This window comes from Silene latifolia, chromosome 1, assembly GCF_048544455.1.
Source record: "Silene latifolia isolate original U9 population chromosome 1, ASM4854445v1, whole genome shotgun sequence".
NCBI classification, from domain to species: domain Eukaryota; kingdom Viridiplantae; phylum Streptophyta; class Magnoliopsida; order Caryophyllales; family Caryophyllaceae; genus Silene; species Silene latifolia.
In genome coordinates this window covers 187,307,028-187,451,206 of record NC_133526.1, presented here as the reverse complement: position 1 = coordinate 187,451,206, position 144,179 = coordinate 187,307,028, and the positions used below count along the sequence as shown (strand labels likewise).

The 144,179-nt window shown below is 37.3% G+C and overlaps 6 protein-coding genes and 1 long non-coding RNA gene across 7 annotated transcripts; 3 read left to right on the top strand and 4 right to left on the bottom strand.

Annotated features, from left to right (window-relative positions):
* Positions 1 to 6,766: 6,766 nt before the first annotated feature.
* On the top strand, positions 6,767 to 10,698 carry LOC141613609 (subtilisin-like protease SBT1.4). Its single transcript, XM_074432356.1, has 3 exons — positions 6,767 to 7,545; positions 8,401 to 8,996; positions 9,217 to 10,698. Exons 1-3 carry the CDS (start codon positions 7,022 to 7,024, stop codon positions 10,380 to 10,382), a joined length of 2,286 nt encoding a protein of 761 aa, XP_074288457.1. The 5' UTR covers positions 6,767 to 7,021; the 3' UTR covers positions 10,383 to 10,698.
* Positions 10,699 to 15,392: 4,694 nt separating this feature from the next.
* LOC141613601 (uncharacterized) lies at positions 15,393 to 16,817 on the bottom strand. Its single transcript, XM_074432348.1, has 2 exons — positions 16,728 to 16,817; positions 15,393 to 16,355 (listed from the first exon to the last, which is right to left on the bottom strand). The coding sequence occupies exon 2, from the start codon at positions 16,334 to 16,336 to the stop codon at positions 15,866 to 15,868; it is 471 nt and encodes a 156-aa protein (XP_074288449.1). The 5' UTR covers positions 16,337 to 16,355; positions 16,728 to 16,817; the 3' UTR covers positions 15,393 to 15,865.
* Positions 16,818 to 54,447: 37,630 nt separating this feature from the next.
* On the bottom strand, positions 54,448 to 56,373 carry LOC141589156 (uncharacterized). The gene is made up of 2 exons (XM_074410259.1): positions 56,128 to 56,373; positions 54,448 to 55,812 (listed from the first exon to the last, which is right to left on the bottom strand). The coding sequence occupies exons 1-2, from the start codon at positions 56,371 to 56,373 to the stop codon at positions 54,448 to 54,450; spliced, it is 1,611 nt and encodes a 536-aa protein (XP_074266360.1).
* A 1,588-nt stretch (positions 56,374 to 57,961) lies between these two features.
* LOC141589125 (uncharacterized) lies at positions 57,962 to 58,652 on the bottom strand. The gene is made up of 2 exons (XM_074410258.1): positions 58,386 to 58,652; positions 57,962 to 58,309 (listed from the first exon to the last, which is right to left on the bottom strand). Exons 1-2 carry the CDS (start codon positions 58,650 to 58,652, stop codon positions 57,962 to 57,964), a joined length of 615 nt encoding a protein of 204 aa, XP_074266359.1.
* A 10,335-nt stretch (positions 58,653 to 68,987) lies between these two features.
* LOC141616607 (uncharacterized) lies at positions 68,988 to 71,600 on the bottom strand. The gene is made up of 3 exons (XR_012530992.1): positions 71,137 to 71,600; positions 70,932 to 71,039; positions 68,988 to 69,158 (listed from the first exon to the last, which is right to left on the bottom strand). It is a non-coding gene; the product is annotated as an uncharacterized LOC141616607 (long non-coding RNA).
* A 13,070-nt stretch (positions 71,601 to 84,670) lies between these two features.
* LOC141589108 (protein FAR1-RELATED SEQUENCE 5-like) lies at positions 84,671 to 85,210 on the top strand. The gene has a single exon (XM_074410257.1). The coding sequence runs from the start codon at positions 84,671 to 84,673 to the stop codon at positions 85,208 to 85,210; it is 540 nt and encodes a 179-aa protein (XP_074266358.1).
* A 9,827-nt stretch (positions 85,211 to 95,037) lies between these two features.
* LOC141589092 (uncharacterized) lies at positions 95,038 to 95,658 on the top strand. The gene has a single exon (XM_074410256.1). It carries the CDS (start codon positions 95,038 to 95,040, stop codon positions 95,656 to 95,658), a length of 621 nt encoding a protein of 206 aa, XP_074266357.1.
* Positions 95,659 to 144,179: the final 48,521 nt, after the last annotated feature.

The window sequence follows — 144,179 nt, the reverse complement described above, 5'->3', positions numbered from 1 at the left end:
GTTACGCCCTCGTAACATTCATTATTATAACGAAGATCTCAAACTACTGCTATCCACTGACAGAGGATAAAGATTCACAATTCACGTTCCAGATAACTAATTCTTACCAAAGACAATCGATATACAACTCTTTCAAGGATGCTACCGTTACCAGTAAAATCATTAGTAAGTATCCATTTTACCAATCGTTGTAATCTCATACTTTAGAAACATAGGGGATTAATCACCATAAGGAAAGAATCAGGGTCAACACTTTGGTAAATCGATCTTATTTATAACCTAATAGGTCCAATCTGACTTTCCTTTACATAATTGTACAGATTCAGGTCAAGTCACCGAATCGCCAATAAAACGAAGACAACCCGTTCGCAGTATTTTTCACCCTAGAAATATTTTTAATTCTCACAACAAAAGGGTTTGGTATTTATTCATGAATGACGAAAGCACCTTAATTGGCAAATTTTACAAACTTATTGGTCGAGTCAAACAAGCGAGTATACTTCGATATCGGAAAGTTAACATACAAGACTATCATACATAAATTTTTGTTCTTTGTATTAATATATTTAAACTGCACCCAACACAATGACGTACAAGGTTAATGTATTTAACGACACCAATTTTACAATTATTCGTTACCTGTCATGCTAATATCAACTTACCATGTTAACACGTCACTCACTTAAATCACCACATCACATTTCCCGTTTCGACATTCGTAACCAACCACAATCCACCAATTCGCTACATGAACGAACAACATGACTAACTTGACCCACCACTTGTGACTCCGTTCTAATTTCATTACTCCAGACTTAGCAACTATCAGGAAACCATTCAACCAGACACTAGCTGGAAATCTCCTTCCGAATCTATACTCACACAACAAAATTTAGCTTCATTTTCAAACTTTTACTTTCATACTGGACGGTGATTAAATTCTTAATATACTTCTTATAACATAGCCATCTATAGAATTCCTTTACAACTTACTACGAGACTCGAACTCAGGTAACTTAATTCAATTCCTTCCAACAAAACAAGCTTAGGTGCCGACTCATATATCATAATTTACAGGTTCATCTTATTCATTTTAATCCTATCTTTACTAATGAACGGCAATCACCTCAACATCAGGGTTTTAGTTGTGCTTCCTTACTCAGTTATATTCACGGCTCAATTAAACGTACTTTAACGACTATCCTTTAAACCAACGTGTATCATGTGAATCATCAAAGGGTTATCCCATTATAATATTGCCCACATAGTTATCATAAACAATCTTTATTAGAATATAATTAATAGTGATGACTCGAGAATCTAGATATACCAATCGTCGTATTATATCCAACAATTTCCTTTATATCATACTCCTACAATTGCAAGAATCTCTTTAGCATTTTATGACGATCTAATGACGATCATTTCCAATAAGAAATAGCACACTATTTATTATCGTGTCACAGGTTTAGGTTCAATTGAAATCATTTATTGCGATGAAGATAATAATTATAACTATGGGCACACAACTCATATGGAAGACATTAGCATTCAGATGACACTCTACACGTGTGATCATTTAAACACAATCATTACTACCATCCATGTGTAAACTTTTAAACATAATCATTGTAATTATTCATGTGAGTATATTAGCACAATTAAATTAATATTTTTAATACCATCAACTTTACCAAATTACTTTTAATATCATCAACTTTACCAAGATATGACAATATAGTTTTTATATTTATATATATCCGACCACTATGCAATTATGATGAACACCCAGAGATATCACAACGTGTCAAATGTATATTAATATATGTAAACAACTGGACTCATATAAAATATTTCACCCTCAATTACGAATCAAATTAATTTATTCAATTTTACTTATACCATCACGCCAACAATGTTATCAACTAAACTTCAATTTTTATCACTGGTTGAGATATGTAACTACTGAACATGCTTGCTACTATCATCATATAAGGACATTATAAATTCATATTATTAAAGTTCGTAGGTTAATCAAACACTATATGAAGACTCAACCTAGAACACACATTTTACAAGTCATGATTCACGTTGTAACTTCCAGAGATCACGAATAATTAACCGTTCGATTAAAACTTGATTCATATTACTTTTACAAAACACGGAGAGTTAAAATCACAGGGAAAAGAATTAGGTTCAAAGCACAAGAATACCATTTTTAAAGAATTTTACAACTTAGTTGGTCCAAAACTTGGGTCAGTTTGCAAAACTTATTATTTAATATTGAGACATCAAAACACATGTGAATTTCATGATCGGTGGAGTTGGAATTATGCGAGAATTATTAACACAATTTAAATGAGGATTTTCCTTTATAGAGTCGCGAGTCAAACATCACTGCACAAGAACTTCCTAACCCCAGTTCACTAAGGTATTTATTACTCATAATCCGTATGTCATATAAGTGTGAATCCAACGTCAAATGATCACTAACTCACGAGGCTGTTTCCCATAAAATTTTCATCGGTAGGCAACAAACAGAAAAGAAATGGTGGTAAGGTCAATTAAAGAATAACATTAACCAAAACAAGTTTCATCACTAAGTTTTTCATTTACTATGTTCCAACTCTTACAACCACACTATTGTTACTAACCCATACCAACTTAGATCTCACAGTGTACTTACGTAAACATATACCCCATAGAACCCCTTCGCATCTCGATCTACTCATTACATCTACATTACGATTGCTATGACTAAAAACAGGCAATTCAACTGCGTTTCTTATTACTATCACATTATTATATTAGCATGGCTTGGGATCACATAACCGCATATCACTAGACATAAAGGTACTATCAGCACATCATTCAACATCCACCTAGGTAATTATCATCGACTTGCAATTATTTTCATGCTCACGACTAGCACAACACTCCATTGATTATTAACCTGAACCCAAAAAATTTATTTCTCATTTCCCAACATTATATGATCACGCCAGCGTTCATACAAAATACTTACCGCAGTGTTGTCCTGCGGAATGGTTAGAATATATAGGTTTCAAAGTATATATCAACTCGATTATGCAACAATCAATGCATCAATCAACACTTAGGCAACAGTATAGGAATCTCAGGTTCAACCTTATGCAACTTTTCTACCCTTTCTCTCATATACCCTCAGGGTTTTCCGAGTCAAACTGAGAGGGCCACTGGTTCGGTGTGAGGGGGCCCCTAACTCAAACCTTACCTCAGTGTGCTCCTAACAGTTCTATCCCGGTGTTCATTTTATTTAGACACATCCTAGGTTCATTGGGCTCATTGGTTTAGGCCTGAGGATCGTTCGCTCTGATACCACTTTGTAACACCCCGGTTTATAAAAGAAGTCCTCGTCAAGACATTCTCTAATAAAACGGACTGTTACCATCTCGGTTTCCCGAGGTAGTGAATAACAAATTAAACTCCAAGGCAATTTATGTAATATTTTAACTTAATTATTACAAATACTCTTTTCAACTCGAATTACAAGAACTGACATAAATAAAAGTGAAAGTCTTCTAGATGATGATCTAGCCACTAAGTCGTCTGATCCAATGTCTCACGCCCATCAAGCTCCCATCCTATCTCTTAAACCCACAAGTCTGCTCCCCATAAACGGATCATCACGGTGTTCACGAATACACAGGGTCAACCACGAGGTTGAGTAGGGAAAACAAAATAAGTACGACAACAAAATACATAACTCCATTTCCAATTCGTCACATCCTCCACCTCTCCATATCACGGACCACTGAATAATCTCCACACCGTATCACATACCCCCGAATAATCTCCACACCGTATCACATACCCTGAATAATCTCCACACCGTATCACATACCCTGAATAATCTCCACACCGTATCACATACCCTGAATAATCTCCACACCGTATCACATACCCTGAATAATCTCCACACCGTATCACATACCCTGAATAATCTCCACACTGTATCACATACCCTGAATAATCAATGATATCATACTCAATACGATCATCCTCCAACTCCAATGCATATGAATGCTCAAGATAAATTGATGCAACACAATATATATAAATCAATGAACTGATGAATCATGAAATCATGCCAGTTATCCGATATTGTAATATCATACTCAATATGATCACTTCAGTCAATCACCTTTCCGAATATAAATGATAACGTAAATCAACCACGAATCCAACCAACACAATTCAACAACAACGATATTAGGACAAGTGTATTTCCCTACCTCAGGTGCCAGCAATTCCAATTAAGCAGTCCAGAAAGTAAAGCAATGAATTGATTATCGATCCTTCGCGAATCCGTCACCTAGCACCATTATAATATGTATAATTACTAACTACTAAATATAGACATCTCCCAAAATAGAGGCTTTCCCGAAATACATTCCCGACACCAACTTATGCCCAATTGATGGCTAAAATAACCCGAATAGTATTTGACTCAACTTCCCAAAATAGGAGTTATTAAAGTATATTTTCTTAAAATGGAAACCTTCCCGATATAGTAACTTTTCTCTTTTCACGAACCCGACTCCAAAACCCGACTTGAATTATTTAATCGGCTCGGGAATTAAATTGGATAACTAATATGATAATTAAATGAATTACATGATTTGTAAATACCCGAATCAATTCCTTAAACAACTCAAACGATCACGACTCAATCCCGTCTCCAATTATATTAAATAATTCGGGAATTAACTTAACTCAATTATTTAACGACACGGGAATTTTATTAAATACCCGATATGATAATAAAAAGGTAAATGGATTATTCGATTAATAGAAACCCGAATTAATTATTGAACAACTCACAACCCGTCTTAACTCGCCTTTAATTATTATAATGTGCTCTGGAATTAATTAATTAAGAATACGGCCCACCACTAAATATAACGATTAAATTATGAAAACCCGTCTTTAAATAACTCGGAAGTTAATTTAACTACAAAACACGATAATTAAAATAATAAAGAAAACGAATCAAACCCGACTACACACACTCTTCACTCTCACCCAAACTCACCACACATCGCCCGAACCACCGCGTCCACCACCACCGTGCTACCCACCCAACCCCACCACCGGCAACCAACCCCACCACTGTCGATTGCCACGTGAGTCGAACCAGGGTCACCAAATGGCCTGCTCACCACCGTGCCTCACCACAGCAGCTCCTATACCACCTTTCGTCCACCACCGCTGTCAACAATACACTAAACCAACACCACCAGTCAGCTCACCGACAACCCACGCACACTGACCTCATAGCACCACCGTTTCGACCTCCCCCTAGTCCACGGTGGTGCCACCCAAAACCTACCCGTCTCAAACCGCTGAAACCCGCACTAAAACCCGTTTTGATTGTCTCTGTCGACAAAGCCTACAGCCGCCATTTCCACCGCCCATAACCACCATAACCACCACCATAACACTCGTCACCCACCACCCTATTCCTATACCCCATCAACAACCACCAACATCGCCTGCCTAAGACACACAACCACCCCCAAAAACCCGACACTAATACGAAAAACAGAGGAGATGGTGAATGCTTACCTTTCCTGCCGCCATAGCCGCCACTAGGGCCACCCATTGACGTCGACTATAGCCCCTAGACCTTCCCTGCTGCACCGTCAATCAGCCACGCTCTTTCTCTCTCTCTCACTGCACAGTTGGGTGAGTAATAATCGCCAGCAAGAAGGGTAGGGTGGTCGGGTTTTTAAAAGGAAGAAGAGGGGCAAGGGAGTATGGGTTGTGTGGGGGTTGACGTAAACAAAGGGGTATGGGTTGCATAGGTTATATTAAAATAGTCAAGCATGCCTTTGTTTGTCTCATGGGCACGAAACACCACCCTAAAACGGTTTCCCATAATTATTTTGGGTCCGATGTTTAATTATTTAGTTTACCTTTCGAATCCTTATAAACCCGTCTTAGTTAACTTAGCTCGATAACTTAACATAATCCTCGACTAACAATTAACCCGACATAACTAGTAATATAAATGTATAATAATTAATATAAAATAATATCCGCTTAATTAATTTTATTATATAAAAATACGGGGTATTACAATAGCATAAATAAAACTAAGGGTTCGAAGTGTACGGATCGTCACACCTAGCCACCCCTGGAGTAATGGATTAGCGACAATGGAGTAATGAAGAATTTTAATTAACGATAATGGAGTAATGAATTAATTTATGCGTTGTACTCGAATAATCAATTATAATTGAAGATTTTTGTGTACTTTTGAGAGAGATTAGGATTTAATTATAGAGAGAATTAGGAGAGAACTAGGTTTGAAGTTTTTAGTTAAGGGTATACAAATGGAAAGTTTGGTACAAAAAATACTATAATGGGTAAAAAACGTACTGCGAAAATAAATTACGAAAAAAAATAATCCGGTCATAATTGCGTCAAGTGATGAATTAATTATGCACGATTTTCTTAGAAGAAAATTTTCATTTCTACTAAGCATGAGTATTCTCTTCCGTCATTCCCTTCGCGATACTGAAGGTAATTTAATGGGTGGACCCTTCACAAGTTTGACTTTTTCATTCGCAAGAGTCAGGAATCAAACCCCTGACCACTTGTTTAAGAGATTAGAGTCTTTACCATCACGCCATCCAACTTTGGTTCATGCAACATACTGAAGATAACACCACTCAAAAATGACCCGAACCACAATATAACCAACCCTATCTAATTGAATCTTGCAAAATCCATAATAACCCGACTAAAATCGATCCGATGGCTCGATTGTTACATGTATGGTGAAACATTAGTCTTCGTAAACATTGAACAATATGGTAAAACAAGGATACATACATCTTTGATTCGATCTACATTAAAACAACCAATAATCAAACTCAAACTCAAACTCAATGATTGATTCAATCATCCCCACATCCTCTCCATTAATATCGGAATCTGAATCTCACAAATTACCAAACCTCCACGTATCTCCAAAATGTCCCCTCTTTTTCTCCTCCCGATCCTCCTCCTCCTCCTTCCTCAAACCCAATCCACCACCCAAACCTACATCATCCATACCCAACCTTCCACCCGATCCTACACACATCTCCTCCACTCTATCTCCTCCCCCTCATCACCACCCCCACACCTCTTCTACACTTACACCCACTCCGCCACCGGTTTTGCTGCCCGGCTCACTCCGGTTCAAGCCGCCGAATTAACCCGCCACCCGACCGTCCTCTCCGTCTCACCCGACCGGGTTCATCAACTCCACACCACACACACCCCGGATTTTTTGGGCCTTGCTGACGAGTCGGGTCTCTGGCCCAACTCCGGATACGCGTCTGACGTCATCGTTGGTGTGTTGGATACCGGAATCTGGCCGGAGATTCCTAGTTTTAATGATGATGGGTATGATCACGTGCCTGACACGTGGAAAGGAGAGTGTGTTGTGGGCCCGTCTTTTCCGGTTACTTCTTGTAATCGGAAACTTATTGGTGCTCGTGCTTTCTACAAAGGGTAATATTTTCCATTCTTTAATTTGATGTTAACGGGATTTGAACTCGGGTCATTAGTAGTTTAGTATCACCTCCGATAACTTTACCGGCTAAGTTAGCTGACATGTGTAGACTAGATGAGATCATCAAGTGTATTATAATAATGATTATGATTGCTGGTGGTATGGAACTATGGGGTCTAGTTGGGACGGTCGCCCGTATAATGGAAAAGTTGCAACTTTTTTGGTTATGTCTGATTTTTTTTTACCTAGTTTACTCTATTGTATTACTAGTTTTTCGCATTTTAACTTTAAATTGAATAGCGATAGATTGATTGTAAATATCACATTGTAGTTAATCTAGGTAATGTTTTGAGTTACGTTTATTGGTTTAATGGATAGCTATCAATGAGGTTTTTAGTATCAGTCCGTCTCATTATAGACGGATAGTGTCCCTCTCACAAATTAAAGTGGATAGTGCAAGTGGGTGGGAAATGGATACCCCACTTGCACTACCCACTTTAATTTGTGAGAGAGTCACTATCCGTCTATAGCTATAGACGGATAATGCCCGTCTATAATGAGAATTTGTGTTTTAGTATATTGAAGGATCGTCTTATTATATGATTTGTGTTTCCCATCGAGTAGTAATGGATTTAATTTTATTGATTTCGAAACTTAGGAGTCCACTGCAATCCGACTAATGTTAGTGTGTACATAGTTGATGCTACTCATCTATGTTAGCTGGGCTTTGAAATTCACATTCTAACGAAGTGGAAGATCGAGTTTCTGTCGAAGATTATGTGACGTTTTGTTTGGTTTAAGACGATTGTGGTTAGTTTGATCATAGGTTCATATAATGTTTTGATCTTGAGTAGGTATGAAGCGCATAAAGGGCCGATGAATGAGACCAAAGAGTCAAAATCACCTAGGGACACAGAAGGTCATGGGACCCACACGGCTTCAACGGCAGCAGGATCAGTGGTTCCTGATGCCGGGTTTTTCCAATATGCACGAGGGGAGGCAAAGGGGATGGCGCCCAAGGCTCGCATTGCTGCCTACAAAGTGTGTTGGAGTAGTGGATGCTATGATTCAGACATACTGGCTGCCTTTGACCAGGCCATCGAGGATGGGGTCGACGTGATTTCACTATCTGTGGGAGCCACAGGGCTGGCTCCGAAATATTATGAGGACTCTATTGCTATTGGATCGCTTCATGCTGTTCAGAGTGGAGTCCTGGTCTCTTGCTCTGCTGGGAATTCAGGTCCTAACCCGTACACTGTCACAAATATCGCACCTTGGATTTTGACAGTTGGTGCTTCCACACTTGATAGGGAGTTTCCGGCTGATGTGGTGTTGGGTGATGGGAGGACGTTTAAGGGAGTGTCATTATATTCTGGGGATCCTTTGAATGAGAGCGAGTACTTGGAGCTGGTCTACGGTGGTGATTGTGGCAGTCGACTGTGCTTAGAAGGTACTACCTTTTCTCAGTCCTGTAATGTTTTTTTTCCCCCCTGATATAATGTCGTTTGACAGTGAACATGACGGAGATGATCTTTGCAAGTAGCATAGTCTAAGAATGCCTACTTTATAGAGAACCTGTAACTTCTAGATGAGGATATGCCTTTGGGTGACGAAGATTGTTTCTTGAGTTTCTTTTTCTCTTATATTGACGAGTGTATGTGTCATGACAGGTGAACTTGACTCAGCAAAAGTGTCTGGGAAAATGGTCCTATGTGAGCGAGGATCTACTGCTCGTGTAGCAAAGGGTACTGCAGTAAAGCATGCTGGTGGAGCTGCAATGATTCTAGCCAACACAGCCGAAAGTGGTGAGGAACTGGTAGCTGATTCTCACTTAGTTGCCGCCACTATGGTCGGCCAGATTGCTGGGAACCAGATCAAAGACTACGTCTCTTCAGCACCTAATCCAACAGCTATAATCAAGTTCATTGGTACTGTCATAAGCACCTCGCCCTCATCTCCGAGGGTGGCAGCATTTTCCAGTCGTGGGCCCAACCACCTCACACCTGAAATACTCAAACCCGATGTCATTGCACCAGGGGTAAACATCTTAGCCGGTTGGACAGGAGCTTCTTCTCCCACCGACCAAGAAGTTGACCCGCGAAGGGTCCAGTTTAATATTATATCGGGAACCTCCATGGCCTGCCCACATGTTAGTGGTTTGGCCGCTTTGCTTAAGAATGCTTACCCTAGTTGGACCCCATCAGCTGTCAAATCTGCTCTTATGACGACAACCTATTACCTCGACAATGCCGGAAAGAATTTCACTGATCTTGCCACGGGTAAAGAATCCTCCCCATTTGTTATTGGGTCGGGCCATGTTGATCCAAACAAAGCTTTGGACCCGGGGCTAGTTTATGATATTGATACTGAGGATTATATAGCATTTTTATGTTCCATTGGGTATGACCCGAAAAAGATTGCCATTTTCCTCAAGAAGCCTGCTACTATAGATTGTGGGGCTAACAACTTGTCTAGCCCTGGTAATCTGAACTATCCGTCATTCTCGGTTGTATTTGAATCCGGGAAAGAGGTGGTAAAATACACCAGATTAGTGAAAAATGTCGGGAGCACAGTCGATGCTGTATATGAAGTTAGCGTAAATGCACCAGAAAATGTAGATGTTAGTGTTTCTCCAAAGAAACTTCTCTTCAGTGCAGAGCACCAAACAGTGTCTTATGAGATTACTTTCACCAGTGTCACTAATGCCTTTCAATCAATCCTGGGATCTTCGAGTTTTGGGTCGGTTGAATGGAGTGATGGAAGTCATCGGGTTAGGAGCCCCATTGCTGTGAGATGGGTCCAAGGTACACAACGGCACTTCGTCTCTTCAATCTAAGTTCGGATTCTTGATGCTGTAAATAGTGTAGAATATGCATCTAAGCATGGATTGCAGGCAGCATGCCAAGGGAAGGTGATTTTTTATCAGTGAAGAAGTTTTATACTCTTTGATTTGCTGAACTCTATTTGAAATTTGTACCATTATTCTTTCTTGCAATGTCTTTCCATTTTTAATGGAATCAAATACTCGTTATTCTTTAGTCATTGATTATGATATAATAATAATAAAAATGACTTACTAAACACGTTGCGCTTCTTTTTTGGTGAAGTAATTGTAATTCGGTACAGTTCTGAATGCAACTTATATTTTTTTGCCATTCGGAGATAGTTTCTTTGGGTTACTAATGTAAGAGTAAGACTGCGTACATCTGACCCCTTGTTACCTTGTGTTGTCTTAGTTATTCCCCCAAACCCCCTAACGGTGTCCAGACTGTTGAGTGCTAGTTCCCTTTTAGCAGGTGAAGAAAGAAGTTGTTCTTGGTACGACAGCTGGTTCCTCCAGGGCCGGTTGGTTTAGATCCAGCTCGTGTTTTGTTGCCTGGTTGAGATCTCATATTGCTTTTAGGGAGGGTTAGCATAGATTTATTACTTGGAGAGCCTATAGTCTGATGCCTTGTACAAATAGTATGGCCTCAATCATCTCTTACCCGGAAAAGGCCATTCTTATCCCTTGTAGCTAACTAATGGAAAGAAAGAAATGAAGATATAAAACTAAAGCTAGGTATAATGATCAATGTCATACATCGGCGAGGGCTGGTGGATTGATTTAGATCAACGAATTCCTTATATTTCTTGGTCTTTCATTAATACGTAAGATTAATAATGCAGATGTCAACTAGTTTAGTTGGTAAAGTTATGAAAAAGAGTGATCATAATCTGACTTCAAATCCCATCAGCATCACGTTTTATCCATAATACTCCCTCCTATCCACCCTTTTTTTCTCCTTTGAGGTGGGCACGGATATTAAGGGTGGGGAGTATAATATTGATAAATATATGAGTGGGGTTTGGTAATTGGAAAGAGGTATGAATAATTATGATTAATAAATATTAATAAAGGAGATGAGTGGGGTTTGGTTATTGGAGAGAGGTAAGAATAATTAGAATTAAATATTAATAAAGTATATAATGGGGTTCGATGAGTGGAAAGAGGTAAGAGTATAATATTATTAAAAACTTTCTCAAAAAGGAAAGGGGAAGAAAACCTGAATAATCCGTTTTAGGAAATAGGGAAGAAAAGAGTGGATATGAGGGAGTATCATTTATTGAGAGACTTGATGATTGATGATGGGGCTTTGAAGCAAGAAATGGTAAAACTCCCATGCCAATTTGTAACTTGTAAGTGTGGAAAGTTCAGGCATCACAAGATTTGAAAGAAAAGGAATGGAGGAGTTGGCTTTCGTTTATGACTAACTTATTCATGCTTACTCACGTGTCCAATAATTCCAAAATTCCATCTTATCTCTTACAATTTCTAATCATTTGGATTGCATTAAAGCTCCAGTTTCTTTATGACTTCTTCACTTCTACTTTCCTCATTATCCATCTCCAAAGCATCATCTATAAAAAGCTTTTAATAATAAGTACCTTCATTCTCAAGTCGTCTCTCCAATCTTCTCATATGACTACTTGACAAGCAAATTTGATCCGAGTACATTACGTTTTTGTTTATATAGATAACAAATGCAAGCGGCTAGAATATTATTTTACTGGTATATGATGGGAAAAAGATCGGACAAGACTCTAAAAAGATTGTCCATAGCATTGCTCGACAAGTACTTTGTACTATGTACTCCCTCTGTCCTGGTCATTTGTTTTCCTTTTCCATTTTTAATGTCTCAGTCATTTGTTGTCCTTTCTATTTTAAGAATGAACTTGATGAGTATTTTAATCATTCTCATTCAATTTGTTCTACTTGTCATTTAGTTATTGGTCTTCTCCTCTTTCCTTGGTCTTTGTGCCAAAACCAAAGGACAACAATTGACCGCGACGGAGAGAGTATATGTTTACATTGCCAATGGATAACTTATGTAGTTCGTAACATGAAGTCATATCAAAGTAGTACTTATTTTTCCAAATTGATGTTTATCAATAGAAAAACGGGGTTACATAGTTAGAAAATATGAAAGAAAGAAAAAAAAAAAAAAAAAACGAGTTTGAGATTGATAATTACTGTGTAATCAGGGGCGAAGCCACCTAGTAGCAAAGGGTGGCGGTCGCTACCCCAAACTTTAAAAAATTGGTTTAGAAGACGGATTTTTGCTACCCCAAATATTGCTGAATAGGTGATAAGTAAATGTTATCTCATTAAGTGTATAATAGACATTGTGGTTCAATGGTAAAGGCTTTGGTTTCCATCCTAGCGCCTTGTGATTCAAATCCCACTACCTGCATATTCCTTTTTATTTGTGTGTAATATAACTCTTTGATTACTTATTTAGCATTATCAATGTGGATTCTAAAACTCGGGGTTACCTTGTCTAAACCTTTTTAAGTCGTGTCATTTGCTTATCGATATTTAGGCAAATGACGGTATTATTAATGTTCATTGATGGTACCTGTAACTCAATAAGTCTATAACCTTCATCATACATTGCGACGTCGCGTTAATAATCCCCTTGTGTTTGAAATAGCGTTCCCAATATTCAATACAAGACTTTATTTTTATATCTCCGGCACCGCTATAAAAGTAAAAGATACCATATGTCCATGTCTATCAATTTCACCAAGATATCACACTGTTTCAACAGTTTCAAATCCAATAATTATGATTTTATAATTTATCATGATCATATTTATTTGAAAAGTCAAGAAATGGAATTGAACAACTACTTCTTCAAATTTCCAAGGGAAAAAAAGTCGCTTACATTATTCTACTAGTTACAGAGTAACAATCACGTACTTTGCTCGATAGGTTAAGCTTATAATGGATCACTAAAGAGGTTGTGTTTTTTTTCTATTGTGAAGCGGTCATTCAAAATACAATTCTCGACCCAATTTTCATCTTAGAGTAATTTTGACGTTGTAGGTTAGGCTCAAATAGTTATAACATGGATAAATAACCCGTGAAGTACGAACAATTGGGCCTAAGATTAATTTTCTGGGTTTCGATTTTCCTAGTATGTCATCCTGATAAAAAAAACGACTAATTTGATTTGTGGAATGTATAATATCACATTTATCCGAGGATTTATTAAGTGCATATCAAATTTGGAATATAACGTTGAGTTTCACCGTTCCAAAACCCGTAAATCCGTAATTGAACAAACAAGTCTAAGCCACGCAATGAAATCGTGCAAGTCACATACATAATGGAAGGTGCAAGCATTAGTTAGAAGTTAGAACTTGGAAGAACACAAACAATTAAGTCATCCTATGCTCTTGCTAAACCGTGCAAGTTTTGAACTCATTATTCTTGGGTAATCATTCATCAATTTCACTGTGTCATGTACTCCCTCTCATTCAGCATATTGTTTACGTTTTTTCTTTCTTTTATAAGGAGTATTCTAACAAAACTTAAAAGAATCTACAGAGTATCAAATAAGAGGGAGCATGTTGTTTGATCAACGAAATACTAAGAAGTAAGAAGAAAGACCTAACAAAGGTACCAACTACGAGTTCACGCATTAACTAAGTCAATACTCGACTACTCACTCTTATTTTGGATCAAAACTTCATTTTCATTGTCACCCAAAAAAAAAAACTTCATTTTCAAAATCCAAAACTAACGATACGACTAAGTAATTCTACTTATGTAGTTCACCCACAATGGTTGAACCAGGATTTCAAAAAAAGGCGAATTATTAATGAAATAAGGTAAACTAAAAAAAACTTCCTGAGATTGTTGATCGTTTACTTGTTTCGAGTTAATGAATGTACCCCTGTGGGTTTCAAAAAAAAAAAAAAAAAACGAGAATTTAAATTAAAAATCTCAAAACTCTGATATGGCTTGTTTATCGACCGAGCTACAGTCAATTGGCAATTTACTGACCGAGTTACTTACACAGTAACACCGACCAATTTCAGTTAGTAAATCACTTTACCGACAAAAATTTTCTTCAGTCGATATTTTCCAGACGTTAATTGACGCGTTTCCTGTAGTGAGGGGATGACGACTACTCATACTAGCCTCCTCTAAAACCGCCACTAATTGTCCACCACAAGGTTACAAAACGTGCATAACATGACACATTCATGCATTAGTTAGGTCATCACATGTTAATTTGTACAACAATCTTAGACACCAAATTAATTATGTTAACATACCAAATGTAAAAAATTATAGTGGCAACGTCAGAAGAAGTAGATGCTTCTAAATCAAAAACGCACTTAATTTGGTACTCCGTAGTATATAACTAGTTTTAGAAGAGCATATAGGCCACTACATGTCTAAATTATTTGTCCTATATCTATGTACTAAGTATAGTAAATATTGCCCTATAAAATTCTCTCTCTTTTACTGAATTTCATAAAGAACAATGATTGATGTCTTAATCACCAGTTCACCAAGCATCTTCATCCACCATTTATTAGTACCCCATTTCCCCTTTGATGCAGACATACAGTGTATTTTTGCATAGTACTATTATTAATGGACTCAGTTTCGAGGAGGCGTCAAGTCGACCACCATCTCCCAGTGGTGACGGAGCCAGGATTTAACATCAGGAGGCAAGCTATTAATGTAATCGTGTAAGTTAGGAAAAAAAAATTGGAAATTTCAACTAAAAGTTCCAATTTTTTTCTTTGTTCAGCAAGGGTGGCTACCCCTGCTAGCCCTGCCTGGGTCCGCCACTGCCCATGAAGACAAACAACACATGGTTTGACACCGGTTTGAGACTTAACAATTGAGTTGAGCGTACACTATAAGATCAAGACTAGTATACTTGTGGTAGTCGCCGTTCTCTTTATTGTTCCGAAAAATAAGAAAAATACTTGCCTATGTGAAGAGCCATGTAAGCGGATCACATTGTGCCACGAGACTTCTACAATAAATCGTTATGACAATATATAAAGGACAAAACGCATTATTTGATTTAAGATACAAAAATGCAAGAGCAAATAATTTCATTGTAACCATATGTAACATTTATTTTGTTATCTACATACACAAAATTTTATTGATCCAATATTACATTTAAGGGGGAGGGGGTGTAGCCTGTAGGAATTAGGATGCTATTAATTCCTAGCATTAGAAAAGCTCATCCAATACAATTGTTCTCTCTAGAGCACTTAAACTCTTCACTTCTTCTATGTCTTTTTTTTAATTAGATAATTAATTAGCACAAATCACTCACTAATTACCCTTCATCCTTTTTAATTCCTCTCTTTTTTCTTAAATCATTTTTTTAATATTTAATTTCCTTCATTAGCAACTCATCTTTGTACAATTAACCCCAAAAATGTCCCAACATCATTCAATTCACAACAATAATGTCACGTCGTCTGGTCTTAAAGACGATTTCACAATAAACTTATTATTACTCAGAGGTCTGGGATGCAACTCCCAGACCTAACGAGTTTAGGCCGTTCCTTAGCATCACGGGTTGGGCTAGCAGGGGCGGACCTTAGACCGCCCCTAGAACCATCCAAGCTACGACGAAGAATTGACCGCATGGCGGTAATCAAATGAGCGGTCGGATCACCGCCAGCTGGCGGACATGAGGACCGAAACTTCCTACACACGTTAACATGACGATTAAGAGCCTCTTCAGTGGTAATTAGCCTCTCAGAACGAACAACCTCGTCTTTAACAGCCTCGGAACATAGTCCACATATCCATTTACCCATGTATCGTTCCCGGATTTTTTCGATGTATGTAGGTGTACATTCTTCTGTTAATCCACAACATTCACATTTTATGAATTGGATCTCAAGTTCAGCTTGAATTGTTGTTGTTTGTGATGATTCTTGTGTTGATACTATCATTTGTTCACTCATTATTGTTGTTGACATTTTTTGTTCTCGTAATTTCCTGCAAAATTTGATCAATTCATCGTGTTAATATTAAATATCGCTATTGTATACATATAACAGTCTCATTTATCGTGAAAACTAATTGTAACGGGACTGTAGGCCCTAAGACCTAAGCAATGAAACAGGGGACAATTTTTTGACATATTTTTGTAACTAACACTGTAAATCTCAACTCCGTCACTAAAGAAAAAAGTCAAACAACTTAACCAAGGAAGAAATATGATTCGCTCAATCATGGTTTATAGCAAGAAATAAGCTAAGAATAAATAATCAAGCTATCGCCCCTAAAGACGTAACCAATGAAACATATTTTGAAAAACGTATACAATCAAAAAGACGAAAACTATAACATGGGAAAGAGGATTTATACCTTCAGAAGCAAAAAGATTAATCCCTTAATGATCGAATTTTTATAAATATTATCTTTCTTTCTCCCACTCTCCTTCAACTTTCTCTTCACATAAGAAAAATTCAAACTTCAAAGGCATAATTATTAAAAATATATAAATTTATTATTATTATTGAAAAATAAAAATTCTGTGTTATTTAATCCCCCAACTATACTGGGAATCTCTCAGAAATCATGAAGACAAGGAAGACTTTGATGAAATGATTGGAGAGAGACAAAAAAACAGGGGAATTAAGTAAAAAAAACAGGGGAATATAAATAAATTATATTTTTGTGGATAATTAATTTGGGTTTTTGTTATTGTTGTTGTTTGGTGAATTTGATTTTCTTTTCTTCATAAAATTCTCTACTAAGAATGAATGCTGTAGTAGAGCTAATATGAAGAGAGGAAGAAAAGGAGGGAATTTAGAGGGAGGAAGAAGAGGGATTGGAGAAAGGGGGATGAGAAATGAGGTGAAAATTGGGTTTTAATAATGGAGATGATTGGAGAGGGGGATGTGCATATGGAATGGGTCCAATCATTGGGGGTTGAATAAATGAATGAGTTATGTGGACAAGAAGATATAGAAAAAAAAAATTATGAGATTATTCAAGTTGCCTTAATAAGTGTGGTAAATTGCGGGATAAAGGATGGTCGGATATAGAGTCTTATTCTTATGTTAGTAAGATAAGGTAATAAGTTTTGATTGTTCCAAAATAAAAACTGCTTTAAATGAGCGTTACTTCAAAAAAAAATTAATAGTAGTTGATAAAGAAAGAAAACACAAAAATTCATGTGATATGGTGCTAGTACTTCATTGTTGATATTGGGTAGATATGGAAATGAGTTGTGTCTCGTGTCAGTACAATACACTGTGCGTAGAGGCGAATATGGCACGGCCCATGCATGGGAATGTGAGCTTTGTGCCGTGTCGGTAAAATGGAAATGGCGGCCTAGACACCATGCACGGTCCATGGTGTGCTGTAACGTGCTTGGGCGTGTCTAAAGACGAAAATGGGCATACAGTATAACAACCCGACCCACCACCGTCGTAACCCGTAACACACCCTTCTTAAAGATGAGATATCCACCTTTGGACCTGTTTTGTCCTCACGTGAGCCTAAAAGCACTAGACCTTGTTATTAATGTAGCGAGTATAATCTCTTATAAACTTCTCATAAGCTCCTCAATTTTCCGATGTGGAACAACTTAACCTCATATCTCTAGCACGCTTCAGCACCGCCCATGACCTATTTTGGCACAACACGAGATTGACACGGCTTAGCACGTCAAGACACGCCATGGGTCGTGGGCAGTGTCTACGCCGAAGTTTGAGGAAGAGACTATGTTAACCCAAGCACGTCATGGTCTACTTGGGCACGCTCAAAATATAAGGAAATAAGACTAAAGTAGAAAAATTATTTGGACACGCTCAAGCACAGCACAATACGTCATAGAAGGTGGGTTAGAAACCAATTTGGACTTTCTCCGTTTCTTTCTCTCCATTTCATGTCCAATGGATCGATATTTTAACATACTTTCTCTCTCAATTCATTAAACATTACTTTTATGAAGCAATTACAACCATTAGATTGTTACAAGATTTAATCCGGACAGTTTATTAAATATTGAGGTCCATTTCTTTCAAGAAAATAGAGAGAATTCGGACCGATTAGAAACACCCACTTACTTGCTACACAAAGGTTGGTAGCTCTAAAACTTGACAAAAAAAAGGAAAAACACAAATTCTTGTTTCAGACCGTCACTATCCGTCTTAAACTTAAGACGGATAGTGACGGTCTTAAGCAAGACGGACTGAAGGAAAAAACATTAATTGGTTGCAAGAAGCTCAAAGTATCAGAAAAAATATAAATCTACATCAGCATCTATGCTGGCACTGAGATTTGGCCGTAGATTAGTTGGACTGCCAGCTGTGCATATATCAAATTAAATTATAATTGGCTTTTGGTCCTTTTTATTTGTATTATTTATATGTTGCAAATAATTCAAGTGGTGGTCAATTTACAAAAGTTTTGTAATGTCTTGTTTGCTTGCTGAGTAGGCACTAAATAATGATTTGTGTGGAAATAAAAAGAGTTGTGTGACTGTATGATAATGAAAGAGGCAACTTTTAATATGGTGGCTTGGACACTATTCCACTCCTGGAGTCCTAGGGTCATTTTTTTGGTTTAATTGATCAATTATATAGTGTAGGTTGCAACTTGCCTATTAAATTCACCCTCATTTTTTTCATTTTTTTTACTGCGGTGTAATTCGACCTGATAAATTGACTCGATTTAATAACTTGTGTAATCGACCTGACAATTAACCCGAGGATCCTGAATTGAAAACCCGAACTTAACCCATAACTTGAATTGACTCGTCCAATATGAACCGACCAGAATAGATCAGTACCGTGCTTGGCCTTCTTGGCCGAAGGGCGCATCTCCTCGTCAGCAGCAGAAGCAACGGCAGCGGTAAAGGTTGTCTGCTTTCTCTTACGGACAAGGGGAGACCCCTCCTCCTCCGTCGAATCATCCCCCATTAGAGATGCAAACGATCTCCACCGTCTCCTTCGAACGGGGGGATGGGGGTGGAATCGATGTCGGCGCCACCACCGCCGAAGACTTTGTTCTTCGCGTACGGCGCGGCACGTGACTAACGACCCTCGCCTGGGTTTCCACCGCATTCAAGCATCTCAGCTGCTGGTCCATAAGCTCATTCGGCGACGTCCTGCGGTCATGGGTTAGAGCCTTGGGATGCAATTTAGCAACGGTCTTATCTTTGTGCGGCCCGTTCTCCCGGAGGATATTCTCGAGTGTCCGGCCCAAAGCGGTCTGCAAAGGAAACAAAGCAGGAGTTAGGTGGAAGAAATAAATCAAAGTTCGAAGAACAAGAACATTGAGAGCGATGATGGGCCTTGCACCGACCCCACTCACCCCGCGCTAGGGCAGGTATGAGACCGACATAGCAAAGCGGCTCATCCTGAAGAATGATCTGCGTCGGGGGAATCCATTTTCTCGGCACCCCACTCTTATCCGTCTCAAAGAGCCTCATCGCCAGCTGAGATATGCATCCAAATTAGCCGCTTGTTGAATGATGTCTTGAGTTGGATTCTCCTTTGGTCTTAATCGTTCCTCTCGGTCTCTCCTGCAACAATGAACGAACTGAGGGCTTGGCTTTGTGCCAAGCGTACTCACTCCGACGCTCAAGTCAGTAAACTTAAGAGATAAGTTGTTACTTGGCTGAATGTGTATTGTAGAGAGATAAGGAAGATATTACCAGATGAATAGTATATTTAGGTTTAGTTGTGGATTAGTTGGATCCTTTCCTCAATGAAGGTTGAGGAGTATTTATAGGCTTTCACCTTTTGTCACGTAGTGGCCAAGTGGCCAAGTGGCTAGCAGGTGGAAAGACTGATCTACCCCTCGGCCGAGGGACCTATGGCAGGCCGGCGGGCCCTGTTGACTCACCGCCGAGGGGTCTTGGATGTGAGTACGCGGATATGTGTCCCGGCTGGCAAGTTGCCATGCCGAGACCAGTGACAGTAGATGGGTCGCATCGGCTAGGCTGCATGAGTCGTTGACTTGCTGTGGATATCTTTGACCTTGCTCAATATGTTGACTTGGTCAGCGGTGCAGAATATGCCCCATCAATTTGCCCCCAGCGTAGTCTATGCCGTGGTATGGGCTCCGATGTACGTTTGAGCGTATATTCTGCGCAAGTAATTTGTAAAAAATTTCCTGCATCGGCTTCTTCTGCGGCGGCCTCTTTTGCCTCGGCCTGGTCTTCCTTAGGCCGTCCCATATCCCCCCTCCACATGGATGCGTAAAGGGCATACGATGTGGAAAAGAAAGTGACGCTGGCCGAGACCAGGGTTGAGAGTGCCGGTTGTTTTTGATTGCCCCCGGCCGGCGCTATATAGCCTGGTTGACATGGTGGCCGGCGGAGAACTGATGCCTGGGAATTCGTTGAGGAAGGTGAATAGGCAAGGAGATATGAATAGGCGTGTTGAAGACGCTTGGTCACTGTTGCATTGATTGACGTCTAATCCGCGTTGCAACGATTGACATCCCGTGGTTGCATGTCCGACACGTGTCCGCACGCCGATTGGTTGACGCTTCATGGGTCATTTCTTGATTGGTCCTTCTTCATGGGCTTTTCCCTATAAATAGGGCAGTTGCTCCGTGAAATTGGTCACCAATTTCATTCTCCAAAATTTTTCCTCTAAACTTTCGAAGGTTTCTTTGTCTTCTAATTTTCTCAGTTGTCATTCCGGCGAGTGTTTTTCTTCAAGGTAAACAAACAAACTTCTTCTCTTTATTTTGTTGAACAATTATTGCTATTATGTCTTCTGCTGACGCCGGGACTAGCACTTCTGCACCGGGGGGTCCTAGGTCTCCTTCTCCTGAAGTTGATCCTCGAGTTTTGGAGGAATGGGATGACTCCGATGAGGTTGATGACGATTTTGGTGATGATGCTGAAAAGGCTCGCCCTAATGAGGAGAGGCAGTGTGTTATGGATCACGACGACGCTTGTAAGGTCCGCCTTGACTGTGCTTGGACCCATAAGCTTGCCCGTTGTTCCGGCGAGAGATTTTTCGAGGACCATTTCTTCTTTGGCGAGGGGTACGAGATCGTTATTCCTAGGGAGGGTCAGGCGGTCTGTTGTCCTCCACCGGGTCATACTGGTGTATACATGCGGCATTTGGAGTACGGGCTCCGGTTTCCGCTAAATGAGTACGTTATGGCTATCATTAGAGCCATGAACGTTGCCGTTGCCCAACTACACCCGTTGGCCATGAGGACCATAGTCGGTTTTGTTTGGTGTGTCTCTTCAAGGGAGAGGCCCCGAAGGTGAATTTATTCCGCCGCTTCATTATCTCCGGCCATCGATACCTAACCGTGTCGGATGGTACAGTGTGCAAATGGAGCATGGTTATGCCTCTGTGACAAACTTACCTCCTGCAAGGACCGGAGGGATCGGTGGGTGTACGTTAAGGTGCTTGGATGACTATCCGCCCTCGCTCCTTCCAAAGACCCCGGTTAATTTGCGGTGCGAGACTAAGGCGGAGCATGACAGTGGGTTTCATACAAGAAGCTCAAGATGGATGCCACCGTGTCTATCTTAACGCGGATGAGAAGGCGGCGATGAGGCTCTTTGAGACGGATAAGAGTGGGGTGCCGAGAAAATGGATTCCCCCGACGCGAGATCATTCTTCGGGATGAGTCGCTTTGCTATGTCGGTCTCATACCCGCCTAGCGCGGGGGTGAGTGGGGTCGGTGCAAGGCCCATCATCGCTCTCAATGTTCTTGTTCTTCGAACTTTGATTTATTTCTTCCACCTAACTCCCGCTTTGTTTCCTTTGCGGACCGCTTTGGGCGGGACACATTCGAGAATATCCTCCGGAGAATGGGGTTTGCACAAAGATAAGACCGTTGCTAAATTGCATCCCAAGGCTCTAACCCATGACCGCAGGACGTCGCCGAATGAGCTTATGGACCAGCAGCTGAGATGCTTGAATGCGGTGGAAACCCAGGCGAGGGTCGTTAGTCACGTGCCGCGCCGTACGCGAAGAACAAAGTCTTCGGCGGTGGTGGCGCCGACATCAGTTCCACCCCCCATCCCCCCTGTTCAGAAGGAGACGGTGGAGATCGTTTACATCTCTAATGGGGATGATTCTGACGAGGAGGAGGGGTCTCCCCTTGTCCGTAAGAGAAAGCAGACAACCTTTACCGCTGCCGTTGCCTGCTGGCGACGAGGAGATGCGCCCTTCGGCCAAGAAGGCCAAGCACGTGATCGATCTATTCGGTGGCTCGATTTAGCTTCGGTTCATCGGCGCTTGCCGATGACAGCTCTTCGGCATGTCGATGTATGTTGATACGATGCTTTCTTTAAATTTTGTAGATCGGCCGTCATTGTCGATCGCCGCTCTCTGTTGAAAGCGGCAAGTGGAAGAGAAACCCGCGCAGGTGATGATCATGACGTCGCCATTGGGTCTTCATCCCGAAGGTTTCCCTTACCCGACCGCGAGACTAGTGATCGAAATGTCACCGTTGACCCTTCATCCCGAAAGGTTTCCCCCTCCCGGCTCGTGGCGGGAGGTGCGAGGTTGGTCGAGGAGTCGCGAGGTGGAACGAGCTGGCCGGTGCTCGCATTATAGAGCAAGAGAAGGCCGTGGCTCGATCTGCTCTCGAGCTTGATGTCACTAAGAAGGTGGCCGCGAAGGCGAGGCTGGATCTCCTTAATGAGCAAAGGCTTAGGGGAGATGTCGAGAAAGCGCTCTTGGGCGAGAGAAAGCTTAGGGAGGACGCTGAAAAGGAGGTCCTTGCCGAGAGAGCCAAGGCCGAGGCTGCTGCGCGGCGAAGTTGCAAAGTTCTTTGGAGAAGTGTGACCTTGTTCGGAGGCATGCCGACCTTTATCTCCAAAGAAAGGAATGAATTTAGGGGCAAATTTCGGATCCGGGGAAGGTGATCCGGAGCAAGGAGGCCATCATCAAGCAAAAGGAGGACGACATTGAGATGCTCCAAACCAAAATGCTCCCGACTGTGTTCCGAATCGGGATCCGGCCGAAGCAATTGCCGGGAAGTAATTGAGGAGCTTTTTCCTCTTGAAGGTTCCTTTCCGTGGGACAGATATGACGAGCTGTTTGACGATAAGCTCGAAGCTAAGGAGAAAGCCGTGGAGGAGAGGGTCAAGGAGGCGGCGAGAGTGAAGATAGAGCAAAAAGCGGCCGAGGAGGCGGCAGCTATCGCTGAGAAGGCTAAAGCGGCCAAGGCGGAAGCCGATTGGGCAAGGGCAGTTGAGGCTGCCGAGGCTAAGGCTGGGGCTGCTGAAGCTGAGGCTGCTAAGGGAGCTACTGGGTTGCCCCTCGAAGAAGGTGCTGCTACCGCTGCTGATGGCGAGCAACGACAGACATAGGGAGATGATATCCGTAGCCTTTTGTCTTTTGGTTTGTCCTTGTAATTTCTTGTAATTCGTTGGAACATTTTTTAATAAGAGCTCGTTTCTTCTGCCTCCGGCCTGGCCGAGGTTTTTACCTTACCTCTTTTTCTTGCGGTAGTATTTGAGCCTCAACTGTACTTTTAGCGTCTCTGTCTTCGTCTGGGTTGTCTTCTTACGTTATTAATTGAGTGTCTCTTTTGTTTCCGCCTCGGCTTGGCCGAGCGCTCTAAGCGCGTATCTCAATCGTGTTAACGCTTCTAAGGCATTTTGATTGCTTTGCGAGTATCAATCTGCGATGGTCGTGATTGCCGCTCTTGTCGGTGTGACAAAGTGTGAGCCGATCGCTTCTTCATGAGGCTGCCGTGGCGTCTACCACTTGGAGTGACTGCGACGGCGTCCAACCTCTTGGGGTGATTGCCGTGGCGTCTACTACTTGGGGTGACTGCGACGACGCGCCTATTTCTTCATGAGATCGGCTGTGGCGTCTACCACTTGGAGTGACTACGACGGCGTCCAACCTCTTGGGGTGATCTGCGTGGCGTCTACTACTTGGGGTGACTGCGACGGCGCCTATTTCTTCATGAGACTGCCGTGCCGTCTACCACTTGGAGTGACTGCGACGGCGTCCAACCTCTTGGGGTGATGGCTGTGGCGTCTACTACTACTTGGGGTGATGCGACGCGCCTTTTTCTTCATGAGACTGCCGTGGCGTCTACCACTTGGAGTGACTGCGACGGCGTCCAACCTCTTGGGGTGACTGCCGTGGCGTCTACTACTTGGGGTGACTGCGATGGCGCCTGTTTCTTCATGAGACGGCCGCTCTTGTCGGTATGACAGTGTGAGCCGACATCGCTTCTTCGATAAAGACTGCGCGCTCTTGTCGGTATGACAAAGTGAGTCGGCGTCTGCTTTCTTCCTAGTGACTATGGGAAGAGCGAACATTTTGATGGAAGACTTGGATGATCTTTCATTTAGGTAAACACATGCGTCGGGGTGCCCACAGCTGTTTTGGACACCTCCGCCGCTACATAGATTATTCCCGAGATTACCAGCGTCCTAATGGCCTGTCGAAGGCACAACGTCCTAGTCAGCCGCTAGTTACATCCATGAGGTCGCCCTCCTGTTGTAAGGATAGACCTTTCCCTTTCTCCGATTTCTTTGCCACTTTGAGGGATTGCATGTTGCATCCTCTCGGCGGCTATCCGGACGTTGACCACCTCGTCATTCTCGTCTTTGGAGACGAGCTTATGCGCTTCCCCCCGGTCCGAGACAAACATCAGTGTTAGGGCCCGGATGGACATCACTGCGTCAGCCTCGCTCAGGGTGACTCGGCCTATGAGAACGTTGTAGGCGGACGAGCCGTCGATGACCACGAACTCGGCTAGGACATTTTTAGCCGCGTTCTTTTCGCGAACGTCACCGGAGTCCGATTGATCCCGGTGGTACCAGGCCGGCCCCGAGAAGCTGTATAGTGGGTTGGTGCGGGGCTCAAGTCCTTGACTTTCGGTAGCCGAGGCCGAGGAAGCACTCCCTGAACATGATGTTCGTGTACGCGCCTGTGTCAATAAGACACCTCTTGACCAGGTGGTTGGATATGTCCAAATTGACTACAAGTGGGTCGCTGTGAGGAGCGATGACTCCTTCGTAGTCCTTCCTTCCGATGGTTATATCGGGGATGTTGGAAGCGGGGATCGCTGTGTTGGGCACAAAGTTGATGGCCCGATATAGCTCGTTCAGGTGCCGTTTGTGCCCATGGGCGGACCCTCCGTTCTCGTTGCCCCGATGACAACATGGATCACTCCTATCCGTTCGAAGACGGATTTCTTACCTGAACTGTCGGCGTCGGTCTTTTGGCCTTTGGCAACGTATTTGCCGAGGCTCCCCTTCCGGATCGGCTCTTCAATGGCATTCTTCGATGCGGCGATCGTTGGTTAAATGGCCGGTGTGGCCGTGGTACTCACGATCGGCTCGTGTCACCGTCACTTTTTGGCTTGGGGGTCTCTCCCACTTCGGCCCTCGCTTTTGCTCGGGGCAAAGACCTCGGCGGCGATACGACGAGAGGGGTTTTATCACCGTGCCGCCTCGGTGGTACGTTCCCGAACTCCATCCGGTGCCCGTCGAGTCCTGTCTCCTGGCGGGTTTGTCCGACCGTGACCTATTGTTCTCACGGCGTCTTTCATCGGACCGTGACCCGTTGTTGTCACGGCGCCTCTCATCCGGGTTGTTCTCCCGTGACTCTTCTTTTCGGAGGGCTCGGCTTCGGCTGGGCCTACCCATGTCTTGTGATAGTCTTCTACCTTGATGGCCTGGTCGGCCATCCTCCTGGCGGCATCCAAGCTCGGGCCTCCGCACTTGATGAGCTCATTTTTAAGTCTCCCCTTGGGAGGCCCTTCATCGCCGAAGGCCGCCGATTCGGGATTAATTTCTCGAATCTGCTGGACCTTTCCATCGAACCTCTTCACATAGCTTCGTACAGACTCGCCCCCCTCCTGTTTGATAGTTAGGAGGTCCGATGTCTCCACGGCCCTTCTCTTGTTGCAAGAGTACTGGGCTAGAAAGGCGTCCCTTAGGTCGGCGTAGTAGTATATCGAGCCGTCAGGAAGCCCTTTGTACCAATTTTGAGCCATCCCATGCAAAGTTGTTGGGAAGACTCGGCACCAGACCTCATCGGGCTGCTCCCACACCGACATGTAAGACTCGAAAGCCTCAGCGTGGTCGGCTGGATCACTATCTCCTTTGTATGATAGGGGTGGCAACTTGAGCTTAGTTGGCACCTGGACTTCTAGGACGTAGGCGTTGAGGGGCTGTCTGACCACGTGTCGAACGACACGCGGCGATCGGCTCCTTGCATTCCTAATCCGGCTCTCCTCGTAGCGGGAAGGACTTCTTCTTCGATTCGGGCTTCTTCTCCAACTCTGCTGAGTCGGACTCCTCTGGTTCCTTTGGGGTAAGCCTCGTTCGTGTTGCGGGGACGCTGTCCTCCCATGAGTGCGGGAAGGACTTAGGTCTACCACGCCCACTTTGGGCTCCCCGCGACTTGGCCGGGTCGGCTTCTCCCAGTGCTCCGTTCAAATTTCTCGGAGTTACGTTTTGGGCCCTGGTCTCTGGGCGTTTTCCGCCGCTCTTGTCGGCGTGACGGTGTGAGCGGCGTATTACTAATTAGGTCCAGGACCATTTTCGGTTTGCTTTATGTCAACCACATGTCCCATGATGGTGACCTGTTGGTGGCGGCGTGTCCGGCATTATTGGCATGCCGAACTCCGGTTGGATTACCCCGCCGGTGGAGGGCTGCACGACTCCAGAATTGTTGAAGGTGTCATCCTGGTGGAATGGGGTTTCGTCGGTCACGACTGCGTCTTGTTGTTTTGACATCTTAGCTTTTTGGGTGGGTTTTTGTTGTGTTTTTTTTTTTTGTTTGGGAATGAATGTGACTAGCTTCTAGTGTCGATTCCCCACGATTTTAGCGCCAATTGTTCCGGGTGTAATTCCGGAGCAGGTATAGTTACCACCCGTGGCTTGTTGAATGATGTCTTGAGTTGGATTCTCCTTTGGTCTTAATCGTTCCTCTCGGTCTCTCTCCCGCAACAATGAACGAACCGAGGGCTTGGCTTTGTGCCAAGCGTACTCACTCCGACGCTCAAGTCGGAAACTTAAGAGATAAGTTGTTACTTGGTGAATGTGTATTGTAGAGAGATAAGGAAGATATTACTGGATGAATAGTATATTTAGGTTTAGTTGTGGATTAGTTGGATCCTTTCCTCAATGAAGGTTGAGGAGTATTTATAGGCTTTCACCTTTTGTCACGTAGTGGCCAAGTGGCCAAGTGGCTAGCAGGTGGAAAGACTGATCTACCCCTCGGCCGAGGGACCTATGGCAGGCCGGCGGGCCCTGTTGACTCACCGCCGAGGGGTCTTGGATGTGAGTACGCGGATATGTGTCCCGGCTGGCAAGTTGCCATGCCGAGACCAGTGACAGTAGATGGGTCGATCGGCTAGGGCCGCATGAGTCGTTGACTTGCTGTGGATATCTTTGACCTTGCTCAATATGTTGACTTGGTCAGCGGTGCAGAATATGCCCCATCAGAAAACCCGAACTTAACCCATAACTTGAATTGACTCGTCCAATATGAACCGACCAGAATGTTTATTATTGCATGTTGATCATCTTTCCTAAATGAGTTGATAATAATTGACCTGAAAATACCTGAACTTGAAGTTACCTGACCCAATATTCAGAATTCTGCAAACCTAAAATTGACTCGATCCAAAGTAACCAAACCCGCATCTGACCGGGATGACCTGTTTACTAGCAGGTCTAAATAAAAAATAATAGGAATGAAATAATGTTGTCTTTGATGCTGTATCTGAACATCAATTAGCTTCACGATATACATGTCCGAGTTAAATAGTTTACTTCCTGATAAAACTCGCTTATGGTGATTATTGATTAATTAGTGGGCCATAAACGTAGTTATCAATTTTCCATCAGTAAATCAAAGCATGGTTAAGGATCCACTCCACTTGTATTATTTCATATCAACTTGGCCTGCTCACGATCATCTATTTAAGGCTTTAAGGGTGTTGAAGCTGATGATAAGGATAGATAAAATATAAAATAGTAAAATACTAGGAGAAATATATAAATAAGTCATCCAAATCTCAACTAAATATTCAAAAAGCATATTATGGTTCCTTGTGTAGACTACTTCCTACTTGAGTAACATCAAAAACTTACACGATAGCGATTGGGGAATGAACAATAATATACTGTAGTTAATAATTAATATGTTATGAAGGTCCATTTAGCACGTCTTTTGAGTAAAGTAGGATTATTAAGACGGTAAAACTCTCCTTGATGAGTTTTAACACTCATACATTTCTTGGGCTTGAACTTACTAATTGAGGGTTAATTTATCAAAAACAATATGAAGTATAGTTTCATGTTATAATAATCCATGTAGCTAGTCAAGCAAAGAAACCAAAAACTCAAATAAAACCGCTATACTACGTGAAACACGGCTTGTCTCATAATATGGATCTTATTAATTTGATGATAACAATGACGATTTGATTTATCATATATGATAATCCTATACAAAATTAACGAAGGAAAAATAATGGAAAATGAAATAGCGTTACCAGGTGAAATTGAGTTTCAGTACCACTCTATCGCATGTAAAAGTGAACCATACACCTTTCTCTCACCATAATGTAGGATCCTCATTAGGTATGTAAAAGGGGTGGTACTGAACCCGGTTGCATCCTATCATCGTCCATAAATAATTCTATGATTCTATCTATGATCCTTATACATGGCATCTATAAGAAGTTCCTTAAATTATGAAGGGCCGTACAATACATGTAATTAGTAATGCTCTATGTTACACAACACACTACTTATGAAAATGGCTAATTACTAGTGCCAAAGAGTAATTATTCTAAAGAAAATGAAGAAGGCATTTTGATTAGTCTAAGGCAAAATAGATATGGGATGTACTAATTACTAATTAGCTTTTGTAAAACCGAAACTACTTATCAATGAGATGAGCACCTCTTCACCCTTGTAATCTTATCACCTTAATTATCTATTCTCCTTCCCCTAATGTTGATTAGTCAGATATAATCTCATATGTGTAAGGTCACATTTAATTAGTTTAAATATTTATAATTGTTATACATTCCAAGATGGTTCTTTGGCCTTTGTCTTCTACTGTTTCCGATTCTTTGAAATTACTCCATTTTTTTAAAGATTTATAAGGACTATTATTTTAATTAAATTGGACAATTTCTAAAAATTAGAGGGAGTACTATTTAGGTGATATTTTCACTAAATTAGGGTTAATTTTACGACACAAATCGGTTACCTTAATACTTCATTCATCTCATTTTTGTAGTCCCTTTTATCCTTTTAACATAGCCTGATTTTTTTTGTTTTTGTTCTAAAATTAGAAAGGAAAAAAGTGTAAACATTTAGCATATTGCCTATGCCTATTTTCTCTATTTCAATTGATTTTTTTATTACATTAAAATATTTTTCATAAAAAAATAAAAACGTACAAAAAAAACATATAAGATGTAAGGAAATAATAGACATTAGAGATTTTTGTACATGAGAATCCCTTGTAAATAAAGGTGTAAAAGTATAAAAGCCATCTTTGGATAATTCAATTGGCAATAATACCTCCAATCTCCATGTTGCTTAGGAGTAATTCCTCCTAAGAAGTTATGCATACACCAGAGCAGATATTCTATATATTCATTTTATATCTCATCGTGTGTCTTATTACTTCTCCTAATGAGATATTAGCATTTTAAGATATAATATTATCATTTTTATTATTTTAAGTGTGACGTGTCAAGATCTTTAAGAGAAAACATAAGATGGGACATAAAAATAGAACAAGTGATCTCTATTAATTTAGTCCGTAAGGTCATGAAAATAAAATTGTGTATATATTAGTTAGCTTAGCTGATAAAGTCATAAAAAAATGGTTCTCTAAACTTAAGTTCAAACCGAGTCACCATTATATTTAGATTACCCTTAAAACTTCGTATACACCCAAAAAATGAAGCTATCAATTCGATCTTTACCCCTTATTGATTTTGAACCACTCAATATATCGTCTATATATGACATGTTACGTAATTAGTAGAAGTTTATTACCACTTATTATTAAACAAGATTCTAGAATAAACTTTAGGTACCCAAGTCAAATGTTCCTAGAAAATGTGTGCATTAATCTATTGAACTAGGAGTAATAATACTACTAGCTTAGCCGTCTTGCAAATGTGAATGCATACTATTGATACATATAAAATATCATTTATTTAATATAAGTCATCAAGTAATTAGCATCCCACTTAATTAAAATTAATTTAGTAATCATATTCACATACATACTACATTACGTGTCATTCATTAGTCCTCTTAACTATTGGTTGATTGCCACCTAAATTATTATTATATGATTTTACAAGTGTATGATTGTCCTCCACCAAATTAATGAGTGCCGTAAATTATTATGATTTGATCTAATCCTTGATTACATTTTTAATTGTCATGTATTGTAGAGCATATGTCTACATTATTAACCAATTGGTTTAACCATTGATCTCTCTTGTCATGGGTTATAAATTATAACGAAGGAAGTGTGATTATTTTATGATAAATGATTATCATTCACAAACTTTTACTTATTAATAATAATTACATTTTTTATTATAAAAAGGTCGCAATTTTTCTGTCACAAGCTTGTAACACGTGAGACTTTGTATTAACTTAATTATTATTGGTATGTAGTATGTACACTATTTCATAATCAATATAAATCCCTTTCATTATACTTTTCTTCTTGTCTTGTTGGACGTTGAAAGAACGTGCTTCACATCTCAATTTTTTTCTGTGGTCATAAGAAATAAGGATCCTTTTTTCCATTTAATTTGAAAAAATGGCTTTTATATGTTAAATTGATAATATAGCATAATTAATAAATTATAAATTGTATCCATGTTAAGCGGGGTAGAAATACCGTTGTTGATTATGGTGCGAGATTTCTCAGGACGATGTAGGGATGGGGCCACCTTTGCAACTAACTTCATGCAAGTCAATCTAGACCCGGCTGTAAGGACGAAGCTAATTTCAAATTTTATTTGGAGTCGAAACATCAATCTTTCTTATATATATTTCTAATCATAATAATATTTTTTACCAAATGACCTGATCGGCAAGTGCTTAGCACCGTCTCTGATCGACAAGCCACAACCCAAGACCACGTAATTAAGGACCGGAGCCAATGACTAAAAAGAAATCGCAAGCTAAAATAAAGATTGACGTTAAATTTTGATAGATCGAAGGTATCTTAACATTTACAAATTATTAAGTGAGCGTAGTTTGTCCTTTTATGATTTGTGTTTGATGGATGATTACTAAAGCAAATTGCATCAATAATTTTTATGGCCTACATAACCAATTTTGTTGCGTATTAAGGAATAATTCCACTTAGATCCTTGGACATTTGGTGTGCTATTGTTTCAATAATTTTATTTTAATTACCTTTGCTTGTTATATTCGCTAAAATATAATGAACTTATTAGAACTTCGCCTTTGTATTTACTTTTTAATGTTTGTTCCCACAATCCCACCTAGGGGTGATAACGAACCGAGCCCGACCTTGTGCTCGTAAAGCAAAAATCGAGCTCGAGCCGATCTCGACCTTGAAAAACTTATGCTCGTTATCAAGCTTGCGAGCTTTAATGCGAGCTCAAGATAAACTCGAACTCAAATCGAGTCTATCTATAATTGTTGAATTTTCGCATTTTTTCTTTCGGTTTTTCAATAACAAGGCTCGAAGGTTATATATACAAATATTTGGAAAACAAATGAGACAATTTGACAAGTGTGATATAAATATATATAATCATAACAAATATTTTTATAAAATAGTATGAGCAATATATTATCTAATTACACAAGTTCGAGCTGTTCACGAGCTTTTTAAACTGATCGAGTCAGCGTTAGCTGACTTGACTCGTTAAACTCCTTAATTCACACGAGCCGAGTTTTAACCGAGCCGAGTTCGAGTTACTCCCGCACTAGCAATATTATACTTTACAAGTAAAAAGTTATCATTAGACTGCTTTACATTTTAAGTCATCAAATTAAGGGAAAAAAATTAAAGTTCAGGTCATCAAAATGAAATTAATCCAATCTCATAATAAATATACGAAACAACTCAAGCCTCAAGGATTTAAAATGAAGATTTGTGTTTACATAAACTCTTCCAAAGAACAAAGTCGATATGTTCATTGTCTGATACACGATTATATAACAATGTAACAGTTTTTCCATCGTTAGGTTTAATTTGGATTCGAATCGGCTAACACCATAAGAACGACGGTAAAACTCCCTTGCTTTCATGAATTTGTATACTTTTCCTGTCATTTAATATCGGATTTGATCAAATTAGACTAAATTACAACGTATATTAGTCGATAAGGTAGTTAAGGGTAGGAGGCCAAATAATTAATTTACATCATTTTTTCTAGTATACACCCAAAATGATAGTTGGAAAATCATTTATAAAAAATGGCCCAGATGTCTAAACTGTGATTTGGTTTATAGTCAGAGTTTAGTTTTTGCAAGGACCCACGTAATTAGTTAGTGTCTCGATAATTAATTACATGATTAGATAGTATTAGGGCCTACTTAATTAGTCATCATCCTTATAATTAATTAGATGGTATACAACACTAGAATTTTGGGTGAATAAGCAAAAAGCTAGTAGTAGTCCACAAATTTAGGGCCCCTACCCTTGCGAAATAAGAGAGCATTGAATGCTCAGCTCAGTCATGCTCCATGCGAGTATGCGACTATGCATGGAGGAGAGAAAAGCATATACTGCTTTTGTGAAAGTTCTTTTGTTCTAAATTTGTCATTGTAAAAATTTCACAAAATCTCATTTGTGACGGCACGTATCCGTCACTTTGGAGTGACGGATATCATTTTCCCTCACAAATGACCCAAATAGAGGAGAGAGAGAAGCACATTGGAAATAGGGGCTTTGTTTGGCAAGTTCTATTTTCCAATTGTCCCACATTGGTGAGGAAAAAAGTGTTTCACATGTTTATATATGTCCACACTCCTTACCATATCACTAGTGGGTCATGAGAGGCTTTTGTGGAAGCTTTGTGAGGTGCTTAATTCAGCTCGCACATGCTCGCGCGCGCGTGCCCGTGCCCGAGCCAGATCGGGATTCGGGATTTGGCAATCGCCTGCGGCGGGCTGCACAGTTTCAGGAGTCGGTTTTGGCTCCTGTAACTGCTCCTCTTTTGCTATAAATTCGAGTCTTCAGCAGCTTCTAAAAAAACACAACAACCATACACTCTTCTCCGTTCCCTTCTCTCTTCTTCTCTAAATATTTACGGGTAAAGATAAAATCGTTCCGGGCTTCTCCGATCTCGAGTGGGCGTTTACGGAAGGCGGCGGAGTGTAATCCTTGGGAACTACCGGTCATCTGCGATCGCCACCACGGTCGTCTGGAAATAGTTTTCAAGGCAGTGGTTCTCGTCCACGTCACTACTAATCTCGTTCGGTATTTCTAATCTCTTTTACATTGTTACTGCTCTACCCGAATAACAATTTGAAAACTATTTGTCTTGCTGTAACAATGTCGTCTGTTCTGTCCAAAACTCTTCCTGATTTGACTAAATTGGAAAAACTAGACGGTCATAACTATAAGCGTTGGTCACAGAAACTGCTAATGTTTTTCGAACAACTAGAAATTGATTATGTGCTGTTTAGTGATCCGCCTGCTCCTGTTAAAGAGGCGGCTGCTACTGAGACTGTAGAGAACACCCCCTGCTAAATCTGCTGTTAAGTCAAACGAAGAGGATATTAAGAAATTTGATAAGGACAATAAACTTGTCAGATGCCAGCTTCTAAACAACATGACTGACACCCTTTTTGACCTATTTATGGTTCATAAGTCTTCCAAACTGATATGGGAGTCCTTAGAGGCCAAGTATGGGGCTGATGATGCGGGGAAAAAGAAATATGTTGTGGGTAAGTGGCTGGAATTTCAGATGGCTGACGGAAAATCCATCATGGAACAAGTTCATGTCTACGAGAACCTATGTGCTGATGTCGTGAATGAGGGTATGAAATTAGATGACACTTTTGTGGCTAATGTATTGCTAGAGAAATTTCCTCCCTCCTGGTCTGACTATAGGAACCACCTTAAGCATAAGAAAAAAGACCTGTCTCTTCAAGAACTAGTAGGACACATGAGGACCGAAGAGACAAATCGCCTTAAATACCAACCTATTAGTCTTTCTGTGAATGCTTCTGTTAAAGTTAATCTGGTTGAGTCTGGTGGTCCGTCCAATGCTGAGAAGTTCAAGGGTAAGGGTAAGGCCAAGGTTGGTCAGGGTAAGAACCAGTGTCCGACTAAGAAGAATGGTCCAGGGAAGCATACCAAACCAGTTGCTAAGATTCAGAAATCAAAGGGTCCCATTGTTTGCTACGTCTGTGGAAAACCTGGTCACAAAGCCTACCAATGCACTGAAAAGAAAACTGCTGAAGCTAATGTTGCTGTGACTGACGATGTCATTGCTGCCGTGGTTGTGGAAGCTAATCTGGTGGGTAATGTTGCTGAATGGGTCTTGGATACTGGTGCTTCTAGACACCTCTGTGCTGATAAGGGGTTATTTGCTGAGTTCGAGGAAGTAGCTGATGGGGAATGTGTCTACATGGGTAATTCTTCATCTGCAATCATCACAGGCAAAGGCAAGATCTTTCTCAAACTCACCTCGGGGAAAACACTTGCTCTCACCAATGTTTTGTTTGTACCCTCATTGCGTCGAAACCTCGTGTCTGGTGCCTTATTGAACAAAGCTGGTTTGAAACTTGTTTTTGAGGCTGACAAGGTTGTAATGTCGCGTAATGGGGAATTTGTAGGCAAGGGTTATCTTTCTGGGGGTCTTTTTGTATTGAACACTGATTCTGGTTTTAATAATATTGCATCTACTTCTGCTTATATCGCTGAGTCTATTGATGTTTGGCATGGTAGATTAGGTCATGTGAATGTTGACTATATTAAAAAACTTAGAACTATGAGTTTAATTCCAAGTTTGACGAGTCAAGAATTCTCTAAATGTGCTACCTGTGTAGAAGCTAAATTCACATAGAAACCTAGTAGACCAGTTAACACTAGGAATACGAGTCTTCTTGAGTTAATTCACACCGACCTAGCTGACTTCAAAAATGTTGCAAGTAGAGGTGGAAAGAATTATTATGTCACCTTTATAGACGACTGTTCGAGGTACACCCGAGTATATTTGCTTAAGACTAAAGATGAAGCAGAACAATCGTTTATAATCTTTAAAAATGAAGTCGAAAATAAACTCGACAGAAAAATTAAAAGGGTAAGGTCTGATAGAGGTGGTGAGTATAAATCTAGTTATCTAGCCGACTTTTGTGCTGTTAACGGTTTAATACATGAGACTAGTCCACCTTACTTACCTCAGTCTAACGGTGTAGCTGAACGAAAAAATAGAACCTTAAAAGAGATGATGAATGCTATGCTTTTAAGTTCTGGCCTATCTGACGATATGTGGGGGGAAGCAATTCTATCGGCTTGTCACATTCTTAATCGTGTACCTCATAAGAAACTTGACAAGATACCCTACGAGATTTGGAAGGGCTATCCTCCTAACCTGAGTTACCTTAAGGTATGGGGATGTTTGGCTAAAGTGGGTTTACCAGACTTTAGGAGACCTACCGTTGGACCAAAGACCTATGATTGTGTTTTTATAGGTTATGCTCAAAACAGTTCTGCTTATAGATTCATGTCTTTGAGTGATCGTTCTATATCTGAGGCTAGAGACGCTGTGTTTTTTGAGCATGTTTTTCCATTACAGAAGAATGTTGATTCACCTCCTAGTTTACCTATTACATCTATTGATATCTCTTCACATGCTAGTAGTAGCACTTCTATTGATCATGTTGTTGAACCTAGAAGGACTAAGAGACCTAGATGTCCAAAGAACTTTGGAGCTGATTTTGTTTCAACTTTGCTGTCTGAACATGGATACACTGTTTGTGCTAGTGATGAATTTGTTTCAGCTTTTTTAATAGAAGATGATCCAAAAACGTATAGTGAGGCAATGAAATCCATTGATGCTAACTTTTGGAAAGATGCTATTAAAAGTGAACTTGATTCTATTGTGTCTAATCAGACTTGGGAGTTGACTGATTTACCTAAAGGTAGTAAACCCATTACGAGTAAATGGATCTTTAAAAAGAAACTGAGACCTGACGGTAAAATAGAAAGGTTCAAAGCTAGACTTGTGGTTAGAGGGTTTACACAAAAGAAAGATATTGATTATTTTGATACCTATTCACCCGTGACCAAAATATCGACTATTAGAACTCTTGTCGCTTTAGCTGCTATTCATAACCTTTTTATACATCAGATGGATGTCAAAACTGCCTTTTTGAATGGTGAGCTAAGGGAAGAGATCTATATGTCACAACCGTAAGGGTTTGTGGTAAAGGGTCAAGAGAATAAGGTGTGTAAACTGAATAAATCACTATATGGTCTGAAACAAGCACCTAAACAGTGATATGAGAAATTTAACAACACTTTGATAAGTAATGGCTATATGGTTAACAATTCTGTTTCATGTGTTTATTCAAAAGTAATAGAATCTGATCGTGTGATTATATGCCTTTATATTGATGACATGTTAATACTTGGTAATAATTTGGAGGTAATTATTAAAACCAAAGAAATTTTGTCATCACAATTTGAGATGAAGGACTTAGGAGAAGCTGATGTAATCCTAGGAGTTAAGGTTATTCGAAACTCTAATGGAATTTCTCTAAGTCAATCTCACTATGTGGAAAAAGTGTTGAAAAAATTTAACTGCTTTGATGATATGCCTGCTAGGACACCCTAGGATGCTAGTATACATTTATGTAAAAACTTGGGTAAGAGTGTATCCCAAGAAGAGTATGCTAAAATCTTAGGTAGTGTGATGTTTCTTATGAACTGTACTCGACCAGATATTGCATATGCAGTTAGTAGACTGAGTCGTTATACCCATAACCCTAGCAGTGAACATTGGAATGCTCTTCGTCGTTTACTAAAATACCTAAAAGGAACAGTTGACCTTTGCTTGCATTATAGTAAATTTCCTGCTGTGTTAGAAGGATATTGTGATGCAAATTGGGTTTCAGGTAACGATGAGATCTGTTCTACTAGTGGTTATGTCTTCACCATGGGTGGAGGTGCTATATCGTGGAAGTCTACTAAACAGACTTGTATTGCACGCTCTACCGTGGAGTCGGAGTTCATAGCTCTTGAGTTGGCAGGACAAGAGGCTGATTGGTTGAAAAACCTATTAGCAGATGTACCAGTGTGGGAAGGTCGGCAAACACCGGTCTACTTATATTGTGACTCACAAGCAGCTATTGGTGCTGCTAAGAATAGTGTCTATAATGCGAAGAAACAGCACATTCGAATCAGGCACGCTGCAGTTAGACAACTCCTTGATAATGGAGTGATCACTTTGGACTATGTGAAGTCCGAAAGTAATCTGGCTGATCCCTTTACTAAAGGATTGACTAGGAGACTAGTCGTTGAAACGTCGAGGGGAATGGGGCTTAAGTCCTTAAGTCAAGAGTGACTAGGCCTAAAGTTTTCATTCCTATGGCATTATTTGATTCATAGCCTTAAATGGTGGTGCTTTTGAGACACACTTGATGAATCAGACACAAGGTTGGACATATATCCTTAATGGCTCATGCTAGAAGTGCTATTGAGAAGCATTTGAGCCACCTACATAGGTGTGATGATCCTAAGACTATGAGAAGTCTTGTGAACACATCTATTAGTACCAAGGTAAACACATAGCTCTAAAGGAGCTCGTTGCACTTTGATATCGCGGGACGATCTTATTTTGAAGGTATGATATATGTTGTGGGGGGTATCGACCGAAGCTCAGCTAGGAATTCAAATCGCAAGATATTCTCTCGCTGTAAGTAAGTTGTTTCCTCACTTCACTAAAGTGTCAATTCAAATTGAAAGATATTGATACCTAAGTATCCAATCCTTCCTTTACCCAGGAATTCTTCTTCTTTGTCTCTGGCGCCCCTAGTGGGGGATTGTTGGAAATAGGGGCTTTGTTTGGCAAGTTCTATTTTCCAATTGTCCCACATTGGTGAGGAAAAGAGTGTTTCACATGTTTATATATGTCCACACTCCTTACCATATCACTAGTGGGTCATGGGAGGCTTTTGTGGAAGCTTTACGAGGTGCTTAATTCAGCTCGCACACGCGTGCGTGCCCGAGCCCGGCCCGGATCCGGATTCGTGATTCGGGATTCGGGATTTGGGATTTGGGATTTAGCAATCGCCTGCGGCGGGCTGTGCCTATCTTTTTGGGCCGGAACCGAGTTATGTATTGGGCTGTTTTTGTTGTTAGTTGTGTTGAATAAGTCAGTCAACTTGACTGTTAGTGGGGAGAGTCTTTCTCCCACTAACTCGGATTTGAGGCACAGTTTCAGGAGTCGGTTTTGGCTCCTGTAACTGCTCCTCTTTTGCTATAAATTCGAGTCTTCAGCAGCTTCTAAAAAAACACAACAACCATACACTCTTCTCCGTTCCCTTCTCTCTTCTCTTCTAAATATATCTGGGTAAAGATATAATCGTTCCAGGCTTCTCCAGTCTCGAGTGGGCGTTTCTGGAAGGCAGCAGTAGTGTAATCCTTGGGGAACTACCGGTCATCTGCTGATCGCCACCACGGTCGTACCGGAAATAGTTTTCAAGGCAGTGGTTCTCGTCCACGTCACTACTAATCTCGTTCGGTATTTCTAATCTCTTTTACATTGTTACTGCTCTACTCGAATAACACCCCCACCTTGTCCCCCCTATCCGTTTTGTGAGTGGCATTATTCGTCACTTGCTCCGACCCGTCTTCAGCAAGACTAATTGTAAAAATTTTGTTTGTAATACTGCCATTACACAATTTAAGTTGCTCCATTTGTTGCCATTCCTTATATTATTACTGTTATAGTAGGTAAACATATTTTTCTTTTTTTTTTAAACAATTAAAATTGGAAATCAAAAATGTTTTATATGTTATATGACTTGTATTTTAATTTGTCTTGTTTTTTTTGCTAAATATAACAACATGGTATAATTTTTAATTTTCGATTGATCCCACATTCCCATTACTACGAATTTGAGCTATAACAAAACTTTCCATGCAAATTTTTTTAAAGTAGAACTTGCTTTAGTCCACTTCAGTAACAATAATTTTCATTTTAGAATTATTAATTGGATTCGCACTATCAGTAGGCAGGGGCGTTTTTAATGGGGGTTTATGGAGTTCCATTGCATCCCCATTGAAAAAAGATATGATAAATGTAGGGTAGATTTATATAAGGAAAAATTGACGAGAATAATCCCATCTTTATAACATCTTCCAAGAATAATCTCACCTTTCAATAATCCGAAAATAATCTCACCTTTTAACCTCATCTTCTTTAAACAATCTTTTTTACTTGTTACCTGATTAAGAGGTTTCAAGTCTCTTACTTATTATCCTTTCTAGATTTTCTTTTTCTTTTTTATTCATCTCTTTATCTCCCACTCTAAACCCACATAAACTACTCCAGAAAAACTTGCAGAAATATAAATGATCAAAAAAATTCACCATTGAAGCCCCCATTTCATAGCCACAATCAAAATAATCAAAAAATTCCAATCATAAAGCAGTTACGTGCAACAAGACTACAAATATTGGATATAGTTTAGGAACTTAGCGATAGTAAACAAGTACTCCGTACTTTCTTTACTCAAGCCATTTTACTGTAGTAATACTTCGAATCTCTCACGCGCGCATATTTTATAAATTGAAATGAAATTAACCAAACAAAGGAATAATCCGTCCACATTTTCATTTGTGACTTCGGAAGCAATTAATTCAATATAGAAATCCTTCCATATAGGCAATATACTTACTGTGTCGCTACATTTCTTTTCTTTGATTTACATAAAATTACATCGTCAAATTCAAGCGTTAAATTTCCATCGATATAACATAATCAAAGATTCTAATCAATTAAATAATCATATTCCATTGTTAAGAAGCTTTACGTGCAACAATTATATTCAGTTTAGCATATATAGATTTTATCATCACTGCAATATATTTCATGTTCATAAACTACTTGCGTAACACAATGAACATGTTAAGTTAGAGATATTTTGTATTGAAGTATTTGTTTATTATGAAGGAGAAAGAGAAATGGAAATGAGATAAAGTAATTAAAACAACAATATGAATACAGTCACATTACCTACTATAAAAAGTCATTTTTATGGGCGGATTGTTTAAAGAAGATGGGGTTAAAAGATGGAATCATTTTCAGAATATTGAAAGGTGAGATTATTCTTGGAAGATGTCATAAATGTGGGATTATTCCTGTCAATTTTTCCTTTATATAATTGCTTGAAAAGTGGTGTATTGGTAAGGCATGGGTTATTTTGTTTTGAAGGTTTGGTTCGAAACCAATGACTTCATTTCCCCTTCAATTTTCTTTATTCTAAATTTGGAGTTATAATACTTGCTATAATGGATTATCTTATGTTATTGGCTTAAATAATATTTTCCATTTTAATTCTTTATAATGTATTACAATGAGTTTTTGCTCGATGTCAAAGCCACAAATACCAATACATATCCAAATTTTTTTCTAATAACTTACTGTAGCAATGGGTGTTGATTTTCGTAGTACATATTCTACTGATTACAGTACACATTTGACCATATTACCTCTCCCATTTTCACTCATTTGTTTCCTCTCGATTCCTTATCTCCCCTTACTCCCATCCAATCTCCTCTCCCTTCCACCATTATACACGATCCGCCTCCATCAGTCCATCAGCACAAGTGCCTCACCTGCCACCACCATCATTCTCAACCTATTATTGTTGCCCATATTTGTAGTATGGTACTACATACAAAAAATGTTAAACCAGCAAACTTTTCATTGAGTAACCTCCAGCACCATCTTCGCCCACAACCATCCAACCGCCTAACATTAGCGACCCCAACACCCCCTCCACAACAAACAGCTATCTTCCCTGATAGAATTATGAACGGTTGAATATTATTGAATTGCATAATAATTAATGAAGGATGAATACAATATATATATATATATATATATATATATATATATATATATATATATATATATATATATATATATATATATATATATATATATATATATATATATATATAGTAGAGCTAAGCTAAGGTTACAAGGATTGCTACGCAAGACACGCCTAATTACAAAGAGATACGGAGCGATATATTTCTTAAATTACAAATATATACGGAGCTAAATTACAGAAATGAATAACTGAGAAGATATTTCCAACTGAGAAGATATTTGCTTTACACGCTCCCGCAAGAGGGTCGGTCGAAGAGTAAGACCGATCTTGGAGACTAAACGAAGAAAACGAGCTCGAGGTAGCGGCTTGGTTAATGTATCAGCCTAACTGGTCATTGCCATTAAAATGTTGAACACGGATGGAACCCAATTGGACGGACAAAGTGAAAATCAAGTGCAAGTTGTTTATGCAGGTATCAGATTGGCTGAGTAATGAGACGCACCAAGATTGGCACAGAAAATTACGGGGACGAATGACCTAGTCGGTGATGCCAGGTAGTCGGAGGTGTCGTGTTGATCGTGTAGGCAGTCGGAGAAGAAGGTGTCGAAATGTGCTTAAGTAAGCCGATTTTTCGAAAATAAAGTGTGTTTGCGACGGTCTTGGCCGAGGTCGTTGGAGGACCAAACGGTAACGAAAATCCGAGTTTTTAGACGTTTCAGAATCGTGAGATTATGAATTTTTTGAATATAGGAAGAGTCGGGGTCTTTGATAGTCGTAAGTGGTGCGAAAAATGGTGATAACAGGCCTGGTCAGAACTCGAAAACAGAGGCAATTTCTGTTCGTTTGGAGAGGGTTTTGGGTACGATTTTTGTATGTTTTAAGCTCGGTGTTTAGGTAATAATGGGAGGTGTCGATGTGGGTTGTAGCACGGTGGTCGAATGATGGTAACACGGTGGTTTTGAATGGTGACGATTGATGACGGGTCGGGTTTTTAGTGGAGGTGCGAAGTATGGTGTGTGTCGATGTCGTTTATACGTAAGATGCAGGAGGCACTCGTGGTGGCTTGAATAAGGAGCAGCGATGGCTGTCGTTTTTGAGTTCGACTGACGATGGTGGTGGTGAGGCGGTCGGTTGTGGTGGTCACCACGATAGAGGTATGGGGTGGGCAGGGGCTACGATCTTTGAACAAATTTGCAAATCACAAATAAAAATCGGAATTTGTTTTCAACATACAAATAAAAATCGGAAGCTGTCCGCGGAGTGTCGAAAGCGACGGTGTACGTTTGATGCAGTTCGCGGGTGAAGGCAGCGGAAGTGGGTCGGGTTTTGGGTGGGTAGATTTTCGGAAATAAGATCTACTCCGAGGGTTTAACCTCTATCAAGAGCCTCAATGCTCTGATGCTATGATAGAATTATGAACGGTTGAATATTATTAAATTGCATAATAATTAATGAAGGATGAATACAATATATATATATATATATATATATATATATATATATATATATATAGGGGCGGCGGGTTCAGGTACGAACTAGCTTATCGTACGAACCGTCTAAAAAGGGAAAGTTCAAGCGCTGTAAACTCACAACTCACCTAAAAATCCTCCAAACAAAAAAAAAATTGTTCGAAGAAACGCGAATCTCCATTGCTGCAAATCATCCTACTTTCCGCCATTATTGTTCCTGTCCACGCGAATCTAAGAGGTAAGCTTTTACTCAAATTAGGGTTTAAAAATTTTAATCGTAAATTAGGGTTTGAACAAATTGAATTCTTAAAATTAGGGTTTACCAATTTTAATCGTAAATTGTATTTTGGGATTTTGATGGTAATTTAGTTTGTGTTTTGATACTATTTTTAGGATGGTTATAATTTCATCATCTTCTATTGCTTCAGGTATGAATTATTGTTGTAAATACATTTTTGGGAACTATTTTTTCAATTGAATTTGGGATCCATTTCTGAAATTGCTTAAGGTGTTGCAGGTGATAACGGAAAAGAGGATGATTCAATCACATAAGAAGTTATAGGTACACATTACTGTTTTTTCTTATTGGGGGGATGTCAGATACATGCTTCTAGCTAGAACTGAACGAGTATGTATCTACAAAACTGAAGTAGTGTATCTAGGATCACAAAGATGTGTACCTCTGTATAATTTTTCCACCTCTGGATAATTTTTCTGCCTGTTTTTGTATTTTTTTTTGGGGGGGGGGGGGGGGGGGGTTGGTTAATGGGGGCCAAAGATACATCTCTGACAGAATAAAATTCTTAGCCAAAGATACATCTCTGGCTGTTAGATACATGATTCCAACTAATTTGAAAAAAAATGTATCTGGCTAGCTAAAACAGTGTATCTGAGGCATGGTGTAATTTATAATTTGTGGGTATCATATACCTAATGTGGCTTGAGTGAGAAAGTCCGTGCTCCGTATGTGATAAATACTCGTATTGATTATGGTTTTGTGCACTGTAGAGCAGTCTTTCAAAAATTAAGCTAGTATAGCATTTGAAATTTTTTGGATGAACCTTTAGCAGTTTGAAAATCGCAACTTCTTTTTCTCTTCACAAATTGTTGATGTATAGTGACATATGAATTACTGTATCTAATTTGAATGAGATGTGTACCTGTGCAGATAGTATACCTGCTACTAATGTCCATGCCTCAGATATACTGGTTGCACTTCCCTTGACAGATGCAACAGGTACAAAAAATGTAGCGTGAGCATGTATCTAAATACATTAACTATTGTATCTAATATCATAGTAATGTGTACCTATGGAGTATTTTTTTGCTGATTTTAGTACTGGAACATAATGCGTTTCCTACTGTGTGTCATTTCCTGTGCAGATAGTATAGCTGCTGCTAATGTTGATGCTCTGATGAACAATGATATACCTCCTGTGCTTCCATTGACTAATGCACCAGGTAAAAAAATTGTGGCTTGTTCATTAACAAGGTTTGATTTCACTAATATAATGTACTTGCCTTAAAATAACAAAACCTTTTGGTAAATCATCTTGTAGAAACCCCACAAGTTGGTTCTGAAAACACAATTTTTGGATTCCCAAGCTGTCCAGAAGATCTAAAACCAATCAACGGTATGATATTTTCAAAGTTGGAAGATGGAATAGACTTTTACAACAAATATGCAAAAGTTTGTGGGTTTATGTGAGAAATAATCTTTATACTTCCCTTAAAATGAAGGATTATAACGAATTTAATTAAGACGATCACTAGTCATAAATAAAATACATAAACAAAATAAAGGATTCAGAAATAACCTTCGGTCCTAGCAAATATGGCCTAAGAACAATATCAAAGTAGATATTCGCCTATCAGTTGCACCCAAGACGATATGAGATATGCCCTTCTGATTATGCTAGAATCGATCTAAAATTTTCTGTAAAATTATGTTGTTTTGTGTTTTTACTGATGAGAGAGGAGGCTAGGTTAAAAAGAAATTAGGGTAGAATAATGATCTCCCTTTCCTTCTTATGGTAACCGAAATATGGGAGTCAATTAGGAAGATATAATCTTCCCTAATTTCGGCCCATATAACCGAAATAAGGAGTGTAATCTCCTTATTTTTGGTTATTCCAAAAATGTATAAAATGTGTTAAATTGTCATCTAGTGAGGATCGAACCCATGACCTCTTGGTTTGTGTACCCTCACTATTACCACTATGACACATTCATCTTGTTGATATTAAATATAACTGATTACATTTAATTATGAATTAACAGATTAATTCGTCCAAGCTAACATTACATACATTTAATTAAATATAACTTATTATATTCAATTTACGAATTAATTGATTAATTAATCTCAACTAATATTATTTAATCTTCATTAAATAATTGTCTCATCAACACATTGACTAATTGTTTAGTCATATTAGGCATCAATGTGATTATATTTCTATAACCACATTTCTCAAACACATCCTATAGGTGTGACCTTTAGGGACCAGTTGATCACCGCCATCTGTATGATAATAACGTCAAACTTTCTAGCAAGCCAACCGTTATTAGGTAAACGTTAATCAACTGATTAAATATACGAAGTATACCCTTGTGAACCTGTAAGAGATTTACAAATGTTATCACACTAATTTGTGGAGGACACAAGCTCCAACAAACTCCCACTTGTCCTCACAAGTGTATGTGCGATAACCGATTCTCATATCCTAAAATTTCTCCCACTCAATGTAAAACAATTTGCAAATCTGTATTCACAAAGGTCGTATTTTACAAGCGATCATCATCAAGAGTGGTTTTCCCGACTAGAGAGTAACTTAACTGATAAACGAATCAATATTCGAGCATGGCCATGCATTTCAGTTACAACTCCTCGAGTGGCCCTGAGAAATAACTATACCTGATAAGGGTTGGATATTTTCCTCAACTCGAATCCTACAGATGTAAGCACAGTATGAAATGACCCAGAAAAAATCTACTTAGTCTCCAGTTACGGCAGACCGTGAGAAAGAAACTAAAGTCACCCAAAAACTGCCTTAATCTCAAGAGACAGTCGATAGTCAAAAGAATCGACTCTAGGAACACAATGGATGTCATATCCACGACCTGGCACCGAATGTTTTTAAACATTTAGGACTCCATTACGTTGTCACAAAAAGTTGTCCTACGAGGTATCGTTATAATCTCGCATCTGTGATCGATCAGTCAACCGTTTGACTTATGGCTCGTTGAACCCACCATCAATCGACTGCACAATATAATAGCCGGAGTTATCAGCTCACAATGGCGATTACAGACCAAAACAAATATAATATAATTCAGTTCACTTTGTGGCGTTCAATGTTGTCAGTACAATCCACATGAAAAACAAAATATTATAAATAAAACGATGAAGTTATAAATAGTATATGAAAAAGATAATGTATCAATTCCATAATCAAGTACTACAACTCAGGAACACGTTTAATTCCCATGGAATTAACACGCCCTACATGCTTATCATAATTCAACGGTTTAGTGAGAGGATCCGCGATGTTATCATCCGTCGCAATCTTGTCTATCACTATCTCCTCTTGCTCCACGTAATCACGGATCTGGTGAGCTTTCCGATGTACATGTCTAGATTTGTTGCTAGACTTTGGCTCCTTAGCTTGGAAGATGGCACCTCTATTGTCACAATAGATGGTGATCGGGTCATTCGAACTAGGAACTACTGTAAGTCCTTGTAAGAATTGACTCATCTATATCGCTTCCTTTGCTGCCTCCGAAGCGGCATAGTACTCGGATTCAGTAGTAGAATCTGCTACAACACTCTGTTTGGAACTTTTCCAGCTGACCGCAGCACCATTAAGAGTGAAGACAAACCCGGACTGAGATTTTGAATCATCTCGATCCGTTTGGAAGCTAGCATCTGCGTAACCGATTGCGCATAGCTTATTATCTCCTCCATAAGTCAATACCCAATCCTTAGTCCTCCGTAGGTACTTGAGGATGTTTTTAACAGACTATCCAAAGTGTGTTTCACCGGAGTCTTTTGGTACCGACTCGTCATACTCAATGCATATGCCACGTCTGGACATGTGCATATCATGGCATACATGATCGATCCTATTGCAGATGCATAAGGAACACGACTCATGCGCTCAATCTCTTTAGGCGTCGTGGGTGACTGAGACTTGCTCAACTGCATCCCAGTCGTCATTGGAAGGTTCCCCTTTTTGGAGTTGGTCATGCTGAACTTCTCAAGAATCTTATCCAAATAAGACTCCTGACTAAGTGATAACGTCCGTCGTGATCTATCTCGGTAGATACGGATTCCCAAAATGCGTTGTGCCTCACCCAGATCTTTCATCTGAAAATGGTTCTTCAACCATTCTTTAACCGAAGATAGGAGACGAATGTCATTCCCAATCAAGAGTATGTCATCGACATACAATATCAAGAATACAATCTTGCTCCCACTCGACTTGATATATAAGCATGGTTCCTCGACCGATCGAGTGAAGCCATACTCTTTTATCACCTGGTCGAAACGATGATTCTAACTCCGAGAAGTTTGCTTAAGTCCATAAATGGAACGCTTAAGCTTGCATACTTTCTTAGGATGTTCAAGATCTATGAAACCTTCGGGTTGCACCATGTACAACTCTTCTTCCAAATAACCGTTTAAGAAGGCGGTTTTCACATCCATTTGCCAAATTTCATAATCATGAAATGCGGCAATCGCTAAGATTATCGGAATGGAACGTAGCATGACTACAGGTCCAAAAATCTCATCATAATGCAATCCGTGCACTTGAGTGAAACCTTTTGCCACAAGTCGTGCCTTATAGGTATCTGGTTGCGCGTCTACAGAATGCTTTATTTTGTAAAGCCATTTGCACTGTAGAGGTTTTACCTTATTAGGTAAATCAACTAGATCCCATACGTCATTCTCATACATGGAGTCCATCTCGGATTGCATGGCTTTGAGCCATAGCTTTGAGTCGGAACAGGTCATAGCACCTTTATAGGTAACGGGTTCATTACTCTCTAGGACTAAACCGTCATTCTCCTCGACCATACCAATGTATCTGTCCGGAGGATGAGAGACTCTACCCGACCTCCTAGGTTCCTCAGGAATATTAACCGTATCATCAGTTGGAGGAACAACTTCCTCCATCTGTTCCCCGGTCGTTGGTTCTGGAATCTCCGACAGCTCGAAGGTTCTATTACTCGTCTTGTTCTCGAGAAATTCTTTCTCTAAGAACGTCGCACTAGCCGCAACAAAAACTCGATGTTCGGTAGGCGAATAGAAGTAATGACCAAATGTTCCTTTTGGATAACCTATAAAGTATGTTTTGACCGATCGCGGGCTGAGCTTATCCTCGTGTCTCCACTTGACATAAGCCTCGCAGCCCCAAACCCGAATAAAGGACAAGTTAGGTACCGTTCCCTTCCACATTTCATATGGAGTCTTGTCGACAGCTTTAGACGGACTTCGGTTAAGTATAAGAGCAGTTGGACAAAGAGCAAAACCCCATAATGAATCAGGCACTACCTTGTGACTCATCATGGATCGAACCATATCAAGTAAGGTTCGATTTCTCCGTTCGGACACACCATTCAATTGAGGTGTTCCAGGTGGAGTTAACTGCAAAATTATTCCACAGTCTTTTAGGTGTTGATCAAACTCATTTGAAAGATATTCGCCACCCCGATCTGAACGGAGTGCTTTAACCTTTCTACCCAGTTGGTTCTGTACCTGCTCGTATTCCTTGAATTTTTCAAAGGACTCAGTTTTATGCTTCATTAAGTAGACATAACCGTATCTACTCAAATCGTCCGTGAAAGTGATAAAATATATATAGCCATCTCTAGCGGTAATTGACATAGGTCCACAAACATCAGTATGTATGAGTCCTAATAGGTCACTAGCGCGCATTCCAACACCTTTGAAGGAAATTCGAGTCATCTTGCCAATGAGACATGATTCACACGTGCCATATGTAGAAAAATCGAATGCGGGAATAGTCCCATTATCGACGCGTTTCTTCACGCGTTTCTCATTTATGTGTCCCATTCGACAATGCCATAGATATGTTTGATCTTTGTCACCAACCTTTATTTTCTTATTATTCACGTGTAATACTTCTGTGGTTTGGTCTAAGATATAAATTCCATTCATGGAAACTGCTTTGCCATAAATCATTTCATTGAAAGAGAAAATACAGCTATTATCCTTTATTGAAAATGCAAAACCGTCTTTAGCAAGTACGAAAACAGAAATAATGTTCTTAGACAAACTGGGTACATAGTAACAGTTATTTAAAAATAACTCAAAACCACTAGGGAGTTGGATTACATATGTTCCCTTCGAGACAAAGAAGAACTCGTGCTCCATTCTCGACACGCAGTCCACATCACCCTTTTCGAGAGGTATGATGTTCTTTAGGCCCCGCAAATGATTACACAGATGAGAACCACAACTAGTATCAAGTACCCAAGTTTTCAAACTTGCATGGTTAATCTCAATCATATGAATATAAGATGACATACCAACAGAACGACGCGGCTGCTTTGATGTCCTCACGGTAGACGGGACAGTTCCTCCTCCAATGTCCAGTCTTGTGACAATGGTGGCACTCTATGTCACCGCCCTTGCTCTTTGCCTTGCCCTGTGAGCCACTAGTCTCACCAGGCGCACTCTTACCGTTTCCTGGCTTCTTGAACTTTGGCTTACCTACAGCTAGGTCACCATGAGCCTTGCCCTTACCTTTACCCTTGTTGTGAATCGTGAGAACATCTTGCTTCATGCTCCCACTCAATTTCATATCCTTCTCGGTCTGTACGAGAAGGGAGTGTAGCTCATGAGGACTCTTTTTCAAGTCATTCATGTAATAGTTCGCCCTGAAAAGGGCAAAACCATCGTGAAGAGAATGAAGCATTCGGTCAATGACAATGCTCTCACTGATTTTACAATTCAGTGCCTCCAGCTTCTCGACATTCTCAATCATGTGAAGAATGTGTGGGCTAACCGGTTGGCCCTTCTGGAGTTTCGCATCAAAGAAGCGACAGGTATGCTCATATGTAACGATTCTCGGTACTTTTGAGAATTCGTTAGTGAGCGTAGTGAAAATCTTGTTTGCACTTTGGGCAATGAAGCGTCTCTGCAAATTGGTTTCCATTGCAAAGATGAGTACGTTCTTTATCGCACCCGCTTCCATAACGAAATCACTATAAGCGAGTGTCTCGTTGACTCCTGCATTGGGGCCTGGGTTGACCGGTATTGGCTCAGTTAAGTACTTGAGCTTACCGTCAAAGCAATGGCAAGCATTCCGTAGTGCCGTCTCCCAGTCCGCAAAGTTGGACCCATCATTTTTCAGACGTGTGAACTGATTCATCTGGTCCATGAATACTTTCAGCCCGGACGCGCGATCAAGTGTGGCACTAGGCATTGGGATTGCGTTATTTCCAGCCATTTCGTTGTAACAGTATTATGAAAAATAATCGTGTTCTACACTGCGAGAAGAAGAATAAAAATAATAAGCATGTGCATCGTTTATATTTTTAAGTCTAATGAACTACTGTCATAACGCGAAGTCTCAAAACATTTATACAATTGACCTCCCTCAAGAATTATATAAATGATCCCAAGACTCAATTCTCTGTAAATTGATAAGCTAACCATTTAGCTAATTCTACCGTTAGAATTCTTGGTCGATAAATTTCTGTAAATTCTATCTTTAGTCCATCATAATCACGAGAAACTCTTCGGACTATGATGTTGAGGTAAACTAAGTCAACACAACTACTTACCCAACGTAGAAGGGGTCATATTATGCCTACCGACGAAGAAGGGATTCATAGTTGTTTGTCCTTATAAAGACTAATCTCAATTTCGTTTTAGAGGAAGATCCCATCAACTTTACTTTAATTCATTTTAAGTGAACTAATATCTAGCATGCGAGAATGAATAAACTAAGGTGATGGCTTAAAAAGACTGTGACATCTGTATGTCCATGAAAACTAACATACAACCTATATGAGTCAATTTTCATGCATTTTAGTAGTAGGGGGTTTGGTTTTAGGCGGAATATGATGCATAAACTAACATTTGAATGAAAAGCAATAAGAAAGAAAACGTAAAAACAGTAAAAGTCCTAGTGTCGCCTATCCTATCAAAATGAACAATAAATATAAGTTTGGAATCCATCCTTGGACCCGAGAAGCTTGTCTTGATGTTCCATCTTGATCCATGTAGCGGGAGTGAGCTCCAATCTCCATCTTTAGTCTTCTTTGAAATTACAATAATTAAAATTACATAATAAGCCTATTTATTACAATCTAATTTCAAAACCCAAAACTAAAAATAAAGGAGATTCGAGATCTCATAATTACATAAAAATCATGTTTCCTTCATTACGAAAACATAATTTGACTAAGGCCACACTAAGTATTACAAATTACAACCGATTGCAAAAATAAATACGTAAATAAATTCATTCAATCGATTCATTCAACAAAATTAAAGTAAAATGCATCAACAAAAAATAAATTAAACATACATGACACAATTCATTAATTATGTTGATTAATTTATCCAAACCACCTATTTAAATCAAATTAAGTGAAAATTCCTCAATTAATCACATTAATTTCAATCTTAATTCATATTAAACTTGTAATATGAATTCAATCCGTCAAAATTTTAAACTGCTTTAAAATAATTCGGTATCTTTAAATTGTGAACCGATTCACAATAACTAATTGGCCAAAAACAAAAAAAAAAAACAAAATCCATTTTTTTTTATTTTGTCTCGGCTGAACAAACAAGTTTTTTTATTATTATTATTATTATTTTTTTTTAGCACGGCTAAAAAAAAAAACAAAAAACAAAAAAACTTTCTTTTCATACGGTAACTAAAAAAAAAACGAATTAACCTATGAAATTGTCTCGGTTTTTCAGCAAAAACCGTACTTTTTTTTTTTTTTTTTTTTTTTTTTTTTTTATGATCTGCCGTGAACAGTAGCAGAAGCAAAAAAAATGGTTAAAAAAACAGAAAACCCTAATGCCTCCTTTTATTTTTCTTTTGCGGCAAAAAGCCCTAATATAAAAATCGATGAAGAAAATGTTTACAGTTGCTATTAGAACATGATTTAGCAAATGAATTAATGAACATGATTAATCTTATATGCTAAAACTATATAGCAAAAACAAGTTCTTTTATCATCGACATGACGATTCTATTTTTATTTTAACTCAATCTTCATTAAATCAAAATCAACCAATTCTTCATATGATAATTTTAACTGATTAAAACAATGATATGAAAAAGAAATTGGAAATAAATCATCAAGCAAAAGAAAAAAAAAAACGAAAACAGGCCGAGAAAAAAAAAACAACTCGGCAAAAAAAAAATGGCCTAAGAACAATATCAAAGTTGTGGGAAATAATCTGTATACTTCCCTTAAAATGAAAGATTATAACGAATTTAATTAAGACGATCACTAGTCATAAATAAAATACATAAACAAAATAAAGGATTTAGAAATAACCTTCGGTTCTAGCAAATATGGCCTAAGAACAATATCAAAGTAGATATTCGCCTATCAGTTGCACCCAAGACGATATGAGATATGCCCTTCTGATTATGCTAGAATCGATCTAAAATTTTCTGTAAAATTATGTTGTTTTGTGTTTTTACTGATGAGAGAGGAGGCTAGGTTAAAAAGAAATTAGGGTAGAATAATGATCTCCCTTTCCTTCTTATAGTAACCGAAATATGGGAGTCAATTAGGAAGATATAATCTTCCCTAATTTCGGCCCATATAACCGAAATAAGGAGTGTAATCTCCTTATTTTTGGTTATTCCAAAAATGTATAAAGTGTGTTAAATTGTCATCTAGTGAGGATCGAACCCATGACCTCTTGGTTTGTGTACCCTCACTATTACCACTATGACACATTCATCTTGTTGATATTAAATATAACTGATTACATTTAATTATGAATTAACAGATTAATTCGTCCAAGCTAACATTACATACATTTAATTAAATATAACTTATTATATTCAATTTACGAATTGACAGTTAATTCGTCTCAACTAATATTATTTAATCTTCATTAAATAATTGTCTCATCAACACATTGACTAACTGTTTAGTCATATTAGGCATCAATGTGATTATATTTCTATAACCACATTTCTCAAACACATCCTATAGGTGTGACCTTTAGGGACCAGTTGATCACCGCCATCTGTATGATAATAACGTCAAACTTTCTAGCAAGCCAACCGTTATTAGGTAAACGTTAATCAACTGATTAAATATACGAAGTATACCCTTGTGAACCTGTAAGAGATTTACAAATGTTATCACACTAATTTGTGGAGGACACAAGCTCCAACAGTTTATTCCAAGGTTAGATTCAACAAAGTTGGTTAATGGGATAGTTACACACAAGCGCTGTGTGTGTAATAAAGAAGACAAAAGTAGGAACAAGGGGACTAAAAGAAAGAGGACTGTTACGAGAACAGGATGTGAAGCTAAGGTTAGTGTAACACCCACGAATTTTCTGTGTTGGCATTTATAATTTAATTAGCCATTTTATTATTTTATTTGTATTTTAAAACCGTTTTTATAAAAATGCGGCTTTACATGTAAAATAATATTAATGTTGATAAAAAAAATATATATATATATCCGTCTTAAGTTTGTAGTAGGTCCGGGTTGTATTTTAGGGTAAAATCGACTTAAAATGATGTTTGAGCCTAAGATAACTTTGGGCCTTCATCCTACTCTTTTCACTCCACCCATATAAGAGCTTAAACCCTATCTTCTCCCTCTACCATTCATTTTTCAGCAACAAACACACAACTACAACACCATTGTTACACAACTTCCACCTCTTTCACTAAAATGGCCATAAAACCTTCGTTTTTTTATCGATTTTCAACGATTTTTGCGCCTATCTCTTCCTCTCCTCGCCCTCCATCTTCCTAGGTAAGAAATATCTTGACTCTCCCTCACCCTTGCTGCTGGCCGTGACTTTTGTGGCACGATTTTCGAGATCTTACTTGGGAACTCGGATCTTGAGCTTCCTTTTGGGCAACCGGCATGGTTTTGAGTCGGAATCTTGCATTTTGAAGAAATAATGAGGTAACAGTGATGAGTTACTCGGTATTATGTCATTTTTATGTTTATATGTTATGTTTTGTTGTTATAAGCTAGTAATTGTGATTCTTATGAGATTATATGTGTAGTTGTTTAAGATGGATTTATACAAGGTTTTACTTGCTTAAATTGAGTAAAGATGGTATCTTTGGCTTTGTTATGAGACGGGTAATTAGATGTGGTTGTTGTTATATGTCACTAGTATCATTACTTGCTTAAAGTTTCAGTTTTGAGACGGTTCCATTTAGCTTGCTAAAGTTGCATTTTTGAGACTACTTTGGGTGACCCGTGTTGGCCTGGAACCCGTCCTATCTGACCGGTGCGACTTCCAATGCCACTGAAAATATGACAAATGGACCTGCGTCGAAAAATTAAGTGGTTTTTTTTTTTTTTTTTTTTTTTTGACAGCAACAAAAAGAATAGCTTACACAAGAGCTCCCTGAGCAAGATTATGAGCTATCTTATTCACTCCCCTAGGATAGAAACTAAGAGAGCAACAATGAAAAAGAGACGCAATAGACTTAATATCATGGATAATATAGTTGATAGATGCAATTGGCTTCTCCGCTCCCGCAGCCTGCAAAACCAAGTTAAGACAATCCGTAACAAGTCTAACATGAAGGTACCCCTCGTCCAAGGCCCATTTAAGCGCCATGATAACTGCATGTCCTTCGGCATACAGGGCAGAAGAGGCAAACGAACGAGCGTGAGCAGTATTCCTTAAGATCCCATTACCATCCAATAAACACCACCCCATGCCAGCACTTCTATCATCCTTCCAAGCAGCATCACACTTGACGGTACAAACATTTCCGCACCCAGGTCCACCAACAATCCAATAGGGGAAGGAGTTTCTAATCCTCTTAGCTAACCCAAAATCGGGGGAAGAGTCCAACAAGGACGCTCGAAGGAGGCTAGCATCCTTACTGCACACAACCTCCTTCATACACTGAATGTCACCAAGAATAGAGAGAAGAGCACTCATAGGCCAAGGGCGACGATTCTTGAAGACCATATCATTCCTGCAACACCAAATTCTCCATAGGGTAGCGATTAGAGGGAAAATGAGGGAGTTAGGATCTGGGCCACTTAGGAAATCAGTAACCCAGTTAATGACCCAAACCCTAGCATCAATGTCCACTCCTCCGGTGATTTTAAGACCTAAAGGGCAGCCAAACCATAAAGCCTTTGCAAAGCTACAATCTCTAAACAGGTGAGAAATAGATTCCACACAAGGAGATGAGCTATCACAAAGATTACAGGATGAGCGCCAATTCATTTTTCGTCTAAGGAATTCAGAACCCACTGGAAGGGCATTAGCCATAAATTTCCATAAGAACACCTTTAGTTTGTTAGAGATAGGCAACTTCCAGAGTTTAGATCTGCAAAAAGCCACAATTGTTGCAGACATTCTAGAAAGATCAGCAGTCGAGGTAGGTCCATTGGTTAAGGCCATAACAGCGACATAGTATCCTGACTTGACAGTGAATGCAACATTTTTTAAGAATTTCCAATAGGAGGAGTCATCCGAGGGTTGACACGGGATATAAGTTGCGAGGATTTTCTTTGTAACTCCCTCACCCGGATCGAAACCAAGAGAAGAGAGATCCCATCTCCTATGACTATCATGAAGGTCACCAACCAATAACGCAGGATCAATAGGAGCATCACAAAACTCCCCGCAAAGATCATGAAGACTATCACTCTCTATCCATTTGCTCTTCCAAGCATTAAGACGAGAAGAAGATCCAATAGTCCAAGCAATATTATTGTAGATAAGATCAGATCCCTAAACAAGGTTCTTAAGAGCCCAAGACGACGCTTGGGGAGCCTTCCAACGGGTCTAGAAGAAAATATCATCTTGAACACCAAGCTTGGGACCAATAACTTTACTGATAAGGCTTCCCGGAACACATAAGATTCTCCAAGCAGATTTGGCAAGAAGAGCTTGGTTAAAACAACCAATATTACAAAGTCCAAGGCCCCCTTCTCCCACAGGCCTACTAAGGAAATCTTTACTATACCAATGAATAGACTTATTATTTCTAGGTCCACTCCACCAAAAATGCACCATCAAAGACAGAAGTTTTGATGTTACACTTACCGGTATACGAAATACCGATAGAGAGAAAAGAGATAGTGAAGACAGAACAGAACGAATAAGAGTCAATTTACCAGCCGAAGAGAGAAGAATGTTATTCCAGGAGGATAGCCTTCGCTTAGTCTTGTCAACAAGAAATTTAAATAAATCCCTTTTATAAGACCCAATACTCGTAGGTAGGCCAAGATAATTTCCAAGATCATGCTTAGGAGCAAATTTAAACTCAGTCAAACACTTCTTAACCGTCATAAGTGAGCAGTTTGGACTAAAAAGAATAGATGACTTATCTTTATTAAGACATTGCCCAGATGCAGCATATGTATTCATCGATAATATTCATAAGAAAATCCAAATTCTCATAGTCACCAAGGATAAAGAAGAGTGAATCATCCGCAAACAATAAATGGGAGATTTCCGGCCCGTGCTTGCAAATTTTGATACCCTTAATGAGATAGCAATCTTGGGCATAGAGAATCATTTGAGATAGGACTTCCGTGCAAAGCGCGAAAATATATGGAGATAAAGGATCACCTTGCCTAATCCCACAGCCGGGCTCAACTCTATCCATAGGAGCACCATTCATCAGAATTTCGTAAGAAACAGATTCAATAGTACTCATAATAAGCTGAACCATAGAGCCCGGTAAATTTAAGTAGGAGAGCACCCCTCTTATGAAATTCCAGTTTAACCTATCATAGGCTTTACTCATATCAGCCTTTAGAGCCATCATATACCCATCTTGTCATAACTCCTATGATTTATGGCGTGAAGAACTTCTTGGGCAATGACAATATTATCTGCAATGCTTCTATTAGGGACAAAAGCACTCTGAAAAGGACTGACAAGATCATCCATAACCCCTTTTAATCTATTAGCAATACACTTTGTGACAACTTTCATAATAACATTGCAGAGCCTAATCGGTCGAAAATCCCCAACTTTTTCCGGGCAGTCATTTTTCGGAATAAGAACAATAAAGGTTTTATTGAAATCCTTAAGCACAGTACCAAAATTTAGGATATTGAGAGCTCCTTTAATAACATCATTCTTAACAATAGCCCAATACTTTTGGTAAAAAGCTGCCGGAATACCGTCAGGACCCGGAGATTTTAGAGGTCCCAATTGGAACACAGCCGCACGAACTTCATTATTCGAATAAACACGACCCAATTTGGCCCTCTCCTCTGTACCCACTTTGCGCTTAAGATTATCAAATAAGTAACCATACTTATTTAAGTAATCTTCAAAACACTCAGGCTCAGAATCAGAATTAAAGATAGTGGAGAAATGTTTATGAAACAAACCCCCAATCTCTTTCATATCAAAAGTCCATTCATTAGATTCCTTCTTAATACCTAAGATAAGATTAGCACCAGATCGTCCTTTAACCCAATTGAAGAAGTACTTTGTGCACGTGTCACCCTCACAATTCCATTTTAACTTGGTACGTTGACGCCAATAGCAAGAGAGAATTCCATAAGTTTTTTGTGGCATGATTCGTAATTAACAGAATGACCACCATTCTCAATATCTAAAAGATAGGACTCAAGATTCTGATCAAATTCACTCCACTTTAGTCCCCATTCGTCCTTTTTGTTACAAGCCCAGACTCTAAAAGCGGTATTTATACGACGAAGTTTTTCCAAAAGAACATGAGAAGCATCACCCTTAACATTTCTTTCCCAGCTTTCTTTAACCAGCCCACTGCATTCGGCATGATCAAAACACCAAGTCTCTAGCCTGTACACTTTCTTCTTAGTGTTCAGAACCATATTTGTATCAAGGATTATAGGCGCGTGATCCGATATTTGAATAGGTAAGTGTTTGATAAAAGTATTTAGGAAAAGAGAAAGTCAATCATTGGAAGCAAACCCTTATCAAGTCTTTTATAAATTCGATGTGGACTATCCCTATTATTGCACCAAGTGAATCTAGGTCCCTTAAAGGGGATATCCATTAGACAATGTAAATTCTTCCAATAAGTGAACAAGTTTGCTCCTCGAATCAATTTATCACTGCCACCTAACTTATCAGAAGAGAACTCAACTTGGTTGAAATCACCTATAAGCAAAAAGGGTTTGTCGAGCGAATTAAGATGATGGGTAAAATTATCCCACACAGCACCCCTCTTAGAACGATCGGGTTCACCATAAAGACAACACAGATACCACATGCTACCCTTACACTGATTCACCAAGAGGATAATAAGATTACAACTGATAAATACACATTCTAATTTACAACTACTTTTCCAAATTCACCCAAAGCCCCCCTTTTAAGCCATCAGCATCACATCCAACAGACTGAAGGAAACCCATAGGTCGCAGAAGAACATCAACTGAAAGTACATCACACTTAGTTTCAGAAAGGAAGATGAAATCTAAATTATTATGAAAAGACCTACAAATTGCTCTAATTTTAGGAATAGCAGGGGCAAACGGGTCCTTAAGAACCCTGCAATTCCAAGACAAACCTTTCATGGGGAACAATGAGGTTGAGACCACTGCACCCTTGCCACCCAACGACATTGCCACACCCCGACTTCACCCTACCAAGCACATCTCATACTCAAACCCCGACACCCGAAAACACCCGTAAACTCCCGTAAACTGACTCAAGCAGAAACACCATCCTCAAACCATCCAACCCAACCGAGGCACCCAAACAAGACCACTCGTGTACAAAAGAGCCACTACTCCCAGACTAGCCAATCCGAAAAGAAGGAGGAAGGACCCGACGACCACCATGACAACCAGCAGAGAAACCAAACCAAAACACCATCAACAATCACACACACCAAATCGGTCAAACACCCGAGTCTCGAAACTCAAAAGACACGGAAACAATAAGGACCCACATGGAAGCAGCAGGAGAAGGAGCAAGCGATGAAGACCCATCAACAAGACAACAAGGTGTACCAAGACACCACAGGGACATCCGAATCACCAGAGGACACCTCCCAGGACCACCGCCAAAACAAACAAATCGACCAAACGAACGAACGACACAGATCAACACAAGGGAAAGAGAAGAGGGAACGAAAGGTGGGGGGAATGGGGGGGGGGGGGATCACCTTATCAGACCCAAAAGACATCCTCTTGGGAGACCAACATAAAAGAAACTTCATCAACAAGACAAACAAACCAGGGATGGGGGAAATGGGGGGATCACCCCTGGAATGAGAACGAAAAGCGGCGGTGACAGGACAAGGTACCGGAAGAAACGGACAAAACACACTTAAACTTTAAACAGGCACATGGCAAAACCATCTTTAAAGATGGATACCACACGAAGACTCTCACTTAAAAAAGTCCCAATACTTTAAAATCAAAGACAAGAACAGATGGTAGATTTCATCAACACCACAACCCAACTCCGCCAAAAAACTATCAAAGAAGCCGACAAAACCCACAATAGACCGACCAATAAGGAGGTTAAAAGCTTCAAACAAAACGGAATTCGAGACAAGTCGCAATCGTAAACAAGGCAAGACTGCCGCCATAGGACGAACAGTAAACATGACCAACGGAGGAACAACATGGCGATGACTGATGAAGAAGCTTCATAAAACGCAAGAAAAACAGGCTGGTTATCAGAAGGAGCCAAAGACATACGATAAACCAACGGATCGAACTAAACAATGACCCACAAAAGACGGGTCAGCAAATCAACCCGAAACAGACGGATCACAACTTCAAATCAGAAAACCGGAAGGCCAGAAAACCGGTAATAAACAAAAGAGAATGAAGAACAGGCCGTCAACGTAGAGAGAACAGGGCCGACCCGTCCCCGACGACATAGCAATGGCCAAAGAACAGCAAAAGGAAAGGGAGAAACGGGAAGATAAGAACTGAAAAAAGGGGGTTTTAGAGATATGAGATGTGACGAATCGCCGGAGATAGGCTAAGGGACCAACCTATCTCCGGCGATTAGGTAGGGGAAGCAGAAGGAGGGCAAGTGCGGATAATGGAGGCGGTGGAGCAGCGAGAACTAGGTTAGGGATGTTGATTTGGGGATTTTTTTTCGCTTTCTCTCTCTTCGTTTAAAAAAATTAAGTGGTTTAGTCACTTGAATCACTCGATTCGGAGTCTGTATGAGTAAATGGCGCCCGTTTTGTCGTTTCAAGTTCTATATATATATATATATATATATATATATATATATATATCCTTTGTGTATGATGGTTGTTTATGCTTTTTATTCGTATCATGTCCAAAATCTTCCCTTGTTGACTCGTATATGCTTATGGGTGGTTCGGATTTTGGTTTGTTTACGTTTTGCCTCGTGTTCCATATTAATTAATTTATTTGTTATCGATATTTTAACTTTGTTCAAGTAACATTAAATGAGAAATGAAACGTTTATTCATTACTGCTCATTATATTTTATAGATTGGGTTCACTATAATTTATATGGAGAATTTACATACTTCCTTCTTTTGAACTTGTTATGTTTTAAATGTTAGACTTCACATGATTACATGGCTGGACTTTGCATGACTAACTTGATGGATTTCCTGTGACTTCAAGTATTGGGTTTTTATGACTTGTTTGATGGGCTCATAAATGAGTCGCTTGAGTTGGTGACATTTATCCTGTAGATTTCACATAACGTAAATTAGTCATTATCGCTTATTATATTTTATTTAACCGGCATGTTAAATTATAAAATGGAATATTTATTAACATAATGCAAGTATGAGATATTTATTATAAATAGTTACTTGTAGTGAGTCGTATTCTTAATAATGTCTAGTATTGTTCGGTTATGTGAGTCTTGGTCCTATCGGACACTAGGGGTGAGCCATAGGCCCTCTAGTTACGATATGATCATCGGGATTGATGTTCCCATCCGTACTTATGGTGAGACGCAAGCCATAAGTATGAATGTGACGTTAATAATTCCGTCTCTGAGTCTTGGTCCTATCGGATACTAGAGGTGAGCTATAAGCCCTCTAGTTGCGATATGATCGTCGTCCTACCAGGAGGTTGGATTCTAGGATGTAGTCTTGTGTGTGGTATCTCGGACATGCTTTCAAGGTAGCCTCTGAGTCGGATACTCCATCTACACTTTGTGTTGGTCTTACACGTGTGAGTCGTATTCTTGTAGAAATGCCATAATACCATCGTATGTGCTTGACATGCATTTACACCCTACTTGTGCTGTTCTGGCAAGTGTGATTTTGGGCCACTTGTGCTGTGCTGGCAAGTGAGTCTTATCTTAGTCTTTCCGCCACTTTCGTGCTGTTCTGGCGATTGGGGTACTCGGTCTCCATGAGTAGTCGAGTCTTGGGTGCGTGCTATGCTGGCGCACGTCGAATCGGGATGTACACCCGAGAATCTGCAGATTTAGACTAGGACCGTATCATTATCGTAGTCCTACCCGGGGAAATTATAGTCTAAGAGTAGTAAATGTCTTGCATTATTTGGATGGTTACTTTGGTCATATCTCCTTGAAATACGTGCTCGTGGCTAAGTGGTCGTGTCTGTTTCCTCGTCTTTCTTCTCCATTTATTTTATTGTTGCTTATGCCTTACTTGTTTATTCCATCATTTCTTTTATCCTTGTTGGTTTAAACACGTATGATCTCATGTTTAGTTATAAGTCGATTCACTCATAACTTATCTAATATGATTATTTGTTCATGTTCTTTGTTATGTTCGTTTTGACATAATGTGGCTGGGAGAACCCTGAGTTACTCCCCACTGACTGTGGCTTTCATGTTTATATGAATAACAGGTTTGTGAAGATGCATTTGTGGGTTTTAGACGTATGAGATAGCGAGCACCTTAGACTAGTAGTCGGTTTAGTAGAATTGCTTAGACTCACCTTTTATCATTTGTCATTCGAGGGATATATTTTCCCTCACCTTGACTACCACGTTTGTATAATTTAAATATTTATTTCCCCATTCTCTAGTTATGTTTTAGGTTTTAATGAACCCGCGCTTTAAATTTTAAAAGTTTCAAAAAAATCCCTAATTTTCGCTTGAATTTATAAGGTATATTTTCCGCGTTATAGCGGGGGTTCATAGTTGGTATCAGAGCCTTTGTTGCTCCTGACGCACACACGTGTACCCCAAATTTAAACTTGAATTTGACCTTGAATAATGAATGAGAGATGGGTAGACTTAAGGACCAAAGGTGGTAGTCTGTAGTGTGTTTGCTCTTTGTTAGGTTCTAACATGTTTGTTCATTGTCATTTAATAATTGTTGTGCCCTTTGATCAATGACCGTGAAGTTACCTATGTGGAGATCAAGACTTGATGCCTAGTGCCGGAAACTGAAGGTTTGTTCAACCTTTGAAGAATGCTTCTTGTTCCTCGAAGATATTCCTCCTTCTTTGTGTTCCTTGCCTTATTCTTTACCTCTTGGTGCCTATCTTTCTTCTAAACTCTTTTTTTTCCCTTGGAAGCTACTATTGTACCCTCCTACCTTGTCCTTTGTTCCTTGCTTGTCCTCCCTTGACGCCTTTTAGATAGTTCTCTTTCTTTTGTGGGATGTTAATCTTGGTTGGATACTTTGGCTTTGTGGAGTTTGTTTGTATTTGACCCATAACCTTGGTTTAGGGGCTGTGATTTTAGAAGGACTTAGGTTGTGTGATGAGACATACTTAGTGATTCTTATGCCTAGTTCCTTGATAAAGTGAGTTTAATTGATTGGTGGATTTTGTGTGTTAAGTGCGAGTTGCCTATGATACTAAGGTTATAGAACTTGGCTTTGTTGTTTATGTTTGAGATTTTAAAGCTTAGTAGGTTGAGCGTTGTTACCTTAGGAGTAAACATGGAGTAATGTTTATGATTTGAGTTTGGAAAGAGATACCTTTAGGATGTTGATATCCATACATAGATTGTTGTTGCCTTTTGACGTTTGTCGGGTATGAGTATAGCCTTGTTAATAGTTTTGACCTTGTTTTTTGGAAATCGTTGTGAATGTTTAGTGATTGGGAATTGTTGAATCACAAGTGTGGTGAAGTACTTTGTTTCATAGATTAGCTTAGATGTAAAGTAGCGTAAGTTATCTTGAAGAATCCTTGTAGGTAATGTGGTTGTAAGATTGATTTTATTAGGAAGTTTTAGGAACCGTTTAGGATGATGTTGTTATTTGAGTTTTGAGCATCCGACGTTCCCTTGTTGTCTAATTTCCCTTTTTTCTTTGACCATAAGCGTTACCGTTCATACCTCTCTTCCTCACTTCGTCGTGCTCCTTCTTTAAATTTGATGATGGTAACCTATAAAACTCTATCTTTGGCATCGTTGTTGACCTTACCTCGACTCTCGCCCCTTGTTAATGACTCTTGTATCTTTCCTTCCAACTTAGTATTTGTATCTCCCCCTCTTATAAAATACCCTTTTAAAGGCACTTCCCTTTTTCCTTTGTGAGATGTTCACCTTGGTCGAGTTTTGTTTTGAGGAAAGCGTTTTGTTTTGAACCCCAACCCCTGTGATGAGCGGTTAACTTCTTGGAAGGTGAGTTGGCGTACTTTGGTATTTTAGAGTTTAGATGCTTAATTTGAAATAAGTGTGATTTAACTAAACAATCGATTGCGTAAAGTTTGAGTTATATGTGAGACTAGAGCTTTGAAATTGTGGTTGACGTTATGGAACATACATGGATTTGAGAGTGTAATTGGGAGAGAACTACTTTGTGAGTAATTCCCTATCTTCTAAAATAATAGACTAGCAAACTAAGTTTTCCCAACAAAATTACATCTTTTTAAATAAGAAAATTATTGACACTTAAGTGTGTTAACTCTATAAGAAATTGGTAATTATAATGTATTTTGGTATATTTTAGCTTTCCATTAAAGTTTCCGTTTTCATAAAAATAAATCTTTTTATCAAGTTGTATAATTTCCAATTACCTCTAAATTATAATATTTTGATTATAATACAAATAATATGAATGAAATTTTATTGCTAAAACTTTTGTTGATGCCATTATTGGGAAATGACTTTACTCATACTACTTGTAAACAAAACTATAAGCCGTTTATATTATGAAGGACTTTCATGAGCATGAGCCACCTTAATTGAGTACCGTAGAGCCTCTTCTAGCGACTTAGAGGAGTTGTTGGATTATTAGTCGGTGTAAGTGAGTAAATTTGAATATTACTCAAGGTATGAGATGAGAGTGAGACTAAGTTGCGTTGTTGGAGAGTCTTAGCGCTTGTTTTGGAAGTCATAAGAGGTAATGGTATAGTTGACACCAATTGTTAAGTGGTGAATATGGTTTCACCTTGTGGTATTAGAGTATAGAGATATGAAGTGATGATGAATTGTTGTTACAACTAAAGCCTTGAATTCTTGAGAGCTTGACGGTAAGTAATGTCCTAAGATGTGGAATTTGAAAGAAACACTTTGAGGAATGTTGATAACCATAAATAGTTTGAGGATAAGACTTGAAATTTGTTGAATTGGTTCCTAGGAGTTTTGAGTTAGAGAAATTTAGTATAGAGAAGTCTTTAATGATCCTGTGGTTTCGAAACTTTGAAGTTGTTGGAGTATTTGAGGTTATGAAATGATGTTTCAATTAAGATTAATTTTGCCTTTGGGAATCCGTTGTGGGAGAAATAATAGAGAGACTTGTTGACTTGACAATTTTGGATGAGGGTGCAACTTTTTCTAAAGTGTTTGTGGTAGTTCTAAGCTCCATAATTTTCTTCTCTGCCTTGACCGTAAGCCTTACCGTTCGTGTCCCCTCTTACGCTTTTTCCTGTGCTTCTCCTTTGGACTTGAAGCTAGTGACTCATGAAACTCTATACCCTTTATCCTCCTCGTTGACTTTTTCCTCAGATTCCTACCCGTAGAGGTTCGACTTAGTCTTTTGGTCTGTTGGGTTTGAACCCCGTTATCGTACTTAATGATTATGATGCCTAACTTGTTTTCCATCTTGTGCAACTTCAACCCGTTTTAAGTTACCCGTTTGAAATTCTCTGTTTAAATCTCACATTACTATTGCAAAACATTACTCATTTTAAGGGTTTGGAAATGAAAGTTCGCTTTTAATTTGTCACGTCTTTAGAAACTTTGAAGTGGATTATCTTTTTAGTTTATTTTAACGTTTGATCGGATGTTAGGACTTGTTGTTAGAGACGTCTAATAACGGATTCTACGCTTATTGACGTACGATTTTGTCTTTTACCTTGTCTTCGATTTGGAATGATGATGTTCTTGAATGCGCAACGAGAACTCTCCCGTTCCTTTGACGAGAAACTTGGGCTTTTAGAAAATTCTTTATGAGACCTTTTTAAGAAACACTAAATTTTTATGGCATAAAATCTTGTAAATGTTTTGGATGACCGACTTTGAAATATCTGACTACAACTTTGCGGTCTTAATTTTTCAAGTTTCGAGGACGAAACTTTTTAAAAGGTGGGATGATTGTAATACCCACGAATTTTTCGTGTTGGCATTTATAATTTAATTAGCCATTTTATTATTTTATTTGTATTTTAAAACCGTTTTTATAAAAATGCGGTTTTACATGTAAAATAATATTAATGTCGATAAAAAAATAAATATATATTCGTCTTAAGTTTGTAGTAGGTCCGGGTTGTATTTTAGGGTAAAATCGACTTAAAATGATAGTTTGAGCCTAAGATAACTTTGGGCCTTCATCCTACTCTTTTCCCTCCACCCATATAAGAGCTTAAACCCTATCTTCTCCCTCCACCATTCATTTTTCAGCAACAAACACACAACTACAACACCATTGTTACACAACTTCCACCTCTTTCACTAAAATGGCCATTAAACCTTCGTTTCTTATCGGTTTTCAACGATTTTTGCGCCTATCTCTTCCTCCCCTCGCCCTCCATCTTCCTAGGTAAGAAAGATCTTGACTCTCCCTCACCCTCGCTGTTGGCCGTGACTTTGTGGCACGATTTTCGAGGTCTTACTTGGGAACTCGGATCTTGAGCTTCCTTTTGAGCAACCGGCATGGTTTTGAGTCAGAATCTTGCATTTTGAAGAAATAATAACGTAACAGCGATGGGTTACTCGGTATTATGTCATTTGTATGTTTATATGTAATGTTTTGTTGTTATAAGCTAGTAATTGTGATTCTTATGAGATTATATGTGTAGTTGTTTAAGATGGATTTATACAAGGTTTTACTTGCTTAAACTGAGTAAAGATGGTATCTTTGGCTTTCTTATGAGACGGGTAATTAGATGTGGTTGTTGTTATATGTCACTAGTATCATTAATTGCTTAAAGTTTCAGTTTTGAGACGGCTCCATTTAGCTTGCTAAAGTTGCATTTTTGAGACTACTTTGGGTGACCCGTGTTGGCCTGGAACCCGTCCTATCTGACCGGTGTGACTTCCAATGCCACTGATAATATGACAGATGGACCGGCGTCATAAAATTAGGTGGTTTAGCCACTTGAATCACTCAATTCGGAGTCCGTATGAGTAAATGGCGCCCGTTTTACCGTTTCAAGTTCTATAAATATATATATCCTTTGTGTATGATGGATGTTTATGCTTTTTATTCGTATCATGACCAAAGTTTTTCCTTGTTGACTCGTATATGCTTATGGGTGGTTCGGATTTTGGTTTGTTTACGTTTTGCCTTGTGTTCCGTATTAATTAATTCATTTATTATCGGTTATTTAAATTTTGTTCAAGTAACATGTAAATGAGAAATGAAACGTTTATTCATTACCGCTCATTATATTTTATAGATTGGGTTCACTATAATTTATATAGGGAATTTACATACTTCCTTCTTTTGAGCTTGTTATGTTTTAAATGTTGGACTTCACATGATTACATGGTTGGACTTTGCATGACTAACTTGATAGATTTCCTGTGACTTCAAGTATTGGGTTTTTATGACTTATTTGATGGGCTCATAAATGAGTCGTTTGAGTTGGTCACATTTATCCTGTAGATTTCACATAACGTAAATTAGTCATTATCGCTTATTATATTGTATTTAACCGGCATGTTCAATTATAAAATGGAATATTTATTAACATAATGCAAGTATGAGATATTTATTATATATAGTTACTTGTAGTGAGTCGTATTCTTAATAATGTCTAGTATTATTCGGTTGTGTGAGTCTTGGTCCTATCGGACACTAGGGGTGAGCCATAGGCCCTCTAGTTACGATATGATCGTCAAGATTGATGTTCCCATCCGTACTTATGGTGAGACGCAAGCCATAAGTATGAATATGACGTTAATAATCCTGTCTCTGAGTCTTGGTCCTATCGGATACTAGAGGTGAGCTATAAGCCCTCTAGTTGCGATATGATCGTCGTCCTACCAGGAGGTTGGAGTCTAGGATGTAGTCTTGTGCGTGGTATCTCAGACATGCTTTCAAGGTAGCCTCTGAGTCGGATACTCCATCTACACTTTGTGTTGGTCTTACACTTGTGAGTCGTATTCTTGTAGAAATGCCATAATACCATCGTATGTGCTTGACATGCATTTACGCCCTACTTGTGCTGTTCTGGCAAGTACGGGTTTGGCCTACTTGTGCTGTTCTGGCAAGTGTGATTTTGGGCCACTTATGCTGTGCTGGCAAGTGAGTCTTATCCTAGTCTTTCCGCCACTTTCGTGTTGTTCTGGCGATTGGGGTACTCGGTCTCCATGAGTAGTCGAGTCTTGGGTGCGTACTGTGCTGGCGCACGTCGAATCGGGATGTACACCCGAGAATCTGCAGATTTAGACTAGGACCGTATCATTATCGTAGTCCTACCCGGGGAAATTATAGTCTAAGAGTAGTAAATGTCTTGCATTATTTGGATGGTTACTTTGGTCATATCTCCTTGAAATACGTGCTCGTGGCTAAGTGGTCGTGTCTGTTTCCTCGTCTTTCTTCTCCATTTATTTTATTGTTGCTTATGCCTTACTTACTTGTTTATTCCATCATTTCTTTTATCCTTGTTGGTTTAAACACGTATGATCTCATGTTTAGTTATAAGTCGATTCACTCATAACTTATCTAATATGATTATTTGTTCATGTTCTTTTTTATGTTCGTTTTGACATAATGTGGCTGGGAGAACCCTGAGTTACTCCCCACTGACTGTGGCTTTCATGTTTATATGAATGACAGGTTTGTTAAGATGCATTTGTGGGGTTTAGACGTGTGAGCTAGCGAGCACCTTGGACTAGTAGTCGGTTTAGTAGAATTGCTTAGACTCACCTTTTATCATTTGTCATTTGAGGGATATATTTTCCCTCACCTCGACTACCAGGTTTGTATAATTTAAATATTTATTTCCGCATTCTCTAGTTATGTTTTAGATTTTAATGAACCCGCGCTTTAAATTTTAAAAGTTTCAAAAAAATTCCTAATTTCCGCTTGAATTTATAAGTTATATTTTCCGCGTTATAGCGGGGGTTCACAGTTGGTATCAGAGCCTTTGTTGCTCCCGACGCACACCCGTGTACCCCAAATTTAAACTTGAATTTGATCTTGAATAATGAATGAGAGATGGGTAGACTTAAGGACCAAAGGTGGTAGTCTGTAGTGTGTTTGCTCTTTGTTAGGTTCTAACATGTTTGTTCATTGTCATTTAATAATTGTTGTGCCCTTTTATCAATGACCGTGAAGTTACCTATGTGGAGATCAAGACTTGGTGCCTAGTGCCGGAAACTGAAGGTTTGTTCAACCTTTGAAGAATGCTTCTTGTTACTCGAAGATATTTGTGACACCCTTAAATCTAGCCTTGATAATATACGTAAATTCTACAGAAAAACTGGTAGGATATGTTTGTAAATGGTTCAACTAGTCCAAAAACCTGCAATTCCAAAAATTTTCTAACTAAACCATTCACAACCAATTCCAACTCAAGAAGAGTGTCAAAAACCCTGCAACAACTGATAAACTAATTTACTTACATAACTTAAGACGCGGAAATATAGTGATACAAATCAAAAATAGAAAGGGAGACATATGTCCCTTCAAATTATATACAAACCAAAAGTATAAAAGGTTTACTAATAGAATAGCCAAAACTAGGTCCAAGGTTCCTTGCTCACTAGCCGTCTGTGACCCCAAACAAAGCATCAACAACCTGTCAATCGCATTTTATACAAACACGAAAGCCACAATTCAGTGGGGAGTAACTTCGAGTCCTCCCAGCCACGAATCGTCAAAATTAATGTAACATGTAATGTAACATGTAAACAATTTGATAAACCATTTACTTATCAAGTATTCTAGCAAATGACCCCTAAACTGACCAAACTAAACTATCATGTGAATCAGATAACAAATAGTAATCCAAACTTTATCAATCAGTAACCGCTTACATCTCACCTATTACAATTCATAAAATCACCATACAAGAAAGGGCAATATAACAAAGACAGGCATAAGTTCTTAGTCCCGTCAATAGTCACTTTGTAACTCAAGTCTATACCACGAGGTAGGGAAGGTAATCGAACCGGTATCTTGGCTCAGCGGTTACTATTAAGAAAACATGGCCAAGAGACAACACAACCCTAGCCTAAAATCTGCGCAGACCTAGACATGCGGATACACACCACCGCACCCAAGACTCACAACTTTTTTTAAAACAAAGTGAAGTGAGTACCCTAAGGACACCACCGAAGGGTCGGCTAGTACTTAAGCTGACCCCATACTATCAAAATTAGTACCTGAGGTCATGCCCCAACTTGGATAAACATCCACTAGTCAGGAACACAAAGGCTATCAAGCAGTGAACATATACTCGTCAGAGACTATAAAGACCTATCTATGATGAAGGCCGAAATACTCACCTAGGACCTAGTCACAGCTAGTCCCAGCTTGAATATTTTAGCCCACACCACCCAAGACTCACCACACAAGTCAAGTAAGACACCCACTTAACCTTAAGAGGGCAAAAAGTCCTACTTACCAACATAAATTCTAACATTCTATCATGTGAAAGCTATATAAATGTCTATTTACAGCATACAATTCCAACAGTTCCTCAATAAGTATTCAATACTAATTTCCAATCCTAGCAATTATAACAAAATAAAAGGCTTTAGGGTAATCTAGGGCCATTACTACAAAATAAGAAGCTATTTAATTTCAACTAACTAAATAAGAAGCTATTTAAATTCAACTAATTACACATGTGAAATGGAGATATAATAAATGGCCTAAAACAAGAAAAAGGCCGATTATCTAATTCATTCAACCGAATTTTTACCCGCAACCCCACCTGCGGCAGTGCGGGTCAAATTGCGGTGACCAATCACTCAATTAATCGACATCGCATCGATCAAAGGGACTAAGGCTCGGTTTTTCGGCACAATCAACAAAACATTTCAATTACAGCTATAAAATTCATTTTGAGCCTATTAATTACCATTTCATTTTGTAAATTATCCTAACATGTGATAATTGTCAATATAACATAACTTTTCTACCATTAGCATAACTTTTAGCTACTTTTATGATTCTCTTAACAAATCTAACCATGTAAACTCATTCTAATTATATCCATGATGAACCTAAAATGACGGACAAAGCATGGAAAACCGCGAAACAAGCAACGGACCGACCCGGGCCAACCCCAAGATGGCCGGGCTGCCGTGGGCTGCCGCTGCTGCTTTCACATTTCGCACCATTTCTTCTCTTTTTTTTTTTTTTTTTATACATTATAAGACCGTCTGAAAATTAATTAATCGTCCCCAATTCAACTTTGATAATTTAAACTACCAAAAGGCACAAATTAAGCTTGCATGCAACTAAGTTTAACATGTGAAAATTACTACCCAAACAAAAATTCACCAAACATACAAAAATCAAAAACATGTGACGATCTTTCGTCGAGTAACTCGAAATATGTTACCTTAAGCTAGAAAATGAGCAATTAGTCCTCAAAACCGAAACCCTAACCACAACTAACCGCTATCCTCTACAATATACGAGTCCCAGAACCCGTCTTCCAATCCTTCACCTAAATAAACAATTAAAACACAATAATAAGCATATATACCGAAAATTCCGAAATTTGGTCTTAAAATAACTTAATGAAAACTGAAATTAGAACATACAAAGTCGTAGATCGTGGCGAGGGGATTCCGGAAAGGTAAATTTCGCGAAAAACGGACAAGAAACGAAGGATTTATGACGATTTTGAGCTTGAATGTGTATGAAAATGGAGTTTTGGGTGTTTTTAGAGGATGAACAACAACAATTTCAGAAAAAGAAAGGAAAGGGGAGGGGGAGCAGCCGGGTAAGGGAAGAAAGGAAGGAGGGAGTCGGGATTTTTAGTCGGGATTTACGAGTCGGGTTTGATTTGTCTTGATAATAATTAAATCCGTAAGTCAAACGCAAATTCCGTCAAGTCCAAAGTTTTTAAACACGAGATTACAATAAAATTGAGTATTCATACGACCCATTTCCAATTTCGTTTACCCAACGTTCAAACGAATTGTCATTTTCCCCCCGATACGCCCTTATTTCGAAACAAAAGATTTTACACGGTTTAAACTATTTTTAAACATCTCGAAACTATCAAAATAAATACTTTTCTTCAAAATATAATAAAATTATATTTCTTTAAATTATTTTTACTTGAAATACTTAATTATCACTTTTATTTTGATTAATAAATTATTTCTGAAATACATTAACGGTCCGAAATTTACGGGGCGTTACAATATTCCTCCTTCTTTGTGTTCTTTGCCTTATTCTTTACCTCTTGGTGCCTATCTTTCTTCTAAACTCTTTTTTTTTTCCCTTGGAAGCTACTTTTGTACCCTCCTACCTTGTCCTTTGTTCCTTGCTTGTACTCCCTTGACACCTTTTAGATAGTTCTCTTTCTTTTGTGGGATATTAATCTTGGTTGGATACTTTGGCTTTATGGAGTTTGTTTGTATTTGACCCATAACCTTGGTTTAGGGGTTGTGATTTTAGAAGGACTTAAGTAGTGTGATGAGACATACTTAGTGATTCTTATGCCTAGTTCCTTGATAAAGTGAGTTTAATTGATTGGTGGATTTTGTGTGTTAAGTGCGAGTTGTCTATGATACTAAGGTTATAAAACTCGGCTTTGTTGTTTATGTTTGAGATTTTAAAGCTTAGTAGGTTGAGCGTTGTTACCTTAGGAGTAAACATGGAGTAATGTTTATGATGTCACAAAATGTTGAGATTATATCTCATTTTGAGTCTCATGTCACTTCATTAGGCTAAACTAAAAGTTTACGTTACAAAATGTGCATTTCATTTAGCTAAACTAACAACCCGAAATTTAGGCTTGTTTTACGAGGTGATAATGACTTTTATGGGTCAGGCCTATTTCACTGAAAGTTCTAGATATTTCTTTTAGCTTTCCAACGCCACCGAAATCACCTTAATCCGAGTCTTGTAGAGAAAGTTATAACTAAAATACGACAGGCTGTCAAACGCGCTTTCTTGCGCAGGAGGAACCCGCTGAGGAAAGGACGCAGCAAGTGTTGCGCTTCTTCCAAGGGACGCAGCACCTGCTGCGCCTTTTCCTCAAGGTTTTCTTTTTGTCCAAGTTTTAATGTTTAACCTAAGTCGGTTGTTTCCGGATCTTTCTTTCCGTATCTTTCTCTTCCCATAATTCCTCCGTGTGATTAGTATAAATAGAGACCTTCGGTCTCACATATTTCTCACGCGAGTGTCCGCCCTTCTCTTCTCTCTTTGCATTCTAGACCACGTTCTTACTTTTTGACGTCTACGTGCTTGAACTTTTGATCACGTAAGCTCGGATCCTTCTGAGTACCAGCCTCGTTTTGCATGACCGACCAATTTGACCAACTCCACCATAATCAACTTTATCCAATCTTAATCGTTTTCCTCTTACGAGGACACTTTCGTTACATTCGAGTCGAGCATCACTAATCGTAAACTTAGTTCATCTCGTTTCATCAAACATGTAAGTCTGAGGGTGTAAATCTCTCTTTTGTTTATTGTTATTCATTTTTTGTAATCATATTGTAAGATTTATGTCGAAAATACAATTAAAACCGATTTCTAAAACCCTTTGTTTGAAACCCTTTTTACAGATTATCAGAGGTCAACCGTCGAGAAAGGACGCAGCAACTGATGCGCCTCTTCGAAGGGACGCAGTACCTGCTGCGCCTCTTCATGAGGCTGCCGCAGTCCTGCTTCCTTTTTTCTTCCTTCGTCTTTCGATAATTCGTTCGTTCTTTTTCTTTTATTTTCATTTGTTCCTTGTTTTAATATAAAAATCTGAACATAATAATTCCAACATATAAATTGTTCATCACCGTTAGTAATTAGTTCATCTCATTAATTCCCGACTTATATCCCAAGTAATTAATATTTGTGGGTTTTTGTCATTAAAGTCAAATCGGGTTGTAGAAATTCGATTCATTCATGTTGGATTTCTGGAATTCGATCTTTGATATATTCTCACCTGTTTATTATCATATTCATCATTAGTCCGTCATTAATTCATCGTATTTAACCTACTTATTTGTTTAATCCTTAATTTGTTAATTAATCCTCTTTAATCTTGTATTAATTCGTCCTAATTAGTTTTCATCCATGTTTATCGCTTTTATAACCGTTAATCATATGTAAATAATCTGCTAATCACTTTCATCCGAGTAAATATTATTAATCGATCATTAAAATCACCAACGAATATTAACGACTTGCAATTCCGGCTTCACAGCCAGAACTGAGCCATGGAACAGACGCACCGACTGCTGCGCCTCTTCCAGAGGGCGCAGCTCTGCTGCGCCTGTTCCTGGCCTACTTTGGTCTCTGAACTCCCGTGTTGCCTTGACCTAGTTTATTAATTACGTAATTAATCTACTATTAATCGTATTATCACCCTAATTCCTGCTCGTTAATTTGTTTATTTATTCTTTTTCTCAAATTATCCGTTTTAAAGATATTTTCGACATAAATCATTAAACTCGATGTAATTATTGTATTTTCCTTTGTTGTATTTATCATTCTGCTTTGTATCACTTGTATGCTTTCACATGTAATTGAACTTAAATCCCGATTCGACCCAATTGTATGCTAAACTACATGTTTCACCGACTTAGTATTAATTCTCACATGTTAGGATTAAAACGTTGGATGTTGCATTGCATGCATATAATCGACAATATATCGAGTATAGACGATTTTCCCTAATCATTAGTAGAGGCCGCTATCGAGGCGGGCGGGATTAGGTGTTCGATCAAAAGAGCTTCCTAATACGTACCCTCACCCCTTACTCCAGATCTCCGTGAACATCCATGTTCATTGGCATCCACGAGAGTCATTCTAGACATAGAATGCTAAGGGTAATGAGTTCTTGGTGTTCATGTCACTACTTTGTGTCTTGACATGACGCGAAGTATTCGAACGGTTTCCAATTTTCCACAATAAATTGGTGGCGACTCCACAAATGCAAACGCTTGTTTCCCAAGCGCCCCCGTGGCCCATTGTCCACTGTTTGGCGACTCCGCTGGGGATAATACACTTACGTGTAGCCAAAAGAGTGAAACTTGAACAAGGTTAGGGAATAGTTTGTACGAGACAATTTTCGGGTTTTCATAACTCGGTCTTCCTAGATCGTTTGTTCGGCCTTCCTAGGCCCAACCCAACCCATTCGACCAATCGTCCCGTCTAAACGGTCCTAATTCTTATTTGGGCCTAAGGATGGATAGCGATTGACGTCATCCATACCATGGTACTTACTCTTGTTTGTATCAAGGACTTTCACTACTTGAGGAAATGGACTAGGAATCGGCCTTACTCTTGTTTGGTTCGAGCCTCTCCAGAGACCCCGGGTTTTATTGTTCGGTATGGCAACCCACCCTTTAAACCAAAACCCTTCTAAATACACTCAGCATCCCTTATAATGCTTGTATATATGTTTGTATCATATGTGATCACCATTTTGTAAACAAAACCATTTTGTAAAATAAAATCCTTTTCAAAATATAAAATAGCGCAAAATAAGCCTAAACTCTGTCCATATGTCGAGTCAAACTTCGGGCCTAAAACCCATTTCAAAACCAAATAGAAAAACACAAAAAAAAAACAAAAAAAAAACGTAAAAAAAAAAAGTCCGAAAAAAAAAATCCAAAAAAAAAACAAAATATTTTCCAACATGTAAATGTAAATATGTAAATTCAATTGGGCTAAGTTAGGGTCAAAGTTCAAAGCGACTATGTCCTAGTCGAAACTCTGTCAAGTCATAAACCCGTCTCTCTTTACATTTTGGGTCTTTTCAAATTTCAAGTCAAGTCCTAAGGAGTCACGCCGTCATTTTGGACTCCCTACCCCAACTCAATTAGGAGCTAAACATTTCCACACCTCGGCTCACACACTCGAGGCTAACACATCGAGTCATTCCCATGTCCGTTTCTCGAATTCTCCTAGTACACGTTTGGGACGCACATACCCGAACCTCGAGTCAAGTCTGTCTTAAACCCACGAATTAGAATTAACACATGTCGTCAATCCTGTCAATCAAGTCAACCACATAAATGTCACTCTGTCAAAATCAACACTCAAGTCTAAAGGTCAAGGTCAAAGCACCGTGAATTCAAACACGAGAAGTCACTCACGACATTTCCTGGATTCACAAGTCAAGAGTCTAGTCATCTCGTCTCGTCATGTATCATTTGTTTGTTGCTCTAGTATGCGTGATCCCATGTCAAATCAAGTCGTAATGCGCATCATTTTCTTCTCGGTAGGAATTCCGCAATTTCCAATGAAAGTGTTCAAGAACGTTTATCTGTTGACGTCAAGGGACTCAGTGCTGCAATCATTAAGCTTCAGGCCACCATCGAAGACTTGAGCGCTCGTGTCATCAATATGGAAAACAAGATAGATATGATGAAACCTTTACCATTTTCTCATACCCTAAGGCCGGGGCATAACTTCAACACGACTCACCCATCTAAGAAGGCCAATGAAGGCAAGGGAGTTAACCTCTTGCAAACTCCACCCAGAAGGCCGGGACGAGCTCATAGGGAATTCCATGACCTCAGAACCACATATGAAGTAGCTCTACAAAGACCGATTTCCCAAGGAAAACTTCATCCAATTGGTCCAACCCCAGACCCTGAAAAGATATTCCCTAGATGGAAGGGCGATTCATATTGTCAGTACCATAGAGGTAGGGGACACGATACGGAGGAATGCTTTTGTCTAAAGCACATTATTCAGGATATGATCGAGGATCGCAAGCTTCCTGTGCCACCTTCCGCCAAGAAATCCAAGAAAATCGACCCTCTTGGGTCTAATATCACTAAACATGACGAAGAATCATCTCTAGACTGTTCTCATCTCCTCGATCGTCATGATGACAAAGAAATCAATGTCCTCGAAGACGAAGATATCCAAAATGGAATGCTCATGCTTTCCATGGCCTTCGACAACAAATTTTCCAAAATAGAGGGAGCTATTGATAGCTTAAACTCTCGGCTTTCCAACAAAGAAAACCAGTTCGCCGAAATGGGTAAGAAGCTTGATGCCCAACTTCGCAAAATGAAAAGTGTCTAGACAAACCCTCAACTTGACAGTCCTAAGGAGAAAGCAACAAATGGACAATCTATTCTTAGTTCTTCTTATCCGGGAATCAAAATCAACAAAGGCAACCTCATGGACCCTTCGTCAAAGAAACCTAACAACCCTCCAAGGTCATTTACAAAGGCTTCCAAAAATAAGGGCACACCTCCTAGGAAATTTACCAACATTGGTATTAGATACGCCGATGCCTTTCAGAGACTCATGGAACAACGAATGTTGAAGCCTATAGGACCTACGCCTAACCCAGAGAAGAAGTCTAAGTTCTGGGATGAGAATGCCTACTGCAAATACCATAGAGGCAAAGGGCATGATACAGAGAAATGTTACAAATTAAAAAACGTCATTCAGGATATGATCGAAAGCGGGAGGTTGTCCCTCTCAACCTTTAAACCACAAGGTAGCTTAGGCGATCCTCATTGATATGCAACTTATCAGGAAACGTTTCTTGACTATTATCCTTTCAGTGTTCCCAATGATGAGGACGAGGTGCTCAAATGGTTGAATGCTCAAAGTCAGATGCTAAAGCCAGTTGCTGGAAGAGAAAACGTTCAAGCGTGGGCCGATGATTACGAGTCTAGATCTAAGATCGAGTCGAAGTCCGGGTCCGAGTCCGAGTCTTGGGCTTTCTATCTCATATTGGTTCTAGTATCTTTCTTCTTGTCCATTTCCATTCCTAGTGACAACCTGGGGGCTGTCCTACGAGTCACGTGTGTTCTCGAGTCTATGTTATTCATTTCAATAAAAGTACAATTTTCAATCCACATATTCTATCCTATCTCTTCCTTTACCATTTCCTGTGATAACAAGAATTGATTTGAGGCTTTTTTTTTAAAACAACAACCACACATAGCAGGTCAATGTGAGTGCGCTTAAATGATGTTCCGTTCTAAGTTGTAGAGGACCAGAAACTCTGTGTTCTTTTCTTACCTATTCCATGTCTGGCGATAGAAACCTCACTATAACCCCAATTTAGTACGAGCCTATCTCAAGAGATTCTAGGACGAATCCAGACCGTTTCCCTTGTTGACAATCCATGACGGAAGGCAAGCTCATTCCCCACAATAAACAACCCGTGTTACTAAGTACCAATCCGTTTCACACCAAAGGTGCTAGTCTGACCCAAGTCCATCCAAGACGATACGAGCCATGATCAAAGACAAAAGCCTCAATCAAGAGAAACTGAGGTCAATATCCAAGGCCACAATTATGCCCATAATCAAAAGAGTCAAAAGAAGAGGTTTAATCAAGCAAGTCAATATCCAAAGTCAAAGTTATCCTCAAAAAACCGAATCAAAAATCTGAGCAAAAATCCGAGATATATTCTAGACCAAGAATTTGAGTCTGAATCAAGAACAAGCCTAAAATCAAATACTGAACGGAATACTGTTGAAGTCCAGATAGAATCAAGACATCAATGAAGATGGTCATCTAGCATTCTCATTTAGCTTTTCATACATTACACACCCTAAGTCCTTCTCGAGACCGTTATGGGGAGATAGTAAGGAATTATGAGAATCTTCTCAAGCTCGTCAAATATACCCATCCTTTAGGGCCACGACATGGAAGCTTGATCCCACGTCATTTTAACCTACCTTTATGTGCTCAGGCTACATCAAGCCAAGAGACTCCATTTCCAAGCCATATTACAAGCCATAACCTCATTAAGCCTTAACTCAACAAAATCAAGCTCCAGAGATTTGTTCATCAAAGCCTCTTATTACCGAGCTCCACATTCCAAATATCCAATCCAGTTTCACCTTGACCCATACACGGAGTCTTAAAATACTTTGCTACCTAGAACAGGACATACCCATATCCATCCTTAGGGTCCACTTTCAAGTATGCTCACATGACAAGGAAATTTTTACAAAATTAGTTATACCTCTTTGGTCTATGATCAGAGGGAGTTATCTCAAATCGATTCTTCGAGTCACCAAAGGAAAATACCCTTGTGACCCATGCACTTTAAGGCCCTAACATGGTTTGATTTCACCTTTTCAGGTGGATACGTAGGCAGTCCTTTCTTACACAAGAAGGATACAACCACAACACCTAAACAAAATTAACCAAACCTCAGAACTACGAACTGGTTTGATTTCACTTCACGTGAATACGTAGGCAGTCCTCAAGGACGCAACCATCCCAACTTTCAACTGTAACACCCCCGCACACCAGGACACCTTACCAAGGACCATCCCATTGTATGACGGTGTCACCATCTCTGTTTCTCGAGGAAGTAGATCACATTAGACAATAAAAGAACAATTATAAAATATTAATGTACTTTATACAATACGACTCAATACAAACTCTTTAGACCAAAAGTAAAACTACAACAACTCATGATACAGCTCTTCTAGACTGGTAGCGTGATGACTCGATCCCTCCAACCCTAGCAGCCACAGTCAACAGTACCTGCTAAGCCAACTGCTCACCATCCCCGAATGGATCACCGCAGATACCAAAAAACAACACGGGGTCAGTACCGCCTAATCAAATGTAAAACAGATAAGCAATGTAACCAGCTGATCATCCTCTAACCTAGTCTTCTGATCTCACTCAGTAACTGACTACCCACCAAAGTGTGTAGCCCTGCCAGATTACCCATCACAACAGATAATCCTCGCCGCCAGTGGGTGACCGCAGCCCATCCCACCTAGTACAGCTCATCAACGAGCGACTAACAATCCCTGTCCCTTAATGTGCACATCCCCTCCCGTGACGGGTTCCACGGAGGGCGAACTAGGGTGTGAAGCCACTCCCGCAAGTGACTCCACCACAATCACACATACCACAGCATCACAACTGTCACAACACCACAACCGTCACAACACAACCATATCACCACCGTCACCACAACACCCAGCCTCCGATGATCAGCAGATAAAAAAAGATATGAAATAGTAACAATCACAATCAATTAACGGTACTGAGTAGGAAAACCTACCTCGACACAACCATGGAAGACATCTATAACAGCCAAGCAGGACTCCAGTACGCATCCTACAACGATAACCATTCCTATTACACAACTATGCTCAACGAACTACCCAAAAGAAGCACAAGGCAGAAACTTACCTATCGCACGCCTCGACGGCGGCACAAACGACAACAACGCATGCCATCCTTCCTAAGTGAATCCCGTCCTTCCCATGGTGAAGGTGTAGACTATAGGCATGAGAGTATATAAGATAGGGTGATAAGGGAGAGGGATGGCTAGGGTTAGAGAAAGAGGAACTTTCGAGGAAATGGGAAATGAAATAAATCTCGCGAACTTGCATTTTATATTAACGCGTCAACAACAGCCATACTCGATCGAGTACCAGAGTACTCGGCCGAGTAGGCTCTACTCGGTCGAGTATTGAAGATATATACTCGGCCGAGTAGCCTCTGCTAGGTCGAGTAAGTCATCCTATCAAATATGTGTTGTAAGTCTGGTCCTCACCCCCTTCCTCCCCAAGGTCGGTCTAGGTCAACAGAGTCAGTCAACAGGCCCTTAAATATCCTGGGTATTACATCAACCTCAATTATCAACTTTCAATCTCAATTACCAACCACCTCAATTATCAACCAACCTCTATTTCAACCTTCCAACCTCAATTAACATCCCTTCCACAACCAACACCTCTTTACTGAGGGCTCCTTATTGTCGCCCAGCCTCTTTTTTATCAAAGTCCAGAGTCATCTTCTCATCCTGGGGGCTTCTCTTCCAAGATGCCACCCTTCCTTTATTCCTCTAAGTCTAGCTAGTACTCGGCCCGGGCAATGACAAAGATCTTAGATCAATTCTCCAAGTCATCGTGCCTCAAGATGGACCTCTTTTACAGCAAACGGTGTCAAAAGACGTCCGAATAGACAACCGATCCATGGCTCACGCCTTGCCTTTATATGCTTTCATTGTTCTTCCAATTCTTTTACCTTTGGAACTGATACGCATTGTCACTCACACTTGGCTAGGGGTTGCGCATACTTAAACAAAGTCTGTCAAAGTCATCCCTATGTCGCGTCAAATCTAAGTTAGTGTCGCGTCAGTCAAACCTAAGTCTACATTTCGCGTCACGTCTATATAATGTCTGTGTCATGACAAGCCCTATGTCTAAAGCCCATTGAATATCCATAACGCATTACAAACGACAAACTTCTTTGAACAAGTTTTAAACAACTTTTATAAACAAACGACTTTTGCAAGCCTATGTGTTCCCTCATTCGAGGTCCATGTGATAATTGCTTACGTGCATATGTTAGATTGCATTCTTGTGTGGCTGCTAACCATGCAGGTAAGTATCAGAAGCAGTACTTTATCAAGACTTCACTTGTAACAACGAGCGGATTTTATCTGACGATGTTTCGACACACCTCAACAATCCCCCAGCAAGAGTTTACTGTTCTTCTCGAGACATGGAGATTCAACCACAATAATCACCCAACGAGAGAGTTTGCTTGAGGACAGAGACAGGCAGATACCCCCAGGCGATCCTTCATATCCTTTCAGATAACCCTTTTCAGGAAAAACCTTCATATCTTTTAGGTAACCCTTTTCGGGATAAACCCTTCAGATCTTTCAGAAACTTACCTTAATCTTTCAGACAACCCTTTAGATAACCTTTGGGATAATCCTTCCTTCAGCCTTCCTCCCTTCAGATAATCCTTTATTTCTTCAGACACTTCAGGATAATCCTTTCAGTAACTTTCAGATAACCCCTTTTCAGTTAAGTCCCCTTTCAGTCTTTTAGAGAGAGTTGTCCTTTAGCCTTTCCTTTAGTGAGAGACAGCCTTCAGAGTTAACCTTCGGAAGTGTTAAGAAGTTTTTTCAGAATCCCTGTGACCCCTAATGCCTTCAGACACCAAGCTATCTTCAGACCAAAGAGTTTTGCCGAAGCATCTTCAGTCCCGTTTCACCCAGGGGTATTTCAGGTATGGTCTCTTGTTATGGCTGGCGAGCCTCCTTACGTAGTCTAATGGACTTTAAACGACCCTCCCCGGAAGTCGACATACTCTAAAATGTTCCCGACGACAGGTCCTTGGTTCAGACCCCTTGAACCGCCTCGCGTCGCCATAGTCGTCAGGTTGTAATCTTCGATTGACCTGATGGCTATACTTTGACTTTTGCCTTATCCAAGCCTCAGTCAAAGTGGGGGCTCTGTAGACACCTCATTTCTTCACCTCCCGCAAACCACCCGGTGATGATTGGGCCGCATGTTTGGTACGCCGAACGATTTGCGATAGTTCGTTAGTTTATCGTCAAGTAATCACTCAAACACCTGTGTCTACCTCTTAATTTTCATCTACGTGCCAATACGGTCGTTTTGGCAGTAATTAGAGTACATTTGGAGTCCGGGTCAAAAACCGTCTTCATTTCCTAAAAACCGTCAAATCCCGAGTCAAAGCAATGCGCTTGTCTACCTAAGGTTAGGATGTCACAAAATGTTGAGATTATATCTCATTTTGAGTCTCATGTCACTTCATTAGGCTAAACTAAAAGTTTACGTTACAAAATGTGCATTTCATTTAGCTAAACTAACAACCCGAACTTTAGGCTTGTTTTACGAGGTGATAACGACTTTTATGGGCCAGGCCTATTTCACTGAATATTCTAGATCTTTCTTTTAGCTTTCCAACGCCACCGAAATCACCTTAATCCGAGTCTTGTAGAGAAAGTTATAACTAAAATACGGCAGGCTGTCAAACGCGCTTCCTTGCGCAGGAGGAACCCACTGAGGAAAGGACGCAGCAAGTGCTGCGCTTCTTCCAAGGGACGCAGCACCTGCTGCGCCTTTTCCTCAAGGTTTTCTTTTTGTCCAAGTTTTCATGTTTAACTTAAGTCGGTTGTTTCCGGATCTTTCCTTCCGTATCTTTCTCTTACCATAATTCCTCCGCGTGATTAGTATAAATAGAGACCTTCGGTCTCACATATTTCTCACGCGAGTGTCCGCCCTTCTCTTCTCCCTTTGCATTCTAGACCACGTTCTTACTTTTTGGCGTCTACGTGCTTGAACTTTCGATCACGTAAGCTCGGATCCTTCTGAGTACCAGCCTCGTTTTGCATGACCGACCAATTTGACCAACTCCACCATAATAAACTTTAATCAATCTTAATCGTTTTCCTCTTACGAGGGCACTTTCGTTACATTCGAGTCGAGCATCACTAATCGTAAACTTAGTTCATCTCGTTTCATCAAACATGTAAGTCTGAGGGTGTAAATCTCTCTTTTATTTATTGTTATTCATTTTTTTGTAATCATATTGTAAAATTTATGTCGAAAATACAATTAAAACCGATTTCTAAAACCCTTTGTTTGAAACCTTTTTTACGGATTATCAGAGGACAACCGTCAAGAAAGGACGCAGCAACTGATGCGCCTCTTCGAAGGGACGCAGTACCTGCTGCGCCTCTTTGTGAGGCTGCCGCAGTTCCTGCTTCCATTCTTCTTCCTTCGTCTTTCGATAATTCGTTCGTTCTTTTTATTTTGTTTTCATTTGTTCCTTGTTTTAATATAACAATCTGAACATAATAATTCCAACATATAAATTGTTCATCACCGTTAGTAATTATTTCATCTCCTTAATTCCCGACTTAAATCCCAAGTAATTAATATTTGCGAGTTTTCGTCATTAAAGTCAAACCGCGTTGTAGAAATTCGATTCATTCATGTTGGGTTTCTGGAATTCGATTTTTGATATATTCTCACCTGTTTATTATCATATTCATCATTAGTCCGTCATTAATTCATCGTATTTAACCTACTTATTTGTTTAATCCTTAATTTGTTAATTAATCCTCTTTAATCTTGTATTAATTCGTCCTAATTAGTTTTCATCCATGTTTATCACTTTTATGACCATTAATCATATGTAAATAATCTGCTAATCACTTTCATCAGAGTAAATATTATTAATCGATCATTAAAATCACCAACGAATATTAACGACTTGCAATTCCGGCTTCACAGCCAGAACTGAGCCAAGGAACAGACGCAGCGACTGTTGCGCCTCTTCCAGAGGGCGCATCTCTGCTGCGCCCGTTCTTGGCTGACTTCTGTCTCTGAACTCCCGTGTTGCCTTGACCTAGTTTATTAATTACGTAATTAATCTACTATTAATCGTATTATCACCCTAATTCCTGTTCGTTAATTTGTTTATTTATTCTTTTTCTCAAATTATCCGTTTTAAAGGTATTTTCGACATAAATCATTAAACCCGATGTAATTATTGTATTTTCCTTTGTTGTATTTATCATTGTGCTTTGTATCACTTGTATGCTTTCACATGTAATTGAACTTAAATCCCGATTCGACCCAATTGTATGCTAAACTACATGTTTCACCGACTTAGTATTAATTCTCACATGTTGGGATTAAAACGTTGGATGTTGCATTGCATGCATATAATCGACAATATATCGAGTATAGACGATTTTCCCTAATCATTAGTAGAGGCCGCTATCGAGGCGAGCGGGATTAGGTGTTCGATCAAAAGAGCTTCCTAATACGTACCCTCACCCCTTACTCCAGGTCTCTGTGAACATCCGTGTTTATTGGCATCCACGAGAGTCATTCTAGACATAGAATGCTAAGGGTAACGAGTTCTTGGTGTTCATGTCACTACTTTGTGTCTTGACATGACGCGAAGTATTCGAACGGTTTCCAATTTTCCACAATAAATTGGTGGCGACTACACAAATGCAAACGCTTGTTTTCCAAGTGCCCCTGTGGCCCATTGTCCACAGTGAGCTAGCGAGCACCTTGGACTAGTAGTCGGTTTAGTAGAATTGCTTAGACTCACCTTTTATCATTTATCATTCGAGGGATATATTTTCCCTCACCTTGACTTCCACGTTTGTATAATTTAAATATTTATTTCCGCATTCTCTAGTTATGTTTTAGGTTTTAATGAACCCGCGCTTTAAATTTTAAAAGTTTCAAAAAAATTCCTAATTTCCGCTTGAATTTATAAGTTATATTTTCCGCGTTATAGCGGCGGTTCACAGTTTGTTTTAAGAGAATTGACACCGGTGAATACCAAATTTATGATTTTGTTGAGGTACACACACACGCAATGGTTACACCAGCTACAATGGTTCATATGAAACCATCTAGGAATTTGAATCTCTTTCACAAGAAAATGATCATGGATAATTCAAGGGCAAATCATGGTCCGGTGGATTCCTTTAGAATGTTTAAAGAATATGTAAAAGGGTACAGAAATGTTGGGGCTTCTTTAGTAGATTTCAAAAACTTTTCAAAGGATGTTAAGAAATATATCAAGGAATATGATGCTGAGATGTTACTGGAGACTTTCATGCAAAAGAAGGCTATGTCTCCATCATTTTATTTCGACTTTGAGGTGGATGATGAAAAACGACTAAGTAAGGTTTTTTGGGCTCCAATCTCAATTAAAAACTATGCCCTTTTTGGGGAAGCCGTCTCTTTTGATGCTACTTATAACTTCAATGAATATAAAATGGTGTTTTGTCCGTTCACTGGTGTGGACAACCATAAAAGATGCGTCACTTTTGCGGGTGGTTTGTTAAGAAAGGAAGATGGAGAATCATTTACCTGGTTGTTTGAGAATTTTGTGAAGGCTATGGGTGATTGATATCCTACTACAATTATAACTGACCAATGCAAAGGCATCAATCAAGCTGTAAAAGATGTGTTTGGTGACAAAACACAACACCGATTATGCATGTGGCATATAATGAAAAAGTTGCCAGACAAAGTCGGGCCGACAATTTGCCAAAACACAAACTTTTTGAAGGAAATAAATTATATTGTTTGGGATGGAGAGATTGATACACAAGAGTTCGAATTGAGATGTATGAGCTTTCTGATCATGAGTGGCTGAAGTCAATGTTTGACATTCTTTCAAGTTGGATTCATGCCTACTTCAGAGACATATATCTTGGTGGGATTATGCGCACAACATCAAGGTCAGAATCTGAAAATAGCTTCTTTGGAAATTTCACAAACCCGCACCTCACTCTTGTTGAGTTTTGGATTCGTTTCCAATCGGCTATGGATGCGCAGCGTTGGAAATATGCTAAGGTGACTGCTTGTAATACCCCGTATTTTTTATATAATTAATTAAACGGATATTATTAAATGGATATTATTTTATATTAATTATTATACATTTTATATTACAATTATGTCGGAAAATAATTGAGTCGGTAATTACATTAAACTATCGCAAGTAATTGTGACGGGTTTTATATTGAATTCGAGAGGAGAGCCAAACAATTAAACATCGACCCATTTGAGCTGGCCCAATATCACGTCCAGCCCAATTAGCCCTAATCCTATTTAACACTAAACCTAATTAACCCTAAACACACTACTAATCCTACCCCTCATTTCCGCCTCCCTCTTCCCTCAGCCGCCTCCCTCCTTTTGGCAGATCCAAACACCATCCCTCACGGATATATAGAGAGAGAGAGAGTGGCTAAGGTGGTTGACGGCACAGCAAGGAGGGCCATAGGCCATTCATCGACGACTGTGGGTGGCCGTGGTGGCTGCTGTGGCGGCATGAAATGGTAAGAACAACCTCCTCCTCTGTTTTGTTCTTATGTCGAGTTGTTGGTCATTGTTTCGCGTCTTATATTGGCGTCTATGGTAGTTGTTGATAGAGTATAAGGGTAGTGTGGTGAGAGACGAGGGTCATGGTGGTTGTTGGGGTTGTTATGGGTGGTGGTAGCGGCCGTGAAAGGCGGCAGCGTCAGGGGTAGTAGAAACAGGTTTTTAAATTGGTTTTCAGGCGGGTTTTTAGTTGGTCAGGTTTGGGTGGTGTCAATATCGACTAGGGGGAGGTCGACAGGGTGGTGTTGAGGTGTCGGTGTTCGTGGGACGACGGCGAGCTGAATGGTGGTGATAGAATAGTTCATGGTTGTTGGTTGTGGCGGTGGTCGAGGGAGAAAGGGAGGTGTTTGGGGATGCGCGGCTGTGAACCAGGCCAAAAGATGGCCGTGGTTCACCTCGCCGGCGGCCGTCGACCCCAGTGGGGGTGGTCTTTGGTGTCGAGGTCAGAGTGGGTGTGTGGGTTGGTGGCTGTCACGGCCATGAGGTGGCGTGTGGTGGTGCGTGGATGCGAATGATGGGGACGATGTTGATGACGAGTTACTTTAGTGTTGAAACGGGTTTTGTTATAGTTTAATCACTAGGACTCGTTAATTTATCGTATTCTTAATTAATTAATATAATTTCCGTGTCATTAAATAATTGAGTTAAGTTAATTCCCGAGTTATTTAATATAATTAGAGTCGGGATTGTTCGAGTTGTTCAAGTGTTGATTCGTTTCATCATATAATTCATTTAAACCTCTAATTATCGTTTTGGTTTGAGTTCCGAGTTATTTAAAATAAAATAATAATTAATAATGATTAATTAATTAAAGACGGGTTTTTGAGTCGGGTTTGATAAAAGAGAAAAGTTACTATATCGGGACAGTTTCCATTTTTAAGAGATTATACTTTAATAACTTTCTATTTTGGGAAAGTTGGGTCAAATACTAATCGGGTTATTTTAATTATCAGTCGGGCATAAGTTGGTGTCGGGATTGTATTTCGGGAAGACTTCTAATTGAGAGATCTCCATATTTAGTAGTTAGTAATTATAAATATTATAATTGTTTTAGGTGGCGGATTCGTGAAGGATCGATAATCAAAATTCATTACTTTAATTCTGGACTGCTTAACTGCTTAATTGGATTTGCTGGCACTTGAGGTAGGGAAATACACTTGTCCTATTATCGTTATTGATCGAATTGTGTTGACTGGATTTCTGGTTGTCGATTTATATTATCATTTATATTCGGAAGGGTGATTGACTGATTTGATCGTATTGAGTATGATATCACAACATCGGATAACCGGCATGACTTTATGATTTATCGGTTCAGGTGACTTATTTACGCATTGAATTGCATTAAACCTATTGGGCATTCATATGCATTGGAGATGGAGGATAAGGAGATTGAGTTTATATTTCACTTTGTAAATTGCATGTGATATTATTTATAATGTTGATTAATTTTGTTACGTTATGCATATCCTATTATGTGGTGATATGAGATGGTGTGGAGATTATTCAGGGTGTGTGATATGGTGTGGAAGTTATTCAGGGTCTGTGATATGGTGTGGAAGTTATTCAGGGTCTGTGATATGGTGTGGAAGTTATTCAGGGTCTGTGATATGGAGCGGAGATTATTCAGGGTCTGTGATATGGTGTGGAGATTATTCAGGGTCTGTGATATGGAGAGGTGGAGGATGTGACGAATTGGAAATGGAGTTATGTATTTTGTTGTCGTACTTATTATGTTTTCCCTACTCAACCTCGTGGTTGACCCTGTGTATTCGTGAACACCTGTGATGAACCGTTTTATGGGGAGCAGGCTTGACAGGTTTAAGAGATAGGACGGGAGCTTAATGGGCGTGAGACACTGGATCAGACGACTTAGTAGCTAGATCATCATCTAGAAGACTTTCACTTTTATTTATGTCAATTCTTGTAATTTGAGTTGAAAAGAGTAATTGTAATAATTAAGTTAAAATTTTACATAAATTGCCTTGGAGTTTAATTTGTTATTCACTACCTCGAAACCGAGATGGTAACGATCCGTTTATTAGGGAATGTCTTGACGAGGACTTCTTTAATAAACCGGGGTGTTACAAAGTGGTATCAGAGCGAACGATCCTCAGGCCTAAACCAATGAGCCCAATGAACCTAGGATGTGTCTAAATAAAATGAACACCGGGATAGAACTGTTAGGAGCACACTGAGGTAAGGTTTGAGTTAGGGGCCCCCTCACACCGAACCAGTGGCCCTCTCAGTTTGACTCGGAAAACCCTGAGGGTATATGAGAGAAAGGGTAGAAAAGTTGCCTAAGGTTGAACCTGAAATGCCTATATCGTTGCCTAAGTGTTAATTGATTGATGCATTGATTATTGCATAATCGAGTTGATATATACTTTGAAACCCATATATTCTAACCATTCCGCAGGACAACGCTACGGTAAGTATTTTGTATGAATGATGACGTGATCATATAATGTTGGGAAATGAGAAATAAATTTTCGAGTTCAGGATAATAATCAATGAAGTGTTGTGCTAGTCGTGAGCATGAAAATAATTGCGAGTCGATGATAATTACCTAGGTGGATGTTGAATGATGTGCTGATAGTACTAATATGACTAAGTAATATGCGGTTGTGTGATCCCAAAGCCATGCTAGTATAGTATCGTGTTAGTAATAGGAAACACAATAGAATTTCATATCTTTAGTCATAGCAATCGTGATTTAGATGTAATGGGTAGATCGAGATGCGAAGGGAATCTATGGGGTATATGTTTACATAAGTACAGTGTGAGATCTAATTTGGTATGGGTTAGTATCAATAGTATGATTGTAAGAGTTGGAACATAATAAATAAATAACTTAGTGATAAAACTCGTTTCGGTTGATGTTACTCTTTAATGGACCTTACTACCATTTATTTTCTGATTATTGCCTATCGGTGAAAATTTTATGAAAGATAGCCTCGTGAGTTAGTGTTCAGTTGACGTTGGTTTCATGCTTATATGATATACGGATTAGGAGAAATAAATATTTTAGTAAGATGTGGTTAGGAAGTTTTGTGCAGTGACGCTTGACCAATGATGTTGTAAAAATCCACATTTAAATTGCATTAATAATTCTCACATAATTCCAACTCCACCGATCATAAAATTCGCATATGTTTTCAAATTGATAAGCTCCGAAAATTCTCGATGTCTCTATATTAAATAATAAGTTTTGCAAACTGACCCAAATTTTAGACCAATTGCTGCCACATGTTTGTTTGGACCAACTGAGTTGTAAAATTCTTTAAAAATGGTATTCTTGTACTTTGAACCTAATTCTTTTCCCTGTGATTTTAACTCTCCGTGTTTTGTAAAAGTAATATGAATCAAGTTTTAATCGAACGGTTATTTATTAGTGATCTTTGAAAGTTACAACGTGAAGCATGACTTTTAAAATGTGTGTTCTAGGTTGAGTCTTCATACAGTGTGTGATTAATTCACGAGCTTTAATAATATGAATTTATAATGTCCTTATATGATGATAGTAGCAGGCATGTTCAGTAGTTACGTATCTCAACCAGTGATAAAAATTGAAGTGTAGTTGATAAATTGTTAGCGTGATGGTATGAGTAAAATTGAATAAATTAATTTGATTCGTAATCGAGGGTGAAATATTTTATACGAGTCCAGTTGTTACATGTTTTATATATGTTTGGCATGTTGTAAAATCTCTGGTGTGTTCATCATAATTGCATAGTGGTCGAATATATAAATATAAACTACAGTGTCATATCGTAGTAAAGTCAATGGCGTTAAAAGTCAATTTGATCGTTCTAATATACTCGCATGAATATGATAATAATTATGTTTAAATGTTTACACATGGATGGTAGTAACGAGTATGTCTAAAATGTTCACAAATGTAGGATGCATCTGAGTCCTAATGTCGTTCATATGAGTCGGTGTGCCTATAGTTATACTTATAACTTTCATTTCATTAAACTATTTCAGTGGACCTAAACCTAGGACATGATAAATAAACAGTGTTGTTAATTCTTTGAGGATATGTTCACCATTATATCGTCATAAAATACTAATGGGATTCTTGCAACTGTAGGAGCATGATATAAAAGAAACTGTTTGATATAATACGACAGTTGGCATATCTATATTCTCGAGTCATTACTATCAATTATATTTTAATAAAGATTGTTTATGATAACCATGTTGGCAATATTATAATGGGATAACCCTTTGATGATTCACATGATACACGTTGGTTTAAAGGATAGTCGTTAAAGTACGTTTAATTGAGCCGTGAATATAACTGAGTAAAGAAGCACAACTAAAACCCTGATGTTGAGGTAATAGTCGTTCATTAGTAAAGATAGGATTGAAATGAATAAGATGAACCTGTAAATTACGATATATGAGTCGGCACCTAAGCTTGTTTTGTTGGAAGGAATTGAATTAAGTTACCTGATTTTGAGTCTCGTAGTAAGCTGTAAAGGAATTCTATAGACGGCTCTGTTATAAGAACTATATTAAGAATTTAATCACCATCCAATATGAAAGTAAAGGTTTTGAAAATGAAGTTAAACTTTGTCATGTAAGTATAAATTCGGAATGAGATTTCCAGCCAGTGTCTGGTTGTATGTGTCCATGATAATTGCTAGTCTGGAGGAATGAAACTAGAACGGAGTCATAAGTAGCGGGATAAATTAGTCATGTTATTCGTTCATGAAGTGAATTGGTGGGTTGTGGTTAGTACGAATGTCCGAACAGGAAATGAATGTGGTGATTTAAAGGAGTTAGGTGTTAACATGGTAGGTTGATATTAGCATAACATATAACGAACATTGTAAAGTTGGTATAGTTAAATACATTTAATCTGTTATGTCATTGTGTTGGGTGCAGTTAAATATATTCAATACCAATAACGAAATTTTATGCATGATAGTCTTGTATGTTAACTTTCCAATATCGAGGTTTACTCGCTTGTTTGACTCGACCAATATGTTTGTAGAATTTGTCAATCAAGGCGCATTCGTCATTCGTGAATAATTCCTAAACCCTTTGTTATAAGAATTAAAAATATTTCGGGACGATAAATCTAAACCGGTTGTCTTCATTTCTATTGGTGATTACTGTCTTGACCTAAATCCGTACAATTAAGCAAAGGAAAGTCAGATTGGACCTATTAGGTTATAAATTTTCATAAATCGAGTTATCAAAGTGTTGACCATAATTCTTTTCGCATGTTGATTGATTCCCTGTGTTTCTAAAGTAGGAGATTACAAGGATTGGTGAGATGAATGATTACTAATGATTTTTACGGGTAACGGTAGCTTCCTTGAGAGAGCTTGCATATAGATTGTCTTTGGTAAGGACTAGTCAACTTAAGCGAAAGTAGAGAACCTTTTTATCATTTTTAAGTTGTTAGCAGTAATTTGAGAACGTTGTTATAATAATGAAGGTTACGGGGACGTAACCATGCTTTTAGTTGGGTAGGATTGTAAAATCTTGATGCTTAATTTGCACTTGTTTGTAGATTATAGTTGACCAAGTTGATGTTTAAGTTGTGGGGTACCTATGCAAATGAGTTCTATATGTTTTGTTCCTACTTCGGTTAGTTGGTTGATGTGAAAAAGGAGAGTGTGATTAAACTACTGGTAATGAGTTATGAGTTGGCCTATGAGCCGAGTGATGATGACGGGAGTTATGTTTACGGTCCAGTGCGACCATGGTTAATGAGTTTATGTTGAGTTCGAGATCGGAATTTAGATGGAAGATGACGGTGTTCTCAGATGAGTATTTAGTTGTTAAACATTTGTGTCTCGTGTAGTTATTAATTATAATTAGTTGGTTAAATAATGATGAGTTAAACTTCGGGACGAAGTTTATTTTTTAGGAGGGCAGAATGTAACATTTCGTGTTTGACAAGTTTAATTGATGTGTCAAGTGGGTGTTAACCGTGTTAGAAATTCGTGACATCCGTAGGTACGATATGCAATACCCTTCTGAGGTTTGGGTAAGGGAGCGAACTTCGGGACGAAGTTCATTTTAAGGGGGGAAGACTGTAATACCCCGTATTTTTTATATAATTAATTAAACGGATATTATTAAATGGATATTATTTTATATTAATTATTATACATTTTATATTACAATTATGTCGGAAAATAATTGAGTCGGTAATTACATTAAACTATCGCAAGTAATTGTGACGGGTTTTATATTGAATTCGAGAGGAGAGCCAAACAATTAAACATCGACCCATTTGAGCTGGCCCAATATCACGTCCAGCCCAATTAGCCCTAATCCTATTTAACACTAAACCTAATTAACCCTAAACACACTACTAATCCTACCCCTCATTTCCGCCTCCCTCTTCCCTCAGCCGCCTCCCTCCTTTTGGCAGATCCAAACACCATCCCTCACGGATATATAGAGAGAGAGAGTGGCTAAGGTGGTTGACGGCACAGCAAGGAGGGCCATAGGCCGTTCATCGACGACTGTGGGTGGCCGTGGTGGCTGCTGTGGCGGCATGAAATGGTAAGAACAACCTCCTCCTCTGTTTTGTTCTTATGTCGAGTTGTTGGTCATTGTTTCGCGTCTTATATTGGCGTCTATGGTAGTTGTTGATAGAGTATAAGGGTAGTGTGGTGAGAGACGAGGGTCATGGTGGTTGTTGGGGTTGTTATGGGTGGTGGTAGCGGCCGTGAAAGGCGGCAGCGTCAGGGGTAGTAGAAATTGGTTTTTAAATTGGTTTTCAGGCGGGTTTTTAGTTGGTCAGGTTTGGGTGGTGTCAATATCGACTAGGGGGAGGTCGACAGGGTGGTGTTGAGGTGTCGGTGTTCGTGAGACGACGGCGAGCTGAATGGTGGTGATAGAATAGTTCATGGTTGTTGGTTGTGGCGGTGGTCGAGGGAGAAAGGGAGGTGTTTGGGGATGCGCGGCTGTGAACCAGGCCAAAAGACGGCCGTGGTTCACCTCGCCGGCGGCCGTCGACCCCAGTGGGGGTGGTCTTTGGTGTCGAGGTCAGAGTGGGTGTGTGGGTTGGTGGCTGTCACGGCCATGAGGTGGCGTGTGGTGGTGCGTGGATGCGAATGATGGGGACGATGTTGATGACGAGTTACTTTAGTGTTGAAACGGGTTTTGTTATAGTTTAATCACTAGGACTCGTTAATTTATCGTATTCTTAATTAATTAATATAATTTCCGTGTCATTAAATAATTGAGTTAAGTTAATTCCCGAGTTATTTAATATAATTAGAGTCGGGATTGTTCGAGTTGTTCAAGTGTTGATTCGTTTCATCATATAATTCATTTAAACCTCTAATTATCGTTTTGGTTTGAGTTCCGAGTTATTTAAAATAAAATAATAATTAATAATGATTAATTAATTAAAGACGGGTTTTTGAGTCGGGTTTGATAAAAGAGAAAAGTTACTATATCGGGACAGTTTCCATTTTTAAGAGATTATACTTTAATAACTTTCTATTTTGGGAAAGTTGGGTCAAATACTAATCGGGTTATTTTAATTATCAGTCGGGCATAAGTTGGTGTCGGGATTGTATTTCGGGAAGACTTCTAATTGAGAGATCTCCATATTTAGTAGTTAGTAATTATAAATATTATAATTGTTTTAGGTGGCGGATTCGTGAAGGATCGATAATCAAAATTCATTACTTTAATTCTGGACTGCTTAACTGCTTAACTGGATTTGCTGGCACTTGAGGTAGGGAAATACACTTGTCCTATTATCGTTATTGATCGAATTGTGTTGACTGGATTTCTGGTTGTCGATTTATATTATCATTTATATTCGGAAGGGTGATTGACTGATTTGATCGTATTGAGTATGATATCACAACATCGGATAACTGGCATGACTTTATGATTTATCAGTTCAGTGACTTATTTACGCATTGAATTGCATTAAACCTATTGGGCATTCATATGCATTGGAGATGGAGGATAAGGAGATTGAGTTTATATTTCACTTTGTAAATTGCATGTGATATTATTTATAATGTTGATTAATTTTGTTACGTTATGCATATCCTATTATGTGGTGATATGAGATGGTGTGGAGATTATTCAGGGTCTGTGATATGGTGTGGAAGTTATTCAGGGTCTGTGATATGGTGTGGAAGTTATTCAGGGTCTGTGATATGGTGTGGAAGTTATTCAGGGTCTGTGATATGGAGCGGAGATTATTCAGGGTCTGTGATATGGTGTGGAGATTATTCAGGGTCTGTGATATGGAGAGGTGGAGGATGTGACGAATTGGAAATGGAGTTATGTATTTTGTTGTCGTACTTATTATGTTTTCCCTACTCAACCTCGTGGTTGACCCTGTGTATTCGTGAACACCTGTGATGAACCGTTTTATGGGGAGCAGGCTTGACAGGTTTAAGAGATAGGACGGGAGCTTAATGGGCGTGAGACAGTGGATCAGACGACTTAGTAGCTAGATCATCATCTAGAAGACTTTCACTTTTATTTATGTCAATTCTTGTAATTTGAGTTGAAAAGAGTAATTGTAATAATTAAGTTAAAATTTTACATAAATTGCCTTGGAGTTTAATTTGTTATTCACTACCTCGGGAAACCGAGATGGTAACAGTCCGTTTTATTAGGGAATGTCTTGGCGAGGACTTCTTTAATAAACCGGGGTGTTACACTGCTGATAATAAGAACTCTTCTCCAAAATTATCAACACCTCTCCTTCTAGAAAAAAAAACCTTTGAATTTTACACCACCACTATTTTTTATCAATTTCAAGAAGAACTCCAAACTGCGTGTTTTACTTGTGGTCTTTCACCGAGGACAACTGAAGACAACAATGAGCATATTTCAATAATGGACCGCGAGAAAGACAAGGTATACAAAGTTGATTTAAGTGGTAATAAATTTTCTTGTTCGTGTAAGATGTTTGAAAGAATTGGGTTACTTTGTAAGCATGTTCTGTGGGTGTTAAAAGATAGAGGGTTTGATGATATACCTAGGGAGTATCTATTAGACGGATGGAGCAAATATGCAACTTGTCATCCCATTTTTAATGTTGTTGGGACAACCCTCCTAGATGATTGTATATCAATAGAAAACCACCAAAGCAAGATAAGTGAATTGTGGTCGGAAGTATTAACTTCAGTTTCGCTTGTTGAAGATAATGAGGAACTTGGTGATGAGCTGCTTGAACTTCTTCGCGGTTTCAACGAGAAATTGATGATTCCAATTAAGCGTGGGAAGTCAAAAAACAAGAAAGCTGAAATTGAGATGCTTATTGGCTCGAAAATACCGTCTGAAGCTAGTGTTCTACCACCAGAAAAGTGTAAGAATAAGGGATCGGGAAGACGGATTACTTCTAACAAGGAAAAGGCAGTACAAGAAAATGCAAAGCCTTTGAGAAAATGTCGTGCTTGCGGTGAAATGACTCATCATGATAGTAGGAATTGCCCAAGTCGAGCCACTCAAAAGTGACTCCAGTTTGATTTCAGCTAGAAAAAGTTTAAGTTGTATTAAGTATTCTAAAAACTTTCTAGTATGTAAAGACTTCTAAGAAGTATGTTGTATTTGACTTTAAATAGTGGTCTTTCTAGTATGTAAAGACTTCTAAAAACTTTCTAGTGTGTAAAGTCCAAGGTACATTGTCATGTTTAATTAACGCATTCTGGGCCATAATTTCTTAGCGTGCTTTGTACTTAGTTATGATGGATCCCTATAGTCGCGATGGTTTGGTTGTCTAATGTCTCACGTTTACCGTTCAAACACTTTGCTTCTCTATTATTATACAAACTTTTATTGTGTATCCTCAAAAGTCGAGCTGTGACACACATAAGAAATATTGATTGATATGTAGAATAGTCTACATGTAGGAAGGGGTGGAAAAATAGTGGTGGTACCATAATTAAAAATAAAATATTAATACAAATTGTAGATTAAGTTCTTTATTTCATAAAAAATGATGAAACAATGGGAATAGTGAATTGGTGTAGTTTTTCTCGTATCTTGAATGTTGCATGTGGTGTTTCTTCTTACCATAATCGTCATATGTACCTCACCTATTGTGCTCACCAAACCAGTACTAAAGTTATGGTAGCTATACTTAGCTACAAATTGTTTGACCTCATCAATTAAGATTATTTGACCGACAAATTGTTCAGAGGAATTTTGATGAATTAAAAATTAAATTTACTTTATTGGTTATAAGAATTTATTAACTACTTGTTGGGTATTATGTGTATCCACACATCCTTTTATTTTGAAGTGTAACTGTCCAATGGCCCATTCCAGGAACATTATGTGTATCCAGAAAGCCGGGGATGTGTATCCACAAAGCCGGGGATGTGTATCCAGACAGCCGACAATGCGTATCCACACAGATGCAGGTGTGTATCCACACAGCCACAGGTGTGTATCCACACAGCAGCTGGGGTGTATCTGCACAGCCGAAAATCTGTATCCTCACAGGCAGTGTAACCAGAAAGTCATATATGTGTATTTACACAACCAGTAATGTGTACCCACGCAACAACCACACGATGTGTTAATGGGAATTTAATAACTGAATAGTATTAATAGTAGCCATACATTGAAAAAGTATTGAAACAAAATTACATTTGATGAACAAAAACCATTGTGTCAAAAATGTTCTTGGAATGTTTGAACACAACGCTATTAAATTCGATTACATTTCACGCACAACACATCCACAAAACACACTCCCATCTGCTAAAATAATCTACGAACTCACCTGGCCATAAAACATGAAAAAAGTAACGTTAAGTTAGTTTAAAATAATTTTATATGTAAAATAAAATTAACATCTCCGGCACATGTGTACCTACAAAACAGTAGGGATGTGTATCCACAAAGTCGGGGCTGTGTATTCACACACCAGCGGGTGTGTATCCAAACTGCCAGAGATGTGTGTCCACACTAGTTGCAGGTGTGTATCCATAGAACAGTAGGAATGTATCCACAGAACAACGGAGGTGTATCCGCACATTCTGATATGTGTATCCAGACAGCCAACAATGCGTATCCACACAGCTGCCGGTGTGTATGCAGACAGCTGCAGGTGTGTATGCAGACAACTGCAGGTGTGTATCCAAGCAGTAGCTGGGATGTATCTGCACAGCCGAAGAACTGTATCCTCACAACCAGAGAAGTGTATCCACACAGCAGGAGGTGTGTATCTACACACCGAAAGAAGTCTATCCATCAATTTAAGATTGTGTGCCCTACTAACGTGTTCTATCGCACCTACATATATGTATCTATCAGTTCCACATATTCAAAAATTACCTTTGCAGTATTTTTCTCCCACTTGAGTAGTTTCAACATAATTTGTCGACGATAAGCAATTATACTCTGCAAATTAAAATGACGATAAGCAATGACACAAAATAAAATAAAGTCTATTAAACTCACTTTGAAAAAAAACGTAAAATATGAAAATTTACTTATCAAGTCTATTAAACTCACTTTGAAATAGTTTTGGTCCTCCCATAATTTCTTATCGTATATTGCACCTTCCAGAAACTTCATAACAAATAGTCCGCAATCATAACTACACATACAGTTAAAGATTATTAGACTAAAGAACTACATCCTGTTAAAGGACAAAACTTTATAACAGTGGAAATCTAATATATGAAACCCCCCTAACCCCAGCTTAATAAATAAAGGATTTTTTAGAAAATTTACGTGTTTTCTTGCTGAGGTACATTGATAACAACAGTAGTAAACAAGATGATGCCCCTAAGCTGATTGTAACCCTTGTGGTGCTCAAACTGATTTGCAACATGGAACACCTTTGAATGACACCAACTTATCAAAAATAGTAATAAAATAATTTCATCCTAACTGATAATAAAAATGCAAAAATATATCAAAAAAAATAGAGCCCATACAATATCCTCCACATAAGAATTATACTCCTCAATATCATCTGCTTTTTCTAAGTTTGGCTTGTATGAGTCCAAGATATAGTTTTCCTGCTTCTTGAGGTCCGACACACAAGCTAACCAATGATTACCATTTTTGCCAATTGTGAAAAACACCTACCAATGTCATAGCAGCAAAGGTCATACAATGACATTCCACCCAACTCCAAAACAACTTTTCCACTAGATTCCCAACAAATTTACCTTTTCAATAGTTGCTCCATTTTCAGGCTTGTAGTGCATCTTAAGATGAGGGCACCAGACAATATTTCCTTTCTGAGGCCTTAATGCGGGTTTAGCAAACTGAAAATTATAAAATTGTTTAGATATTGAGGATTAACACATCTGAAAAACTGCATTTTCAAATCTGAATCAACATGTATAAATAATAATAATAATAATAATGTATAAAAATGCATTTTCGAATCTGAAAAACTGCATTTTCGAATCTGAATCTTAATTATCTACCTGGACTGTTGTTGGCAAGTAGAGAATATCAGTTCTATCATATGTGCACATCACACCATACATATCAAGCACCTACATATAAATGATCATGTTCTAAATATCACAAAAAGATCAGTATAAATAATTATAATAATAATAATAATAATAATAATAATAATAATAATAATAATAATAATAATAATAATAATAATAATAATAAAAGGTCTAGGAAAACTTACCAAATCCATTACCCAGTGCCGATTTTCCAAACTTTGCATTCCTTTTCGACACACTTCCATCCACTCAGTATTCACAAGAGTCTCGTCTAAACTGTATATGAATATAATTAGAACATAAAAGTGCATCAACAAAATTTAATTGTGCAAATATGTTATCGATTTGACAACTTACTTGACGCCTTTACTCCTTTTCATTATAACAGCAAGAAGTTCTGTGTCTGTGAGTTGACGTTGACATTGATGTTGTGACTGCCTTCTTATTTGGAACTCTTGGTCAACTGCTTCAAATCTAGAAAAATAAAAGGCAAATCAAAAAATTAAATTTATCAAGAACTTTACAACTTCATTAGAAAGTTTATGATTATATTTACTCAAAGGAATAGAGGGATACCTCATATCAAAACTCAAAGATCCAGCTTTTGATAAAATTTTATCCTTCAGTTGATTACCGTCGAAACAACAAATCTGAGAGCAAACTCTTGCAGCAAAAAGCTTAGCTTAGTTGTGCTACAAAACAAATTGGAATATATGTTAAGCATTACATGTGTCTAGAAACAAATTGGAATATATCTTAAGCATTATAGAGACTAGCAAATTGATTGAATTGTATCTAGGTAGCTAGATATATACTATATGAATCATAAATTACATCATTTAGACCCAAAGGAAAACCCTTTCTAGAGCCTCTGTACTTCTCCAACAAACGCATGAGATAAATCCCAGAATCAACTCCATCACCCATATTTGATTTCGGAATATACTCCTCTGTCACCAGATTATTGACGTCTTGTATAGATGGAATCTTGTTTCGGACCAAGCAATTCATAACAAATTGTACCTGCGTTTGACAAAATTGTATAGCAAACCAAAATAAATATGACATTCAGAAAAGGACTTTACAGGTCATACCGTAGACTCAATCATTGTTGTATAATTGACAGATTTTGGCTTCATCACATGCAGGATTTCCAACTTCATTGCTATGAAGTTAAAACAAAACACAAATGGCGTCTCAGAGATTATTGGAACAAAAATATGCAATTTCAGGTTAAAAAGTCAGTAAACTTGCAGTTTAGAAATAATAGTAAACTGGCACATTGAATAAAAAAATTAAAGTCAGAAAACTTGCGGTTTAAAACCCAATATTTACTTACGAGATTTGCTCCTGCAAAATTGTGATTAATGCCGGTAGTATGAGTAGCAATAAGGGGATCCTGGTGATTAAAAAAAATTATAAGAAAATGTAGCGGAGTATGACTGCAAAAGAGATAAACATGAGTAATTCCAAGAATATCATCAGATTATTATAAAACTTACTTCATCATCGGTTTGCGGGAGATACAACCTATACGGTGAACTGGCTGCTCTACGTGTTTCACTTTCGTTCAAAATGAAACACCAAGCATGTATATTAGATTTAGGCACTATGTCACCTGTCACTACCGTCTTCAAATCTGCCCGACTAAGTTTATGGTTATCACATTGGAATAGGATCTCACTGAATAAACATGTATCAATAAAAGTTAGTTACCACAATCATACTTTATAAACAAAAAAGTGTGTAACACAAATTCATACACAATGTTAGTAAAATCATACCTTTCATCAGATGACTCTGAAAAAACATATTCCAATACATCTTTTTCAACTTTATTCAAATTCCCAGCAACTATAATACTTTTCTGAAGGAAAAGAGATCTGAAAAATTGTGATTCAACTCTCTTCCTCTTAAGCATTGCTCTTGTAATGTGCACTTGTTCTTTTGGTGGCAATGAGGAAATTGGTTCAACAACAAGTGGTTCCACAACTTCAACTCCATCTCCAAGATTTACAGCCATATCACAGAACTTTTTTAACTCATCTTCTTGTGATTGTGATTCTGAACTAAGTAATCTAAATGAAGGTGGGGTAAAATCATTATCCGATGGGAGGGAAGGTGGTGTAAACTTTGGAGGGGAGGGGTGTATAAACCTTGGAGACCGTCGAACAAATGTAGAAGATTTTTGTTTCTTCTCAAAATTCAGTGGTTCAAACTCTTGCGACTCGGAGTCCAAAACAATAGGAGAAGCTGACTTAGCTTTGGTGTTGACAGAAACAGGAACTGAAGCCGTTACACGAGTTGGTTTGTTGATAACATTACTTGTCTCCTTTGCTGGCCGTTTTCCCAAAGCAATTTCTAATTTAAGAAGAGCTGCCAACAACCCATCCTCATTTTTAAATTTAAGTTTACCAAACTTAGTAAGTGGATCCTGCTCCTCACTATCACCTTCATTACAAACAGCTCCACTATCTCCCACATTGTCAGCTCCTCTCTTGTTCCCTTTTTCAGCTCCCTTCTCTTCCACTCTGACAGACTCTGTTGGGAAATGTGTCCTCGACAATAGTGCGATCACATGATTTAATATCATAATTTAAATCTCATATAAAGAATACGTGAGGGATGATTTATTATATAATCAACTGATCGTCATTAATCGGTAATGATTGGCTGACTAGAGTTTGACATTACTGTCGTGTGACGGTGGTGGTCAGTTGATCCCTTAAGGTCAGACCTAAAGGATAATTCCCTTAAAGGATAAATTGGTTAATTGTATGACGATACAAGGTAATCAATTCCTTAAAAGTGAACAATTTACTTGTGAGAGAGAATATTGATATCTTATTGTAATGGGATTAAATAAGATTTAATTTAGTAATAAAAATGCTTTGTTACTAAAATTGATTATTGTTTGAGAAACAATAGAGATTAGAATGAATGGTTAATTATAATTACAAGATGTTGTGAATTATAATTTTATGACCCATTTTATTTATGTGATCAAGTATCACTAGTCAATTTATTGTATGTAATTTAATTAATTTGTAAAATGATATTTATGGGATAAATATGAATTAAATTAATTAATAACATGTAAAATACTACATGAGACATATTGTGTGACAAATGAGAAATTGACAAAATAAAATGGTAGTCCATATTATGGAGGATGGACCGTATGGAGGGAGTAGTGATGGTGTAAGATTGATTTATTTTATGATAAATAATCATAGGCTTTGCTTTTGTAGCCTTACACCTATCTTATATTTTCTTACATACATATACATTGTGAAGACAAAAAGGAGAAAAAGCAAGATGCTCTTTTGGCTCCTACCATCCGGCCTCACCTCTCCATAAGAGGACTTTTGTCCTCATTTTTCCAACAACTAATTCATTCAAATCTCCTACATGCAAAATATGCTTCTTCTCTCTAGTTTTCTCTAAACAAGTTTTATGAGATTCACAAGCATTTGTTCATCCATTCTAATATCAAAATAACATTACTAGTGTAGTAATAGTAATAATATTAGAATCATTTTAAGGGTACTAGTATAATAATCTAGTTAATTAGTATACTAGTTTAAGGGTAAGTTTTGAGTGCAATCCAAGGAGGATTTTTATACTTGGGATCTTGGAGGATCATCCATCACATTAAGCTCAAGAACAAGTGAAGGAAGGTGACCTTACTTGTGCCCTATATTTCGAAACATATAACAATGTAAGGGACATTGTTTTTCTTATAAATCTTTCATTTTGTTATGCATGCACTAGATCTAAAGAACATATAATTAACAAGTTAATTAGTTCACTATTAGAGGAGTATAATAATAGATATATGTACCTAACAAGTGGTATCAGAGCATAAGGATGTTGCATGCATAATCGGTTATTGTTTTTCCGAGTTAAAAGGTTAACATATAAAACTAAAAATTTGTGATTTATAAGTATAAGCCACGAAATCACCATGCATGTTATATATTCTGGTCCTAAAATGTATTTAGGTCATTTTTATGATTTATGAAAATTTATTGCTCATTTTAATGATTTTTAGTGATTTAATAACATTTTTATGATTAAAATGAACTTTTATTCACTAAAATAAGTTAACCTTCACAAATGGTCGTGGTATTTTAGTATGATCTCACATGAATATTTTATGTATTTCATGGAAAATATTATATTAATGTGATTAATATTTCATGATTTATGAATTTTTAGTATAAAAATGGCATAAATAGAAGTTAAAATGACTAAAATAGGTTAACCTTACTTTATGGCCTTGGAAATTTTATATGACCTCACATGCATATTTTACAAGTTGTGTGTAAAAACTCGTATTAATTTGATTAATATTGCATGATTTATGATTTTTATGAGATAAAAATGGATTAAAAGAGGTAAAATGGTTAAAAATAGTTAAATTTTGAATTAATCTATGATTTTTTAATATGATGTCACATGCATAATTTACAGATTGTATGTAAATTTCGAGATTAAAATATCTCTTTTAGCATGATTTATGGATTTTTAGAGTAAAAATGGCATAAATAGTGACTATTTTTGCATAAATAGCTAAAACGTATTGCATGGCTTGAGAAAATTATTTTAAGTTGCATCAATATCCCATTTATCAGATCTAAGGTTGTAAAAATTATTGGAGTAATTTTTGGATACTTTAAATATTTTATGAGATAAAACCGATAAAATGCAACTATATTTTCTCAAAATTAATTCAAAAATTTTAACCATGATTTTTTACATTATGAGTGTCATGGAATTATTCCAGAATGTTCAAAAATTTGAAATTTAAATTTTGAAATTTTTATAATTTAATTTGGATTTATTTCATAAATAATATGATTTTAAGGTCTAAAAATGAGCATAAAATTAAATCAAGTTGAATTATTGTCAAAAATTTAGTGATGACTAATTTTTGAGTCCTAAAAGGTGTTAGGATAATTAACTTGATCTTAGATGTGATTTAAGTGTTAATTAGTGATTTTAAAAGGTTATTATCACGCATTTCCATAAAACCGGTTATATTTACGACATAAGTTAAATAGGGCGATTTGGCACATCATTTGGCATGATAGGTACATATTATAATGCTGCATATTTCAATTGTTGAATGTCTTCTATTTATATAATTTTGAATTATGTAATTTTATCTTAGTATGGCCTTAGTTTTAATCGATATTACCCGTAATGAAAGGGAATATTGATTCGGTTGTAATTTAATGTGATCTCGTATCACTTTTATTTTTATTTTATCAGTTTTTACCATTTTACAAATTTATAATAGGAATAGCTTTGTATTTTTATTATTATTTGTAATTATGGAGCATCTTCAAAGACGGTGCCATTCGGAAAGATGATCCGACGAAGACGGTGTCTTGGGAGGCGTGCCACTTGAAGATTCAAGGGACCAAAGGAGTTGGTTTCCGAATATGTAATAGATTATTTGATTTTCTATTTTAGGAAGGTCATACTAGGAATTTTATTTATTACTTTGCATTTCTTTTAATATGTTGCATGCATTGCCAAATCGCCATAACAACACATGCATATCATATCGAGTCATCGACCGTGTCAATTATAATTATCGTAGTTCACCACTTTAGTTCACTTAAAACGTGATAGGTAATAAATTGACAAGACCTCTCACATATAATAATTGAGATATAGCCTTACCAAATAGTAGAAACCCATGAAGTACCAATTTCATAAGGGAGTTAATCCGGCTTCACCGTAATACAAACCTTGTTACATTGGCGAAGTGCGGTAGTGAAATGTTATTACATCGAAATTTGGATTAAGCTCAACGGAAGTATTCGTGACCGTAGTCGCATGTGTTCCGGGCTAAAGATGAGAATTAGAGTAATTTTTATCGACCGAGAGTTCTAAAAGTAGAATCGATTAAAGAGTTAACCCACCGAGTTATATTAATAAGGGATGAATCGGCTCACCGTACCCGTATTAATATGAATTTGGATCTCGGAATCATTTATATAGTTAGGTGGAGGTCACTATATAAATGCAATACTTGTAGTTAAGTTTACGAGTATTATTAAAACGATAGATGATAATTAATTCCTTCATTTCCTATTTTGTAGTAAAATTTGTTTTATCAACCGCAATGGCAACTCCAATCACGTCCTCATCCACTAGTTCTACCACGCTTACCAATGTGTCATGGCTCCGATCCTTCATGGATCGATGCAAGTTAGAAAAGAATGGGTCTAATTTCGTCGATTGGGACGCGCAACTTCGCTTGGCTGCGCAAGGTGACGACAAGCTTCGTTACCTTACCGAGGCATCTCCCTCCCTCCGAACCTAATGCTAGGTCCACCCCCGCCGCTAGGCAAACCTATGAGGTTTACCAAAAGTCGGCCGCGATAAAAAATGTGTTGATCTTTGCTATGGAGGCCGAACTCCAAGGAAGTGCTATAAAGATTAGCACCACTCATGAGATCTACATGAAGCTTGTGAACATGTTTTCACGCGCTCCTAGGGTCATTCAATATGTGGCGGCTTCCGCATTATTTGATCTTAACATCAAAGAGGGCCAAAAGGTGAGCCCTCATGTGCTCAAGTTGATGGAGCATGTTGAGACCTTAAAAATGCATAAGGTGGAAATTCCCAATGAACTCGTAATTGATCGAATTCTTCATTCCCTCAACAAAATCAAAGCATATATTCAATTCCGGGTGAATTTTAATATGCAAGATAAGAAAATTTCCCTTGATGAGTTGCACAAAATGCTTGTGCAAGCCGAAAGGGACATGGGGCTAAGTGTTAGCACCACCAAAGATGTGCTCAATATCAATCATAAGAGCAAGGGAACCTTCAAGAAAGGCGAGAAAAAGGAAAAGAAGCGAACTCCCAAAAGGAACAAAGCTAAGACTTATGAAGCAAGCTCTTCCAAGCCCAAGTACAGTGCCCCCACCGGGGACAAGTGCCACTATTGTTGTGGTGTTGGCCATTGGAAGAGAAACTGTTCCAAATACCTTGGCGACATCAAAGCTGCAAAGGTTATTCCAGTAGGTATATAACTATCCCTATCTTTTATGTTTCAATCTCAACTTTGGTATGTTGATACAAGTTGTGATGATTACCCTTTTTATTGTAAATAGGGTCTCCTAACAAGGACAAAGGCAAGGAGAAGCAAGCCTAGAGGATCATGTGGGAAGCTAGAGTAGCCGACCGTGGCGATGGATCAATGGAAGCTTGGCTTTTATTTGCTTTGTCTTTAATTTTATGATGTATTTGAAGTTTTTAGAAATATTTTGATTTCCTTGTGTGACTTGGAAATTGGCTTGTATCCTTTAAACACGGGTTGTATTTTGGATATTGGTGACTTGGTTTGCAACCCAAGTCACTTGTTTTATTATGATTACTTGTTCTAAAAACATCATCATTAATTACTTGCGTAGAGAAACCTTAGATAGACAACTTAAATTGATCAAATAGACAATTATGATGATGGGATCATTATATGTCCATAAGCTATGAATTTGATTCTCCTTATGTCATCATTACTAAAAGTAGCAACTTACTTATGTAAGATCAATTAAAGTTGTAATGAGTTTTTGAACTCATCAAGTGGGGAATTTACGATACCATATGGACACATTATTCTAAACGGATGGTCAACCATGAGATACCTAGAATAGAGTGTCTATTAAACAGATGACATGGATAAGACTCGCATATTATCAAGCTGCCATGTTAGGATGGCCTTTTGATAGCTAGTACATAGTCTTGGTAAACTCCTAATACTCCGTTAAATATATATGTTTGTGACTCACAAAGCTATCTCTCAAGAATATAGATGTATTTCTGAGAGATAGAGTGGGAGTAGATTGAATCGTCACAAACATCTCTTATAGTTGAAATGTTACTTTGCGAAAGTAATAGAATTATAGAGTGAGAGTGTAGATGAACTATAGTCTATGAAGATAGAATGGAAGTATAGTCCAGTGGGAGTTTATCGCACATGTCTTATTGTTTAAAAATATTACTTTGTGAAAGTAATAGTATCATGACCTTCTTACATACGAGCCGAAGCATTACAATCCGAAAATTGTTACTCAAGAGTAGATTTACTTTAAGGCGAGGGTCTCCTCAAAAGTAAATAGAGCTTTACAGTATATAAATGCATATTTGATCAAGATAAATTGTGTTAGGAATTACCGCATTTCATTTTAATGAAAAATGGCAAATAAAATTCGCTTTTCTAAAATGGGAATTTAGAGAAGGAAATGTTTGAAACACAAAATCTTAGATGAAGATCTAAGAATCCTAACATATTATGCGTAGCTTTCTTAAGTGATATTAGAATAATCTTAAGCAAGCATTAATGGATTATACTTTTCGTTCATGTGATAATAGTGAATTGTTTCATTCACATGATTGAAGAATCATGATATACATGAAGTTAAGTGAGACCTAGAATTGTTTCTCCATGTCTTATATGTTGATAACATATTACTTATTGAGAATAATGTACTAATGCTCTCTTCTGGCAAGAGTAATTGGGAGACTTAGAATGGGATGCAAAATATTCTAGATTTTGAATCTATGTGAGAGAATATTGGCATAGAGTTGAGAGTCTTATGAGGATAAGATATTTTACATCTGTTGTACAACAACAAGGTCAAATAGGCTATTCATGTTGATGGAAGTAGAATTACTATGATGGAATCATAGTCATTCACTGAACCTATTAAGTAGTTGATCACATGAAATCGAATTCTAATGTTTCCGCCGTTAGAATGATCATGTATGCCAACAGACGCACGTGCCATGATGTGATATATGCTGAGAGCACAATAAGTCAATTAAAGGGATAATTCCCACATTATGGCTTGTGAAAGCCTTAAAGAACATCCTTGAGATTCTTGAGAAGAATTAAGGATTCGTTCACATGTTTGGATGATAAACTAAATTGGGTGTTGAAGTGTTGCACAAAATTTAGTTTCCAAACTCAAAAGGGATTTGTCGAAATCCTAGGCTGCTTTATTGACTAAGGAGTAAGAAACTAAGAAAAGTGTTTTAGTTTCGTGCATTACAAATTTTACAAAAGGAATCCAAGTAAATTGTGATAAAATCGTCAATGAAGGGATTAAGGGTGAATCCCTCTACAAATGATCTTGTCACAAGTTATGTGATAACAGTGGGAGCATCTTTCAAGTTAAAGAGCCCAAGTCTAGTAAGTAGTCTAGACATATACCTGGATAAATTCATGTTATTAGAGATGACATTGAATGGAAGGAAATAACAATTAATAAAGTTGGAATATATGGATATCGAGTATATCTACTTTTCAAGCTTTTATTGCATCTAAACTAGTGTTAATAATACACTAAAGGTTATAAGATATGAAGTAGTGATAGTGTATTGACTATTCATATGCGATAATCACATTTATCGTTTGAGTTTTATTAAACTCACCCGCTACCTTGTCATATCCGAATGGGTTGTAGAGACAAATTGAACCCCATTAAAGTGAACTGGATTGACATGGTATTCGCCCCTAGTTACTTATATGAGGTGACGTCTCGAAGTGACTAGAGTGTGATGCGATTGATGGCAAGTTCAAGTGTCATAGAGTCATATGGGATGACTAGTCGATCACATAGGCAGACTGTATGGGACACTCTGTCGGGCAGTGACCGCTTATAGAGTTCTGGTAATTCATAGAGCCTGGTCGTGGCAAGAGCTACTATAGTATTCTTATGAGTCAATTCTTTTGACTAGAGACTATTCGCCCAAGTTGGCACAACTTCTGATTAGCTTTGATTTATACTCTACGATTTCGTAAATGAGGTCAAACTGGGTATATTTTGGGTTATGATAGACTGTGGCTAAACGAAGTGAATAGGGCGATAGGAATTGTCCACACCTTGTCAGGGTTGTTTAAAATCTCAAGGCCACTCGAGGAGTAGTTAACTGGAAATGCGTGGCCACGCTCGGAAGGTATCTATGATAGATAATTTCGGTCAGACAGTTAATCTCCAGATCGAGAAAACCACTCAAGATATGATCAAGTGTAAGTACGACCTGCAAGACACCTTGCATTGAGTGGGAGATTGTAATAGGACAAGAGAAATGGTGACGCACACTTGTCTAGGACAAGTGGGAGATTGTTGGGAAATGTGTCCTCGACAATAGTGCGATCACATGATTTAATATCATAATTTAAAACTCATATAAAGAATACGTGAGGGATGATTTATTATATAATCAACTGATCGTCATTAATCGGTAATGATTGGCTGACTAGAGTTTGACATTACTGTCGTGTGACGGTGGTGGTCAGTTGATCCCTTAAGGTCACACCTAAAGGATAATTCCCTTAATGGATAAATTGGTTAATTGTATGACGATATAAGGTAATCAATTCCTTAAAAGTGAAAAATTTACTTGTGAGAGAGAATATTGATATCTTATTGTAATGACATTAAATAAGATTTATTTTAGTAATAAAAATGCTTTGTTACTAAAATTGATTATTGTTTGAGAAACAATAGAGATTAGAATGAATAGTTAATTATAATTACAAGATGTTGTGAATTATAATTTTATGACCCATTTTATTTATGTGATCAAGTATCACTAGTCAATTTATTGTATGTAATTTAATTAATTTGTAAAATGATATTTATGGGATAAATATGCATTAAATTAATTAATAACATGTAAAATACTACATGAGACATATTGTATGACAAATGACAAATTGACAAAATAAAATGGTAGTCCATATTATGGAGGATGGACCGTATGGAGGGAGTAGTGATGGTGTAAGATTGATTTATTTTATGATAAATAATCATAGGCTTTGCTTTTGTAGCCTTACACCTATCTTATATTTTCTTACATACATATACATTGTGAAGACAAAAAGGAGAAAAAGCAAGATGCTCTTTTGGCTCCTACCATCCGGCCTCACCTCTCCATAAGAGGACTTTTGTCCTCATTTTTCCAACAACTAATTCATTCAAATCTCCTACATGCAAAATATGCTTCTTCTCTCTAGTTTTCTCTAAACAAGTTTTATGAGATTCACAAGCATTTGTTCATCCATTCTAATATCAAAATAACATTACTAGTGTAGTAATAGTAATAATATTAGAATCATTTTAAGAGTACTAGTATAATAATCTAGTTAATTAGTATACTAGTTTAAGGGTAATAAGTTTTGGGTGCAATCTAAGGAGGATTTCTATACTTGGGATCTTGGAGGATCATCCATCACATTAAGCTCAAGAACAAGTGAAGGAAGGTGACCTTACTTGTGCCCTATATTTCGAAACATATAACAATGTAAGGGACATTGTTTTTCTTATAAATCTTTCATTTTGTTATGCATGCACTAGATCTAAAGAACATATAATTAACAAGTTAATTAGTTCACTATTAGAGGAGTCTAATAATAGGTATATGTACCTAACAGGCTCATCAACTTTCTTTTCAGGAATATTCAATCTCTCTGTTGTAGGCTGTGATGAATAGGAGCAATCACTTAAAGCAGACGCGATTTGAGCCATCTGTTGTATAATCTTACTGTTAGGATAATTCATTCTAGCTTCTGCCAAAGACTTTGACAAGCTAGAATAGGCACGAGCAAGATTGTTTGCATCTTCTGCCAATTTCTTGAAAGTAAACATACTGCTCCGGCTACTGTCCTCCTCCACTGTCTCAGTAGCCTTTGGGTCCTCAGTAGGCTTTGGGTCCTCAGTAACCTCAGTAGGCTCTGGGTCCTCCCTAGCCTTCAGGTGCTCAGTAGCCTCTGGTTCTCGAATAAAAGCCTCAGGCATATCCAATTGTATTGGGATAGTAAAAGTTACATGCTGAACCGTAGCCTTGACAATGCGACATAGAACACCTCCAGTACCAAACCCATCCTTCATCTCATCCTTAAGCCTAGATTTTATCCTTTCTTTCGTCCATGATGCTATTGTTGGGAATACCCGAGGGAGTAAAAAATAACTGAAGGATACTCTATCATGATAGATAAACACGAACACCATGATAGGCCCAGCAAAATTATCATTTTCAGACATTCTCCAATTTTTAACAGTTTCAATAAACTGTTGTCTGGTAAATTTGCACCAGTTTAATGATGAAACAGCTGAAATATCTTCTAAACACTTCAACACTCGTAAGCTGGCACAAGTCCCTTTTACGCCCATCAAAAATGCTGAGACAATGAATACAATAAAGTTTCTTTTAAACTCTTCCCCGCCGTCTCTTTGGCTAATTATCAGTTGTAATATATCCTTAACATCAACCTTTGTGGGATCTTTTGTATTGAATTGTGTCAACCATCTACTCTTTAACTCAACAAAGTCAACACTCTTATCTGTTGAGGAAGCTATCGTGACATTATTTGCACCCATAGGAATACCAAGTGATAAATGAACATCTTCATCCGCTATTTGAAGTTGCCCTTTCATATAGGAGCATGACGATATGTTGAATTTGGTAACTAGCCAATGCGCAAGAGCACCTGGAACCATATCTGTCCGGAGATTAAGAACCCCACCAAAGCCCATGTCCTTTATATCAACTACTTGTTTTGCACTCAAATCACTGTTGATAAATGTCAACAACATTTTAGGTGACATACGTGTCCTCAAATAACACTGCCCCAAGCCATCATCATCTTTTAAATTCGTCTTACCAGCTTTCTTGGATCGACTTCGATCTCTTAGTAATAGCATTCTGGGTTTGTTTGCTTGTACTTGCACCATCATTATATAGCATCAACTTATCCATGTGTGGTAATCTGAAAATATGATTAAAATGTGTGGTTAAAAACAAGTGTATCTATAAAGCAAAAAAATATCATTGACAAAATACATTATTCACGAATGACAAGAATCAATACATATACTTAAAAGAGGAATTTTTGAAGCGATTTCATTGGCTATTACTTTACAGCGATTTCATTGGCTATTACTTTTGTTGAATAAATTATGTGTATAAATAAAAAATAAAATAGAAATTAGTCCATATTTTGTAAACTATCATCAGAATTTTAAAATAGTAGATTAAAAGATAATTAATATCATAATTAATAGACATTTAAAAGGATTTGAATTCTAAAGTTTGGATGGGTAGGATATATACTACTCCCTCCTATTCATTTTAACTCTCCTCCTTTCCTTTTTCATCTATTCATATAACTCTCCTCCTTTCCTTATTTAGTAAAGTGTTTATACTTATTTTAGTCATCTTACCCCACAAAAATACCCCACAATACTCATACTTTATCTTATTTTAATCACCTTACCTAACAACAATAACTATTTTAATCATCTTACCCCACAATGATACCTTCCCTCTCTCCAATTATCTTACACCACCACAATACTTTACAATAAAATAATTCTCCCCTTAATCTGTGTGCCATTTTGAAAGGGGAGAGTTAAAATGAATATGAGGGAGTATTTAGCACTATAAATAAGTTTTTGATGGCAATGAATTTTAATATGAAAATTTCATGTATCCCCTCCCCCAATGCGTTTCCCTTCACATGTCATTTTTTTTTTAACAGAATTAATTACCGACTCCTAATGTATACGTTAAAATTTGTTGTTTTTACTTATTTTTTATGAATTTTTAATCATGTTTTTCTTTCTCAATGCAGTCCAATCTCAAGGTACATTCTACATACGAAAATTTGAACCACTACCTATAATGTAATCCTCTATAGTATTGAATGGTAAGATTTTATTAGTTATCTTGACTATAAACAATAGTGATTATCAATTTGAATAAATGATGATGAAATTGCTAATGACATCTACCCTAATTCGAAAGCGCAACCACACATCTACTCTATTTATTCCAGAGAGGGGACCAAACAAATCCAAAGCTTGAGTTAAATTGCGCCCTTTTCTTCTAATCTTCTTTGTTATATAGTTAATGTTTTGATAGTTATTAATTGCTTTTGATCACAAGTAATAATTGTGGTTTCAAAGGGCATTGCCAGAAGACATATACTACAAAGGTTTAACTACAAAAAAGAACATGGTTGCAAATTACACGCAGGGCAATTTGAGTTTCATAAATGTGTTTGTATCTGACTTATTTGACATAAAGTTTAAAGTCATTTTAGGTCACGAACAAAAGATAAAATTGTGACACCCTCATTCATTGCGGAAAAGTAAACACATAATTCTAGGTAAAAACTGCATGGATATGTTTGTAATAGGTTCATTTGGGTAAAAACCTGTAATTTTTAAAACTGAAAACGAAACCTGAACCTGTTATAAAAATATCCAAATGGGAAGGTGTCAATCATGCAAGGTCTAAAGTAAATCTCATAAATAAGACATCGCTAAAGTCGCGAAACAAAGTTATACAACTCAAATATGAAAAAGGGAGACATATGTCCCTAAAAAGTATATGACATAAAAAGTGTTTAAGGGTCACAATAAAATAAAGCCAATCTAGGTCCCAAGGTTATTTTGCTCGCTAGCTCGTCCATGTACCCCATATATGCATCACCTACCTGTCAATCGCATTTTATACAAATACGAAAGCCACAGTCAGTGGGGGGTAACTCCGAGTTCTCCCAGCCACGAAATGTCATAATTAATATAACATGTAAACATAAAAATATGAATATGAATAACACATAGCCTTAGCATATAGAGGCTAGACAATCGTGCTTATCATGTGAACAACAATATAACAACACATAGTCCTAGCATGTGAATACTAGACCGACTCATACTACACTATCATGTGAATCACATAACATCCGGGAATCCAAACTCTATCAACCATAGCCGGCTTGCATCTTACCTTCTATGATTCATAGAATCATCAAACAAGAAAGGACAGTATATCTATAGACAGGCATAAGTTCTTAGTACAGTCAATAGTCACTCTGTAACTCGAGTCTATACCACGAGGTAAGGTAAACACCCTAGTCCTAAACCTGCGCAGACCTAGCGACATGCGGAAAACTACCGCATCCAAGACCCATGATAACAACACATGAGTACTCCTAAGGAGTCCACCAAAGGGCTGGCTAGTACTTAAGCTGACTACATACTTCTAAGAGTACGTCAGGAAGTCATACCTTAACTTGGATATAAACCCACCAAGCTAAGACACAAAGGCTATTAAGCGGTGAACATATACTTGTCAAAGACTATACGGGCCTATCTATGACGATGGTCTAAGATACCAACACCACACAAGACAAGTAGGACACCCACTTAACCATAAGAGGGGCAAAGAGTCCAAACTTGCAACATAAATACTTATACTCAAATCAAGGACTCTAGGATAACATCCTTCCTTGTGAAAGACTACAAGAATGTAAATTCAGCTGACAATCAAACAATATCCACAATCTCATTAGTAATCCAAAACTCAGCGAACCGTTAATCCCATAATTCATGAGAACAAGCTAAAATGGCAACAAGGCAAGAAGACTCAAGTATAAGGCAACCAATTCATCCAACAACCAACATATGAAAAGACAATCATACTCAAAGACAAATCCTCGACCCTAGTCCCGCGACGGGTCATCGGTCAAATCAAGGCTGACCGGTTTAAACCTAGTTTGACCAAACTCGTTCGGTCAATCTGGCCCAGCTCAGAGTCTTGGCCTACTTTGGCCCAAATCACAAAATTCATCTCAATATCATTCTCATGCCATTTTCAATTTCTATCATGTGAAAAACTATCAACATAAGGAAATATATTCCAACTCACAAAATATCCAATTCAATTAAATTCTCGCATAAAAATAATTACCCACATGCCAAAAATACCAAAATACATAAATAAGCAAACAAAAGACTCAAAACATCAAACAATAGACCCAAGACCCGACTCGCACAACGGGCCATGAACCGGGCCTGAACCGCGCCCCTTTACGGGCTGTTTTGGGCGGTTTTTCCGCCCCTTTCCCCTTTTTCCTACCAAAATCCGTTTCAAGCTCAATTTAATATCGTCTCAATCAACATTACCCATTTCGTTTCAATACTTAAACATGTGAAAAACAACATATTTAACAAACTTTAACAACAACAATTCATGTAAAAATTAAAGTTAACATGTTATTAATCACATAAGCATCCAACACATCATAAACAACACTAATGTGATTAAATCGTCGAGTAACTCGGAATAGTTACCTTAAGCTAGCAAAGAGACAAGTAATAACTTGAGAAAGCTTCTAAAACCCAAAATTACTCTTCATCTTCAACAACATATGAGTCATCTAACTCATCTTCAAATTCTTCACCTATAAGAACAACAAAAACAAAGTGTATTAAGCTTAAATTCGAAACCCTAAAAGATGAGCCTTAAAACAAAATTGGGGGAAATGAAAATAAAGCTTACTAGTAGATGAGGATTGAAGAGAGGATTCCAAATATATAAGTTTTATGCGAATTGGTGGAGAAATGAAGGATTTATGGTGGTTTTAGGGATTGTAAGGAGGTTATTTTGAGAGGAAATTGGTGTTTGATGAAAGGAAGAGAGAGAGTGAATTATGGAGGAAATGAAAATTGAAAGAGGAGGCATATGGAGGGAGATGGTCGGTCACATGGCATGGGAAGGGTGGATCAATTGTTTATGTTTTGGGTTTGCGTCGACGGTAATTAGAAATATTCGTCGAACGCGATTTCCGAGAATATTAAAGTTCTTAAACACGATTTTACTAAAAGATTAAGTACTCATTTGCCCAATATCCAAACTCGTTTACCCAACGACCGTAAGAAATGGGAAAATCCCAATATTACGACTTTTATCAGAAATCTATTTTATCAAAGTAAAAGGTTTAAATATAGTTTAAATTACTTTTAAACATTTCTAAACTATCAAAAATAATTTCATTTCTTCAAAATAAAATAAGATTATATTTTATCAAATAAAATTTATTTCAAATAAATTAATATTAAATTAAAATAGATTAAAATATTACTTTTAAAATATAATAAAGGTCTTCAAATTTACGGGGTGTTACAATCATCCCTCATTTTAAGAAGTTTCGTCCCCGAAACTTAGAAGAAGGAACATTGTATATAGGATTATTTAATAAGAATACTCTAAACTACGACAATACTTCTCAAAATACTCTAAACTCTATTTTAACTACCAATAAAACTAACTAGTGCCTCCCTTCTCTTTTATTATAATTTGTCCACCAGCTACCTCCTAAACAGGTCAACAATATTTTAACCCTCCTTTTAACTCCTCTTTTTCTTTTCATTTCTCTGTTTAACTTTTCACCCTCTCCCTTGCCTCTTCACCTTATCACCATTAAAGCTCTCACTCTTCTCCAACTCACAACAAGGCCATTAATGGTCGTCACCAACACACGTCATTGATGGTCCTCACCAATCTATATATGTTGGTGTAGATTCTTTTTCTTATTGGTCTTTTAAATCTGATTCCCATATTGATTTTATTTTAGGAGTGGTCTAGATTGAAAAATAAGGAGTACGTTAGATCGTTTATTGGTGGTTATGGGGTGTAAATATGGGGCTAGTGTTGTATTAATGCGCGCAAAGTGGAACGATTGATTGTCTTGTCAATTGACAGAAGTCAGAAGTTGCCTTTTCCATTTGATTACATTGCTTACTGTTGGCGTCCTCCATGAGTATACTAACATTGTTTTCAATTAGACATCTCCAATTGTTTTCATTCTTTGTGCTGGTATTTTAATTGTTTTCAGGTATGCAATTGTAAGACTTTATTGGATGTGGTTGGGTTTTATGGCAAAGGCATAAGCATGGATATAAAAGTTGTTAAAATAATTTGGCTAGATTTGGGATTCAGCCTAAATTTGCAAAATCCCATGATAGAGATTTGCAGAACTCCATTAGAATTTGATGGACTGATTTCAGCAATTTGGGATATAACAGAAGCAATAAAACCAACTAATACTCTCTTTATTTTTGGACTGATTCAGCAATCTGGACGAATAATTAAAATTACTGTTGAAATGAAAGATAGATAGAAATTCAAAAAACAAAAAATGGGTAAAGGAAGGAGATGAAGAATGAAGAAGAAGAGAAAAAGGGTAAGGAATACGATATAAGATAAGTCTAATAAAGGAAAAAGAAATAAAACTTACCTACTACAACAAGTTAACAAAACACCAATTCTATTTAGAGTGAAGAGGGGTATTAGTTGGTTTTATTGATAGTTAAATTAGAGTATGGAGTATTTTAAGCAGCCAACCAATAGTTCAGAGTATTCTAATTAAATAACCCATTGTATATATGTAGGTCTATCTCTTTAAAATCAAGTAAACAAAATCTTCAAAATGTGAACGTATGAAATATAAGTGTCTTTTTAATGGAACGGAATATCCTCGTCGGCCGTTAAAGAACATCAACATTCCAAATCAAAGACATAAAAATATATATTTTTACACCAACAAATGAGAAAACCAATTATCGGACGTCTCCAATAACGAGCTTTACCACTCATTGACGTTAAAACCAGTGGAAAACATTAAAACATTTTCAAAAATCTTTAGTTCGAAACTCTATAATAAGGATAATAACTCCACTAGCTATGACCAAACTCTAATTACGACTTTTAAACAACTAAGCAAGGACTACTAACGCGGAGAGTATTTAAGAGAAGGAGAGGAACACTCGAAAGAATAGCTAAAACTCACAAGGATTAGATAAAGGAACGGAAAGTACCTCACGAGAAGAGTTCGAGATATTTAGCTAACATAGAAGATTCAGGCTCCCAAGTTTCTTCTTCGACATTTCCACAACGCCAAAGGATACGAACTAGGGGCACAACTTTGTTTCTAAGTTGCTTGTTTGCTCTTTCGAGGATTCGAATTGGCTTTTCTTCCAAAGTCAAGTTAGGCTCCAAATATGGGATTTCTTCTTGAATGACATGGCTCGGATCACTAATGTACTTCCTCAACTGAGATACATGAAAGACATCATGAACCTTGCTCAAATTCGGGGGCAACTCCAAACGGTAAGCAACGGGGCCAATCTTCTCAAGCACACGGAAAGGTCCAATGTATTTGGGACTCAGCTTTCCTTTTACACCAAACCGTTTCACCCCTTTCATAGGTGATACCTTAAGGAACACTCGATCATCAACCTCAAAGGCAAGTGGTCGACGACGGACATCGGCATAAGATTTATGTCGGTCTTGAGCGGTTTTCATACGCTCTCGAATGATCTGAACCTGATTGATGGTCTCAGTCACGAAATCGGGTCCCAACACATGAGCATCTTGGACTTAATCCCAACAGACCAGACTACGGCACCTCCTACCATACAAAGCTTCATAAGGTGACATCTTGATAGAAGTATGATAGCTATTGTTGTAGAAGAATTCAACAAGAGGTAAGCACTTCTCCCAAGAAGTGTGGAAGTCTAAAGCACAAGCACGGAGGAGGTCCTCTAAAGTCTGGATAGTCCTATCAGTCTGTCCATCTGTAGCGGCATGAAAAGCAGTACTCATCAGTAGCCATGCTTTGAAGCATCACAATAAACATCGTAGTCCACACCATCCTCAGGTAAGGTCAACATCGGAGCGGTAGTCAACCTAGTCTTCAACTCTAAGAAGGCATTCTCACACTCATAGATCCACACATACTTAGACTCCTTCTTCAACAATTGAGTCATCGGTCTAGCTAACTTAGAGTAATCTTTCACGAATCGACGGTAATAACCCGCCAAAGTGAGAAAGCTTCGAATCTCAGTCACATTTTTCGGACTCTTCCAATCAACAACGGCCTCAATCTTAGAAGGATATACCATAACACCATCTTTGGATATGACATGTCCAAGAAAAGTGACTTGATGCAACCAAAATTCACATTTCGAGAACTTAGCATACCACTTTTGACGACGTAGAATGTCTAAGATGATACGGAGGTGTAGGGCATGTTCTTTATCATTCTTTGAGAAAATCAAGATATCATCAATGAACACCACCACACACTTATAGAGGTACTCACTAAAGGTACGATTCATTTGATCCATGAAGATAGCCGAAGCATTAGTCAATCCGAAAGGCATCACTTTAAATTCGAAATGACCATACCTCGTGCTGAAAGCAGTCTTATGATTATCGGACTCACGCACCGGAATTTGATGATAACTCGATCGGAGGTCAATCTTGGAAAAAGTAGAAGCACCACGTAATTGGTCAAAGAGATCATCAATTCGTGGAAGAGGATACTTGTTCTTGATTGTCACACGATTGAGTTCACGATAATCAATGCAAATTCGCATAGATCCATCCTTTTTCTTCACAAAGAGGACGGGGGAACCCCAAGGAGAAGCACTAGGCCTAATAAAGCCTTTCTCAATCAAGTCATCAAGTTGAACTCTCAGCTCCTTCAATTCGGAAGGTGCCATACGATAAGGAGCTTTAGCAATAGGACCGGTTCCGGGAACAAGGTCAATAGAAAATTCAACATCTCTTTCAGGAGGAATCCCGGGTAATTAATCGGGAAATACATCCGGAAATTCACAAACAATGGGAACATCCTTCAAGGGAGGAAGAGAAGGAGAATTAGAATTAGTCACTAAACATAGGAATGCTTGATGACCCTTCTTCAAAGCATTCACCATCTTCATAGCTGAGATCAACTTCACACCTGTTTGCTTTCTAACCCCTTGATAAGATACGCGAGTAACCAAAGGGCTTTTAAGAACAATCTTTTGATCTCGACATTCAAATCGAGCATGATAGGTAGATAACCAATCCATGCCCAAAATAACATCAAACTCCTCAAGTGGAAATCGAAGGAGATTAGCCGGGAAAATAGATTCCGCTATCGATATAGGGACATCCGAATAAAAATAAGAACAAGAGAAGATGTCGCCGGAGGGTAAAGATATTGATGTAGTATCTCCAAGTGAAGGTTCAAGAGGTAACTTGTCGGAGAATTTCATCGATATAAATGACAAAGAAGCACCGGTATCAAATAAAACCAAACAAGGGACATCAAATATTAAGAACGTACCAGTGACTATGTCTGGGTGTGCCTCAGCCTCAGCACGGCTCATCACAAAGATGCGACATCTCGGCCTCTCAGGAACAGCAGGAGTAGTAGTAGTCTTCTTCTCAGGACATTCATTAGCCTTGTGTCCAGGCTTGTTGTAGGAGAAACACACAATTTGCTTATCAAAGCAACCAATTCCGAGATGCAAAAGCTTCTTGCAATGATAGCACATACGACCCTTAGGATTTTTGTCGTTGCTAGGATTTTTCTCATATGGTGATATTTGTTGTAATATTTTATTTTGTCATAAGTGATGTGTCAAAAGGTAAGTTGAGTGACACACACAATGGGACACAATAGTGGGACAAATGTCAGAGATAAACCTCAAAATCTTACATTTTATTTTAAGAGATATTCAGGAGAGAAGTGAGGAATCATATATAAAAAACAGAGGAAGGAGTGTCGAGTGAATTAAATTGGCACTACTTGAAAACAATCATACTCATTAATAATTTTCTATATATGCCTAATAAGCTAAGTTGTTTTTTTAAGATTAGTGTCATGACAATTATTTTGAAGCCCTGTTAAGATATTACCCGGGCAACGCCGGGGCATGAAATCTAGTTTTACATTGTAAAGAAGAAAAATGGAATAAGAAGCAAAAATAGCAAGCACAAATCTTGTAAGAAAGTGAGACAATGACATTTGACAGACACACGTATCAAACTTTAAATAGTGAATCTAGCGTGCTAGACATAAGTATCTAACTACTGTAAAGATGTATCTACCTAAGGAACAAGAGTTATGTATCTATCAAAGCGGAAAAAGGATCAAAAGACGGGACAGAAATCATAAAATTACAACGTGAAACACTTTTGGGTGAACCCTCTGAGGGACCGTGATTAAACTAGAAGATTGATGCTAATATTGGATACAAAAGTAAAAAATTATATTACAAATAGAGGGTACGCAAAATATTAAACAACTTACTACAAATTATACAAAAGAAGTACATAATTATACAAAAGTTTATAACAACTACATAATTAACACAATAACTACTAAAAAAAAGAGAAATTTACACATAAACTAGCTTGGGCTATATGTCAAGCGGGAAAGGGAAATCAAAAAAAGAGAAATTTTCACGAGTAATTAGCAAATTTGCAGTAATGGAAATTGTCGTGCTTCTTGTCTCAGATGGCAGAGCTCTAAGCAACAACACTTCGCCAATTGCAATATCATTAGGAATGTTAAGATGCATATTAGGACTTTCATTTTTCGCCTGGTGAAAATGGAGGATGAACTTCGCTATTATATTGTCCGTTAAAAAACATTTGCAGCTTTGATAAAGGATGTTAGGACCCCTACGAGCAATCCGTACCCCTTTCAAATCATTTAGTACTAAAGACCCCAAGAATACCATGTCAACACGAGGTGCATTTGGATGTATGAGAAAGAGTTGACACCAATTTCTACAAACCATTGCCATATTTGCCTTATCTTTGTACAAATCAAGTCGTGTGAAGATCTCTTTCATTAAATGTTGATTACTAAAAACATCATATTGTGCTTCATAGCTTGTGACATTGAGGGTAACTTCCTTTAACGGATCAAATGAAAACCGCATTCCCGTTTGCTTTTCAGGGACATAATTTCTAATAAATTGTTCTTTATCTTCTGCTAGAATATTAACAACACACCCATTGCACCAATTTTTCATAGATGATTATGTAGACTTAACTAAGACTAAATTATCTGGACCTACATTTTTAGCAAGTTAGAAAAAAAAAAAGATTAGTTACAAAAATAGAAACTGAAAATAACTAAGATGAAATTTTAATTCTGTTTCGACACAACTCCACCACATCAGACTTAACAAAAGAATATTCAGAGATGCACAGAGAATTTATAGCAGTTACATGAATCAATTTGTGTATCCAGTATAGGCAACATGTGTATTCCATAAGTGACAAATGTGTATCTAAACATTAATATAATGGTGAGACATGCACAGGCTATTGCTAGCGGATACATGAATTGGTTTATGTATCCTATATAAGTAGCATGTGTATGCTGTAGGCAAGAGATGTATATCTAGAGGTAAAGTACAGCTATGAACACAACAACACATGCTAATATTGGAAGACACATAGGCTAATGCTACAAGATACATGAAACAAATTGTGTATCCAGTAAAAGTAGCATGTGTATTCCGTAAGTGACAAATGTGTATCCAGAATAACAAAGACCTAAGATGGCATCCTAATTGTGGACTTAGCCCAAAAACGTGAGACTCTTCTGAATTATGACCCAGCACAAAAATCGCGAACATTAAAATAGTTCCATCCATTTTTAAAAGAGATATTGTCACTTTGTCAGTCACTGCCAGTAAGAGATCTATATCTAGAGGTAAAGTACAGCTATGAACACAGCAACACATGCTAATATTGGAAGATACATAGGCTAATGCTACCGGATACATGAAGCAATTTGTGTATCCAGTAAAAGTAGCATGTGTATTCCGTAAGTGACAAATGTGTATCCAGAATAACAAAGACCTAAGATGGCATCCTAATTGTGGACTTAGCCCAAAACGTGAGACTCTTCTGAATTATGACCCAGCACAAAAACGCAAACATTAAAATAAAATGGTGGGACATGCACAAGCTACTGCTACTGCATACATGAAACAGTTGTGTGGATCCTATAGAAGTAGCATGCGTATCGTGTATGTAAGAGATGTGTAGCTAGACTTAAAAATACCCAATAAACACAGCACAACTGAGCATACCAGTCAACAGAACTCACACCAGGACGACAACCAGAAAAATGAATCGCATCCCCTCAAAACACATGACAACATAATAGATAATCATAGCAATTAAAACATTAATTATATACATTTGAGCTTCAATAATCAACATTTGCAGCTTAATAAAGATCAAAAATCAAAAATAGAAATCAGCTTAAACATAAACAACATAAAAATGAAGGACTAAAATTATAATATTATGAACTAAAGTTATACAAAAACGGACTAAAGTTATACTATTATGGACTAAAGTTACACAATTTTGGACTAAAGTTATACAAAAAAGGACTAAAGTGATACTATTATGGACTAAAATTATACAAAAAAGGACTAAAGTTATACTATTATCGACTAAAGTTACACAATTTTGGACTAAAGTTATAGAGAAAAGGACTAAAGTTATACTATACGTAAATTTACATGACAAGTTTTATATAAATTGTCATACTGTAATTTTAGCTTTTTTTGTATAACTTTAGCAATTTACAGGACAAAATGTGTACAACTTTTGCAATTTTCAGGACAAAAGGACAATATGTGTACAACTTCAAAGACATTTTGTACAACTTCAATCAACATTAAGTATAACTTCACTGAAATTATATATAACTTCAATCCACATTGTGTGCAACTTCAATGACATTGTGTTCAACTTCACTGTTATTATGAATAACTTTAGTGCATATTTGTATAACTTTAGTCCAAATTTGTATAACTCTAGTCCATATTTGTATAACTTTAAGTCCAAATAACTCTAGTCCATAAAGTGACACTATTTAGTTCAAAATTGTGCAACTTTAGTCCAATAAAGAAGAGAAATGAGAAGAATAAGAGATTTAATATTTTAAGCGTATAACTTTAGTCCAAAATTGTATAACTTTAGTACAAATATAAATTCAGATTTAAATTCAACACAATAAGAAGATGAGATTGAAATTACACATATTGTCATTGAAGTTGCACATAATGTCACTGAAGTTGCGCATAAATAACATTAAAAAACATAATGAACAGTAATTGCACAAAATGTGTATTAAAGTTACTAAAATGGCCATTGAAGTTATATATATTGAAGTTGCATATAACAAGACAAGAATTAACAAATAGATCTGCAAAAAAAAAAAAAAGATCTAAAATTTTTTTTTAAAAAAAAAAATAATTTCACAAATCTGAAAAAATAAAAACCAAATAGATATCAAAAATAAAAACCATCTAGATATAAAAAATAAAAACCAACAAAACTGAAAAAATAAAAACCAAATAGATATAAAAAATAAAAACCATCTAGACTGAAAAAATAAAAACCAAATAGATATAAAAAATAAAAACCAACAAATCAAATATGAAAAATTTAAATCAACCCAAAATCTAAAAAACCGAAACCAAACAAAGCCAACATTAAAAACCATGAAAAATTAAAAAATCTGAAAAAAAAAAAAAAAAACTGACAAAAGCAACTACATCAACGAAAATGGCGACATCAACGAAAAAGCAACAACGTCAACTAAATCTGAAATAAAAATTCAAAAACGAAAATGGTGGTGGTGAGTGTTGGTGTATGTGGTTCAGAGGAGAAGTGGTGGCAGCAGGCGGTCGTTGCGGCAACAGGAGGTGGTGACGCGCCCAGATCTGGACGTAGAGGGTTTTGTGGGTGTTGATGGGGTCGACGGCGTGAGGGGTGGCGACATGTGGTTGTCTGGTGTGATGGCTGAGGCGTGTGGTTGCCGGCTGGAGGAAGCTGGAGCTGTGAGAGTAAGGGAGAAGGAGATGTGAAAAAAAGGAGTTTTGGTGGTGTTGGCGGCTTGATGTCGGTGATGGTGGTGGTGGCCGGTTTTGGTGAAGGGGGAGTAAAGGTGGGAGGGTGCAAGTGGTGGTGGGGTGGTTACCGGAAAGGAGAGGGAGATGTTTTGTTTTTTTTGTTGTTTTGGTTTTTATTTGGTTTTTTTGTTTTTTTTTGTTTTTTTTTTTTGAAAGAATGAGAGGAAAATGAGAGAAAATGAGGGGATGAGAGAAGTGAGGGAGTATGAATAATGAGGAAGTGAGTAGGGAGATTAGAATGAGGAAGAAGTTATACAGAATTAGGAAGAGTTATGGAGGATTAGGGAAGGAGATTAGGAAGAGGGATTTATGGCCTTCCATTTAGATGCAATCTCATCTATCCATTCCTTACATCCAATGATCCATATAAGGACTTAGGGACTTATATGATATAGTGGACTCATGAGAACCCCCCTCTCTCTCTCTCTCTCTATATATATATATATATATATAGAGAGAGAGAGAGAGAGAGAGATGCAAGTTCAAATGAGTCCACCTAAAAAAATAAGTCCCTAAGTCCATTTCTAAGCCATTAGATCTTATAAAATTGATGGTTAAGATTAAAAAGTAAAACACACCCACCAACTAGTAATTAATGACCCATTAACTTTTTTCTCTCATAAATTTAATTCTCAATTAACCAATTAATTATATTCTCTTTTTCATCAACTTGTTATTTCTATTTCAAACCTCTAAATAATTGTTTATAATCAGAAATTTTCAAACCCACGTAAATTGAAAAAGATTTTGAAAAAAGCTCCGTAAATCTTCATCCGGACTCCGATTAAGGCGAAATAAAAGTCTAAATTTATTATTTTTTCTAGCCCGTCGCAATGGTAATATTTTCAATACCATTGAGTTTCTGAAATTTTGAGTATGCTAATTACTTAACTTACACCCTCTTTGTTTGAAGTTCTACCCTATTTTTTTGAAGTTATACTATATCCGTTTGAAATTTCATCATATTTACTTGAAATTAATTAATTAATTAATCTAATCATATAATTGAAGTATCAGAATATCAATTGAGGTTGCTTGAAATTGCACCATATCTTAATTGAAGTTACAACATCTCGGCTTGAAGTTACACAATATTGATTTAAAGTTACACAATACTCCGTAATAAAGTAATATAACAAAATATCAATTGAAGTTACACAAATAACAATTTTAAGTTACAGAATATTTATTTAATGTTGCACAACTAATAGTTTGAAGTTACACAACACTAATTTAAAGTTACACAATATTTATTTAAAGTTTCGCAATACTAATTTAAAGTTACACAAATATCAATTGAAGTTACACAATATCAATTTAAAGTTACACAATATCAATTGAAGTTACACGACTAATGAATTAAAGTTACACAATATTTATTTAAAGTTTCGCAATACTAATTTAAAATTACACAAATATCAATTGAAATTACACAATATCAATTAAAGTTACACGACTAATGAATTAAAGTTACACAATATTTATTTAAAGTTTCGCAATACTAATTTAAAATTACACAAATATCAATTGAAATTACACAATATTGATTCAAGTTACACGACTAATGAATTAAAGTTACACAATATTTATTTAAAGTTTCGCAATACTAATTTAAAGTTACACAAATATCAATTGAAGTTACACAATATCAATTAAAGTTACACGACTAATGAATTAAAGTTGCACAATATTTATTTAAAGTTCTGCAATACTAATTTAAAGTTACACAAATATCAATTGAAACTACACAATACCAACTAAAGTTACACGACTAATGAATTAAAGTTACACAATATTTATTTAAAGTTTCGCAATACTAACTTAAAGTTACACAAATATCAATTGAAGTTACACAATATCAATTTAAAGTTACACAATATCTCAATTGAAATTACACTACCAATGAATTAAAGTTATACAATATTAATTTAAAGTTGCACAATACTAAATAAAGTTACACAAATATGAATTGAAGTTACATAAATAACGATTCGAAATTACATAATACTAATTTAAAGGTACACAAATATGAATTGAAATTACATAAATAACGATTTGAAGCTACACAATATTTATTTAAAGTTACGCAATGCTACTTCCTAACGTTACAATTAGCGCTCATCATCGCCCACGACCACCATGGAACACCACTAGAACCACCAATGAACACCATGAACTCACCACATAAAACATCATTGCACTCTTGTCGTTTTAGTTTCCCCTAACCACCATTAGCAACTCTTATTTATGAGGCTAGTGTCAGATGTATAAAAAACGAGGCTAGTATTTGATGCGGCGAATACTTCGATCCTGCGTACACAACAACCATCAGTGAAAACTTCAAACTTCAAGCAAGGACATCAAACAAACATAAAATTAGTAGCCGACCTTATATTTTTAGATGAGCATTATTTATTAGTGACAATAAAACTATAATTTGATGAAATAGAATTTAGTGTACTGTTGTGGAGTCTATTGATCGAATACGAAAGAGGGGGGGGGGGGGGGGTGAATTGAGTATTAAAAACGATGACCGCTTTTTCGAAATATATGATATAAATTAATTACTTGATTTTATTGATTAAAATCAACTAATTAAATTATTAACAATAAATGCAAAATCGAAATAACAATAATAAAGAGAGAGAGAAAGAGAGACACACAGGATTTTGAAGTGGTTCAGTTTCACAAGTCGAAACCTACGTCCACTATTCTCGATTAATAATTTTTAGTACCTTTCTCCGGATTACAAAAATTACCAATCCACTCGTATAATCAACTATATGATTATAACTCAGATTGAGTATCGCTAAATACTCTAGGTTGCTCTTACGTTAATAAGAAAAATACAACGACAAATACTAATCTCACGTTATGCGAGTGAGTATACTATCCTTGTGTATTTAGTATCCTGTAACGATTTTTCTTCGAGTGATTGACAAATTTGATGCGTGATTTTTGTATAAGCAAATTTGGAAAATAAGAATTAAAGCTCAAATGATTTTTGCTTAAAATATTTTTCTCTCTTGAAATTAGTAGATGTGTGTGTCAACAATTAATGTTGAATGAATGAGAGTATTTATAGTAGAGTGAATTAGGGTTTGGAATGTTCTGGAATTAGGGCATAGGAATGTTCTGGAAATATAAAACTTGAAGAACAAGTAAGGAGCAAAGGAATGGAGTTTGGCCTCCTAGGGTTCGGCCTCCTAGGGTTCGACCACCTAGGATTTCGGCCTCCCTAGGGTTCGGCCGGCCCAAGTCCTCATTCGGTCCATTCTTGCTTCTATAGCCCGCAACAAATCGAGATAGAATTTAGTTAAAACCCTAGGTTGCATGACGATATAAATATCGTGTTACAAACCAATAGTTTATTTAACTTAAATTCTAATTAATTAATTCCAAATAAAATAAATACTCTCTTATTTTTATAAACCATTAAAAATATATTTTCCAAAAATTAACGCATCATTTTTGTCTAGCAATGAAGTTATGTCTATTAGGTCATAACTTCACTAACCTTTAAATCAAACAAAGTAAAACCATTACCGGATGACGACCTATACTATCTAATCTTCAGTAGATCTTCAGTAAACGAATCGTCTCTTCACAAGTCTCTCATCTTGAGTCTCGTGGTTGATTTCCAATCTTGATCTTGCTTGAAAACATCGATCAAGTATATTTGAAGTTGTACCTCCTTGGTCCAAACTTCAAGCTTGCGTCTTTGTAATTGTTCCTTTCTAAATTAAAACTTAAGCACACAATTACACGCATATGTTTATATATTAAGTCCATATACAAATCATTACTGTCATTATCAAAACAATTAATAAGGACTAAAAGTCCAACAAATTCCCCCTTTTTGATGATGACAAGTCTCCTATGATTTGTGTCTAAGTCTAGTTCCCCCTCAACATAATACTTCCCAAATTATAGAACAGTTGAGCGTAGAAACTAATAATCTCTTCAAAGTTATAACTATAGAACGCCATGAGAGAATTAACTTTGAGACGGTCGCAAATCATAAAAACAATTCCCCCTCTTGGCATCATTGAAAAGATAAGAACAAACATAAAACGACCAAAATAATATATTATGAGACAAGAAAGAATCATGAAAAACATATTATATTAAACGCAATCTAGTTCTTAATTAGCATAATAATATTATAAACTGCAATCACACAAGGAATAAAATGCGGAATTGAAAAAGCTAATATCCATAAGAATGGATTTTTATTGTGAGCAAAGGAATTAAAAAGATAAGGCTAGGTTGAATGGATTAGGGCAAGATGGTCAAGGGTATCGTGGGCTTGGCGGGTTGGACCTAGGTCGGGTGCGGTATTCCAAGTCCTCGAGTCGCGCATGACAATGGTCGAGAAGTGCAGCTTGAGCGGTTAATCGAGTATCGAAGTTACCAATCCTCAAAGTCATTGCTTTAACTGCTTCATATATAGTTTGCATCTCAGACCTCATCTCCTTCCCAGATTGCAAAAGATCATCACCAAACTTAACCAAACTAGCCATTCCTTCCTTTATTTGAGTAGACTCGGAGTGAGTTCGTACGGCGGCCTTAAAAACACTTTCGAGTCGTGTATTAAACCGTGACAACACGGTGTTTAGACGAGCTGGGCTAATTTTCACTTGGTCCACTAGTATCAACTCTCTTTTCCTTTTTAATTAGGTCAAACAATTCTTCCAATTTCTTGTCTTGTTCATTAATCCGTCCAAGAATAGAAGTAAAGTTTGAATCCATCTTAGAATCCAACATATCAAAACTCACATTGCTTTTTCCTTCTTTTTCTCCTTTTTCTCCTTTTGTCTCAAAACCTAATTCGTTGCCATTAATAACGAGCTTCATATAAGATAGATAAAGATCGCTCATCTCGTCATTAGTGATAACTCCATAACTCTGCTTCCCAATTACTCCTTTCTTCTCTAAAATTCGAGATATCCAATTCCCATAAGGCAAACTTAAAGTAGAAGCAAAATCCTCCATCTTAGCCGTTACACTAGCTTGTATAATTTTATGAAACACAAGCAAGGGTAGACTAACCTTTTCTCCTTCAAGCCAAGCCTTCATAATAATCATCTCATGTGCCCCGAATTTATCTCTACCTTGTTTTCGAGGAACAATGGTATTCCAAAGAAAGTTCAAAAAGAACCTCAATGTTGGCGACAACTTCGCAGTTAAGATAGTCTCAGACGAAGTTGCATCTTGTTTGAAATACCGTTTCACTATCAACCTTTTTTCAGATAAGATACCTCCCCATTCTACGCTTGGATTGATCTCAGTTCCCTCGTTAGGAACATGAGCCAAGTCGCAAAAATCACCAGGTGAGACTTTTATGGAAGTCTCAATGACCACAGCAAACAAATTTCCTTCCTTAAGATGAACAGAAGCATAAAATTGATATACCTCAATAGGAAAGACAGGACCACTTACAACAACAATATTTTCCCATCCTTGATCCTTGAGAAAATTTCTGAAAAACCCAAGTGCTTTGTATTTCTTTAACCAATCAATCGAATATACTCGTCCTGCGTGAATGCGATATTGAGCAACTTGATTGACATCTCTTCGTTCTACTTGAGTTAATCTAAGATTATTCAGTCCATTGTTGGTGTAATCATCCATATGCTGTGCGTAAAGAATACGTGAAGAACCATCTTGAAGTTTATAGTTTTCAGTCTTTGAACTTACCTCAATTTCCGAAACCGTCTTTCCCTTACCCTTAAACAATTTTCGTCGCTTGGTGAGGTTGGCGGGTTGGTCGACGAAAGACCGTGGAGAGCGAGGGGGTTCGGCCGGTGAGGTGGAGCGGGTTCTTGGCGGTGATTGGCTTACCTTCTTTCTAATAACAACATGTTTCTTTGATTGAAAACGGGTTGTAGGTTGATTAGTCATTATTGAAGATAGTAGTAAAAGGTAATTAGGGTTTAGAGGATTAGAATTGATGAGAATTATGGTGAGATTAAAGGGGTATATATAGCATAAGGAATTTGAGTTTAGGTAAGAATAGGATTCCTTAAAAGATAGAGAATAATACCAATTTCCTTATTTTTAATGCCTTTCCTTTTTTTTCGGCATCTTTCCCTTTTTTTTTTTTTTTTTTTTTTTTTTTTTTTTTGCTTTTTTTTTTTTTTTTTTTCACGGCACTTTTTTTTTTTTTTTTTTTTTTTTTTTTTTTTTTTTTTTTTCGCACTTCCTTTTTTTTTTGGCATTATTTCCTATTAGATGTAAGATTAGGAAAGAAAATCTTGTGATGGAGTATAGGCAGGATTTGTGTAGGAATATAATAAGATAGAAGTATCTTTATTATATTAAGGCAGTTTATTGTAGATTTTGTCGATTTTTGTAAGGAAATGTGATTATGCAGAATATAAAATACTACCATACACATAAGCAAGATATAATACGTAAAATAAACATTATTTAACATAATTAAACTTGCAACAAAAATATACGGACACAACGTACAATCTTATCTTCCTAGCTATCATTCAGTTCCCGGACATAATTATGACGGATTTAATTATCACTAATTAAACCAATCTCAAGTCTCAATAACTCAAAGCGTTTTCTAGCTAATGCCTTAGTCAAGATATCAGCCCATTGCCTTTCAAGACTACAAAATTCAAGTGAAATGTTGCCTTTCTCTACATGATCCCGTAGAAAATGGTGTCGAATATCTATATGTTTGGTCCTCGAGTCTTTGGCGGGGTTCTTAGAAATTACTATAGCACTCGTATTGTCACACATAATAGGCATACGACCTACATTTACACCATAATCACATAATTGTTGCTTTAACCAAAGTAATTGAGAACATACCATCCTGAGATACATACTCGGCCCGGCGGTAGACATTGCAAACCGAATTTTGTTTCTTCGATCCCCATGTGATAATACAAGGTCCAACAAACGTTGCATACCCGTAAGTGCTTTTCCTATCTAAAGAACATCCCGCATAATCTGCATCCGAATATCCTACTAGATCGAAATTACACTCAAGTGGATACCATAAGTATAAATTAGATGTACCAATTAAATATCTCAAGATACGTTTAACTGCAATCATATGTGATTCTTTAGGGCACGACTGAAATCGCGCACAGACACATACGCTAAACATTATATTAGGACGACTTGCAGTTAAATATAAAAGTGAACCAATCATACCTCGATATGTAGTCTCATCGACACACTTACCATGTTCATCTATAATCATCTTCTTTTCAGGTACCATAGGTGTATCGTATGATTTTGCATTTTCCATACCGAACATTCGGATTAGTTCCTTGATATATTTCTGTTGATGTATCTTTATACCATCCTTTGTTTGTTGAACTTGTAAGCCTAGAAAGTACTTCAGTTCTCCCATCATGCTCATTTCAAACTCAGAAGTCATTAGATCAGAAAAATACTTGCACAATTTTTCATTTGTAGAATCGAATATAATATCGTCTACATAAATTTGTACAACAAGTAAATTAGAACCCTCGGATTTTAGGAACAGGGTTTTATCGACAGATCCTCTTGTAAAATTATTTTGTAACAAAAACTTGGATAATCTGTCATACCATGCCCTTGGAGCTTGTTTCAAACCATATAAAGCTTTGTCTAATTTATAGACGTGGTTTTGAAACTTGCTATCTAAAAATCCAGGAGGTTGTTCTACATAGACTTCTTCCTCCAAATAACCATTAAGAAATGCTGTCTTAACGTCCATTTGGAACAGTTTCATTCCTTTATGAGCAAAGAAAGGCAATAATGAGACGTATAGCCTCAAGTCTTGCTACAGGTGCAAAGGTCTCGTCATAATCGATCCCTTCCTGTTGATTGTAGCCTTGGACAACTAGTCGTGCCTTGTTTCTTGTAATAAGTCCTGTATCGTCCAATTTGTTTCTAAACACCCATCTAGTACCAATAACAGTTCGATCACTAGGTCGTGGCACTAAGTGCCATACCTTATTGTGTTCGAATTGTTGAAGCTCATCTTGCATAGCGGTTATCCAATCAGGTTCAGCAAGAGCTTCTTTAATATTGGTAGGTTCAATAGTTGATAGAAACGAAAAGAACGAGCAGAAATTATTCAAGGACCTTCTAGTTTTAATGCCTTGCTCTAGATCCCCTAGGATTTTGTCCAAAGGGTGGGAACTTTGATGTTTCCATTTTTTGAGAACTCTAGGCTCATTATCATTTGATGGACTAGCATCATCTGCAGACGAAGAATCATGATTTGTTGCCCCTGAGTTGGACTCGGGATTTTCTTCAGAAGCATCACTAACTTCATTAGAAATATCATGATTTGGATCGGAAGTTACAACATCATTAGGTATAACTTCAAGATCTCTTTCTTTATCTAAGGAAGGGTCGAGATCTCTTTTTTTGTCTAAGGAAGGGTCGATAGTATCATTAACTATGGACTCATCACTTCTCTTAGGATTGTTTGCAGAATTTTCTAGTTCATCATTGATACCTTGAATATCTTCATCTTCATTTAAAGGCTCATTTCTTGCTAGAAAGAAATCGGGCTCATTTGGATCTTCTTCTTCCTGTTCAGCTTTATCAAACACATTATCTTCGTCAAAGCGAACATGAACACTTTCTTCTATGCGCAAGGTTCTTTTATTGAACACTTTGTAAGCTTTACTATGATCCGAATATCCCAGAAAAACAGCTTCATCACTTCGGGGGTCAAATTTTCCTAAATTTTCTTTTCCATTATTGTGAGCAAAGCATTTGCTCCCGAAGCAACGGAGATGTGATATATTGGGTTTTCTCCCTCTTAAAAGTTCATAGGGAGTCTTTTTCAAAATTGGTCGGATCATAGCTCTATTATGCACATAGCATGCGGTACTAACAACTTCTGCCCAAAAGCTTCTAGGAAGGCCACTACACAAAAGCATAGTACGAGCCATATCCTCTAGGGTTCGATTCATACGTTCCACGACACCATTTTGTTGTGGGGTACGTGGTGCGGAGAAGTTATGCCCCACACCATTTTCCCTACAATATTCTATAAATAATTGATTGTCAAATTCCGTGCCGTGATCCGTCCGAATCGAAATAAGCTTATTATCATATCTATTTTGGGCAAGCTTCATTAATACCACAAATTCATCGAAAGTTTCATCTTTAGAGGAAAGAAAGATTGGCCAGACATACCTTGAGTAATCATCGACTAGAACAAATACATACTTTGATCCACCACGGCTTCTAACTCTCATAGGTCCACATAAATCCATGTGTACCATCTCAAGTGGTCGTTTAGTGCTAACTATTCTTTTAGGTTTAAAAGAGGATCTAACATGTGTTGGGAAATGTGTCCTCAACAACAGTGCGATCATATGATTTAAATATCATTATTAAATCTCATTTTAAAGAATACAATTGGGAAGTATTTTTACTGTCAACTGGTCCACACATATCGGTAATGATTGGCTGACTAGAGTTTGACATTACTGTCGTGCGACGGTGGTGATCAGTTGATCCCCTAGGTCATACCTATAGGGCAACACTCTTAATTGATTATTTAATTAATCGTATAATGTTACGAGTTAATTAAATTACTTGAAAATTGAACGGACGATTTTGGAAGTAAAATTTACGTGTCTCATTTAGATGAGATACGGTCTGAGTATTCGAATTGTATCTTTTCTCAGATGAAATTATTGTTTAAGGAAACAATTGAAATTGAATGAATAATTATAAATACAAGTTGTTGTGATTTATGATTGGTAAAATATTTTGGTACAAGTAATTATGAATTACTAAGTCGATTTTTGTATATGACGTATTTTAATTAATACGTTGATTTTTAATATGTTAAAAATACATAACAATTTTATGTGACATATGACATGTAACATATTGACAAATTGACAAAAATAATATGGACCCATATTATTATATGTACCGAAAGAAGAATTTGAAGACAAAAAGCCTTCACCCTTCCTATTCTTTTACACGTTTTGGGAGCCCAAAAGTTGTGGCTTTTCTTCTTATTTTGCCCCACATTTGACTTATAAATAAAGTGGCTATCATTCATTCATGCACTAAGCTGAAAACTTAAGTGTTTTGTGCAAGAAAAATCATCCTCTCTTCTCCTTATCAAACCGTGTGATATGGGACTATAGAGACCATATTTTTGGTTCAATTTTCTCACAAAATTAATATTATCTAGTCTTCATAATATTGGTTTTAATTAAGAGAAAGCTTTGGGTATAAAACCTTGGGAGAGATCCTACACTTGGGTCTTGGGTCTTTGTTCTTCCATTAAGGATAGCTCAAGAACAAAAGAGAAGGAGAACTCTTTTGTGCCCATATATACCGAATATCAATGTAAGAACATGATTTCTCCTCTATTATATCTTTTGTTTGCATGCATAAGATCATTAGTTAATTTTATGACAAATTAAATTTATACATATATGAGTATGTTGTTAGGTATAAAGATCTACCTTTCCTTCAACATGTTTGCAACGGGCACATGAGTCACACATTGTCTCTTGCTCGAATTTAATTGAGGGCAAGCCTTTAACTAAATCCATGGACTTAAGTTTCTTTAAAATAGTTGGACTAACGTGTGCAAACCTCTTGTGCCACAAGCAAGACTCATCGGAAGTTACTTTCATACACGCAAAGGAATTTGTATTGACAGCATTTAAGTCAATCATATACACATTCCTCATACGGTGACCCTCAAGTAAAACATTACTAGTACCTTCAATTATGATACGACAAACATCGGCATGAAAAACAACTCTATTTCCTTTGTCACATAATTGAGAAATACTAAGTAAATTATGTTTAAGACCACTTACCAGATATACTTTATCAATTGAATGAGAGGTTGAAATTCCAATTTTTCCTACTCCAATAATTGTACCCTTCTTATTATCTCCAAAGGTAACCTTGCCACCAAAGAAGGGCTCTAGTGAAAGAAAAAGATTTCTGTCTCCTGTCATGTGTCTCGAGCATCCACTGTCGAGATACCATAGATTACTTTCTTTCACTTCTACCTGCAAATGAATCAAATACAACTTTTAGATACCCAAGCTAAGTTGGGTCCTTTATGGTTAGTAATTCTATATATTTGATCCTTTCTAACCCACACTTGTCTTATTATTCTTTTGGCTTTAACATTGGGTTGTCTTGGTCTTTGTCTAACAATCGGAACATAAGGTACTCTAGGTTTTATTCTATCGAACGTAACTTTAGGTCTAGTACCTTCATGTGACGCTTTAGGTTTAGGGTTATGAACTTTAGGCTTGAATGTATGCTTTTGATTCTCATTTATTTTGTTTGATTTTGAAGGAACAGATGAGTAATCAAAAGCCATATCATAAGTCCATCTAAACTCATTATTGCGTTCTTCATTTTTGTTAGGTTCATCTATAGTAGAGACATCATCTTCCACTATGAAATCACAAGTCTTAACAGTTTCAACATTCTTTTTCTTATCCCAAGCGAGTTTGACACAATTGACTTGTATATGTCTAGTAGAGCCACAGTAATTGCAAATCAAGTATTCTGGAAGATTAACGTATTTTCTTTTTCTGAAATCATTTTCAGAAGGATTGGATTTGCATTTATCATGGTCTCTACGGCTATAACATTCATGACCAAGTCCCATCTTCATGTTATTGTCAGATTGTTCAGTAAGGAAGTTTAGAACCTTTGTGCTTCCTTCCCACTTATCATGAACTTTTCGAGCATGTAAAAGTAATTCTTTCAAGGACTCAATTTCTTTTTCACATTTTGAATGTTCTTCATTTGAATCCTTGGAAGAGCTACCTTTCTCAAGGTCTTCACGAAATTTATCAAAATGTTCATTCAAGATACGTTTCTCTTTTTCATGTTGTACCTTGAGTTGAGATATACTTTTGCTAGTTTCATCCAATTGCTTAGAGAGAAATACAATTTCTCTCTTGTGTTCGGAAACCACACTATCTTTGCCATTAAGCTCATCTTTTAAAATCTCATTGACTTTCTTCAACTCAGAAGTTATAGCATCACTAGCTGTAACTTTAGCCTGAAGATGCTTAATGTTGAGTTTAAGCTCTGAAGTTATGGCATCACTAGCCGTAACTTTAGCTTGAAGATTCTTAATGTTAAGTTTAAGCTCTGAAGTTATGGCATCACTAGCCTTAACTTTTAATTCAAGAGCGTTCTTCTCAGCATTTGTCATGTCTGAAGTTGTAGCTGGAGTATCCATAACTTTAGATTTGAGCTTTTTGGCGTTGGCTTTCAGAAGTTGGTTTTCCTCAGCAATATCTAAAATCTGTTCCTTAAGGTCTTTTAATTCTAATTTCTGTTCATGAACTACATCGAGGGTTTGTTCAAAGGTCTTAACTAAAGCACTCTTAGAGAATTTATTAACTTGCTTTTTAAGTTCAAGAAGACTTACCTCTTCATCCTCTGAATCTGAATCTGAATCTGAATTTCCAACAAGACACTTCTCAGCATTTGAAGCATTGCTTTCATTGTCGCTTTCGGAGAATAGGTCAAGACTGACGCTACTTAGACAAACATTGACTTCTTCTTCTTCTTCTTCGGACTCGTCATATTCAGCGTCCAAGTCTCCCCAACAATAAGCCATCAAGACTTGCTTGAACTCCTTCTTTGTCTTGTTACGTTGACCTTTGTCTTTTATGTTCTTCCATGTTGGGCAATCTTTGATCATGTGATCATTATCACCACACTTGAAGCATCCAGGGTTAGAGAAAGACCCTTTTGACTCAGAAGTTTTCTTAGGAGTTTGCTTTGATTTGTTATTTGTCTTATTTTGATTTTGAAAGAAGGGCTTTTTCCTAAGACGTTTAACAAACAGTACAGTTTCATCTTCAATATCTGAAGAATCATCGATCTTACTAGACTCAGCTTGTAAGGCCATCTTTTTGCTTGTGCCAGCTTCCTCCTCATCCTGATTCAGAGTAATCTCGTGAGCCATTAAAGTTCCGAGTAGCTCCTGATAGGATAATGAAGTTAGGTCCTTACATTCTTCTATGACAGACACTTTATGTCTCCATCTGCGAGACATACTTATGAGTATTTTTCTAGCAATTTCCTCGGAGTCAAAAGTTCTTCCTAAATTTTTAAGCTCATTGATGATGCTAGAAAAGCGAGAGGACATGCTATCAACTGACTCGTTTTGCTCCATGGCAAACAGCTCGTATTTGCGCATTAGTAATGCCATACGTTGCTTTTTGACAACAGTGGTTCCCTCATAGGCTAATTCTAGACCATCCCATATTTCCTTGGCAGATGAACTGGTTGAGAAACGATCGAATTCAGTAGCAATCATACCGTTTTGCAATAAGCTTATTGCTTTTGAATTTTTCTCAGCCTTTTTATAATCCGCCTCAATATAGTCTTCTTCTTTCTTTTCGACGGTAGTGCCATTACTGGTTGCAAGTAAGATCTTATTCGGACCATTCTTGATAATCAACCAACACTCCCAGTCGTTTCCCTTAATGAAGTGGGTCATCATATTTTTCCATAAACCATAGTTCTTCCCATTGAATATAGGACACTTTAGGGGTTTGGAATCCATTTGATAAAAAATAAATGCAGCGGAAAAGACGATAAATAGACTACAAAAAAACGATCAACTCTAGCTGTTAGGCTATCAAGAGCACGAGGCTCTGATACCAATTGTGGAGTCTATTGATCGAATACGAAAGAGGGGGGGTGAATTGAGTATTAAAAACGATGACCGCTTTTTCGAAATATATGATATAAATTAGTTACTTGATTTTATTGATTAAAATCAACTAATTAAATTATTAACAATAAATGCAAAATCGAAATAACAATAATAAAGAGAGAGAGAAAGAGAGACACACAGGATTTTGAAGTGGTTCAGTTTCACAAGTCGAAACCTACGTCCACTATTCTCGATTAATAATTTTTAGTACCTTTCTCCGGATTACAAAAATTACCAATCCACTCGTATAATCAACTATATGATTATAACTCAGATTGAGTATCGCTAAATACTCTAGGTTGCTCTTACGTTAATAAGAAAAATACAACGACAAATACTAATCTCACGTTATGCGAGTGAGTATACTATCCTTGTGTATTTAGTATCCTGTAACGATTTTTCTTCGAGTGATTGACAAATTTGATGCGTGATTTTTGTATAAGCAAATTTGGAAAATAAGAATTAAAGCTCAAATGATTTTTGCTTAAAATATTTTTCTCTCTTGAAATTATTAGATGTGTGTGTCAACAATTAATGTTGAATGAATGAGAGTATTTATAGTAGAGTGAATTAGGGTTTGGAATGTTCTGGAATTAGGGCATAGGAATGTTCTGGAAATATAAAACTTGAAGAACAAGTAAGGAGCAAAGGAATGGAGTTTGGCCTCCTAGGGTTCGGCCTCCTAGGGTTCGACCACCTAGGGTTTCGGCCTCCCTAGGGTTCGGCCGGCCCAAGGCCTCATTCGGTATATTCTTGCTTCTATAGCCCGCAACAAATCGAGATAGAATTTAGTTAAAACCCTAGGTTGCATGACGATATAAATATCGTGTTACAAACCAATAGTTTATTTAACTTAAATTCTAATTAATTAATTCCAAATAAAATAAATACTCTCTTATTTTTATAAACCATTAAAAATATATTTTCCAAAAATTAACGCATCATTTTTGTCTAGCAATGAAGTTATGTCTATTAGGTCATAACTTCACTAACCTTTAAATCAAACAAAGTAAAACCATTACCGGATGACGACCTATACTATCTAATCTTCAGTAGATCTTCAGTAAATGAATCGTCTCTTCACAAGTCTCTCATCTTGAGTCTCGTGGTTGATTTCCAATCTTGATCTTGCTTGAAAACATCGATCAAGTATATTTGAAGTTGTACCTCCTTGGTCCAAACTTCAAGCTTGCGTCTTTGTAATTGTTCCTTTCTAAATTAAAACTTAAGCACACAATTACACGCATATGTTTATATATTAAGTCCATATACAAATCATTACTGTCATTATCAAAACAATTAATAAGGACTAAAGGTTCAACAACTGTATTTCTACAACAAATTGACAACCAGATGAAAAGTTGTAAACAATAGGAAATTATCTCCCTTTTTATTTTCCAAAACCGAATAACTCAAGTCCACTAAGTAAATTAAAAACAAGACCATATAGAATGATGACTTCCACTAAAAACAAGACCATTAAAAACAAGATCAAAGTAAATTAAAATCAAATACGTACATCTAAGATTAAAATCACCAAAATATTTAAGATCTAAAGCACTATAGGAAATTTTACTTTGTTTTAATACATCTAAAATTAAAATTGCAAAATAGTTTGATATATAAAAAATCATAATTGTTTAACATGAAATAAGACACCCAAATAGATGGCACAATTCACAGCACAACACCATAACCATTTAAGCAGTCGCATACCTCGTATTCAAATTGAGACCGAGACTGCCACCGAAACTCGCCAATTACTGATCCCTTTTATATTCTCCCTTTATTTGTACCGTCGTCGCTGAGTCGTTGACAAACCCGCTTTACTAACTCCTTGACAGAAGATTATTGTTTGACTGAAGGAAGAGTAGTAATTAAAAATAAAAGAGAGTTGATGGTGTATAGGGTCTGAATGTCTGATTGTGTTTCGAATGGTAGCTTCATGGTGGAAGCCCAAAGGTGAGATTATGGATGATGCTCAGTTTAGTGAGATGAGAAAGAGAGATTGGGTTAATAGGAAATGAAAAAGAGAGATGAGATTAATCGTAAGAGAGATGAGATTTATGGGGAATGAAAAAAAATTGGGAACTGACGAAATTTAATGTAAGTGGATGGATGGGTGGATATGTTTTTTATTTTAATCTCAGCCATCCATTATTTTTTCATCTAATGGTTTAGATAAGGACTTATGGACTCATCTAAACTAGATGGACTTAGTTGAACCTAATTATATATATATATATATATATATATATATATATATATATATATATATATATATATATATATATATATATATATATATATATATAGAGAGAGAGAGAGAGAGAGAGAGAGTGAGATCCTGAGTCCACCTAAATATTTGAGTCCATGAGTCCATAAAACAATATCACGCACTATACAAAACAATATCACGAATTTTTTTTTTCAAAATTATTTTTTTTTCAAAATAAAAAAAAATTTCGAAAATTTTTTTTTTTGATTTTTTTTTTCGAAAATTTTTTTAAACAATTTTTTTTTTCGTGTAGCTGTGATATTGTGTAGTATAACGTGTGATATTGTTTAGCATAACTTGTGATATTGTATTACAAAACAATATCACGAAATTTTTTTTTTTCAAAATTTTTTTTTCAAATTTTTTTAACAATTTTTTTTTTTTTGAAAGTTTGTATTGATATTGTTTAGTATAACGTGTGATATTGTTTAGCATAACGTGTGATATTGTATTACAAAACAATATCACGATTTTTTTTTCATTTTTTTTTTTCAAATTTTTTTTTTCCTGTTGTGATATTGTTTAGTATAACGTGTGATACTCGTAAGTCGTGATATTATTTAATATAACGTGTGATATTGTATCATGGACTCACGGACTCAAAATGATAGGGTGGACTCATGTGATCCTAATTCTATATATATATATATATATATATATATATATATATATATATATATATATATATATATATATATATATATATATATATAGAGAAGGGTTCTTATAAGGTCTTCATACCATATAAGGCCCTAAGTCCTTATAAGAACCCTTGGATGGAAGGGATGGAGGGGTGAGATTACATCTAAATTGGATGGCCACTAACCAATCTACCCTAATTTGCTCCTCATTGCAATTAAAGTTCTTACTAATCCACTCATCCTCCTCCCATAATCATAATCCCCTCCCTCTCTCTATATCTCATTTCCCTCACATTTCCTCTCATAATACCTGACAAACAAAAAAAAAACCAATTTCTCTCTAAAAATCCCAACAAAATAAAAAACCAAAAAAAAAACCCTTTCTCTCCTCCTCACCCACTCACCTTCTCCTCTCCTTCTCGGTAACCACCAGCCCTCCGCCCTCCACTCGCCGCAGCCACCTCCACCTCCACCTCCACTCGCTGCAGCCACCGCCAGTGCCTCCACCACTACCATCGACGCCCACAAACCCGCATCCCTTCCTCTACTCTTTCTCCTTCCACCATTGACAACACCAACATTGCACCACCACCGCAACCACAACAACCTCAAACGCCGCCTCCCTCCACTGCCACCACGACGCATCTCCCCACCACCGCACCTCCCTTTCTCCTTCCTCTCCCTCTATCCTCGACACACCACCACCGCCACTCACCACCAACCTCAAAACCTCTCGCGTGGACCCACCTCAAACGCCGCCTCCCTCCACTGACACCACGACGCATCTCCCCACCACCGCACCTCCCTTTCTCCCTCGCTGCTCTTCCTTTCTCCTTGTCGTTTTCTTTTTTTTTTTTTTTTTTTTTTTTTTTTTTTTTTTTGGTGTTTTGTTTAGATCTCGGCTGTTCTCCTTACTAGCTGCTCTTCCTTTTTTTTTTTTTTTTGGTTTTTGTTATTTTTGTTATTTGTTTTGTTTGGTTTATTTTTGTATTTTTTTGTTTGGTTTATTTTTGTATTTTTTTGTTATTTGGTTTTTTTTTACTTAGAAAGTTGTATCATTGAAACATTATGATTTGTGTTTTGGTTATTTTTTTATAGTTTAGTTATTTTTATTATTATTTGATATTTGGTATTAATTTTGTGTGGTGTTGTTTTTTTTAGATCTATTGGTTTTTTTTTGTTTTTGTCATATTTACTTTATTTTGTAATTGTTATTTGGTTTTTAATTTTTGTTGGTTATTAATTTTTTGTTGGTTATACACTTAAAACATTAAAGTTATACTATTTATGGCTAAAGTTATACACTTAAAACATTAGAGTTATACACACGATATTTAAATTTGGTTTTTTTTTTATTGTTATTTCGTTTATTTTACATTTCGGGTTGGGTTGGGTTGTTGGTTTTTTTTTTTTTTTTTCTTTTTGTGATTTACTTATTATGTTGTTATTTATTTAGATCTAGTTTTTAGATTTTTAGATTTGTTTTAGATTTTTCATATTATTTTTTTTGTTTTTTTTTGTTATTTTTTTTTTTGACTAGAGTTATACATCAAATGCTTAGAGTTATACATTTTATGTCTAGAGTTATACAAATTGTGACTAGAGTTTTACATCTTTTGAGTAGAATTATAAATACTGTGACTAGAGTTATACATTAAATGCCTAGAGTGATACATTATATGCATAGAGTTATACATATTATTTGTTTTGTTTTTTTGTTGTTAATTTTTTTTTTTGACTAGAGTTATACATCAAATGCCTAGAGTTATACATTGTATGTCTAGAGTTATACAGATTGTGACTAGAGTTTTACATCTTTTGACTAGAATTATTTTTTTTTTGACTAGAGTTATACATCAAATGCCTAGAGTTATACATTGTATGACTAGAGTTCTACAGATTGTGACTAGAGTTTTACATCTTTGGACTAAAGTTATACAACTTTGGACTAAAGTTATACAATTTTGGACTAAAGTTTTACAAATATGGACTAAATTTATACATATGAAGGACTAGAGTTATACAAAAATGGACTAAAGTTATACAAAAATGCACCAAAGTTATACAAAATTGGACTAAAGTCATACAACAATGGACTAAAGTTATACAAAAAATTGGACTAAAGTTATACAAAAAATTGGACTAAAGTTATACAAAAAATTGGACTAAAGTTATACAAAAATGAACCAGAGTTATACAAAAATGAACCAGAGTTATACAAAAATGAACCAGAGTTATACAACAATGAACCAGAGTTATACAAAAATGAACCAAAGTTATTCAAAAAACGACCAGAGTTATACAAAAAATTGGACTAAAGTTATACAAAAATGCACCAAAGTTATACAAAAATGAACCAAAGTTATTCAAAAAACGACCAGAGTTATACAAAAATGCACCAAAGTTTGGTTCATTTTTGTATAACTTTGGTTCATTTTTGTATAACTTTGGTTCATTTTTGTATAACTTTGGTTCATTTTTGTATAACTTTGGTATATTTTTGTATAACTTTAGTCCATAGTTGTATAACTTTAGTCCATAATTGTATAACTCTAGTCCATTTTTGTATAACTCTAGTCCATATTTGTAAAACTCTAGTCCAAAATTGTATAACTTTAGTCCAAAGTTGTATAACTTTAGTCCAAAGATGTAAAACTCTAGTCACAATCTGTATAACTCTAGACATACAATGTATAACTCTAGGCATTTGATGTATAACTCTAGTCAAAAAAAAAAAATTCTAGTCAAAAGATGTAAAACTCTAGTCACAATCTGTATAACTCTAGACATACAATGTATAACTCTAGGCATTTGATGTATAACTCTAGTCAAAAAAAAAAAAATTCTAGTCAAAAGATGTAAAACTCTAGTCACAATCTGTATAACTCTAGACATACAATGTATAACTCTAGGCGTTTGATGTATAACTCTAGTCAAAAAAAAAAATAACAACAAAAAAACAAAAAAAATAATATGTATAACTCTAGTCACAATCTGTATAACTCTAGACATACAATGTATAACTCTAGGCATTTGATGTATAACTCTAGTCAAAAAAAAAAATAACAACAAAAAAACAAAAAAAATAATATGAAAGATCTAAAACAAATCTAAAAATCTAAAAACTAGATCTAACAATAACAAAATAAAGTAAATATGACAAAAATACAAAAAAACCAATAGATCTAAAAAAAAACACCACCAAATGTATAACTTTAGTCATAAATAGTATAACTCTAACACGAAATCGAAAAAAAAAAAAAAAAAAAAAAAGTGACGAAATAAACAGAGACGCAAAATCTGGAAAAAAAAAAAAAA

Excerpts from the sequence above, each read along its gene's own strand:
- LOC141613609 (XM_074432356.1), top strand. The coding sequence starts at position 7,022 with ATGTCCCCTCTTTTTCTCCTCCCGATCCTCCTCCTCCTCCTTCCTCAA. Across the intron at positions 7,546-8,400 it reads GCTCGTGCTTTCTACAAAGG|GTATGAAGCGCATAAAGGGC; the intron begins GTAATATTTTCC and ends GATCTTGAGTAG. Across the intron at positions 8,997-9,216 it reads CAGTCGACTGTGCTTAGAAG|GTGAACTTGACTCAGCAAAA; the intron begins GTACTACCTTTT and ends GTGTCATGACAG.
- LOC141613601 (XM_074432348.1), bottom strand. The coding sequence starts at position 16,336 with ATGTCAACAACAATAATGAGTGAACAAATGATAGTATCAACACAAGAA.
- LOC141589156 (XM_074410259.1), bottom strand. The coding sequence starts at position 56,373 with ATGACGGTTAAGAAGTGTTTGACTGAGTTTAAATTTGCTCCTAAGCAT. Across the intron at positions 55,813-56,127 it reads TATCGGTATTTCGTATACCG|GGATCTGATCTTATCTACAA; the intron begins GTAAGTGTAACA and ends AACCTTGTTTAG.
- LOC141589125 (XM_074410258.1), bottom strand. The coding sequence starts at position 58,652 with ATGTCGTTGGGTGGCAAGGGTGCAGTGGTCTCAACCTCATTGTTCCCC. Across the intron at positions 58,310-58,385 it reads GCTTAAAAGGGGGGCTTTGG|TGTAAGGGTAGCATGTGGTA; the intron begins GTGAATTTGGAA and ends TTGGTGAATCAG.
- LOC141589108 (XM_074410257.1), top strand. The coding sequence starts at position 84,671 with ATGGTTACACCAGCTACAATGGTTCATATGAAACCATCTAGGAATTTG.
- LOC141589092 (XM_074410256.1), top strand. The coding sequence starts at position 95,038 with ATGGACCGCGAGAAAGACAAGGTATACAAAGTTGATTTAAGTGGTAAT.